Raw genomic sequence first — 144,179 nt, forward strand, 5'->3', positions numbered from 1 at the left:
ATGTTTTTGTGTTTCAATTTATTCCAGTTCAGAGTTTATGATGAGGGATGGTAGGTTTCGTAGGTTTCCCCAGTTGAATCAAACCTTTCAGGATCTTTGAACCCGTCGGAAAGTGCTGATAAAAACTTCAACGGATAATGTTATGTCTTTTTTTACTTTAATGCACCAATAGTTCTGGTGTCACGTTTTTTATCAAACTAATTGGAGTCCCTTAACCCATTAAAAAAAGTATTTTAACTGTTATTCAGACCAACATTTAGAAAAAAAAAACTTTAGGGGTTTTTAATTAATTATTTGATGAGAAACTTTACTTACTTTAAACGGAATATTAATTCAAAGTTTATTGAGATTTTATTGCTTTTATAAGATTTATAAAGCTCTTCTCTACCGTTTAAATAACACTATGTAACACAGATTTTGTTCTTGGATAGTATGTGTTATTTCTTAATTTCTTATGTTATAAAAGTACAGAAAATGGCCATTATTCCCTTCAAACTTTAGAAATTTAGAAATTAATCTATTTCTATGTAACAACGGGCAAATGTGCACATTTTTATTTACATAAGGTCTGAATAAAAGAACATATGAATCAAGATTTATATGTATTTATACTAAAGTTATACAAAAATGTTTAGAAGCGAGTAATTTCTCGAAATTTGCAACTGTAATGTAAATCACTTTCACGTATCAGCCCCTAAATATAGTTTCCCATCATGTTTTTGTTATATGCTCCCAGGTCACAAAAGCAAAGTTTCAAGAGAAAAATAGGTCTTTTGCATTTACTTTAGGCTTAAGCAATTGGGAAATAACACTTTCTGCCCAGGGACAAGAAAAAGTAAAAATTTGTTACATGGTGTTACTGATTACTCGAGCACTTTCACGTTAATAAGCTACTATATTACAGAAAAAATAGCATGCTATATTATCATTTCGCAACTCAAAATGTTTTTTTGAATTTGTTGTTTCTTTTTTCATATCCCAGAAACTTAGTTACACGATACTTTTTTATGTTTTTTAATAAGTTATTTAGGGATATTCGTCTTGTACGAGTGAAACAGTAAGAACAGTAGAGGACAAATCAACTTTCGTCCCAGCTGCTTGTTGGAAAACAAAGAAGTTCATTTAGGTTCTAATCACACATCCTTATGGAATTCTGAACTTGTTCTTTGTTAAAGGGGTGGGTACAAGTCTACAAAAAGTGACTGAACAATTAAGAGATATTTCATCGCCCCCTATTTTTACCACCTGAACCTATCCCACCTAACGATTACCAGTTCCAAACGAACACATGAATTACATAAAAAAACATATCACGATATTTCTCATAATGCCTCAAATGAAGAATACCTTGTTAAACTATGCCTCCGCCTTTTAATTCACTCAACAATGCATGCAGGTGTTCACTTCTTTCTATGTCGAATTCGAAACCAACAAACAAAACAACAGAAAATTAATTTTTTCGAGTCATATTTATTGTTCGTTTCAGCTTAAAAGCCACCAAGATAACCGCCAGACAACTGGGGGAATGAGTGGGCTTCTGTTTCTTAAAATTGACTTTCAATCGATAGATCTACAGGTTGTAAACGTCCGTAGTTTTGAACATAAAACTCTCCCAACATGCACAAAATTTAAAACATAATTTATCAATTTAAATTATCCTTTGTGGGTTAAAATAATCGTTACTAATTAATGTTAATTAGTTTTAGAGCATATAATCGTAAAGAAAAACACAATATTATAGAGTGTGTGTGTATGTGTTTGTTATAGTAAAACCACATCGAGCTATCCGATATGTTTACCGAAGACTTACCGCTGTTCCACCGAGGGACAACAATATCGTAACTCCATAATAAAATACTGCGCTAACAACAGAAGAAGATTAAGAATAGCTTATAAGGAGACAAAAAGATCAGTTTCTAGAATCTGATAACAAAAATTTTATAGTGTGTATTGGCTAGTTTGAGTTAAGAATGAACTCAGACAAGAATTGTTACATTATAATAATGGGGAAGGATACAAAGCTGTTTTAATATATTGTTACACATTTATCACGAGATTCTTTACGATTATCATAGTTTATTTTATATTCTATATATATTTTAATTTCTGGTGGCTTAGCGGTAAGTGGGGGAATTTATGACATTGAAAACCAGGATTCAATGCATTCAGTGCTTAAAGGCAAACAAAACCATGTTTATTTTCCAAAGAGAAGTATTAATTTGGTACAACTGTGACATATATATACTATAAATCCAGCATAGTATTTGCATTTCTAATAATCAGTATGTCATAACTTATTGTTTGTGTTGCTACCGGTTTATCAGCCAATCATACTTTTTGTTGGTTTGGAATAACTTTTACTTTAGTGGATGAAATATGAAGTTATTCGTATAATGACGAGAGTATTTAGCAATGAATATACGTTTACTTACCAGACACAAAAGAAAGAGAAAACTTAGCTGGTTTTCTTCGCAACGTAAAAAAAAATATGTGATAGCTACTTGAACTTTAGGGTTTATTGTTAAATTGTGTTATTATTCTAGACATGAATATCGATTCGTTGAGGTTTCAGTCAACTGGTCAGAGAAACAAGGGAAGAGTCGGGACTGTATCTTCTAATCTGTATGCCAGGGTCGTCCTCGTTTTCAGTTTCTTCAACCCTCACCACATGGTTCTGGAAGTTGTTTCACCCGCAGCAGCGACTGAGGTAACAAGGTTTTACTCTATGATGTTTAAAAAAGACCGGTCTGAATTATGTGTTTAGCTTATCGAGTTCCGGACGAGGAAACTTATTTAGTTCTCTGACTCATCATTTCTTGCTAAATTATACGATAAGTATCTTCACGCTTTTAGAAGCCGTTCATTAGGTGCTTAAACGAATTTTTTTTTGATGACAAGAAATCCATTTGAAATAAAAATATATCTCAGAACGGTTGGTTTGGGTACTAACACTTTTATTGGTAAGAAGAGAACAACGTTTTGACCTGAAAATGAACTTGGAAGGCTTTCTGTGCTAGCCGTCCCTAATTTAGCCGTGTAAGACTAGGGGGAAGGCAGCTAGTCATCACCACCTACCGTCAACTCTTGGGCTACTCTTTTACCAACGAATAATGAGATTGACCGTCACATTATAACGCTTCCATGGCTGAAGAAGCAAACATGTTTGGTATGACGGGGACTTTATCCCGTGACTTGAGTCATGCGTTCGTGTGCGTTTTTCGTATAGCAAAGCCACAGAGGGCTATCTGCTCAGCCCACCGAGGGGAAGACTTGAGTCAAGCCGGAACTAGTTAATACAAATTGGTTTTCCAGTGTACATAATAATTAAGAAAAGGAAAAATTATAAGGTCAATATTAGGAAGCACACTTCGATCTACATAAATTTAATATCTGAGAAAATGCAAGAGTCCTACTTACACGAAGTTTAAAATAAAAGACTGAATTTGAATAATGAAATCGCACAAAGTACAAAAAACAATGTTTTTTTAAAGTTTCATCCTTATTGTTACCTTTGTACCCGGATGAGGCAACGCTATTGCATTTGGGTCCGCATGTATGCATATTTACGTAAATATCTCGAAGAATAATTAACCTATTTAACTAAAAATGTTACAAGAAATAGGATGCCTCCATAAGACGGTCCTACATCTGGTGCTACATCATTTTGAAATATGTTCATATAGTAATTTTCTCAGTTCATAATAACTGCGTAAAAATTAACCGTATTAAGACAAAGTTTCAAGCGTTCATTGAAATTATATGTCCGAAATTTGTACCGGAGCGAGGGTACCAAATCTCTTTCTGATTGCGCTTGTTTAATTTTATGTTGTTTTTTTTTCCTTTCTGGACTTTCTGTAGCTCAAAACTTCTTTTAAAACTAACAATAATAAATAGCAGAGTTATCACAAATCAAGCAACGTCAAATAGAAACAAACATTTATTTTCGTGTCCTAAGAGAATGAAATATTGTGAGTGTTTATTATCCCTGTCAATAATAAAACATGTTAAAATCCATCAGTCGCAAGTGTCTCTAAATATCCATCCACCACTTCTGTACTTTTTATACGTCTTAAGTGTGCACTGGACTTCATGATTGTTGAATGTTAAAATCTATTAATTTTCTGGAATAAGACTAGCAGTTTAAGGTATTCTGAAGAATAAATAATTTTGAAGGGTTTTGTTAGAAAGATATATCTCTGAGGTGGAAGGCGTTTTCATGGTTACATAATCCTGAATTACATTCATAGGTATAAATTGATTGTAAGTATTCTTAAGAATAAATCGCTGCGGAAGGTATTGTTATAAATAAATAATGTATTAAATGTATTCATTGATGTAATTAGCTTTTGGGGGATTGATTATTAAGGATAAAGCCTGGAAGATATTATTATTTATTGGAAATATTCATCTTTTGAGAAGATATAACCTGAAAGATATTCATGGGTAGAAATAATGCTGCAAGGCCTTCGTTTGAAAGCAAAATCCAAAATGTATTGTTAAGGATAAACAGCATTGGAAGTGCTTATAAGTTCAAATAAATCTAGAAGGTATTCTTAGGCATAACTATCTTTGAATGGTAATAATAAGTCGATATTATCTGGAAAATATTTTTAGCAATTTTAAAATTGGTTTATTCCTTAGATTTATTTGTGCAAAAAAATAAATGGTTGTTTGTGCATAGCTGTCCCTAATTATAAATGATATACTAGGAAGAAGACAGGAAACAGCACTTATTGTCAAATATTAGACTACTCTTGTTTGATCGAATAGTGAGATATGACTGTAACTTACAATGCACCCACAGCCATAAAGTGCAGAACGCTATTTTACTTCTATGAAACGGAGGCCCTACATGGCCAAGCGTGTTAAGGCGTGCGACTCGTAATCTGAGGGTCTCGGTTTCGCATCCTCGTCGCGCCAAACATGCTCGCTCTTTCAGCCGTGGGGGCATTATAATGTGACGGTCAATCCCACTGCTAAATTAGAGACAGCTAGCGCGGATAGCCCTCGTGTAGCTTTGCGCGAAATTCAAAACAAACTAAACCACATTCTTTTCTCTGCCGTTATCCAGTGTTGCTAATGAAAAGTGGAAACCACTATAACTTGCTGAAAAGTACTAAATCAAGTGATAGATTGGGATTCACACTTACTTATAACATTATTTAGTGTGTTGACGGTGTACATTATTGTAGGTCATCATACTCCAGTCCAATCATGACGTATTGTGTAACGTTTTCTTTTGCAATTCCATTTGCGCTATCGATGGGTTAATGGATATTAAACGGGTTCGTTGAGTTCTAGTGTTGTACCAGCTTGTGGCTTTTACTCTCTCTCTTTAAAATAATTTTTTTCAACGGTTTGTTTGTTTTTAAGCATACACTAATAATTGGATATCTCTGTCCTGCCCATCGAGGTTAAGGTAACTCAATTTTTTCTCGTTATAAGCGTTTAGACTTACTTCTGAGCCACCTGAGGAACTTTTCAACGGCACATAAAAAATGGCTAATATGTAAATTTCGTAATTATTTACGCGATGACAGCTGTTTTATCTTCATATCTTTTCCACCAATGAATATCACCTGTCACACATGTTAAGTGCTTCACTCTCAAGTTGGGAATGTTACGAAACCTGCTAATGTATTCTTTCATTACTTAAATGAAACAAATTATGTCGTTCATTCAAAACTGTGATGATAAAAACACTGTATATTATAAACTACACGCAAGTGTAGACTTATAAAAAGTAGATATATGTATATGTATATATTGATCAATTCCAGTTATTTAAGATCATAGTTATTATATAACTAAGTATTATATATATATATTCTCTTAGAATGTAATTTAAAGTAATTTATTATCAGTTGCAAAAGCAAGCCAATATTATTTATACTTCTCCACATATATTTTTTTGAATATTAAAGCTGATATTGCTAAATAAGTAAAAAGCAACTCATTTTCTTTAATTGGTTCTCGTAAAGTCCCGGCATGGCCAAGCGTGTTAAGGCGTTCGACTCGTAATCAGAGGGTTGTGAGATTGAATCCAGGTCGCACCAAACATGCTCGCCCTTTCAGCCGTGGGGGCGTTATAAAGTGACAGTCAATCCCACTATTCTTTGGTAAAACAGTAGTCCAAGAGTTGGCGGGGGTGGTAATGACTAGCTGCCTTCCCTCTAGTCTTACACTGCTAAATTAGGGACGGCTAGCGCAGATAGCCATCGAGTACCTTTGCGAGAAATTCAAAAAACAAACAAAACAAACAATTCTTCGACCAGAAGTTAATAATCTATATACTAAATACTTGCTTAACATAAGAACCCCTTACTGATTATACGCAATGTGACTACTTTATAGTAAAGAATAGCTAATTAATTCAGATTTAACTTTAACATGTTAAGCTTATTTGACCTTTTAGGGAGGGGGGCAGGCTTCGTTTTCAAAATTAAGGCGTGTGTATAATGTTCTTCTAGAAAACCCACATCGAGCTATCTCCTGTGCTCACACAGAGAGGAATCGAACTCAGTGTGTAAATCCGAAGACTTACTGCTGACCCAGCAACGGGCCAAAATTAAGGCAGAAAACTGTACTAACAAATGGGACATTTTTCAATTAGGAATAAAACATTATTTTACTGTCGATCGTGTTACAGTCTTGTTATTTTGTTACGCTAATGACATGACTTCTTACGTAATACTGTCAGGAGTTAGATTTAGGGTATTTTGTTTATTTTTTAAACTCACTGGTAATTTTGTTCGAGTACAGAAGCAACTAAAACAGATTAATAGAGCATTGCTGGCCATAAATTCAGATTACCTATTCCAACACGCCTTAACTGTCACGGTAGAAACACGGGATTATAATATAAATACATCATTACGGTTATAAATAGATTCTCCACCATAGCGAAATTACATCATAAAATTTTCCAACAATAATATACATGGACCAAAGGTATGTTATTACACTTTCAGCCAAAATGATACTTTTCACAGCAAGGAATTTAATCGGGCGTGATCTGATGGTTAGACCACCAAACTGTGGATCGAAAGGTCTGTGGTTCGCGATTCGCTGTCGAGAAAGAAACTTACGTTCCTCTGTTTTAGGTCTTGGTGTATTATACGTTGACGGTGTGTGTTGTTAAATAACTGCCTTCTTTATTGTTTGTCATCTCAAATTCATGGATTATTATGCATGTGAAATTTTGAAACAAACTAACATCGAGAAATTTACGTTATACTTGTTTCAGATTGTTTACAAATGTGGTAATATTGTATAGTGTACAGACAAGGGAAACATCGATCACACTTCAGGAGAAATTTAGGAAGATCCAATACAAATGAAAATGGCAGAAACATGAGTCGAAGATCGGAGTACGACACTGATGTATGCAGAAAATTGAATTAAAACTATGTGCTCCTTTGCACAACGGCATGGCCAGATAGTTAAAACACTCGCCTCGTAATCCGAGGGTCGCGGGTTCGAATCCCCGTCACACTAAACATGCTCTCCCTTTCAGCTGTGGGGGCGTTAAAATGTGACAGTCAGTCCCACTATTCGTTGGTAAAAAGAATAGCTTAAGGCGGTGGGTGGTGATGACTAGCTGCTTTCCCTTGAGTTTTATGCTGCTAAATTACGGACAGCTAGTGCAGAGAGCTCTAGTGTAGCTTTGAACGAAATTTAAAACAAGCCAAAACAAAAATCTATGCACAAAACTACACAATGGGTTAACTGAGCTCTGCCCATCGAGGTTATTTAAATCAAGTTTATAGCGTTTTAAGTCCACAAACATACGCTGTGCCACTGGGGGGATCATCAAAACTAAAAGTGGTTTTTTATCGTTTCAGCCGGCTCTGAATTATTTAAGTACAAACTTTTAGTTCATAGTTCCGTTATCTCTTTACCGATTTGAGAGCTAATTCCAGGTTTTGATTCAGGAAGTCAAGCCCTTTCATGTATTTGACCACACAAAGAAGTCTCACAGATTAATGTATTCTAATCATGACTAAAATAACTTAAATATTATTTTTCTCACTTATCCGTTTATAAATTTATTTCTCTTCTTTTTAGTTTGACTTTTTAAAGTTTTTTATTATTATTTACATTCGCATGGCGGTAGAAATATGGGAAAAAATACCAAGAGTTACATATGTAACTAAAGTATAGTTTATTATCAACTTACTATCATCGTACGTCTAGCTAGATGTTCAATGGTAATCCTTCCATTCAACTGAGTTATAAACCAGAGACCTTCTTGTGCATGCCGAAATTCATTGTGCCCAAATTACTATTTTATGCCTTTGTTATTACGATTAATGGCACATTATCTCGTTAGTAATTATGTTTTATTTTGTTTTGATATATTTATTGTTAGCACCAAATAAAAAATAGTACTCTAAATCTTTCGAACAGTGAGTTATAATATTTCGTATCAGCTTGAGTTGATTAAAATTGATTTAGCAATTAATTTTTCTGAGAACATTGTGAGTTCATGGACACTTTGAACAATCATTGATGAGTAAACAAGCCCTTTCCAAAAACTAAAAATACTGTGTTTTCTTATAGCATATTCTTAATAATATTCTTCTTTTTGTCATGTACAGTATAAAAACCCATAATATTTTTACTATTAATATAAGCTCTTAATAATATTCTTCTTTTTTTTTGTCATGTACAGTATAAAAACCCATAATATTTTTACTATTAATATAAGCTCTTAATAATATTCTTCTTTTTGCCATGTACAGTATAAAAACCCATAATATTTTTACTATTAATATAAGCTCTTAATAATATTCTTCTTTTTGCCATGTACAGTATAAAAACCCATAATATTTTTACCTCTTAATAATATTCTTCTTTTGTCTATTAATATAATATCTTAATAATATTCTTCTTTTTTTGTCATGTACAGTATAAAACCCATAATATTTTTACTATTAATATAATCTTAATAATATTCTTCTTTTTTGCCATGTACAGTATAAAACCCATAATATTTTCTATTAATATAAGCTCTTAATAATATTCTTCTTTTTTGCCATGTACAGTATAAAACCCATAATATTTTTACTATTAATATAATAATATCTTAATAATATTCTTCTTTTTTTGTCATGTACAGTATAAAAACCCATAATATTTTTACTATTAATATAAGCTCTTAATAATATTCTTCTTTTGCTGTACAGTATAAAACCCATAATATTTTTACTTCTCTTAATAATATTCTTCTTTTGCAGTGTACAGTATAAAACCCATAATATTTTTACTATTAATATAAGCTCTTAATAATATTCTTCTTTTGTCATGTACAGTATAAAACAATATTTTTATAAAAACCCATAATATTTTCTTTTGCCACTATTAATATTTTTAATTAATCTTAATAATATTCTTCTTTTTGTACAGTATAAAACCCATAATATTTTTACTATTAATATAAAGCTCTTAATAATATTCTTCTTTTTTGCATGTACAGTATAAAACCCATAATATTTTTACTATTAATATAAGCTCTTAATAATATTCTTCTTTTGTCATGTACAGTTATAAAACCCATAATAATATTCTTACTATTAATATAAAACCCATCTTAATAATATTCTTAATTTTTTTTTTGCCATGTACAGTATAAAACCCATAATATTTTTACTATTAATATAAGCTCTTAATAATATTCTTCTTCTTTTGTACAGTATAAAACCCATTATTTTTACTATTATAAAACCTCATAATATTTTTTTTGCTATGTAATAATATATAAGCTTTAATTTTCTTTTTTGTCATGTACAGTATAAAACCCATAATATTTTTACTATTAATATAAGCTCTTAATAATATTCTTCTTTTTGCTATGTACAGTATAAAAACCCATAATATTTTTACTATTAATATAAATCTTTAATATTCTTCTTTTTTTGTCATGTACATGTACAGTATAAAAACCCATAATATTTTTACTATTAATATAAGCTCTTAATAATATTCTTCTTTTGTCATGTACAGTATAAAACCCAATATTTTTTACTATTAATATAAGCTTTAATATTATGTACATATAAAACTCTTAATAATATTCTTCTTTTTGTCATGTACAGTATAAAAACCCACAATATTTTTACTATTAATATAAGCTCTTAATAATATTCTTCTTTTTGCCATGTACAGTATAAAAACCCATAATATTTTTACTATTAATATAAGCTCTTAATAATATTCTTCTTTTTGTCATGTACAGTATAAAAACCCACAATATTTTTACTATTAATATAAGCTCTTAATAATATTCTTCTTTTTGTCATGTACAGTATAAAACCCAATATATTTTTATTAATATAAGCTCTTATAATATTCTTATTTTTGCCATGTACAGTATAAAAACCCATAATATTTTTACTATTAATATAAGCTTTTAATAATATTCTTCTTTTTGCCATATACAGTATAAAAACCCATAATATTTTTACTATTAATATAAGCTCTTAATAATATTCTTCTTTTTGTCATGTACAGTATAAAAACCCACAATATTTTTACTATTAATATAAGCTCTTAATAATATTCTTCTTTTTGCCATGTACAGTATAAAAACCCATAATATTTTTACTATTAATATAAGCTCTTAATAATATTCTTCTTTTTGTCATGTACAGTATAAAAACCCATAATATTTTTACTATTAATATAAGCTCTTAATAATATTCTTCTTTTTGTCATGTACAGTATAAAAACCCACAATATTTTTACTATTAATATAAGCTCTTATAATATTCTTATTTTTGCCATGTACAGTATAAAAACCCATAATATTTTTACTATTAATATAAGCTCTTAATAATATTCTTCTTTTTGTCATGTACAGTATAAAAACCCATAATATTTTTACTATTAATATAAGCTCTTAATAATATTCTTCTTTTTGTCATGTACAGTATAAAAACCCACAATATTTTTACTATTAATATAAGCTCTTAATAATATTCTTCTTTTTGTCATGTACAGTATAAAAACCCACAATATTTTTACTATTAATATAAGCTCTTAATAATATTCTTCTTTTTGTCATGTACAGTATAAAAACCCACAATATTTTTACTATTAATATAAGCTCTTAATAATATTCTTCTTTTTGTCATGTACAGTATAAAAACCCACAATATTTTTACTATTAATATAAGCTCTTATAATATTCTTTTTTTGCTTTTTATAAAACCATGTACAGTATAAAAAGCTCCATAATATTTTTACTATTAATATAAGCTACTATTAATATAAGCTAATAATATTCTTACAGTATAAAACCCTTTTTTTATTAATATAAGCTCTTAATAATATTCTTCTTTTGCATGTATAAAACCCATAATATTTTTACTATTAATATAAGCTCTTAATAATATTCTATGTAATATACTATTAATATAAGCTCTTAATAATATTTCTTCTTTTTGTCATGTACAGTATAAAAACCCACAATATTTTTACTATTAATATAAGCTCTTAATAATATTCTTCTTTTTGCCATGTACAGTATAAAAACCCATAATATTTTTACTATTAATATAAGCTCTTAATAATATTCTTCTTTTTGTCATGTACAGTATAAAAACCCATAATATTTTTACTATTAATATAAGCTCTTAATAATATTCTTCTTTTTGTCATGTACAGTATAAAAACCCATAATATTTTTACTATTAATATAAGCTCTTAATAATATTCTTCTTTTTGTCATGTACAGTATAAAAACCCATAATATTTTTACTATTAATATAAGCTCTTAATAATATTCTTCTTTTTGTCATGTACAGTATAAAAATCCACAATATTTTTACTATTAATATAAGCTCTTAATAATATTCTTCTTTTTGCCATGTACAGTATAAAAATCCACAATATTTTTACTATTAATATAAGCTCTTAAGAATATTCTTCTTTTTGCCATGTACAGTATAAAACCCATAATATTTCTTACTATTAATATAATTTTTAAGCTATTAACAATGTTTACCTTTTTTCTTTCAAAAAATCCTAATGATAGTCAGCTGACACATACCAACACAATGTTTATCTTTCATTAATCGTGCCAAAAATATTTTTTCTCTATTTTAAGTTGTTATTAATGATGCTATCTATCAACTGTAACATTTATAGCCTGTGTGGTTACAAACGGGCTAAGAGTTAGTTCACAGTTACAGTTAGTATCAGTAAGATATCTTGATATAGAAGTTTTAGAGTACTCTGAGACTCTTCATCACATAACATCTATTATTCCTCTGTCGTTATTCTTGTCATTTTCCAACACACTCCATCTTTATGACGATATAACTAAGGAAAGTTTTCGACAATAAATGAGCAAACGTCTTAACTTCCTGCCCTAAAATTCATTGGAAACACAATAAATAAGAAATTAACACCTCATTCATTAAAGCTTTGCTTAAAGTGCTAAATAATTGAAACTCTAAAGAAATTCTGTTTAGAAAACTAGTAAGCATAGTTAAAGAAATAACTTAAAAATGAATAAAATGCGTAAAGAAACTCACCCTAGACAACAAAACATGTTTAAAGAAATTCAAAATTGACAACATAAAATACTTCAAAGAAATTCACTATTCACAACATTATAAACGCTTATGAAATTCAGTATTAACAACAAAACACAGTTAAAATTCGCTATTACTTCATTAACATGCTTAAAGTAATTCACTATTAAAAACATGCTTAAAGAAATTCACTATTAACAACTTCACATTCTCAAAAATCACTATTAACAATATAATATGCTTAAAAATTCACACTTAACATCATAACATAGTTAAAAAAATTACTATTAACAACATCAGATACTTAAAAAATTCTGTATTAGCAACATAAATTTCTTAGAGAAATTCACTATTAAAACATAATATGCTTAAAGACATTTACAATTAACATCATAACATGCTTAAAAATTCATGATCAAGAACGTAGGATAATAAAAGAAATTCATTATTAACAAAATAAAATGCTTAGAGAAATTCACTATTAACAAAATAAAATGCTTAAAGAAATTCATTATTAACAGCATATCATTGTTAAAGAAATTCACTACCAAGATCATAACATGTTTATAAATTTCATTATTAAGAACATAGGATATCTAAAGAAATTCACTCATAACAACAGAACATGCTTAAAGAAATAAACTATTAACATGATAACATGCTTAAATAAATTCACTTTTAACAACATAACATGCCTGAGGAAAATCATTATTAACGACATAATACGCTTAAAGAAATTCACTATTAACAACGTAACATGCTTAAAGAAATTGACTATAAACAAAATAATATGCTTTAAAAATTTCACGATTAACAACATAAGATACTTAAAGAAATTCAGAATTAACAACATAACAATGTTAAAGAAATTAACTATTAACAACACAGCATGCTTAAAAATTGACTATTAACAATATGACGTGATTAAAAATTCAATATTAATATTTTAACATGCTTAAAAAGTAATTCTCTATTAACAACTTAACATTTTTAAAAAATTGACTATTAACAATATAACCACTCAGAGAAATTCACTAATAACGACATAACATGCTTAAAAATTCATCATTAAGAACATAGGATATTTAAAGAAATTCACTAATAACGACATAACATGCTTAAAATTTCATCATTAAGAACATAGGATATTTAAAGAAATTCACTAATAACGACATAACATGCTTAAAAATTCATCATTAAGAAAATAGGATATTTAAAGAAATTCACTATTAAGAACATAACATACTTAAAGAAATTTACTATTAACATTATAGCATGCTTAAAGAGATTCCCTAAGAACAACATAATATGGTTAAAGAATTTCACTATTAACAACATAACATGCTTAAAGAAATTAATTATTAACAGCATATCATTCTTAAAGATATTTACTATTAAGAATACATAAGATACTTAAAGATATTCAATATTAACAACGTGACATGCTTAAAAATATTCGCTATTGAAATCGTAACGTGCTTAAAGAAATACATAATTAACAACATAAGATCCTTAAATAGATTAACAGCATAAGATGCTTAAAAATATTTACTACTAACAACATAACACGCTTAAACATTCAACATTAAGAGCATAGAGTATTTAATGAAATTCATTATTAAGAACATAACATGCTTAAAGAGATGTCTAATTGACGTCATAAAATGCTTAAACAAATTCACTATTAACAACATTACATGTTTAAAGAAATTCAGTAATAAAAACGTAACATGCTTAAAGAAATTGACTATTAACAATATAGCATGCTTAAATAGGTTTCCTAGGAACAACATAATATGCTTAAAGAAATGCACTATTAACAACATAACATGCTTGAATAAATTCACTATTAACAATATAACATGGTAAAATTCACTATTAACAATATAACATGCTTAGAAATTCCCTATTAACAACATAGGATACTTAACGAAATTCACTATTAAGAAAGTAAAATGCTTAAAAAATTCACAATGAGCAAGAATAAGCGTATTGTATAGCAAGTAGAGAAGTATGTTTTTTTTGTATAGCAAAGCCACATCGGTCTATCTGCTGATCTCACCGCGGGAATCGAACCACTGATTTTAGCGTTGTAAATCCGGAGACATACCGCTGTACTAGAAGGGATGAACAAGTAGGGAAAAGTACCGAGTATTTATGTTTTAATAATTCATAAGTCATCTCATCTGTCAATAAATCAGCTTGCAGCTTCGTTTTTATCTGTAAAAGAAATCATATGTAACTTTATATAAAAACTAGAGCAGGATTTAAAACCATTAAATCTTCATAGTATTTTGGTAAACATTATCTCAAACATTGATAGGTACAACATAATTCTTTCTGTTTTCCCTAACAGTATGAAGTACTATACAAATACAAGTTTATTGCCAGTACTAAACGAAGTTAAGACTAAGTTTCTGGTAATGGTCTGAAATACATTATAGATAATTAAAACATATACTGTACTATTATGAAGGGGAGATCTATTATTAATCTGTTCACCATCAGTTGTTTTATTAAATCGAATCAAGATAAAACAATAGAAACTTTTGGGGCTTAGTGAGGTTGAGCACATAATTTGAAGTTTTTTTGGTTCACGATCATCTACCACAAAAAAATGGATAGATAGATAAAAATATTTGTGGTCAAATCCTAATATTCGGTCTGAAAAGAGTAACCCAAGAGCTTGCAATGGACGTTGTTAACTATATGCTTATCTTCAAGTCTATCAATCAGGCCTGGCATGGCCGAGCGCGATAAGGCATGCGCACGGAATCTGAGGGTCGCGGGTTGGCATCCGAGTCGCGCTAAACATGCGTGCCCTCCCAGCCGTGGGGGCGTTATAATGTGACGGTCAATCCAACTTTTCGTTGGTAAAAGAGTAGCCCAAGAGTTGGCGGTGGGTGGTGATGACTAGCTGCCTTCCCTCTAGTCTTACACTACTAAATTAGGGACGGATAGCACAGATAGCCCTCTAGTAGCTTTGTGCGAAGTTCACAACAAACAAACAAGTCTATCAATTAATAATTAGTGATGGCTAGCACAGACAATCCTCCTGTAGCTTTGAATTAGTTTTCTTTTCAGAAAATTACTATTGTTTCCCATTGAGCGAATTCTTGCGAGCTGTGTATATATTTTTATTTGATGTGAAAAGTAGACAATTTTGCCAACATTCTTCTTGATAAGTGCAAAACAAAATCTAATTGGTAGATAAGTTAAGTCCACAGATTTTATTTTCATAAATGCCAAATCTTACTGATAAAGATTGTATTAACTTTACACATTATTCACGCATGGTATATTTACGATACATATATACCGAATTATCGAAGTTTTTCAAGTTTATCTATCAGATCTCTCTAGGAAAAAAATCCTTTTTCACTAAATCAAACTATCTGGATGCAGATACCAGCGTCGTTAATCAGACATTCGATTTCAAAGTTTAAATAAAGTGGACTGTTTCAACTTTGAGGTTGAGACTGGTTACGGTGGAATTAGGTGCGTTACATACAGCTAACAGTAGGCTTAATATACTAATTTTCTTTTTATTCTATTTAACGTGATTATGTTTTAGTTAGAGCACTAATACTTTGTAAATTGTATTAAATATTTAAAAGTCTCATTTATTATTATTTTATATTGGTTTTTGGCTGTACTACCGGTACTATCCCGCCAGTTGATTTTATAACTAAAATTTAACATGTACCATATCAACTTATCTCATATGTTAGGTTACTACAAAATTACAGAGACGTTTAATGGGTTTTATTGGTCACAGGAACTTGTTAGGTAGGATTGTAAAAAGTTTTCGTATACCTTCATACTATACTGACGTTGCGTTGTTCAATGAACATAAAAATCTATGACAGTACTTAACGCTAACAGCTGGTATTTATGTGACCCGTAAGTAAGGTATAATCTATTATTTTGTTGATGTGACTTTTCTTAACAGTTGTTGGTCAGAAAGTTAAATATATCTAGTTTTATTATTATTACATTTTTAGTACGGAGATTATTTTACATTATTAGTTTAATATCTCATGAATCTCATGAAATATTATTGGGTTTATGGACGAAATGAGACTTAATAGTGACTGTATCCAACTGATGAAACAGTGCATTTTAATCTTTATAAATAAGAATGTAAAAATAGTATATTTAAATAGCTATGAGCATCACCAAGTTAATTCTTATTTATGTTGTAAGAAGATAGCTTACTGTAACCAATTGTTAGTGTTAATAGGTAAAAAAACAGAGTTCATATTACTTCACGAATAGGGGCTGTAGTTGATTTAGGTACACTTGTTTAGTAGTAAAAGGTTTCTCTGGCATTACCAATCGCCATATTTCACTTTTTCATTAACGCTGAACTAGTTTATTAAATAGCAATGGTGATGTAAGCCTGATTACCCATTAATACTGAACCGTTTTTATTCATATAAGTGATTGTGTTGACCGACTGGTCCATTAATACTGCACTGGCTTTTAATAGTAATGGTGACATTATTCTACTGGTCTGTTAATGCTGGGGGTGCCGTTTCGTTTATTAGTGATCAGAGTTACAACGCTTAAAAAGGGTTACGATACCCGTTGTGGGCAAAGCACAGATATCACCTTGTGTAGCACTGTGCTTAATTACAAACAAACAGAACAGTCTACTAATGTTTATATATAATAGTAAACTCGCTAGTCTGCCTGTTGATCAACTCTAAACAGGTTTTCAATGTTAATGGTTGTGTTAACTATAATTTTTAACTGTTTTTCAATTAATGGTTGTCCTTTTGTCTAACTATAAGGAGCAGATTTTTAACTATTATATACAACACAGTTGCTTCTCATAGTGTTTATTGTCATTTTTGGATAACTTCGTGGCCATAGGGCGGTAAGAAGCAGGTAGCAATATGGATGTTCATATACACTGCTGGCCAAAATTTTAAGACCAATGAACATAAAGAAAAAAATATGCATTTTGTGTTGTTACACTCAACCACTTATTTGTGTAGGTCTTCGGAAAATGACAATAAGAAAATGGAAAATAATAAAAAAAATTTTTAGCATTTAATAGGGAAGATGTGAACACTGTGAAATTAGCCTAAATACTAACTGGTCAAAAGTTTGAGACCACACTGAAACAAAGCGTTAATCGGTAAACACGTAACGAAATTTAGTCATTTGTGTTCAAGCATTAGCGCTGCCAACATCTCCCATTGACATCTCCTGTGTTACATGGCAAAAACATGGCAAAGGCTAAAAAGTTGACAGAGTTTGAACGTGGCAGAATTATCGAGTTGCAAAAGCAAGGTTTCTCTCAACGTGCCATCGCTGGAGAGATTGGGCGTAGTAAAACTGATGTTGTAAATTTCTTAAAAGACTCTGAGGGATACGAAACAAGAATTTCAGGTGATCGGCCCAAGAAAATTTTGCTGGCGTTAAGCAGGAGGATTCTACGGGTTGGCCGGCAAGACACCGGCCAATCATCGAACCAGATTAAAGTTCTTACGGACGCAGAATGCAGCTTAAGAACAATAAGACAGAATCTACGAGAGAAAGGCTTTAAAACCGTAAACATCTTCAAAGGCCACGCCTCTTTCCACACCACGAAACAGCTCAGTTAAACTTTGCTGAGAAGCAGCAAACATGGGACGTAGAAAAGTGGACGAAGGTTTTATTCTCTGATTAGAAACATTTAACCTGGATGGTTTAGATGGATTCCAACGTTACTGGCACAATAAGGATATCCCACCGGAGACATTTTCTACACGACACAGTGGAGGGGGGTTCCATCATGATCTGGGGTGCTTTCTCCTTCCATGGAACAATGGAGTTTCAGGTTATACAGGGGCGTCAAACAGCAGCTGGCTACGTTGGCATGTTGGAGATAGCATCCTCATTGACTGAAGGGTCTCGCTTGTGTGGAAATGACTGGATATTTCAGCAGAACAACGCTGCAATCCACAATGCCCGCAGGACAAAGGCCTTTTTCATGGTGAATAACAGGATTCTTTTAAACCATCCAACGTGTTCACCCGAACTGAGCCCTTTTGAAAATTTTAGGGGGTGAATGGCAAGGAAAGTCTACAGAAATGGACGTAAATTCCAAACAGTGCATGATCTTCGTGAAGCCATCTTCACCACTTGGAATAACATTCCAGCCAACCTTTAGCAAACGCTTTTATCGACTATGCCAAAGCGAATGTTTGAAGTTATTCGCAATGACGGCCGTGCAATTCACTACTGGGTCCTCTTGTTAGGCATTTCCTACTCTGTTTAGGACTCTTCTGTTTAGTATGGTCTTAAACTTTTGACCAGCTAGTATTTAGGCTAATTTCGTAGTATTCACATTTTCCATATTAAATGCCAAAAACGTTTTTATATTTTCATTTTTCTTATTTTCATCTTTCGAAGCTCTACTCAAATAAATGGTTGAGTCTAACAACGCAAAATGTATATTTGTTCTTTATGTTCATTGACCTTAAGAATTTGATCAGCAGTATTTCTATATCTATATGTCTATATATCTCATGTATGCTCACCAGCTTTAACTTGCCAAGATAAAACTTTCTCTGTAAATGCATATCTCGCCAGACGAAAAGTACTATAATAACTATATTATCCCTTTTTATATATGACTATTCGGTACATTTTTATTCAGATCGACCCGTCATGGCTAAGTGGTTAGAGCGTTCTACTTGCAATCTGACTGAGGGTTGCGGGTTTTAGTCTCCTTCCCATTAAACATGCTCGTTCTTTCAGTCGTGGGTGCATTATAATGTTACGGTAAATCTTACTATTCGTTGGTAAAAGAGTTCATGGTGGTTGATAATGACTTATTGCCTTCCCTCTAGTCTTTCACTGCTAAATTAGGAACGGCTAGTGCAGATAGCTTTCGTGTAGTTTTGCACAAAATTCTAAATAAACCAAATCAAAATTATTCAATATCAAAGTGAAATATTTATATATATATACGTATTCATTAATGAAAATACTCTAGTTCAGACTCTTGTGAAAAATAGGAACGACTTACTAACTAACTCAAATAAAGTATGAATAGGCTACTTATACCAGAGTCATGCAACAGTTTTACTAGGCTACTTATACCAGAGTCATGCAACAGTTTTACTAGGCTACATATACCAGAGTCTTGCTAGAGTTTTACTAGGCTACTTATACCAGAGTCATGCAACAATATTACTAGGCTACTTATATCAGAATCATGCAATAGTTTTATTAGGCTGCTTATACTAGAGTCATGCAATAGTTTTATTAACTACTTATACCAGAGTCATGCAATAGTTTTATTAGGCTACTTATACCAGAGTCATGCAATAGTTTTATTAGACTACTGATACCAGAGTCATGCAATAGTTTTATTAGGCTACTTATACCAGAGTCATGCAATAGTTTTATTGGGCTACTGATACCAGAGTCATGCAATAGTTTTATTAGGCTACTTATACCAGAGTCATCCAATAGTTTTATTGGGCTACTGATACCAGAGTCATGCAATAGTTTTATTGGGCAACTTATACCAGAGTCATGCAATAATTTTATTGGGCTACTTATACCAGAGTCATGCAATAGTTTTATTGGGCAACTTATACTAGAGTCATGCAATAGTTTGATGACAGAAAATAACGAGAATGAAAGGTAAATTACATGTATTGAAGAAACAGAATTGGTGGAACAGGAGAAATAAAGAATAAGGGTAATCTTGAAGTATAGGATACAAAATTCTGGTGTTATATGTTCATAGATTCTTTGTTACACATTATAGACCTCGAGCTATAGACATGTAGCCCGCAAGCAATCTGTTATGTTTACCCTGTGACATAGGCGAAAACAAATGGCGTTTCTTTAGTGAGAAATTATGTTTGCATATAAAGTAAGTTTTTCGTACATTCGTCGTTCGAGCGATTTAAGCTGTCTTATAGGCAGTGGTCCATTAAAGCGTCAAATGACACATAGTTTATCCATCATATGTCTTTATATACATATTTATCATGGTGAAAGCACCCCTCGATTAGTCACTATCTGCTTCCTTGGTTACCAAGTGAATGTATATCCTTCCTCCTACTTTTTTATTTGTATATGTGTAGGAAAATTCTTAAAATTTTAATTTTCCTTCCCCTTTAATCACATTAGACCACAGGACCTAAATACTATCACAACTGTAACATCTCCTAGTTCTGCTCTTCAAGTTGAACATCATACTTGGACGAATGCCAAACATATAATTCAAGCCTATGCTGAATTCCAATGTTTATTAACTAAATTTATTTTTCTGAAGTATACCTTCAGGGTGAATGATAAAGAAACTTATATAACCTATGATGTAAAAAAAGCTGTAAGAAAATGAATATGAAACATCAACCAAAAATAAAAAATAAACGCATATATATATATATATATATAAGCCTGTCTTAACTCATTTTCACAAATGAGCAGTGACAATGAACGTACACCACACTCTGTCTGCTATATAACTTCCACCACTGTATTTATATCGATCAATTAAGATATCATTAAAATGTTGTTTTTATTTTTATGGAGAGGGGCAGTAAATTCCTAGTGTGACAATATTGACCACGTGATTTATTAGGGAATTTATTGTTTTGATAATAGGTAATAGGCAATATGTATCCCACTTCGAGCATGCATTTCATATATCAGAAGAGGGATTATAACCAAATTGTCGTGATTCACAACTTCAGCTTAATTACGTGAAAGTTGGTTGGATAGTTAGTGGATGTTAGATTTCAATATCTAAGTGAAAGTTGCCTAATACAACCTTCCCCCAAGATCGTCCTGTACGCTAAATTAGGCGCTTCCAGACCATTAGGGCAGGATATTACTGAAATTTCTGCTTAGCTCCCTGCAAACCACCCCTTCTGCTCCTCCTGTCAACTTGTACGTTTCACTTCCTTACAATCCCCCCCCCTCAAACTGTCATTAATATTTCGTGCTGCAAGGATGCATTTCTGAAGATTGGTACGCAGTCTCGGATTTATTTCTAGGTTTTTTTTAATTTTTGTTCTGGCCTAAACCTTCGTCTACAGATAAGTATGACTGTTTCTAAATCAGATTTACAGCTAGTACTCGTGTTTCACTGCCATATATATTCAAACAGCAAGTAAACCAACTTGTCTTCCAGTAATTAAGGAAGGAAGTTTGGATTTCTTACTCTATCATGTATATACCAATTGGAAGGTAAGCTTTTTATCTTATCAGTTACTTACCATGAAGGAAGTTGGTTGTTTACTTACTCTATTAATTACACACCAACTGGTAGGTAAGTTTGTTTTTTTATCTTATCAATTACTTACTGAGTGGGAGGTAGGTTCACTTATTAATGACTTCCCAGGAAGAAAGCTGGTTTACTTACTCTATCAATTACATATTAATTGAAGGCTACCTCATTAGTTACTTTCATTATAAATTATTTCCTCCTATGGAAAGCTAATTTACTAAGGATACACAATGAAAGTGATAAAAAATCAAGTTATGTGTTAACACTCATGACATCTCACGCTTCCATAAACGCAACGACATAGTTTAGCAGTGTGTATCAACATCTTTAACTGCACTTACATCAATAAAAAATAAAAAAAGAAATTTGTTGTGTTTAGGCTGTACATAAACATCAGTTATTCTGTATGTACAACTAAAATATAGCAGAAACAGTTGTTACTGTGCAACTCGAAATTTGCACAAACGATCGTTTTTGCACTTGAAATATACAGAAATAAAATTTATTGAGTAGATAAAATCGAATAACTTACTCTGTGTTTAGTTTACTTTAAAACAATGGCTGGCATTGCATATTTAAGTTGAACAACAAGGTTGGTCTAGAAATTATAAATACTGTTCTTCTTACGGTGTGCAAAAGTTTAAAGAGGTTATACATGTATACAGCTAGGATATATAGCTATTTGTGTAAACATCTACAATACATACGTATCTCTACAAAAAGAATGTTTACTAGGTCGTGTTTCCACATGTTCTAGATACACAGCAACAATTCTATCTACTCTTGATCTAAAGCTACAGCTGTTTCTTTTAGATACATAATATCGTTGTGTATCGTAAATGAACAGTAATTTCTGCTTCCATATATATGATTCATACAGAGTTTTCGATCTCTTTTATATATATAAAGAACAAAAATATCTGTGTCTGTCTGTTTGTTCGTTATCTAACTACTTTTAGGTTACTAAGCCAATCTCAACCAAACTTAGTAGGAAGCTTATTTGGAACAAGGGGCATATAAATGGGGTTCATAACCGTTACACTCTATTATTGTTGTTACCCATCGAGTATTTATTATCTGTAATATAAGATAACATTAAATACCAACATAGATAGGGGCACGATAATACAAGAAAAACAAAACTTTCTTAAATTTCTTATAACACAACATACACACAATGTGAGAGGAGTGCACACAAACGTCTTGTATATCTCACATAATGAGTTAGCACTCTCTTTAGAGAAATACAATGGAAAAATGGTTTCCACTATCGCAATAATGCATAAGCTCAGGTGAAGTCTCTACTCCAAAAACCATCATACGGCTGATATGAAGAGACGTTTTTTTACTTAGAACTTCCTACTTTGACCCGTGACCTTTCACTCTCGACCCGTAAGATACTTCTATGGCCAATGACTATCTATCAATTAAGTACATGAAAGGACATTAAGAGCTAGTTGTTGAATGCAGGCAACAGAAAGCTCTCGAACCATCATGATTTTGGCCACCGCCTTTTCCTACAAAGTCACTTTGACTATCGCACAGTGTATATTATGTTTTGATATATAAATATTGAGTTCTTAGAACTTATACAAAAACTTTTGATAAGTGATAATGAATACTGTAATAATATGTTATGTTATAAATACATTGTGTGAAAGTTGGGATTTTTTCTTATTTTTAAAAAATCCACCCACACATTTTGTTAAATCACAATACGGACAAAGGATAGGCGCTTTAGCTTGGATGAAATAAATAATGCTTCCATGTCTACTTGGTTACTCAGAAAATAATTAGATTTTGCACTTAGTACATTTCAAACTGAAAATTATTCATGGATTTATAAACAATTGACTATATATGAAGCTTCAGAATTGATAGTGTAGAATGGGCAAACTTTTTCTAGAACTTTTTAGCAAGGACCAAATTATAATTAATCTATGATGTGAGACGCGCTTAGTACATTTAAAGTCTAAGATATCGGTCTTTTTACTATCATACAAAATAAGAAGCAGTTGTAATAAAAACTTAATTGGTCACGAAACTTAATATTTGTGTATATTATCTGAATTATTTTTATTACTGTATGGCTAACCAGAGCAAAAAAAAATAACGCATTATTAAAGCAACTTACATACAAGCAAACAGCGACTACTATGTTTTAAAGATTTTGAGCAATGGTTATTGTTTTTGTCTTAGCGGAAAGTTATATAGTGGGTTAAATGAGATCTGTGAACTGCGGAAATCGAATGCTGGATTTTAACAATGTGAGTCAGTAAAATTACCGATGACCAACCGGTGTACAGCCAACGGTTATATTACAGCTATCGTACATATAGAAAATAATCTTAATAATACCTATGGTATCAAGAGTCTGGAACGCCCTGTTGGTTAAGACACTTGACTCCCAATCAACAAGTTGTGGGAACAAATCTCTTTAATTAAAATGTTTGCCCTTCCGGCCTGGTGGTGTTCAAACGTGATACCCAATCAAACTTTTCGTTGGTAAGGGGTAGATCAAACGTTAGCGATGGACGACATTAGGTAGCTGCCATCTTTATTTTTTAGTCTATCATTTCTGAGTTAGAGCAGATACATTTCGAACAGCTTTCGGTAAAATTCAACTCAACAAACCAATTTATAAGGAAATAGTTGTAAGAATTTCAAATTGAGAGTGAAATAATAATACGTTAAAACAATATCACAGCATAAAACATAAAAATAAAATATTGTATCTTATGTTTAGCTTTATGGTCTCTAATCCTCTTGGGAAGTCTGCAAGATATGATCAGAGATGCAAATAAAACTTCAATGTGTTTCAATGAGGCGAATCCACCATAAATCAGTATACAGAAACTACTGTATAAGGCTAACGTAGTTTATAAATTGATCGAAGTAGAAGTGAGTTCTGGAAAAAGAAACAAATTAAGAGAACTGGATAAATAAATTGAGTTACGTTGTTAATCACAAATGAAAAAAAAATCTCAAAGTTCATACATCTAATAGATTAACAAATGTACAACAATAAGTTAGTTTATATGTAAAGTCTTAATTAAAAACCAGTGAATTTTTTTTCAGGTGACCATCTTTTTCTAAGAAACCAGATTGACATCAAACTAATTTAAAGGCCTGAAAAACTATTAGTGAGGTCAATGTTTAATGTAATCGATTAAATGCAAGAAGAAGAAAGGAAGCGTCTTGTAAAAGTTTGTTTATTGCATCTTTACTTTACTTTAAACATGGGATCTCATCGTCACACTTATAACGCACTCACAGTCTCGTGTATGTGAATTAAACCTTTTCACTAATTGTAGGTGCTTAATCAACGCTTTATAATCGTTTTACAAACAGCTGGAGCCTCATCTGGTTAGTATTGGTTTCTGTTGAATAATACATAGTGGAAAATTGATAACTTAAAACAAGGCTTCGCATGACTTACTCGGCTTTACAAGATGTTTTATTGTATAAAGGTAATGTTTAGTAATTAAGGTTCTGTTTTTACTTAAGAAGCTATTTTGAAATTATTGAGCTTATCTCAAAGATAGCTTTTTGATAACTTGAAAGCTCACGTGCTATAGTTCTCAAAACAAAAATACAGAGAATGTTTGCCATTGATATAAATAATATAATTCATATATCAATAGAAAAGATATATATTATTCAATATATGTATACATCTTTTAATTTTTTTAATTGTGATAGCGCAAACCACAAAACCTCAGATCGACAGCTCGGAACACTGACCATGGCCTCGTTTTGCAAAAGATTAGAATGGGTGACTCCTCAAGTATCAATAATTGTGCTTTCGAGATTACTATTTCCAGAGTTAACCCTATCTTCAATTAAAAAAAAAAAAAACATAGAAGAAGACAAATGAACTCTGAGTTACTAAACACATAAAAAATCTATTGTACCTTGAGAAAGAAAAAAAATCGCAATAGCAAAACACTTTTGTATGTCCGACAGTTCTTCCTCATTTGTAGCAACATATACTAATATAATTCCCAAATTGTAAGCGATCGTTTGCCCAACAATACTTCATTGTTTATACATATACATATACTGATTCAGTTCTAAATTTCTTAGCCACTGTCTACCGAACAATATTTCTTAATTTATAGCAACGTATACTAATTTATTTTTTTAAATTCTAAGCCACTATCCGCACAACAGTTCTTTCATGTTTACCGCAATATATACTGATTCAATGCTCGTTTTCCAAATCAATGTCCGTCCAAATTTACTTACACATTTATGGCAATATATAATGCTTCAACTCATTCCAGTGCAGTATAATATTATTTCTTACGTTATTTTCTCTTTCAAACTGACGTATTTCAGTTTTATTTCCATATCCCTATCATGTAGACTACAGACTATATTATCGATGAAGTCTGGAAGGCAAAACGTTGAACAATTAATGTATTTTAAAAGTTTCTGGAATTACAGGTCGTGTTTATCTTTTATTGATGTTTTTAAATATGAATGTTATTCTCCAGTCATTACTTGGTACTGTTCATTTAAAAAGTGCATACAATTTAATTGGGCGTTACATTTAAGGAGATTATTAGGCAGAGGAAAACCAGTGACAATTCTGTTAGCTTGAAAGGGTAAAAGTAATGTTATAATAATCTTATTTACATTGTGTAGCAGATGTTAAAAGTAAAATAATACTGAAATAATGGCGCGTAATAATAAATAATAATAATAATAAGGTTTAAAGGTTTAAAAAAATATTTCTCACGGTAATCAGTGGCATGGACTGCGCACTGACAAACGTGCTGTGACGAGACTCCACCGTAGGATGGAGGAGAGGTTGGTTGCAGTTAACTGATGCTAAGCTCCTGTATGTGTAAATGAATAAATGTGATAGCTATGTCGTTAACCTATAAAGAAACGTAATGTTATATACATGCGGTCTGTAAAAAAAAAAAACCGTTAACTATTTTATGAGGTGTTTAATCTATATAAACTGCATTAAATTTGTTTATCGTATGTGTCTAAATATTGTAAAGTATTATATAGACTGTTTCTTTTTGTAGAGTTTATATACGGTTGTATATTCACGGTAAATGTTATCTCTCATTGTTTGGTTTTTAAGAACGAATATATTTCTTAATGGAATAATAATTTTATTTTTATCTTTCACAGAGTACCATTTTCCGTAAATCGGTGTATTCCCAATTTGAGAATGTTTAGTTTTACAATGCTTTTGTTGCCTTGTATTGGCAGCTCAAATATCAGTAATGATTCGTACGTTTTGTCAGGCTACTGACATTCCATTACCAGTTTTAGTGAAACAGCTTTACAGCCAACGTTAAGAGACTGCGGTATTTCTGAGCTAACGTTATAGGATGGTCAAAATTAGGATCACGTATATTGCTTATTGGGTTGATCAAACCACACGCCATACAAAATTGAACTGTAAAGGAATGCCCAAGCTATTCGAATGCATCTCAGGAACGTATGTAAAGTGCCAATTTAAACTTTTTAATAGACTCAAAGCATTTACCACTCGTGTTGAAAGAGCACGTACTGTATGTTTATAATGGGGCGGTGTTGTAGCACAAAAGACGTCCTAATCTATTTGGCTCGGACGTTCGTGACAACATTAGTACAGAGACTGAACAAGTACAGCTTGCAGGAAGAGTGGAGATTTGCATCTAGATATATTGTATAGCTGTACAAATTCTACAACAGAGTCCCCGTACGTTTATCACGAATGTGTTAAATCACACAGGAATAGTTTCATCTTTTCATAAATAACGTTTTAAAAGTCCCAAAAAATCATCGAGCTGTTGCAATCAACAAAATGTTATAAAAACATTACTTTGTAGTAGGTCTGGATCTATATATCAAAATACAAAACAGTAAAGCGTCTTTGACGTATCAAGTTTAGATTATTTGAGACGAATTCGCCTTTAGAGCTACATATGATAAAGAGATCAAACACAAATTCATTTTCTTCATACACATACAAAATAGTCTTTCCTGATGTTTCTTTCACTCCAGAACAACAGCAAAGGTTCGAATCCCGTCACACAAAAAATGCTCACCCTTTCAGCCGTGAGAGTGTTATAATGTAATAGTTAATCCCACAATTCGTTAGTAAAAGAGTAGCCCAAAAGTTAGCGGTGGGTGGGAATGACTAGCTGTTAAATTAGGGACGGTTAGCACAGATAGCCCTCTTGTAGTTTTGCGCGAAATTCAAACCAAGTTAAAGTTACACTCCTCACGTCACTGATAGGTCTCTTGTGATTTTTAAATGCGATATATTCATTGACACAGTGTTTTAAAACCAGTTTTTAAAAATTTGTTTATTTCGAAAAATACTTCCATTTAAAAACAGACGTAACCAATACTTAAATAATAAAAGAGAGTGAAACAGCGGAGGAAACAAGTAGACACAATGATGAATTTAACTCAATACTTTTTCTGTTTATCACACTAAAACCGACATAAACATTTTTGCCAAAGTTCTGTAGGAAAATTGAAATCTGTATATTATAAGTAATAGTGAAACGGAAATGAATAGTTAAATAGCTGTATATAATGTCTGATATGGTTTTGTTAAGCCCAAACTTACACAAAGTCTACACGTTCTCTGCCTAGCACGAGTGTCAAACACCAATTTTTCGCTATTTGCATTTCACTCTAATTTATTGAATGGGGTAGGAAATATTTGTTTTGGATTTCGCGCAAAGCTACAAAAGGGCTACCGCAGATAGCCAGGAATTGGCTTACTCTTTTACCAATGAATAGTGGGATTGACCTTCACTTATAACGCACCTGCGGCTGAAAAGACGAGGATGTTTAGCGAGACGGGGATTCAAATCCGCGACCCACGGATTACGAGTCGAGTGCCTAAACCACATGGCCATGCCGAGGCCTATAGAGACATGAAAAATCAGAGATGTTTTCAACTATTATTATTATTACTTGGCTTGAAAAAGTAATGAATAAATAATAAAGTCATGGGAAGTTATTAACTCTCTTCCTTTCTTTCTTACATTATGCACCTGAACTCATGTTACCTTTAATTGGATTATATATATCTACCTATATCTACAGAATGGTGTAGTTTAAAAAAAAAAAGCTATTATATTTAGGCGGGTATGTCGAAAAGTGAGAATAAAACAGGTTTAAAATACACCAATAAATGATTTTAACCTTCAGACTTGACTTCCAGGTCAACAGCAAAGGGGGAGGGACAAACAGGTTTATGTACTATCCATAATCAGATCACCAAGTTACATTCTTCGTGTCAATGATAGCCCTCTCATGATTTTTCAAAATAGTGTTTGAAAGTGCATTTATTTTCAACAAATAATTCCATTCACAGACAGCATATCAAACTTAGTAGTTCGTTATACAGGACCATAGTTTATCTAATATAAATGTAAAAGTAAATATTTATATATTTTCATAAGCGTACTAGTAAAGTAAGCATAATTGAAATGAGAGATACAAACTCAAGTCTGGTCGAATACATAGACATTCTTGTACAACAAATCACAGACTCACACGTATTTGTAAATTATGTAGAGCAAGTCTTGATGTAATTAAAATCAAAACTACCCTTGGACAGTATAAATCCACTTCTCATAGAATAGTTACACAAATGATTAACCGATTTGAGCTGATAATATCCAATATAAACGTTTTGTTTGTTTGTTTAGAATTAAGCACAAAGCTACACAATGGGCTATCTGCGTTTTGCTCACCACCTGTATCGAAACGCGGTTTTTAGTGTTGGGAGTCCACAAGACATGCCACTGTGTCACTGGAGGAGCCTTGTACATGTGACACTAAGGCTTAATTATACATTGTATTTATTTGTTCGTTGTTAAGCGCAAAATTACACTATGAGTGTCGAAACCCGGTTTATATTGTTAAAGTCATCATACTTACCGCTCTCTATTTCTTGGCCCAGCATGGCCAGGTGAGTTAAGGCGTTCGACTCGTAATCCGAGGGTCGGGGATTCGAATCTCGGTCACACCAAACATGTCCGCCCTTTCAGCCGTGAGGGCTCTATAATGTTACGGTCAATCCCACTATTCGTTGGTAAAAGAGTAGCCTAAGAGTTGGCGGTGGGTGGTGATGAGTAGCTGCCTTACCTCTAGTCTTACACTGCTAAATTAGGGACTGCTAGCGCAGATAGCCCTAGAGTAGCTTTGCGCGAAATTCAAAAAGAAACCTTTATTTCTTTTAATGATTTCTAGCTATTGTTTTAAAAAATATATTGTGCTTGCCGAAGGTACAAACATAAAAAAAAAAAAATCTGTTAAAAATTAAAAGTCAATTGTTTAAACTTCCCGGTAACTCAGCAGTAAGTCTACACGCCATAAATTTAAAAATTTGGTGAGAAGAACAAAGACAGCTCATTAGATTGTTTCATACTTAATCGCAAAATAAGCACGGTTAACTTTTCTTGTAATAGAAAATTGTAGGCTGGCGAAGTATGCGTCAAGCAAATTCGTGTTAAAATTTTTGTTCTGAACTTTTATTCTTCATGGTTCTCGTCAAAAAGTAATTGTCCAAGTTTCCATTCTACAAATGCAAAATATATATTTTACCTAATTCATTTCCAGCACCTTCTTGACATAAATTTCATTAGACAGTTCTTTTAAGATCTGATAATTCGTCATTCAGAACAAATATTATTGAAAGTTCGACACAATAATTTTGACAAAACCACTGAAATGTCTGTATTATCTGTGTGGGGAGCTCTCATTTTTGTAAGGTTTAACGGAGAGTACAGAAGACCGAGACCGTAGTATTTTGTGTCCGCCCCGGCTCATATGAATGCTTGCTGCCCGTGCCGACGTACTTGATATTCACCAGTCGTCACTGTAATCCCTCCATCCCGAGAATATGTTTATCAAAACAAACAAAAAAGAGAGAGGCCTTTTTAAAATGTATGAAGGATTTATCGGATTGCACGAGATAGGATCCTAGGTTCTGTTTCGCTAAGCCTTCAAATTTATATTCAGCGATTACCAAAGGGTTTAGTTGTAAATTAGGGTGAGAGCGTGGGCTTTTATTTGACGTCTAGCCTTCTACTCAGTTCTTTTTAATAGAGCAGCTCAAAGCGTACTGCTCTAATTCATTCACTTAACTTCCACGCCTTCAATGATGATCCATATTAAGTTGATAATTATCCAACAGCAACGGCTAAATTGCAATGCAGATGAACCCGTACTTTCCATATAATTAGAAACGAATGCAAGAAACGCCTGTGCGCCGCGTATGGCCATCATTTGCAAGGGTAGCCACCGCGTGCGCTTCATCCATTACGACACCTTGGACTTGCGTTTTCGAGTTATTTGTGGAGTTTTTGTTTAAGTAGGGTAAATAATAATAACGATCAGCAATTATTGTTATTGTAATAGAATGATTATGTTCTACTCAATTTTTTATTGTTTCTATTAATCGTTGTGCTTAACTTTTAAGAAGGAGAACGAAACCGCAGCTTTAGGTTCTACATTCTTGTGGAAACACCTTGCATCGAAACGAGGTCATTATTGATGCTCAAAGGCCTGTTGGAAGATGATAACCGGCCATACTTCCCCGGGAACTGAGCCCTCCACACGCCGGTAGAGGACGGTGTCCCCTCTGGGCATTTAGCTTCTTCTGTTTTGCTCTCCGCCGTTCAACATGCACTGCAGCGGGAAAATAGCGCGGGTCATCGAGCCAGTTGATAGACGGGCAAGAAGCCAGGTGAGTCGGCCTTATGCCTGTCAGGCGAGGTCTCCTTACTCTCTGCCGCCAACTGTCTATAAAACATGAGGGTCTGTCAGATCGTCAGATTCGGACTCAATTTATATGTATGTTAGTGTAAGCCGACTAGCAGTTCTAGTTTAATGATGTTGTTCATTAGTGGTCGTTGTCTCTCGTTAATCAAATCTGTTTTTGTTCCTCTGCAAATGTTACCTTAAACTATACATATATAGCAGTGGTTGCGAAAATGGGAATCATTGCTGTCCAATAAGTTAAACAAAATACTTTTTCGTGATTAATATATATTTATCATGTCTCCCATCAAGCACTCCACTGTAATGAACTGACGGGTAAAACACCTCTTTTCATCCTGGTATAATATTCATTAACTAATAAGATGAATGTCAGAACTTCTCGAACCCGTCAATGTGTATTACAATATTTCATAATACGCCCCTGAAACTATACTTTAATATTGCTTTTAGTTAAAGATTACTGTTAAAGCTAACGGCATAGGTAAAATAGACCTGTAAGGAAATAGATAAAAGCTCTCTCTTATTTTAATAGTTCGTTTAAGGATAATACTGCTTGAATAATTAAATATGAGAGCAGCAAAATATACGGGCATATGTATTATACACTTACGTATGGGTGTATATTAGATTACATTTCGTAAAAATTACATGTCTTCAAAGCCTTCCACGTTTGGGAACATTTCTGTCGTATGCAGTCTTGTACATATATGAGAATAGATATACATTAATTGGCCTGTATTGATATTAATTCCCACTAGAAATTTCAGGTGGATTTCGTATTTAAATGCAAATTTAAAAACGCTTAAAGATTGGTAACTATCTTCTGAAAACATTTTTATTCTGTTGTTTTGGTTTTGTATTTCGTGTAAGAACTCCAGACCACACGAACACTGCCGGCAGCTCAACACGTACGTTGCTATCAAGGCTTGTGTAAGGTCGGTCACTCTCATAGGATGTCATCGCCCAGCATTTACCTGACGTCAAACGTGCCAAGCATTAAAGGTCCTTTCTCAACCTTTTTGATACTAGGGACCATCTCGTTGCCTGCCGAATTTGTCGTGGACGACTACAATGAAAGTACAATGAAAACTATTAACATTTGCGTGAGAATATTCGGCCAGTTTCAGTTTGTTTTCGTGAAACTCCACGTACAAGCCAGATAGGTAGCTGGCGACGGCGCGAAGACGGGTTGTTTGTTTGTTTGCAATTAAGCACAAAGCTACACAATGGGCTGTCTATGCTTTGCCCACCACGGGTATCGAAACCAGGTTTCTAGTGGTGTGAGTCTGCAGATATGGGGGACAGGGGTCACCATGTTCAGGTTATTGGAGAAACATTGCTCCAGACACGCAATCAGTGAGCAAGAGGAGAAAACAAGCAATGAATATGAAAAAAAACATCTTATTGCTTTTAATGTCTGTACTGAATATTTTCTGCATAACGTTTTTGTTATTTGGTTCACAAGCTAGGATTTAACCTGTGAAACAGGGCATGATTTTAGGTTATTTTACACTGGATTTATGCCCCCAACTGGTACAGCGGTAAGTCTACAGATTTACAACGCTAAAATCACAGGTTCGATTCCACTTCTAGATTTCGTGAGGATGAACACACTTCAAAAATTGCCCTTATTGGTTTGACACGAGAATAATTTTTAGACGGTTTTTGACATCTATTGAAAAAAGATACTCGTAATACTGACCAAATCTATGAATTTCGAGAAAAAAATTAAAGACAGTCTCACTTAGTTCTATATTTCATAACATTTTCCTTTATTTTACCAGGCGCTCACACACCTGTATCGAACCGTAAAGTGATATTAGCATACAATCCTGAACAGAACGTCCTGTATTTCTGTCAAGGACACATTTTCCATCACCTGATATGCCTCACTCAATATTTTACTTTTCATTGCTAGGTGAATACATTATGCGCTTTTAGTAGGATGTTAATTATCATTTTTAATTTTGGAAATCATCACATAAATAAAAAGATTGTCAAACAAGTCGAAAAACTCTTGAGTTTGTAATGCAGGATAGAGATACTGAATAGTATTAACACTGTGATACGAAAATGGTTGTCCTATCATATAAACGTTCTGTTTGTTGCTATCTGTAACTAGAGGATGCTGCCAAGATAACTTGTGCTGTATTTTAAGTTCTCCTTTAAGAGTTTCTTTTAAAACATCAAAATCAGTTTACTTATAATAACTGTCACAATGCAGAATTAGTCGATAATGTAAAGAATTTTTTTCCTCAGCTTTATTATATGAGGAATATCAAAGAAAGAAAACACTAATTTCTAGTTGGATGGATAAGAGAAATCGGGACTTTCTTGAGACACATTAAGCTCACTTTGCAGTCCGATGTTTGTCAAGTTAAATCACGTATACTAATTATAACATAAAAGCCTGCTTCTCAACTGTTTCATCACGTCCTAAAGAGTGCTTTTCCCGAAGATGTCATCAAACTAGAAGTATACTGGCTATTCTCAGTTCATAGTGAGACCTCTCGTCAGAGCCAAACAGGGTCCAGAAGTACACTGGCTGTTCCCAGTTCATAATGAGACCTCTCGTCAGAGCCTGATTAAAAATGAATTTATTTTCCATTTCTTAGTGTATTAAGATAAACCAATACGTTTGTATTCTCCAGACTGGTGGTTTGTTTGTTTTAAATTTCGGGCAAAGCTACACGAGGGCTATCTGCGCTAGCCGTCCCTAATTTAGCAGTGTAAGACTAGAAGGAAGGCAACTAGCTAGTCATCATCATCCACCGCCAACTTTTGGGCTACTCTTTTACCAACGAATAGTGGAATTGACCGTTACATTATAACACCTCCACGGCTGAAAGGGCGAGCATGTTTGGTATGAAGTGAATTCGAACCCACGACCCTCAGATTAGGAGTCGAGTGCCTTAACCACCTTGTCATTTCGGGCAAAGACTGGTGGTATAGGTATTGAAACTTTAATTAAAGTGAAGTACAGAACAACTTTTCGACCTTCTTAGGTCATCTTCAGGTTAACAAAGAAGATGACCTAAGAAGGTCGAAACGTTGTTCTGTACTTTATTTAAATTAAAGTTTTAATACCCATACTAGCCATCTTGAGAATACATTTTTACTTCAAGTGTTTCTCGTCATCAAGAAAGCAGTGCGCAATATCTGGAGCGAAGCACCTTGTACTGTGGCTTGCGGGTTCGAATCCCCATCCACCAAACATATTCGTCGTTTCAGACGTGGGGGCGTTATAATATAACGGTTACTCCCACTATTCATTGATAGAAGCGTAAACCAAAAGTTGTTGGTGGGTGGTGATGACTAGCTGCCTTCCTTCTAGTCTTACACTAGTCTCTTAAATAAAATTCCTCTTGTTTGTTTCCGAAAGATGTGAGCTTTTACTGACACAATTAAACCGATGCATTTCGAACAGTTTATGGAGATATCTGCTCTCCTAATCTGAATTATTTCGTTTACCTTTCATTTGTATGTTCCTAATATTTTACTATCGACTGGAAATTTACTTGCACAAACTTGTCGATACCTGATTTCTATTGGCCAAGATGAAATCTCTAATCGTAAAACGATTGCACAATTCAAGTACGCCATTTAAAAAAACCCACTAAATTAAAAATAAAACACTGAACTCGATTTTAACTCTTATTCTATCGTCTTTTATTGCTTTTTTTTTTCCTTCTGGTTTACTTACGTTCGATTCTCGTGCCAATAAGAATTTGTGTGCTTTTCTTATTTTTAGGTATGATTAAATATTGTTTTATTTATTGCACAAACAGAATTGAAAGAGATGGAACGGGTATCTAATTAAATCATTTTTGGTTACTGTGTAAAAGCGACAAACCTATTGGCAAAAGTTTCCAAACAACTTTTTACCATTTATTCCCTCTGTATAAGATGACTAGAGCATTAGAACATGTAGATACTGTGCTATTTAAAATGTCTACTGCTAGAAAACCAGGTAATCTTTAACCACTCGCACTAGATGACATCAAATTAGACAAAATGACCAGCAGCACAACTGGAGAGCTGTTTTCATTCAGTTGCATGTAACGGTATTTTAATTTAAGAATAAGAACTGGGTTTCATTTAGTTTCATAATTTTAAAATAACAAAACATAAACACGCTTTTTTTTCCAGTTCAAATAGTGCACAAAAGAACTTGTTTTCAAAGTGCACACGTTATTTTGATTACTACACAAAATGTGTATTGTAGGATGGGCCTTAAATATCGGTTAGAGAAATCAGAAATTATCTGATGTCACTACTAATTAAACTCAGCTGTCTCTCAGCCATTGGGGTAACGTAGTGCAACTGTGACTAATAGAAACAAAGGCTGTCAAATTGTTAACAATCGCATGGGTTTGCATATACATTGATGAACAGGACTAAGATGTATAGTTTTAAAATTTGATTCCCTTTAGGCTTTGAAAACAGTGATATATTCAGTAAAATTAGTTTCGCCAGCTTGTCATGGAAGCCATTTTATCTTCCTTTAATTTAGGTGTTTCCTGCCATCTTCAGTGTACACTAAGTTGTCTTTGTGTAATTAGCTGTAGACGAGGATAGAAAACTTGTAGCCGTCTCGTCATGCTTTGACACAAGAAGAGAAATATTATATTGGCTGTACAGACACGGACAATTTTCTCATGATAAATTGTCTAATAATTTACATACAATGACATTTAATTTATAGAATGATCCATCTGGTTGGACAGAACAAACAGCTGTGATAGTTGATAGAATACTTCCCGCCTCCATCTCCTCCCCTTTTTTATATGTTATCAGCCTCTAGCGAAGGATAATCGAACTCTACAGTTGCAGCAGAAATGATCCAGACAAGAGTTGTGGAAATCATTGTTCATTGTTATATGGTTTGTCTTAAATACATCATTTATAAGCAACAATTTTAATGATTGTTCAAAGAGTGTTGTTAATTATTGTTTTTCGCTTAAAAAAAAAAGGGTCCGGCATGCCAGGTGGGTTAAGGCGTTCGACTCGTAATCTGAAGGTCGCGGGTTAGAATCCCGGTCGCACCAAACATGCTTGCTCTTTCAGCCGTGGGGACGTTGTAGGTGACGGTCAATCCCACTATTCGCTGGTAAAAGAGTTGGCGGTGGATGGTGATGACTAGCTGCCTTCCCTCTAGTCTTACACTGCTAAATTAGGGACTGCTAGCGCAGATAGCCCTCGTGTAGCTTTGCGCGAAATTCAAACAAACAAACACAAATAATGATGTTTTGGTAAAAGTTTTGTTGCATTAGCAACAACTAACTGCAACATACATATACATACATTTACGTATGCCACATACATTCTGTACATGCTATACTCATGCAAAGGTAATGCATATATCGATATACATTTAAATTATATCAACACTTTTTTTAGTTGTGGTTGCCTGAGATGTAATGTGGCCTGCTTGTGGGTTTAATTAAAATAAGAGGGGGTTACACTCGCTTCTCTTCCTTCATCTTGAATCAAGTGGTAAGATGAATGAGAATGCTGTGAACGACTTGTAGCACCTAATGCATCCATAGCGATATCTTCAGCACATAACCTGTTATGGTACCTTCATAACCTGGTGAGTCAGCTTATGTGCCTAACCATCTAATACACTTTAGTAGACTTGAGTTAATATGGGGGAGGGATGTATCTGGTGTAGGTATCGTTGACAAATCCTAAAGTGATTGTGTTCGTCCATTTCCTGATGGCATTTTCTCCATCAGTGGTTCCACTATCTTAAGCCTACAATAACCAGTCTGTTCAGTACAATATTTAACCATTATTTACTCAAGATTTTGTTCAAAGAGAAGATAAGAAGTGTAGTCAAGATTGCTATTAACTGATGTCATTCCTGTGTTAAACTAAAGCTTGAAAACATATTAACAATTTCAAATCAAAGGCAATATCACTGGTTTTATTTCGCACTGAAATGCACATCGAGACTGTTTTCTAATTTCACGAGTATATTTTTATATCATTTTGAACAGAATATATAGGCATACACAGTTAGAATCTCAAAAGAAATATTCACTGGCGTTTGGACGATCGGTACCATAGAGGATAATTTAATTTGTGGTTCTTTCTCATACTGTGTCTCTAATTTGGAATATTCTGAAACCTGTCTCCAGGCTGGATATTTGTGATCAGAATTCAAAAGTCTGTAAATGATTGAAGTAATATCACAGAAATTACTTTATGCTAATTTTCTACATGTAGTACATTTCGATGCTTTTAGTACGTAAATAAAGGAGTAACCCCTTTACTGTCTATGCTCGTAAAATACTTTGATTGCTACGTTCACTATACTAAACAATTTTCAATTATCCGCTGCTTATAGCTGTTTTAAAGGTAACCCCAAGTACGACTCCAAAAAGGAAGCTGTGATTTTTCTCCATAAATATTGAAAACTCGTCATCTGCCTTGTAGGTCAGCCGACAGTTTACAACAGTAAAATCAGGACTCGATTCCCCATTGTGGACGAAACGGAGGTAGCTCATTGTGTAGATATAAGCCAAACAAAACAACAACAAATTCTGAACGTTGACATAAAAACCAGAGTGTTAAGTGTTTGTTAAAGTTAACTGTAAGCGTTGAGATTACCATAATTTAAATTCATTACTTAGCGTATAGCTATGTCTGTTTTGTTGGTTTTCTTTTTTTCGAATATTCGCGCAAAACTACACAAGAGTTACTTGCGCTAGCCATCTCTAACTTTGAAATGATGTACTGGAGGGTTTGTTTGTTTGGTTTGGTTTGAATTTCGCTAGCCGTCCCTAATTTAGCAGTATAAGACTAGAGAGAAGGAAGCTAGTCATCACCACCCACCGCCAACTCTTGGGCTACTCTTTTACCAACGAATAGTGGGATTGATCGAAACATTATAACGTCCCCACTTAAAGGGCGAGCATGTTTGATGTAAAGGGGATTACAAGTCAAGTGCCTTAATCACCTGGGCATGCCAGGCCTTAAACTAGAGGGAAGTCAACTAATTAACTGCACCATTCACTAACTTTTGGGCTTGTCTAGTCAAATAGTATGATTTGACCGTCAAACAAATCCCAAAATGATCTAACTGGTCGCAAACCAGCGATACTTGTTTTCACAGCCAGCATGCTAATCACGAGGCCATGATTTGGCATACCGTACATATTAAGCGTGTTCTGCAACAAATCGCGAATGCAATTATTAGTAGAATTAACTTTTCTCGAAAACCTTTCACGAAAACAAATTAATTAATTATTATTGACACATAACTTCCTATTATAACGAAGCAAGTTTTCTCAAGACGTCTGTATGGGTATCAAAACTTTAATTAAAATGAGGTACAAAATAAACTTTCGACCTTGTCAGGTCATCTTCAGGTTAACAAAGAGAGTTTGCACGGCATAGTCAGGTTGTTCGCACACTTCACTCGCAACCTGAGGGTCGTGAAATCGAAATACTATCTCACCAAACATGTACGTCCTTTCAGCTGTAGGGACGTTATAACGTTAGATCAATCCCATATTTGTTGGTAAAAGAGTAGTTTAAGAGTTGGCGGTTGTTGTTGGCGACTAGCTGCCTTCCTTCTAGTCTTTTGCTGTTAAATGAGGGACAGCTAGCGTAGAAAGCCCTTGTGTAGCTTTGCGTGAAATGTAAAATAAACAACTCCATCATCAACTTGTAGTATTGTTAGTTCTCTGTCTTTTGTTTTATGCCAATATTACTTCCGTTTTCTTACTTTTAACTTGAATATTTGTATTGTAAATTTGCTTCTTTCTACCTTCGGCCATGTTTTATTTTAGTTTAATAGTTAGCGTTATTGTAAAATTTAGCGTCCTTGAAATTGGTCTTTCTCTTTATTTCAACCAAGTTTCGTTCGAATTATTACTTTTTTCCTGCCTTTGGGTAATGTCTAGCTAATAACCAAGACTTTCTGCCACCATGGAGTGTAGAACTATATTACTTTTATGTACATTTAATCAGTGTTGGTATTTATGGTTATTTCATTCTAGAATAATCAGAGAAAAGGATACTTTTTTATTATTAGCAGAATTATAACCTTACCATTGCTAAAAGCCACAATTCTTTATATGGCAAATTGTTATTGAGTTAAGAAGTACAACAATATAATCTGTAGAAGCGTTGCCAACGCAAAATTGTGTTGTTAGCCATCACCATCGATATCAGCTCTTCAGATGGTACTTTTTGTCGCATCACTACTTTCCTCTCTACCAGGTGGAGCTCCTCAACTTGTTGTGCCTGTTCCATTAGTTTTCTGCAGACTCGTGAAAGTTCTCAAAAGACGGATTACGTACCCGCACTATAAAAGTTTCAGCCAGGTGGGGCAGTAATAGCAATCCACAAAGAAACTGGAACGCCACATTCGCCAAGCAAAGTCAATAACAAAAGACAGGCGTTACCATAGTGGCAAAGTGCCTCAGCTGACGCTCACATTGCGCGCACGGCAACATGTGTTTGTCTACGTTATTATATCACCATGTGTTATTAGGTGTCGCACCCCCGACTATGCTGGTAGTCAATGTTAGTGTTGTCTCCTGCGTTATTTTCTATACAGATCGAGATACGTGAAGTGCACCTCTCGCTCTAACACAGTGAGGGATGATTGTGACCACTCTAATATGAAACCAATATTTCATCTGTAATAGGGTAAACATGTTACAGTTGTAATCTACCAAAATCTCAACTTGAAAGTAAATTACCAACTATTTTGTTGACTATGATTTTCAACACGAACTATAACGAAAACGTTCAGTAAATAAACTGATTACAAACGTTTTATATGTAATATCTTTTCATATTGAATAATAAACGTGCCATATTATACAACGAAATATCTTGACAAGCACAATAAAATATGAATTCAAATGGCGAGATATGGACCTCAAATCATATCTGTGCAAAAAAAAAGGACTGTTTCAACATTTATTAATTTTTGAAAATAGAAAATACAACGTTCTGTGCATTTGAAAATAAACTTTGTCAAGAAAAAAAATGTATTTATGTTGCTTAATTTATTTATCTCGTTGCAACGAAGGTCCGGCATGGCCAAGCGAGTTAAGGCGTTTGACTCGTAATCCGAAGATCGCGGTTTCGAATCCCGGTTGCACCAAACATGCTTACCCTTTCAGCAGTGGGGGTGTTATAATGTGACGATCAATCCCACTATTCGTGGGTAAAAGAGTAGCCCAAGAGTTGGAGGTGGGTGGTGATGACTAGCTGCCTTCCCTCTAGTCTTACACTCCTAAATTATGGACGGCTAGCGCAGATAGCCCTCGAGTATCTTTGCGCGAAATTCAAAACAAACACTTTGTAACGTATATGCAAGGAACAAATGGCTATGTCTAACAGATTTTATAATGTAAAGAGTGATAACTAATTTAATTATCTATAATGACAACCCTTACTTATTCATCGTTAGGTTGACAATTCAAACATGTAACTTTCTGAGACGAAATGTATTGTAATATTTTAATTGCTTTTTAATACGAAATTATATAGGTTTCGTTTGTTAAAAGGTGCTTACAAACAGTTTTCAGACTGTGAATTCGGGATTTGTGGTTTGTAATAAAACGTACTCCACGCCCTGATGACAAACATGTTCAAGCCCGGCGTGGATAAGGCACTCGACTCGTAATCCGGGGGTCGCGGCTTAGAATCATTGTCACAACAAACATGCTCGCTGTTTGAGACGTGGGGGTGTTATATTTGTAACGGTCAGTCCCACTATTCGTTGGTAAAAGAGTAGCCCAAGAGTTGGCGGTGGGTGGTGATGACAAGCTGCCTTTCCTCTAGTCTTACACTGCTAAATTAGGGACGGCTAGCGTAGATAGCCCTTGTGTCGCTTTGTTTGAAATTAAAAAAAACAAACAAACAGACAACCATGTTCTACTACTTAGTCAAGCAAAGACCAAGAGTTAATTAGCAGTGAGTGTTGTTGACTACCTGTCTTTCTTTTGCTCTCTCAGTTTAACATTGTACGCAGGTAGCCACGTGTTTATCTTTTCGTGGAAATTTGGAATTATCAAACCTGCAAGATATAAGGTGGTATTTTTTTCCAGCCGCTATCTTTCGTGATTGTCATTTACACATTCCTGTTTCACTTGTCAAAAATTGAAACAATAACGACACTGCTTTGTAACATTAATAGTTAATAGTAACTACTGATGTCAGCCGATGTTTTCTGACGAACATATCATTATCAAATACGAAACAATTTAGACATTTCCCATAAACTGTTCAAGTGTAAGTTATTCGAAGTTCAATAAGTTATTCTTATTTGTGCGTGTTTTTAAAAATTGTAAATACTTGAACAGTAGTAGCGCCATCTGTTGTCTATGGCAGAATTATTCCTTAAACAGCATGTTGCTTTGGAAGAAATGTTCTGTACTTGAGAGTTTGCATCTCCGCTGGGTGAACATTAGTGCTGAGCTTCCACAAGAGATCACTACATCACCTGCTGTTACCATAAAGCGCAGGTGTTGACTTAGGTTGATGATAGACTAATGTAGTTAATTTAAAGTTTCTCTTCCTTTTCAGTTACCAGAAGCTGACATCTCTTGGGGCTGCGGAAGTCATTTAGTTCACGTTTAGATTTTTAAATCCTTCATCTGAAGGAGTAGTCGCTCCTGAAGTAAAAATATCCTAGTATCTTGTGACTTATTTGCCTAATAGCTTGAAAGAAATTAAACAAAACTCTAAAAACATACATTTGTAAAATGACGTATTTAATATAATCTGAACTTTCAGAATTAGATATATATATATAGAAGAACATACGTATATATATATATATATATATATATGTACGTATGTTCTTAGGTTTATTTTCTATTTTCTTGGTGATGTTTCAAGGAAAATCCTCTTTTTAAAGCCTGAAATAAGCCTATTGTTGTTTTGAATGGACATACAATATAAAATAAATAATATTATGTAAAATGGATATAGAATTTAAAGGATATTATAACGATTGTATAATAAAGCTACTGATCAGGACTAAACATAATGCCATTAAAAGGATAATATATATATAACACAGTTATTAGAAACAATTGAAAATACCATTAAAAGAGATAACTTGAATAGGGTGAGTTAGAGTCCTCAACAAATGTTCTATAATCAATGTTAGAGGGAGATGTCGCATCTTCTCCTGTGGCAGTTTTATGTACCAATTTAAGTACTGATGGTTCATGTTGTTCGGAAATTTTAAATTTGAACATTTGTTGTATATATGTAGATTACACAGTCTTGCGATTATTTTACCATGTTGAATGTTTTACATGTTCTACAGCAATTCTCGAATGATGAATCCCAAAATGTTTCTCCACAATGTACAGTTTTTGTGGTTTTTTTAACGTCATATGTACTTTTACATAAGTAAATAATTTCCTCAGAAATTGGGTAACATTTTACTATGCTTAAAATGTGTTAAACCACAGGTTATAGATTTCTCTAGAACAATTGCGACATGAAAGTCTTATCGATCGTTACAGACCCCATGACAAACACACCACTATTGAATAAACGACTAACAGGCTACATGATGCGTCATTTCTGGATATTACTTATTTGTGCGTACGCTTTGATATTATATTTTTCTTTTCAGCATTATTTATTTGTCATTATAGCATCAGAAGGTTGTGTAAATGATCCAAAAACATATTCTGTTGTATTTGTATTCAATTTGTTGTAAGTTTGATCTTAGTGTGTGCTTTACTTCCTGATTTCTTTTAACCATACAGGGTGCCAGAAAAAGCTGGATTCGTGGATTATTTGCAGATTTTCAAATAACTGACTGATTATGGCACTGTAAAGATATGAGAAGGTCGAGTTAGTCCTACTGTTAATCCAAACTTATTTCGAATTATAAGAACAACGCGTGGAACATATTCTGTAAAATGGTCTGAAGTTCTTATGGTTTCACACTCTGGAAGGGTGATATAGGTGTGGGACGTTGTGGGCTTCACTACCCACATCCCGCTCTCATAATTTTTATTCGTTTATTTTAGTTATTCATATGAGACTGGCGAACGCTTTGTTTGTTTTTTTAATTTCGCGCAAAGCTACACGAGGGCTATATCTACGCTAGCCGTCTTTAATTTAGCAGTCTAAGACTAGAGGGAGTGCAGCTAGTTATCATTACCCACCGCCAACTCTTGGGCTACTCATTTACCAGCGATGGGTGGTATTCACCGTAACATTGCAATACCCTCACGGCAGAAAGAGCGAGCATGTTTGATGTGACGGTGATTCGAACCCGCGGCCCTCGGATTACAAGCCGAGTGCCTTAACAACCTGGCCATGCCGGGCTGCTGGAGAACGGAGGTTAAGACTGATAGACAGTGTATCTCCACCGCAATATGGCTCCTTCTTCCGCAGTCATTTCCAAAACCTAGGATACATTTTATATTCCACATTATAGCCTGTACCTTGGGGATCCTTTCAACTCGTGCAGTGTATTTTATTTTTGTTTAGGTTTGTTTTTGTTATAACATATTATATATATATATATAGATACACACACACACACACAAATAATATTATGTGCATGTGTGTGCGTGTATACAATAATAATGAGTAATAAAATTTTATATATCTTAATGTAATTGTTATACCAAACGTAAAAGGTAAAAAAACGAAATTAAAGATGACATCTCAACAATTGTAGCATAGAAGATACCAATGTAAGTGACACTGTAAACTAAATACGTATACGAATTAAACATTGAATATATATATGTAGACATGATGATATATAAGGTAACTCTTCAAAACTACAATGTTCACTAATGAACGAATTAACATATTCCACTGTGTAAGCACAGAGTTCTATAGTAACTAATATAAACAACAAAGTCACATAGATTAGTGTGAAGTATTCCAGTGTGTGAGTACACGATGACCTAGTGTAACTAGAGAAAATAACAACTTCAGAACAATATTTATGTCATTTCACACTAATCACATTATGGGATATAGGGTAATTAGAAAAACACATAATATCACATCGTTAAATGTAATATATCCCTCTAAGAACATACAAGAAACTACGATGTCACATCAATAATTGTAATATATTCCACCAAGAAAATACGGAGATCTATGGCTACTAGGAAAAACACATTTTGTTTGTTTTGGAATTTCGCACAAAGCTAATCGAGGTCTATCTGTGCTAGCCGTCCCTAATTTAGCAGTGTAAGACTAGAGGGAAGGCAGCTAGTCATCACCACCCACCGCCAACTCTTGGGCTACTCTTTTACCAACGAATAGTGAGATTGACCGTCACTCTATAACGCCCCCACGGCTGGGAGGGCGAGCATGTTTGGCGCGACTCGGGCGCGAACCGGCGACCCTCAGATTACGAAGCGCACGCCTTAACGCGCTAGGCCATGCCAGGCCAGGAAAACACATAATGGCATCATTAAAGGTAGTGTATTCCTCGATGTAAATACAATAAGTTATGCTTATATGATAAATTACGATATTACATCAATAATTGTAATATATTTCACCAAATAAATATGTAAATGTATGGTTACTAAAGAAAACCAGACTGTCGCGTTCATAAATGTAATATACTTCACTTTGTAATATTAAGATAAATAGTAAATAGGGTTAACTACAATTTAACATCGAAATATTTAGCCCATTCCGCTAAGTAAAACAGTTGCCTTTAATCTGTGATTTTGTTCTAGCTGGACAAAGTCATCAATAAACACAGGTAATCTATAACATTGTTTCTACTCTGGAAAATTGTACTAAAAATGTAAAATTCGACTTATCATATCGTTTCAATTGGCACTACTTCTGTGATAAAAATACTTTTAAATTAACGCATGGTTTTAACTGGTACAGATTATCACGATAAAAACTCTCAAAATTCCATTAGTGACAAAGTAATGTTGGTCTTTTATGTCCAAAATTTCTCCAATGTTATCTCTTCAACATAATTTAACCATAGCTTAATATTGCTTAACCATATTTCTGATTCACCCACCGCGTCTTACTAAGTGGGTGCTTGGATTATTTAGTAAATCCACCATATGGAAGTGTGCATGTTTGTTGGTATTTTGCAATAGTTATTATGATTAACATATACTCTCCTTTGATATAATCTATATCATCGTTTCTCTGCCTATATGCTCGGTTAGTTCAACTAATCAACTTCAAAAATACAAAAAAAAAAAAGAGAACCAGGTTCTTGACAGTTACCAGATCATAAATTAAATTCAACTCTGTACCTTATCCAGTATAACTCGTTCCCTGAAGTTGTGGCTTTTGGTCATTTGCATTCCGAACTCATTAGAATGGTGATTAGTATGCACGTTTTTCTCTGCTACTCTCCGGCGCATGTGTTAGACTGATCTGTGGACGTAGCGCTCCTTTAGGATCATTATTATAGTCACTTCTGTCTGGGTGTTTATAATAGGATTCACCTAATCCAAACATCCATTCATAGTGTCGACAGGGTGGAAATTAATTGTGTAATATTACTATATGTTTGACCAAAGTCTACCTCAAAACTTAAGCCTAAAGCGACAGACATAAAACTCTATTGGTAAGAAAATAATGCTACACAGTTCTTCCATTTTTTATTGCATTTATGTATCTTTGGTGAATTACTTCAGTGGGTTTAGTATTTGTTAGCACTTTCTCTTCGGTAATTTCTATTAGTGTATTTCCTATTTTGTTTATTTTCATATTTTCCTTTCTTCACCAAGAAGCCTGTTAATAAAGCTTTAACCAAGTAATAGTAGTGAGTGTCGAAAAGGGGAATATTTCGAAAAAGTTAACAGGTGTATATTCCAGGATCGTTTAGTAGCTAGCCGTTAGAACAAAGGACAGTAAGTCACTAATGCATCTGAATGCAAACTTGGGATTGCCTTATAAACAGCAATGGTCTGCTCCAGTTCAAGGTAATTATACTTAATTTTAGTATAGAGGCTCTAGTGTGTATGTTCTAAAGAATTTATTGCTCTGAGAACTTCAATTATTAAGAAAAGGAAACTTGTAATAAGGTTAAATATAAGGTAAAACAGACACGACAACCTCGTTCTTACCTAAATGTTTCTTGCAGCGAAGAATAACCGGAATTATGCTTTGAATATTAGCATGTGATAAGGCTAGGCCACATATGTCAACACTTGAAATACAGCCGCCACCTCTTTCCACAATGAGTGACTTAATATCATTTGCAAAAGTCGCCTTGCGTAAACATTCGTTTCCAGTGGGTCAACGATATGTTTACGGACTAACAACGTTAGGTTCCGGGGCTGAATTCGCCGCTGTGTGAAGAGCGCATTGAGTAGCTTTGAGCTACTGACAAACAAACAATACATAATACTTGGTAGTTTTAACATAAACAAAATATTTAAAGACGAGAGAATGGCTCAATAGATCAAATCAGAGAGGAATAAGTCGCTATTTGTTCTGATTTTATGAATTATTTGCATAAATATATAACATTTACGTTTTAGTTTTTTTATAATGATATAACAAGTCTCTCTCACGCAAGCGTGTTCGACGTCCAAACAAAAAACTATAATAATCTATATAAATATAACAGTACAGTTTGTCGTCCGTCCATGTAACTACTCCAGAAGTGAGAATGGATCTACATCAAAATTGATATGGAGATTCATAGGGTCCCTAGGGAGCTACACATATATTTTCAATTTTACATTTTGCGTTTTGTGGTTTTTATGGGCGTTTCTTTACCACTACTTCATTTCCATTGATGGATCTTTACCAAACTTGGCCAAGGTTTGTTGGGTCCACGCGGAGAGATTTGCGAATTTGCGGTTCCTTGTTTTCTATTGCAGTTTTATGGGCGCTTTTGCGTTTCTTACAATTACACGTAAGGGAAGCAACTTTTCATGTCCTAAGATTAACCTTTCATTTATTATGAATATACATAATTTCCATCCCGTGAAAACAATAAAACTGTATTTTACCTTTGTATAAGTATAACAATGTTTATGTTTACGCAGAAAGGTTGTCGTCATTGTTAGTTGCAAACTGATCCCTATCTGCTCTCTTTCTCGCATACGAAAAAATGTTCTGTTTGCCCATTGTTATCTCGTTTCCTATAGTTGAATCTCAAAATTATTCTTCGACCTGCTGTTACAATTTCTCGGGATGACACCACATTTGAATTTCTCCTTTATGTCAACAACTTGAGTTTCCCCGAAGGAGGAATCGAATCTATACTTTACAAAGAACATTTACAGTAGTTAATACCTTTATATATCTTTATCTAAGGTAAGCTTCGATTTTGACATATTTTATGAATCTTATCTTTTACATATCTTAAATTAATTCTACTCTCATAGATTCCCAGTAGTTAATACCTTTATATATCTTTATCTAAGGTAAGCTTCGATTTTGACATATTTTATGAATCTTATCTTTTACATATCTTAAATTCATTCTACTCTCATAGATTCCCAGTAGTTAATACCTTTATATATCTTTATCTAAGGTAAGCTTCGATTTTGACATATTTTATGAATCTTATCTTTTACATATCTTAAATTAATTCTACTCTCATAGATTCCCAGTAGTTAATACCTTTATATATCTTTATCTAAGGTAAGCTTCGATTTTGACATATTTTATGAATCTTATCTTTTACATATCTTAAATTAATTCTACTCTCATAGATTCCCAGTAGTTAATACCTTTATATATCTTTATCTAAGGTAAGCTTCGATTTTGACATATTTTATGAATCTTATCTTTTACATATCTTAAATTAATTCTACTCTCATAGATTCCCAGTAGTTAATACCTTTATATATCTTTATCTAAGGTAAGCTTCGATTTTGACATATTTTATGAATCTTATCTTTTACATATCTTAAATTAATTCTACTCATAGATTCCCAGTAGTTAATACCTTTATATATCTTTATCTAAGGTAAGCTTCGATTTTAACATATTTTATGAATCTTATCTTTTACATATCTTAAATTAATTCTACTCTCATAGATTCCCAGTAGTTAATACCTTTATATATCTTTATCTAAGGTAAGCTTCGATTTTGACATATTTTATGAATCTTATCTTTTACATATCTTAAATTAATTCTACTCTCATAGATTCCCAGTAGTTAATACCTTTATATATCTTTATCTAAGGTAAGCTTCGATTTTGACATATTTTATGAATCTTATCTTTTACATATCTTAAATTAATTCTACTCTCATAGATTCCCAGTAGTTAATCTATTTTTCACACTGAAATCAAATTTCTAAACCTTATTTAAAAAAGTATTTCGTCTAATCATTTCAGAAATAGGTTGTTGACTTTGGTTATATGCACAAAGCCCCACAGTAACAATCTAGGCAAGCTATCCCTAATTTTGAAAAAAAGTAAACTAGAGAGAAGACACGTGCCTATTCAACCAGCAAACACCGCCAACTTTTGGGTTACTCTTTTCTGATGAAACAGTCAGATTTAACCGCCCGAGTCATTCTAATATAATACATCTATTGCACCAACGTTTGGAGCGTGATTTTCTTTTAGCGGGACGTAAACCACGGACTTCCGAATTAACAGTTCGGTAGACAAACCTATAAACCACGTCCGTCCCACGAAAATATCAATGGGGCATCTGCTAAAGATGGTATACAGAATTCATAATGTTTTTTTTTTGTATAAATAGCTTCACATTAAAACACTTTGAAACCAGTTTTGATAAGTCATCTCGTTTCAATACTTTGGGTTTACATTAGGCAGATTTACACTTCTTCAGATTTTTGTACTTAAACAGTAAAGAAACAAAATAAAGACTGATGAGATCACGATACAAAGAGCTATTGAGCACATAAATAGAAGTTAACGAAATCATTGCAACACTGTGATACGTAATGCACACATTAGAAATTCAAACATTGAAAATCTAACCTATATAAAAGCCAGCGTGTGTCACATCACATTTGATTTCTTGAAATAGGAGGAGTCGTAAAAGCCAAAATGCATTTATCCATATGGAACACATTTATTACTTTTTGCCTATTACGATTTTATTGATAGGAATGCAAGGAGCTCGTGAGGTTGTGTGTGTCGTGAAATTCTATAAGTGTAGTGAGTGTTGACATAATAAACCTGAAGTAAATACGTAATGTGGATTTGTTTGTTTCGCGCAAAGCTACACGAGGGCTATCTGTGCTAGCCGTCTCTAATTTAGCAGCGTAAGACTAGAGGGAAGACAGCTAGTTACCACCACCCACCGCCAATTCTTAAGCTACTCTCTTACCAATGAATAGTGGGATTGAACGTAACATTATAACGCCCCCACGGCTGAGAGTGCGAGCATGTTTGCTGTGACGGGGATTCGTACCTGCGACCCTCAGATTACGAGTCGAGTGCCTTAACGACCTGGCCTTTCGGGGCTACGTAGTGTAGGATCACCTAGTCTAAGACCAAGTGCATTAGATTTATCATGAAAAAAGATTCAATTTTAATCTTAAATCGTTTCTGAGTTAAACAATTTTCTGCTTTTCCACTGACACTTCTAATAAAGAATAAATCTGTTTGATCAACAGAGACTTTAAATGATAAAATCCATTAATATTTTCTTGTTTCATTTTCTATAAATTTAATATTATACTTTCAGCACACGAACTAACAAAACATTAATTTATATTTTTGATTGCTAGTATCGGCATGGCCAGGTGGTTAGAGCGCTGAAACAGCGAACATGTTTGGCGTGATGGGGGCGTTATAATGTATTAATCAATCCCATTGTTCCTTCGTAAAAGAGTAGCCCAAGAGTTGGAGGTAAGTAGCGATGCCTTTCATCTAATATTATACAGCTAAATTTGGGACGGTTATCGCAGATAGCTGTTGTATAGCTTTATTTGAAATTCAAAACAGAAACAAGAGAAACTTATGTTACAAAGCAACATGACATATAAGGCACTGTTGAAAGGTACTGTTACCACAAAGTACTGGCTTTTCTATATATTCGAAGCATTACCGTTTGATTGCTTCGACTGCACTTTTCTTTCTCTTTGTTGGTCAAGCTTGAATTCGCGAACTTTATTTATTTTAGTTAACTATGAGGTTAGGAAATACTATTGGGTGGGATAATTAACGGCAGCACTTGCCCCGTAAGTTTAGACGAGCTGTACTCTATTGCCATTTATAAGAGTGAAATTAAAATTCATTAAAACCGCCATGCAGGAGAATTGGGGGTTCAAAACACAATGAAATACCATCATAGTTGCGCTTAATTTAGGAACCACAAGGAAAATCTAGAAATAGGGACATATTAATTTTAACAACAACAAAAAGAAACTATAACATATCTCTTCCTTTGATACACATAATTTTAGTAGCTTGTGTTTTCTTATAGCAAAGCCACATCGAGCTATCTGCTGAACCCACCGAGGGGAATTGAACCGCTGATTTTAGCGTTGTAACTCCATAGACTTACTGCTGTACTAGTGGGGGACGTTGTTCACTTCCTAAAGGTACCTGTTAAGGGTGTGAAAACTGTGTAAAGAACAACACTAGATAAAGCTCTCCTTCATTCATTTTGTTGTTGTTGTTATAAACTCCGTAATAACGTGTTCAGACACTAACTAGAAGCCTTGCTTTGTGAAAGGTAGTTACTGAATGTTTTAACTGATTAAGTAAATATACCCTGAAGTTCAAAGGCAGAAATTTATAAAAAAGTTGAAACGTGTCATATTTTATGTATTCTTCTTCTCAAGCAAAAACCCCAAAATGAAATATATAGTTGGATAGTTTCCAGTTACCATAAAATAACATTATAGTGATCGAGTCAGCCAGATCTGGGTGATGAATACTAGCAGACATACACATCCTGAGTTATCTTTATAGTGCAATGTACAAATAGTTACGTCAAAGCCAAATAACGTCGCATACAAAAAAAAAAACATACTCGTGAAAAATAAAACTATAGTACAAAGTACAAAGCAGGAACTGTAACCTAACAACCGAGGTGTTTACAGAGGTAAGAACCTCACAATTTTTGGTATGAACAGCGTAATGTAATCACAGATGCTCAAGTGAATATATATTACGAGTTAAAATGAAAATATTGAAATTTACCCTTCCAGTTCCAAAAGGTAGTAAGCTGCTTTAACGGATTTACTATCACATATCTATTTTAATATCGATGTTGGTTTAAGTTAAATATACATATTTACAAATGGGCATAACCATTAAATCTGTATTGCGAAGTTTCCGCCTATTCATTAAAGTTGTAGGAGATTTTCAAGGGTAAGAATCAACGATATATGTGCGTACTATCACTAGTGTATCGACTATATTGTTATGCAGGCTAAAATGTCTGGGAACTCTCCTCACGCTTATAAATGTAACCAACGCGACGCACCAAGAGACAGTATATGTTGTTGGTTTACTTTAGTTGGTATACTATAAATTTCGAAAACTATAATTGTCATTAATGTTAGTCAATCAGGAAACTTCAGATGGGTAATTAGGAACGTTTATAGACTTCGAACATTACAAACTATATTTAACCTCTGCGGATTCATATCGGACATTAGTATTTTTACGAAGACGTAATGTAACTTAGTGGCGAAAAATAAAAAATGCAGAGCTAACTAGATCCATATTAAATGAATTGTACCTACAATAACTCGAAATTAACTCACTCATCGTAAACCCTTGATAAGACCTAAAGGAAATTCCAGACAATAAAGAAGACTCGATATTCTTTGCAAGTTTGTAAAACTCGTGTACAAAGATCGTTATTTGTAATAACCGTTATTATAAATTATATTATTGTTTGTATGCTAAACTTTACTCGAATTAATAAGAAACTGCATGTGCTAATCATGTTGGCAAATGCTATAAATTGGATGCTCATCGGCATTTATTTAACTTCTAAATATAAATTATCACTTAACTCAGTTTCAAGGTATTTGAAATTGTAATACGTATCACTGCGTTATTCTGTATAGAAAGATATATGATAATTTCAAAGAAAGAAATACCAGCTTACAAAGATAAAATTTCTCCATCAGATGGGCATGATTAACGCAGGGATAAATAGAGGCCCAAACCGATCTGTAAAGTATTTACATACAATTCCATCGATGAGGTCCAAAAGTATATTAGTACCAGAGCCTCTACTAGGCTTAATTAATTCAGTCTTTTTCATTATTCTCAGTATATATTTTGTGTATTTATTCGTTGACTTTAAGCAGCTGCCTTTCCAACGCCAGCTGCGAATGACGAATGATAGTTTTGAGTGTAAGCCAAGGTAAAACTAAGCACCCGTAAGTTTTACTGCTAGTTTTAAAATTATATTTCAACTTCAACTGAGAGACTGAATATAAATGAATTTAGCAGGCGTTTACTAGTGGCATGTAGGTCCAGCTGCTTCAGGTACTACACTTCTTAGAATACATTACACTATTTCCATTGTATAATTTGTTACTTAGTGTCATCGTTATGTCCAATAAATAAGATTCTGTTTATCTACAGCCTAGTTGTTTGGCATTATGTTTATGTAATGAGACATGAGATGCAACTTGCTGGTTTGTTTTTGCTCGAGAACTAACACACAATATGTATTTGAAACATGTAAGTACATAGGGATTTACGTCACAAATTGATACAAATCGGTAAACATTATTTCCTCGGTAAAACAATTTATCGTTACAACACCTTAAATAAAGAAAATTCACATCCAAAACAATTATAAAAGAACAATCTGTTATTTAATATAGTCATCCAGTGAGGCTCAATTCTTCGCCGTGGACAGAACATTCATACAGATAGCCCACCGTGTGGCTTAGAGTTAAAACAAATGTCAAATATGTGTGCCTTGTGGCTCCATCTATTCGCATTAGGGACATTTAATGCATTTTAATATAATTTTTATTAGTATGTCTACTTCATAAATTTTGAAATTTTGTTTTCTTAGATATTTATTTGTGTTATCTATATGCATCGTTAATATCTTCACATTTCATATAGCTAGTTATATGTACTGTTTGACTTTACTCCCGAACCTAGAGTTTCATTTGATTAAGTGAAAGGCTTTTAATATCTTGCATTCAAAATTTTGATAAGTGTCACGTTTGATAATTTTTATAGTATATATATATATTTCACAACTTGAAGTACAGCCTAAAATTACACTGCAAACAGAGTAGGAATGTACCATTTTAGGTTGACTTGTAGGTAGAACTGGTGAAGTCATCAAGACATTATGTGTAGGAATATCATAATATAACTAACTTTATTTGGTGTCAGAACTGTGTATCTTATGTTAACCTGAAGATGACCTAAATAGGTCGAAATGTTGTTTTCTGCTTTATTAACAAAAGTGTTAATACCCGTACCAGCCGTTTTGAGATACGTTTTTACTTCAAGTAGGTATTTCGTCATCACGAATAACTTCCTTTGGTTTGGAAAGTATTTTTTCTCGATAATACCAAAAATTCATTTGAGAACTTGTATTCAGATTTCTTGAAATAATTTGGTATGTCCTATTCTTAATTATTTTGTTTTAAAAATCGTTTTTTTTCCAACCCACTTTTCTAACCCTGATTTACCGAGATTTAAATGTGAAAGTCTTTCAGGTAGTTTCTTTCACGAATGACTTGGCGTTTCTTATCATAGAGATACTTAGCATGATGCGACAAAGCTGCCCCAAGCGTTTTTTCCTTTATACTGAGCTTCTTGGGGAATTATGTGCATTTCAGGATCTTATTAATTTGTGGTCCAACGAAGACACCAGTTTTGACCTTTGCCTCAGACAGCTTAGGGAAGAAGTCTCGAAGGTACTTGAGGGCTGCAGACTCTTTATCAAGAGGTGTGACAAATTGTTTCATAAGACCCGATTTTATGTGCAATGGTGGGAACAACACCTTCTGGAGGTCCACCAGTGGTTCACACTTGACATTGTGCCTCCTCACAGAGAACTCGGTCCATTGTGGCCAGTGTTTCCTGTTGTAGTGCGTTACGGTGTCCCTGCTGTCCCAAAGGCAAATATAACAGGGAAACTTGGTTAAACCTCCTTGGAGACCCATCAGGAATGCCACCATTTTGAAGTCTACGATAACCTCCCAGCCATACTCATCATATTTAACGCTATTGTATTCCTCTTTGAGGTGCACTGAAAGATATTTAAATTTTAAAAAGTCTAAAATTTCAATAAAATAAAATCTTACAATTCAAGCAAGCAAACATTCTCCGTATTACTTTCTAGAGTTTTTGTGCAGTGCTCGCAGGTAAAATGAAGTGCTTAGGGTTTGTCTTGATCCATGACAGACATGCTGAAATATGCCTTGTAGGCTTTACAGATTTTAGCAGATGCTGTCACAGAGTACGTTTTCGCTCTTGTCTTGATAAATTGGCTGCATACATAGCAGAATGTGTCTGGAGAATGCTTGCAGTTTCTTGATGCCATCTCTGATAAAATCAGATAGGTCTATGTGTTCACTTAGGCAGCTAGAACTAAATTGAAGTGGTGAGTGGTAAATCCCTGTATATATATCACTATGGAAAGTTCTAGAAAATTCTAAAAGGTTCTTGAGAATTCTCGTAAGTTCTACAACATTCTAGAAAATTCTTGTAAGTTCTACAACATTTTAGAAAGTTCTTGAAAATTTTTGTAAGTTCGAAAACATTCTCTATCAGCTGCTCAGCACTGAATCTACCTGGCATGTTCTGAAAAATGGGTAAATTTGAAAATTTCATTACCCAGGTCACAAAAGCAAAGTTTGAAGATAAAAATAGGTTTTTACCACTTACTTTAGGCATAAGCATTTGACAAATAACACTTTCTGACTAGGAACAAAGAAAAGTAAAAATTTTGTTACATAATGTTATTAGTTTGCTATTTCCTACTTTGCTGTAAATATCACATACTATGTGAGTACGAACGTGAATACATAGGTTTATTAATTTGTCACTTTATACATTACAATATTGTTGTTATATTGTTCCAAAACAGATTTAGCTGCAAGTTTGTCGTTTTATGTTTACTATATATACATTTATACGTATCACAGATATACATATAAAGAAACTAGACTTTTGGAGATAAGCCACAAAGTTTTTGTAGTTGTCATTAATCGAAAGGTTTCTATGGTGTGTGTTTTTTTGTGTGTTTTTTTTTTGGGGGTTGAGAAAGAGTGCTTCCACGAAAATAAATCGTTACCATAGTTTTTTAAGATGATTTGTCTCCAAATGTCTAGTTCCGTTATTTTATGGCCCGGCATGGCCAAGCGTGTTAAGGCGTGCGACTCGTAATCTGAGGGTCGCGGGTTCGCATCCCGGTCGCGCCAAACATGCTCGCCCTTTCAGCCGTGGGGGCGTTATAATGTGACTATTCGTTGGTAAAAGATTAGCCCAAGAGTTGGCGGTAGGTGGTGATGACTAGCTGCCTTCCCTCTACTCTTACACTGCTAAATTAGGGACGGCTAGCGCAGATAGCCCTCGAGTAGCTTTGTGCGAAATTCAAAACAAACAAACAAATCGTTATTTTATCATCTTTGCATTTTTCTAGTTATATATACATATCTGCGGTGTTGGAAGGCGGATTAATTCTTAAGTTAGTCAGTTTTCGTTTCACTATATTTATAGTTCTTGTGTTAAAAAGTGAATGAGACTACGCAGCATTATTAGTTCACTAGGTTTTATTCTCCCAGCAGAATGAAAACTGGCTGACGGTACTAGATTGAGTGTTATAATTAGCCATTGAGAATTTAATTGGTTTTGAGTGTTTCTTCTGTACCCTAACGTCAAATGATTGAGCCCAACCACTCACTCCATCATAGTGCACAACTAAACCAGGATTTATCTATTCTTATTCTGATCGAGTCACCATAAATTTCGAGTTCAATCAACACTCATATCTTCTAATGTTTTCCGTGATGCGATTAAAGTTCGATATTTTGGTAAAAGGTAAATTACTTGTTTCGGTTTCAAAGAAGCAACTTTCGTTGCCTTTTGCCCATTACAAGCTCAAACATTGAGGCTGTCAGCCGTGGTGGATAAAACGCTTATTCCGGAACTGAAATCATTGTAGGTTAATGATGAATCATAAAGAAAAACACACGTTTTGAAAATCTACAGTAGAGTCACGTGCATTCTGCATATAAGATAAACTTGTCTATTGTTCAGAATTACACTGGAGATCCTTTGGTGCACTTAATAATCATTCCATACACAGAGTATTAGCAATTGTCAGTAGCACAAATGCCGCATTTACAACCTATGTAAAATGGTAATGTATGTTTAAGTGACCCCTAACCATCCACAATTAAAGGTTTATTAAGTTGAAAACACGGTCCCACCATAGAGATCTGCTTGGCATACAGAATTTCTCATTACTCTTAGACCTTAACGGTCGTTAATTCGCAAAAGAACATCGATGAAAACCACGCAGGTGAAAGCCATTTATAAAGGAAGTTGATAAATTATTTTCAAATTATACTATATACGTATCTCATTAATTGTTCTCTGATTTCTGTTAAGAATTATTTGTACTATTAATACTTCAGTTCACGTATTGCGGAATTCGATGATAATGAAGTGAGTGGTTGAGCTGCTTTCGGTTAACTTTAAAAAACCGATCACGGTTCAGCCATTTTTATAATGCAGGTGGTGCCGAATCGGTTCCAACGCCATCTACTTGAAAAGGTAGAAGGATCCAAGATTTACAAAGTTCTCACATCTCTTTATTTTCGTTTATCTTTCTTTAAATACTTAAATGATAGAACTAACTACTGTACGAAATTAAAGGTTTAAAGTGAGCCTGAAGAAAGTATTAAGTGAATTATATGTAACGAAATGAAACGACAGTTATAAAAGTTTTAAGAAAAACAGTTCAACCTTTTAATACTCATTCTCATAGTGCTTCGAGCACTTCCAAATTAAGAAGCCGTGTTAAAAACTATAAAAACTTGAGAATCAATTTTTTTATAAACTATTAATTTTTTTAGTAAACTTTCAAGAATATAAGAAACATAAAGCTTTAGGTAAACTATGATAAAAATGATTAGAAGTTCATTAAGATTCAAAATATGTCATTAGAAACACAGAAAATTGACTCTGAGATTTAATATTTTACCTTTACTTCTCTAAACGAGTAGGAACTCACCCAGTGTACTTACGTTTCATTAATGGCTCACCCAGTGTACTTACGTTTCATTTATGGCTCACTCAGTGTCTTTCATTCAATGTCTTTACGTTTCTACAATGGCTCACTCAGTGTCTTTACGTTTCTACAATGGCTCATTCAATGTCTTTACGTTTCTACAATGGCTCACTCAGTGTCTTTACGTTTCTACAATGGCTCGCTCAGTCAGTGTCTTTACGTTTCATCAATGGCTCACTTAGTGTTTTTACCTTTAACGTCTTCAAAAAACAACCAAGCGATACTAAAGGGTTCAGCCGTAAAAGATGTGACGTAAAAAAGAGTGAAATTATACAAAATAGAAAAACTTGTAAAGACATAATGTAATAAAATATGAGTCAAACTTGATCTCCTTTTATATATATTAATGCTATTGCTTATTCCACTTGTTATAAAAATATGGGGGGAAGTATTCATTAATATTTTCTTCTTCAGATTACCCGCTTTTAAACTATATCATTACACAGCTTACCCTTTTGTATTATGTGGTTCTTTTTTTATATTACATTTTTACATGGCTGATTGTTTAATTCTAACCTAGCTATTTTTGGATATGTATAACGTTTTGATCAAGTAAACTTTGTATTTTGATAACAATTAAAGAAAAACAACAACTGAATTTTGTGAAATTATCTTGTTGCACGTATATATCTGTATTCCAGTTTTTAAATCTTTTCATATTCACGTCATATGTTACATAATTTTAAAATTTAAAAACAATTAAAATATCCTAGCTAAAGTGGTATCTGAACCCACGCTATCTGATAGGACTAAAATATGAATAATCTGCCTTCCAAATCACCCTTTGAATTCGGTTTTTTCATCTTAAATGCCAAAAACGTTCTTCAATTTAGATCACTTTTGTCCCTAGTTAATTTTTAATTAATATACACTACAGATGTCAAACCAGCTCTATTCATTAGTTCAAATCAATATCAACTTGTTTGTTAGTTTTTAACCGCCACTTCGCTCACATTAAGTTTTTCTTCTACGATATGGTGAATAAAAACTAAAAGAAGGGCAACAATTTCCATCTTATTTTTGAATCATTTTTCTTAATATAAAATTCCTGCTTCTAACGTAATACAAAGAGAGTCCAGATATATTCAACAACATAAGAGCATTGGCATTAGGAAATACTCCAGATATGATTAAAAATCAGTAAATAGAGTAACAGTATCTTATTTCACCTTTTATTCCTCATAATTAGACTGGATTGACTATCGTGCGTCTATAAATAGTCTCTAAATGGGAACTAATAGTTTTATTCATTTATGGGTCCTATTAAATTATCATAGGGTGTTTGATTCTTCTGTATAGTGTAACACTTATACATAAGATTTACCTTTTCGACTTCTGCGTAGGTATATACGGACAATCTTTTTATTGTATTCGATTTTCAATCGGCTGAAAGTTCAAACCTGGTATGAAAACTGTTTTAGAGTTATTATTTTTGATATCCATGTGAAAAAGACATTTCTTATGGTTGGTACACATATATATATAGGTTTTATATATTTACACACACACTTAAAGGATTGTATTCTTAAATCTCAGCTTCTATACGAACCTTATGATCGTATATACATGACTTTATGGTGATCCATCAAGTTTCTGTTGACATGAATGGACGGCCTAAGCCAGCTGGATTTCTTATCGTCTGATTGCGATCATGTCCTCAGCTAGCCGCGGCCTGACAATCCAGGAAGAAACCCCTCGACTTATATTGTATATCTTGAGAGGAAGGTTGGGGCTTATCTGTTTCGACGTAAGCATTTGGGCCTACGAGATACGACTATTTTCTGGGGTATCATCTGTAGCCAGAGAAACTGTTTAAGCACTTCGCTAACATAAAGCAGGGAACAATATCACTTCAGCGATAGCTCGTATCTTGTTCTGTAATGTATTTCTAGAAACCGACACTTTATATTCCCGAACGCTGGTGCTTGATAGTGTAAAATATTTGATTATTTCAGTTGCAAGCTAAGGTTTTGTTGTTTTTTTCTGTTTTGTACTGCTATATTACTTTCAGTTGCAAGCTAAGTTTCTTTCTGTTGAGTACTGCTATGGTACTGTATAGTAATGAGATATACGGTTTGTTATTTTATCACACTAAAATCACTTTCGTCTCTTACACACATATAGTAATACTTTAGTTTATTCATTCAGACACTTGGTAGCAGTTTTACTGTTCCATCATAATTTTAAAAATGCTCACTTATTTTACTAGTTTAGCTAATAACTGAAGTAATTTCGTTTTTCCTTTCTTCCAGTTCGGTTCAACAGTTAATAATTACTGACGTTATTAACTGTTCTAGTTAGTCGTTACCCTCCCCCTGTGAGGTTATTACAAACGTCTTCTTATATGTATATGGGACTGCGTATCCGCACGTTTATCTCTAAAACCAACAACCCGACGGTCCGGCATGGCCAAGTGTATTAAGGCGTTCGACTCGTCATCCGAGGGTCGCGGGTTCGAATCCCGGTCGCACCAAACATGCTCGCCATTTCAGTCGTGGGGGCGTTATATAATGACGGTCAATCCTACTATTCGTTGGTAAAAGAATAGTCCAAGAGTTGGTGGTGAGTGGTGATGATTAGCTGTCTTACCTCGAGTCTTACACCCCTAAATTAGGGACAGCTAGCGCAGATAGCCCTCGAGTAGCTTTGCGCGAAATTCAAATCAAACAACAACCCGATATACATGCAAATTTTACACAATATGTAAGTCAGTATGGGATAGTTCTCCCCTAACTTGTTCCGGATCCGATTTACGGATAATTTTGAAACATTTTTTTTTGTTTTGAGGAGTTATACCATCTTCTATGTTTCAGTTTAATGTTTATTTGTTTCTTTTGAATTTCGCGCAAAGCTACACGAGGGCTATCTGCGCTAGCCGTCTCTAATTTAGCAGTGTAAGACTAGAGGGAAGGCAGCTAGTCATCACCACCCACTGCCAACTCTAAGGCTACTCTTTTACCAACGAATAGTTCGAGTGACCGTCACCTACAACGCCCCAATGGCTGAAAGAGCGAGTATGTTTGTTGTGACGGGAATTCGAATACGCAACCCTCGGATTACGAGTCTAGTGTCTTAACCACCTGGCCATGCCGGGCCTTTGGTTTAATAACTCTGTAAAGTGTAATCGGATTTGTACCATATTTCATGGCACCTTAAGGTCGAATTTTTCCTATTAAAAATTAAACAGAACATTGATTATTCTGGATCTGAAAAGGATTTTATGAGTTTTAGAAGGTGTAGTTTTACTCTATTTAATATAAACGCATGTAATCTTGAAAAGCAGCGTTAGAGCAAGGATATGCAATCTCTCTACTTGCTCATGTTTCTTCCGTAATGCATGTGAGACGTCTTTTGGTTTACATAATATCCTTCTTACCTACGTGAGCAATAATTTAAGTTTCTCGGTCATTTAATAAAGTATCAATTTTGACTCCTGTTACTTGAAGTAATTAGTGATTAAATATTTGTAATTATTCAAGTTGTTATTCTTCCCACGCGTGCTTTGTTTTATAGGAGGAAGATTTTTTTTTTGAATTTTTCGCTAGTCGTCCCTAATTTAGCAGTATACGTCTAGGAAAAAGGCAGTTAGTCATCACCACCCATCCGCCAACTTTTAGGTTATTCTTTTACCAACGAACAGTGAGATTGACCATAACATTATAACGCTTCCACGGCTGAAAAAGCGAGCATGTTTTTGGTGTGGCGGGGATTCGAATTCGCGACTCTCAGATTGTAAATCGAGCGCTCAATCCACTTGATCATGGCGGACCGTCTGGAATGTAAACAATATTTAAAACTGTAAACATTACTGTGTGTAGATAGCTTAGATAAATCTCATTGCATTTAACTATGTATTGTGACACTATATTCGTAGTTAAAGAAACTTTTAACTATTTAAATCATGAGACTATTTATAGATTGTTTGGTTTGTTTTGAATTTCCCGCAAAGCTACACAAGAGCTATGTGCGCTAGCCGTCCCTAATTTAGCAGTGTAAAACTAGAGGGAAGACAGCTGGTCATCACCACCCATCGCCAACTCTTGGGCTATTCTTTTACCAACGAATAGTGGACTGACCGTCACATTATAACACCTGCACAGTTGGAAGAGCGCGCACGTTTGGTGTGACGGGGATTCAAACCTGCGACGCTCGGATTACGAGTCGAGTGCTTTAACCACCTGGCCATGCCGGGTTTTCTATTTATAGAAAACATGTTCGGAAACCTTCTGGGCCTCATTCCTCGTATATGTTGTGCACTCGAGTATAATCTATTACAAATCTAGTGATGTATGTTGAATACATACGACTGTTTTATGTAACAGTTTTATTTAATTCATTTAGTAATTTAATGTTTAATAATTATTGTGTTGTTGTTTTTTTAAAGTGTTAAATGTCTTTATTTTAAAGGCGATAGTTATGACAATACGTTGTGTGTATAGTTGTATTTTTCTGTATTTTTCTCGTTGACTTATATGAGTAGTGTTAAATTATATCATCTCATAGTTTGTAGAAAGTTCTAGGTCTCTTATTGAATATACATATATATATATATATATATTAGCGAATGTGGAAAAACCGCAAGGGGTAAAATGTAAAGTTTACATGGTATTGTAATGAGAGAGATAAAAGAGAATAATTCGTTTAGTCTATTCTAAAGTAATTAAACCAGCCTGTGTGTATTTTGACGAAAAAGCGACAGTTATTTGAAGTTCAGGATAAAACTGTGGTAATCTACCACATTTTACGCACCACGAAACAGAATGGAGAAAAATAATTCTTGTTATCAGTTGAGTTCTAAAGTAAGAGAAACAGCCTTTTTGGACCTTTGACAAGAATAGAGAATTACTTAAATCATAAGATACAAATTTAATAACCTATACTGAAGTAACTTTTTGTACATGTATTTGACTTCTTATGAATACATTATTTTAAAATAAGTGGATTGTATGCTGTTCGTTTATTGTTGACATTTATCGCCAACAAGTCACAGGTTGCATGTAAAGAATCCAACCCCTACATACGTAGGAATCTGACAATATGTGTATTAATAGATAGGAAAACTTGAATAACTTTCTTGATAGACTGCCTTGATTCTTAGTATTCTTTTAAAATTAAAAAAAAGATTCGTGACACAGAATCTCTCTCTTTGAAATCGTCTTTACCGCCTAAAGTGCAGAACTGTATAAATAAGCTTTTAACGCCTTCCATTATGCGAAAGCAGTTCGTGGTTAAGTGTAGTGCTGTAAAGCTTTTCAGAAAGCTATGTGCACTAGGATTAAGGACTGTGAGAACTTTTGACTCTAAAACTTTATTTGCAGGGTCATATATATCCTCGTGTTTATATACGTATGTGATTTTATTCTAGAGGGAACTTCACAATATAGTCATAAAACTGGAGAGCGCGTGCACGTTCTTTTAAGAACGTATCTGAAAAGGAATTTTCTTGAATATAACACACCAGCCAGTAATGCATGAAGAATGGTATTGCAATACTTCGAGCGTGCATTTGTCGTGTTTGTGAAGCTGCCATCGTCGGTAAGCTTTTCAACTCGATAACTTTCCATATGTGTCTGTTTCCATTTGTTTAATTTACTTTGTGCTCCATAAATTCAAGGCAGAGAACCTCTATTTTTTTGCCCTTCTGTCGAGGCCGTCGCTTTTACACAGAGCTAAATGTAAGCTAAGCAGCGCATCCAGTCTAATGCGTTGGAGTTAAGTACCGTCCTAAATTCTGTTATCCCATTAGAAATCAAATACATCAATCAATTCTCTTTCTCTCCATCACCACTACTCTTCAGCATCACTTTAATGAAGTATTAAAGAAATAGAACTTAGAAACGATACAATGGATGAATCAGCTGATTTACTCTCTCCTCTTTGTCACTTCCATTCCTATATCTTCCTCTCAGAACTTTCCATTAATGGATTCTTCAGGTTTCTTATTCACAAATTTTTACTTCAAAAGGCAACAGAGTGTCTCCTTTAGAAAAACAAAACATCACCGTATGGACATGTCTTAAGGACGTCATGGATAATGTATTCTTACATGTCTGTGAATTGCATTGTTAGTTTCTGTGAAAATAAAACACCTCTTGGTGTGAGTAAACCTTAGAGATGAACGAAGAGAGTAGGGATATATTTCTACAATAGCTATATTTTACAGTTAAAATCAGAACGTGTTTTTAAATCTAATATATCAGCGAATCTTTGCTCGTGCAATATATGTCCAGTTATTACTTAAATAATGTATGACGATAATTTTGATTCACATTAATTTCGTATTAGACACTAGAATACTTTACAATAAAAGCATATTACACTATTTTACTTTCTCAAAAAAAACACAAAAAACAGGATTTAATTATATTAATGTAAACTATTTCTTATCTCTACTCGCAAAATGCTCTTTTCTCTTACCACTTCTGGTAATGCGCAATCTACCAATTAATAATTCTTCACACACTTTCGCTCCTCATTTGCCATGAAATAATGTAACTTAGTACCTCTCAGCGTCGCAGAAAATAATGCGTGGTATCTCTCAGAGGTACTTTCAGGATATATATAGACTCCGTTTCTTGTTTTACTTTAGCTAACCAACACGGCTTTTTACCTATTTATATGAGCATCAGGATGGCCATCATTGTGAAGCCGAGTAGTAGCTTGACAACTGTTCTCATAGTAGACAACTGCTTGACAAAGTAGGGAAAAAATGTATTTTTTTATTTCATATAAGAATGAATTATCCGTTCACATACTCGTGTTAAGCTTTGTTTATTGTAATAAAATAAAAATGTTGAACATAGAAAATAATTTCCATAACGTAAGTACACTAGAACTACTGTACTCGAAGATGACTAGTTATCTTAATCACAAATGCGACAGTCAGTCCCACTATTCGTTAAGGAAAATGAGCAGCCCAAGTGTTGATGGAAGGTGGTGATGACAAGTTATCTTCACTCTAGTTTCACACTGTTAAATTACGAAGGGATAGCGCAGAGAGTCCAATGGATTAAAACGTAAGTTTAATATATCATGGTGAGTAAATATATTTAAGAATTTAAATCCTAATTTTAATTCTAGATTTAAGTCATGGATTAAAGAAATTTCGGATCAATAAGGATTACAGAGGAATTGTACTGAAGAATCAGTAATCGTACAAGTTGGTGCTGACAATGTTATTGTTAGTGGGCGTGGCTTGCGATCGCGTGATTGTGGCGTGTGCGGCTGTGTTGCGGGCAGTGAAAGTAGCGAAGTGTTAGTTTGATGCTGGGCACTGTAGAGTTTAGTTGCGTTACGTGTGTTAGATCTTATTGTCTCTTTTCATTTTAATTTCTTGGAAGTGTCTGTGAAAATGTGGTGAAGGAAAATGGCGTCGTCAAACTGTAAGAAGCGAAAGTATAAAGATGAAAACAAAAATTTTAAACCAGAGTGGGAGGAAGATTTTGCATTCACCGTTAAAGAAGGTAAACATGTGTGTCTTATCTGCAATGTGTTACTCAGTCATTACAAAGCCAGTAACTTGAAACGCCATTATGAAACAAATCAAAAAAACCTTTTGTCTGATTATTAACCTAAATTAGAATTAGGGAAAAGCAAGTTAACTGTGTTAAAATCATCACTAAATAGCTAGCAGTCACCGTTGATAACGTTCAGTAAGGAAGTTGAAACAACGACTGAAACTCGTTTTGTAAAATCATGCAAAACTGCTCGTGCTAAACACTCGTATTCTGATGGTGAATTTGTTAAGAAGAATATAGCTGAAGCTGTTGTAGTGTTAGATCCAAATAACACAAAACTTCAGCGACTAATCAAACACCAGCTTCACGCCACACTACAGAGAGACGTATCTCCCAGATCAGTGCTGATGCTGCAGGCAAAATGCAAAATGATTTAAAGAATTCCTTTACATTCAGCTTAGCCTTTCAAGAATCTACAGACATACAAGACAACCCTCAACTGGTGGTATTTATTCGTTATGTTTCCTCTGATGTAACTGTGAAAGAAGAGATGTTGGACTTAGTGACACTAAAATAAAAAAAAAACTCGTGGTGTTGACATTAAAAATGCGCTTGACGGAGCCTTAATATTTGCTGATATTCCACTGGGTAAACTCGTGTTTCAACAAATGGAGTACCTGCAATGGTGGGGGAAAATGCAGGATTAATTGCACTTACGAAAAGTGATCCCAGCTTTCCAGAGTTTCTTCCTGTTCATTGCATTATTCATCTACTGCACTGTGTGATATGGCTGTCAACCAGTGATGTCTCTATCTACTGCGTTGTGATATGGCTGTCAACCAGCAATGTCTTAAATAGGTTTGTGGATCTGTTGGAGCCTATTATTACTTTTCTTGAAGAAAAGAAAAGAGTCTACCCTCAACTGGGAAATGATGAATAGATGCAAAATCTAATGTTCCTTATTGATATAATGAATCATGTACAAACTCTCAACTTGGCACTTCAAGAGAAGGATAAGATTGTTTGTGATCTTACTCAGACAATTTTCAGCTTTCAGAATAAAATAAGACTTTTCAAAGAGATATATTGTCAAGAACCTTTAGTTACTTTCTCAATTTTAAAAGGAGAATAAATACGTTCCCTGATATTGAAATAAAAGACGACAAACAGGAAGAAAACAAATATAAATTACAAGGACTGCTTGATAATTTCCTAGACAAGTTTGAGGACCTACAGAAGCTGAAGTCTTGCTTTGCCTTTCTTGTAAGTTCATTCATGGTTGATATGATCAATGATGGCTGTCCAATTCTCGAATCTCTGGTTACAGAATCATCTGCTGTGGAAATAGAACTACAGGAGGACCTGGGTCGAAAGATGATCCATAAATCCTATTTTCCAGTTGAGTTCTGGAAGCAAGCTCTAGAAATAAAATATCTCGAACTAAATAAAACAAATGTGTAACTCATCTCCATTTTCAGCATAACATACTGTCGTGAATCACTGTACTCTGTAATGAAGTCGAAGCATCGTGCAATTTTTACAAATCAACGCCTAATTCGTACAGCCTTGACAACATATCAGCCGGGATTTCAATGACTCACAACCAAAATGGAAACTCACAAGACCTCTACTATCAGTAAACAGCCTTATAATAGTATCAATGTTTGTTTGTGTCAGAAAAATATCATGATAAACTAACATTTTGTAAGGTGGTATCTGATTAAAATATCACTAATTTTATTATTTTACGTATTTTCCTCCATGTTTTGACCAGATATTTACTAATACAAATACATATAATGAAAAATATTTATTTTTACATCTTTTATTTTTATTTTTTGGCAGTCTCATTTAATGATAATGAAATGTAAATTTGCATATTTTTCTTAGATGTTTTCGTAGTTCATTACCGCATTAAATACGCTCAATACAGTTTAAACAATAATCAGCCAGGATTTTGAAGACATTTGGTATATATATGTGTACTTTGTGATTATTGAAACTAATACAAATTAATAGTTTATAAACTCTATACATGAATAAATATTATTACGTACACGTGTTTATTAATATTTATATAAAATTTATGTAATACAATGTGCATGTAAGAATAAAAACATGTGTGTAATATTTGTTCATGTCTTGTGGCTCTCAAACATCTGAAGTTTATCGTATGTGCTCTCACGTTAAGTAAGTTTGGCCACACCTGGTCTATTGCACATACAATGCAATCACGCACAATTACAAATAGAATATAGTTTTACTGCTGTGTCATAGTAGAAAAATACTTCATGTAAAATATTATTTATCTATGGTCGAAGTGACTGAGTTTGTTTGTTTTTGAAATTCGCACAAAGTTAATCAAGGGCTATCTGTGCTAGCCGTCCCTAATTTTGCAGTGTAAGACTAGAGGGAAGGCAGCTAGTCATCACCACCCACCGCCAACTCTTGGGTTACTCTTTTACCAACGAATAGTGGGATTGACCGTCACATTGTAACGCCATCACGGCTGAAAGGGCGAGCATGTTTAGCGCGACCGGGATGCAAACCCGCGACCCTCGGATTACGAATCGCACGCCTTAATGTGCTTGGCCATGTCGGGCCGAAGTGATTGAGAAGAGGTTAATTTAAATCACAATTTGTGTAGTTAGTTTTTGTTTTAAATTAAGCACAAAGCTACACAATGGGCTATCTGTGCTCTGCCCACCACGGACATCAAAACCCGGTTTTTAGCGATGTAAGTCCGCAGACATACCGCTGAGCCACTGTGGGGTATTTGTGAACTTCCTTTCACTTTTGAAAAAAACAAAACAAGGAAATGGTAGTTTAAAATACCTTAATCTTGTTCAGATAATGATCACTTCATGTGATGTAGCTGATCTTTGCTTGCTCGTTGAAAACGAATTAACTTCTATTTTTAGTACTTAATAAATTAAGCTATCAGTCTTTATTTTTATGTACTAAAAATAGAAGGTAATAAATGTCGCTTTTTAACTACGAAGTTTGGAAAAGTATTAACCAGTGTTGTAAAACATGCTTTAACCGAAGTAAAAACCATTTGCTTCAACACACTTTTGCGAACGTTTAACCATGCTGTTTATGCCACTGCTGTACAAATCAAAGTTTTTATGGTCAGTGAACTACCTGAGAGCTTCTTCTGTAGCTGCCCAGTTTCAAAATTGTTTATTGTTTAAAACGCTGTCAAAGTGCTTCAAAAAGATGAAAATCTGTAGGGGAAAGGTCTGAGGAACAAGGAGGATAGGGCAGAACCTCGATTCCCAATTTGTTCAATTTTTGGAGCGTCATCCTTGACAGATCTCATAACACCAGTTTTGTTAATCTTTAGTCAGCTCATACGGAACCCACTTATACAACTGTTTCGTCTTTCCAATCGCACTCAGGTGGTTGGCAATGATTGATTTGCCTATGCATTTCTGCAAGCTCACTTACTGTTGTGCGAGGGTCTGTCTCAACTGCTTCCCTTAATGTGTTTTTATCTCAGGATGGCTTCCTTCCATGACCTTTGTGGTCTTCAAGACTTTCATCTCCATGTCGAAACCTTTGGAACAAACGCTGAACCCTACGTTCATTAACAGATCCATGGCCGAATGCCTGGTCGATGTTTCGTGTAGTTTCAGTAGCTTTTCGTCCAAGTTTGAAGTCGTAGTGGAAAATCAGACGAAAGCTCTTCCTGTCCATGCTGCATTAGGGGTTGCGAAACTTACTCTGAGTAGAGTTGAAACTGCAGACAATTAAAACACCTTGTAAGTGATAAATACTGGATTAAACCAACCAACGATAAGTTACTCAATATTCAGCTTCTAAATGTTATCATGAGAATTCCGACATTTATTTCTGGACAACCTAATAATTCAAACTCTTGATAAGCAAATAATAAAGAGGGGGGACGGTTAAATTTAACTACGCCTGTACTTAAACATTTAATTATTTTGTTTAAATTAAAATAACAGATTTTTGAATGCCATTTATTTTGTTGTTGTGTTAATGGCTGTTGCTAAGCTAAAAATCCGACAATTTGTAGTACGTAAGCCTGTGTAACTAAATTTCCCAGATATGTATTTTTCAATGTCAAAGAGTCCCCCACTGGTACAGCGGTAAGTTTACGGATTTACAACGCTAACATCAGGGGTTCGATTCCCCTTGGTGAACTTAGCAGATAGCCCGATGTGGCTTTGCTATGAGAAAACACACACTCAATATCAAAGAAATCGTACATACAGTCATGTGCAAAAGTTAGGACACCCTATGAAAGCCTGTGTATTTTTGTAGCATTTTTGGATATATAGATATTTAATCCCAATTTCAACAACACTGAGAGATTAAAGGAATATAACTAAACAATTAAAACTGAAGAAAAGACTTTTCAAGATCTTCTGTAGATGTAATTCTACAAAAATACATATTATAACTGAGGAAAAAGTAAGGACACCCTACCCTCTAATAGCTAGTGTTACCCCCTGTGGCTGAAATAACTGCAGTGAGACGCTTCTTGTAGCCATCTACCAGTCTCTGACATAGGTCTGAAGAAAGTTTGCCCCACTCCTCAATGCAGAATTCTTTCAGCTGTGAGATGTTTGAGGGGTTTCTTGAAGGTACAGCCCGTTTCAAGTCACCCCACAGCATCGCAATGGAATTAAGATCTGGACTTTGACTCGGCCATTCCAGGACTCTCCATTTTCAGCCAGTTTTTGGTGGATTTACTGGTATATTTTGGGTCATTGTCGTGTTGCAGGGTCCAGTTCCGCTTCAGCTTTAATTTTCGTACAGATAGTCTCACATGATCCTCAAGCACCCTCTGATACACAGTAGAATTCATGGTGGATTCTATGATTGTGAGCTGTCCAGGTTCTGCTGCAGCAAAGCAGCCCCAAACCATGACACTTCCACCTCCATGCTTTACAGTTGCTATGAGGTTATTTTCCTGGAATCCTGTATTTGGTTTACGCCAAACATGTCCTCTGTTCTGGTATTCAAATAATTCAATTTTGGACTCATCTGTCCAAAGAACATTATTCCAGAAGTCCTGGTCTTTGTCTACATTCTCTCTGGCAAACTTCAGTCTGGCCTTGATGTTTCTCTTATGCCTCCCATGCAAGTGAAATTTGTGCAGTCTCTTTCTGATTGTAGAGGCATGCACTTTCACATCAACAGTAGCCAGAGCCTGCTGTAGGTCCCGTGATGACATATTAAGGTGTTTGGAGACCTCTTTTAGCATCTTGCGGTCTGCTCTCGGGGTGAACTTGCTTGGACGACCAGACCTGAGCATGTTGGCAGTTGTTTTGAAAGCCCTCCACTTGTTGACTATTTTCCGGACAGTAGAATGGCTGATTTCAAAATCTTTTGGGATCTTTTTTTAAATCCCTTACCAGACTCATAAGCTGCTACAATTTTCTTTTTGAAGGCCTAAGACAGCTCTTTTGCTCTCACCATGGTGCTAACTCTCACTTCAACAGTCAGGAGCACAACAAACTAAATGTCTGAGGTTTAAATAGGACAAGACTCATTCAAAATGCTGAGTCGATCTTCTAATCATGTGCACCTGGTGTGATACACCTGTGTGTGAGTTGAGCCATTTTAAGTGAGAATAAATGTGAGGGTGTCCTAACTTTTTTCCTCAGTTGGAATATGCATTTTTGTAGAATTACATTTACAGAATATCTTGAAAAGTCTTTTCTTCAGTTTTAATTGTTTAGTTATATTCCTATAATCTCTCAGTATTGTTAAAATTGAGATTAAATATCTATATATCCAAAAATGTTACAAAAATATACAGGCTTCATGGGGTGTCTTAACTTTTCCACATGACTGTAACTACATAAGCTAGCCTACACGAAACCCACTTCAAATGGATACAATTGTAAGAGCTTTGATATATTATACCTTTCTGTGCTGTTTTAAGGCGTGCCATTGTTTTCCTGTTGAAGTAATGTTTTCTTGCTAGAGAAATATCGAATCATAAAAATCCCATAATAGACGATGGTTAGTTAAATATATTTTCATACTGTATAGTAGCAAGGAATAACTACCGTGTTAGTAACTTCATTTTAAATATCTCTAACATGAAATAAAACGTTTTGAAACTATAACTTAATTTAAGTTAATGAACAAGTAGGCAACATTAATTAATGCTTTAAACACGATAGATATAGCTATATTTCAGTTTTTAATATCGAAATTTTGCAAAGTATAAATACAAAGTTAATTATTATTTAAAAACAAATTTAACATTTGAAACATAGAAGCTAAGAGATTTATAACGTGTGCACGTTTTTGTTTCTAACAACACACTTATTTAACCCTTTTTCTGGGTTGGTTAATTTAACAATGGTGTTATTATCTTGCGTTGGTTAATAAAACTGTTTATTTGCTTTCCTGTGTTGTTAATGTAACACTGGTTGGTAAGTATAATAGGGACTTTATTATATTGGTTTTATAGATAGAACAGTCGTTTTAACCCCCTTTGCAGGCTCGGATGTTAGAGCGTTTGGCTCGTAATGTGAGAATCGCGGGTTCGAATCCTCTACGCCGCCAGACATGCTCGACCTTTCAGCGTGGGAGCGTTATAATGTGACTGTCAATCCAATTATTCGTTGGTAAAAGAGTAGTCTAAGAGTTAGCGGTGGGTAGTGATGACTAGTTTTCTTTCCTCCAGTCTTACACTACTAACATAGGGACGGCTACCGTAGATAACCCTTGTGTAGCTTCGCACAAAATTAAAAAACAAGCAACCATTCAGGCTTAGTAATAAAACAGTAACTTTATTCTCGTGGTTCGTAGATTAACGTAATAATAGAGTTATTTTCTTTCGTTAACATAATAATAATTATTTGTCTGGGTTAATTAATATGGCAGCTGCATTATTTTCATGGATTATTTAATGTAAAAATATTTACTTTCCATGATTGATTTAATTGGTTACATTCTCCTGGATAGGTTAACTTAACACTATAACTTTATTCGAGTGATTTGGTAATACATCAGAATTATTTTACGTTTAGTTAATATAATAGCAGTTATTTTTGTAGGTTGGTTAATATAACAGTAACGTAATGAAGCTTTTCATTTCGATACTTCGTGATTTGGCTATAAATGGATCAAATTGCCTTTTAATTTTTAGGATATTTGATTTTCAGAACCCGGTTAAATGAATTAATGTTTTGTTTTTTGGTTCTTTTTTAACCCATGAATAAGAAGTGTCATACACGTCTTGAATGACAATCCAACTCATGAAGGCGACGAGTAGAGCAGACTCTGTGAGTAGTGTCGCCGAAATTCTCTGAGGAATACGACTTGAAGCTCTTTTCGGAAAAGTATAGATGGATGTCACTTGATACAAAGTATTTCATCAGTGCAGAGAAAACTCTGTGCGCAGTGAAAATGCGTGGAACAAGCTAATGGGTGCATACATGCACTAAGTATATATATATATATGTATATTTATATAGATCTGTGTATGTATCTGTACATTAACTCGTGAAACCTTCATGTTTCTGTTTAGTTTTGACAGTTCGAAACAAATTCATCAAAAGACCATTTGTCTTGATTGAAGAACGGGCTTTTGAGAACTATCACCAAAAATAATATATGGATTACAGCGGATATGCTAATGAAGAAACAAAACCTGTTAAGACTAGAGAAGAACGTTGTCTGTTCAGTTCAGTATTTGATGCTGATGAAGAAACGAAGCCTGTTAAGACTAGAGAAGAACGTTGTCTGTTCAGTTCAGTTTTTGATGCTGATGAAGAAACGAAGCCTGTTAAGACTAGAGAAGAACGTTGTCTGTTCAGTTCAGTATTTGATGCTGATGAAGAAACGAAGCCTGTTAAGACTAGAGAAGAACGTTGTCTGTTCAGTTCAGTATTTGATGCTAATAAAGAAACGAAGCCTGTTAAGACTAGAGAAGAACGTTGTCTGTTCAATTCAGGTTTTGATGTTAATGAAGAAACGAAGCCTGTTAAGACTAGAGAAGAACGTTGTCTGTTCAGTTCAGTTTTTGATGCTAATGAAGAAACGAAACCTGTTAAGACTAGAGAAGAACGTTGTCTGTTCAGTTCAGTTTTTGATGCTAATGAAGAAACAAAGCCTGTTAAGACTAGAGAAGAACGTTGTCTGTTCAGTTCAGTTTTTGATGCTGATGAAGAAACGAAGCCTGTTAAGACTAGAGAAGAACGTTGTCTGTTCAGTTCAGTTTTTGATGCTGATGAAGAAACGAAGCCTGTTAAGACTAGAGAAGAACGTTGTCTGTTCAGTTCAGTTTTTGATGCTAATGAAGAAACAAAGCCTGTTAAGACTAGAGAAGAACGTTGTCTGTTCAGTTCAGTATTTGATGCTGATGAAGAAACGAAGCCTGTTAAGACTAGAGAAGAACGTTGTCTGTTCAGTTCAGTATTTGATGCTAATAAAGAAACGAAGCCTGTTAAGACTAGAGAAGAACGTTGTCTGTTCAATTCAGGTTTTGATGTTAATGAAGAAACGAAGCATGTTAAGACTAGAGAAGAACGTTGTCTGTTCAGTTCAGTTTTTGATGCTAATGAAGAAACGAAACCTGTTAAGACTAGAGAAGAACGTTGTCTGTTCAGTTCAGTTTTTGATGCTAATGAAGAAACGAAGCCTGTTAAGACTAGAGAAGAACGTTGTCTGTTCAGTTCAGTTTTTGAAAAGATTCCGTTCAGACACCAATTATAATACGCACAAAAGGAGTTCTGGTGTAATTCTATGGCAACTGTTACGATTCAATAGACTGACTAGAATTTTACTTGTTTTTTTTCGAGGAAAGCTACATAATGGGCTATCTGCGACGTGCCCATTGAGGACATTGAACCGAGGTGGTTTATTGTTATAAATGTGCACTTTCACCGTGGAGCTACGACTGCGGATCGACTAAAAAGTATAAAAAACTATTTTATTGTGTCTGAAGTCAGTTGTTATAACCTCTGCTGAATGAAATACAACTAAAAATCATTTAACACTGGAGTAACTGACAAGCAACAACTTATCAAATAAAGCAGCCGTCACAACTAAAATACCGGTAAAAAATAACATTTTTCCACAATATAAGAATTACAAAAGTTGGTTTTTGCATTAATTGTGTTTTGGAAAAACGAACCTCTCTAATGAACTACATACATGAACACAAATTAATAATAAACTGATCTAATTACGCAGCAAGTCTCTTTCCTTGGAATATCGGGCTTGGCATGGCCAGGTGGTTAAGGTACTACTATTCGTAATCTGAGGTTTGCGGTTTCGAGTCCCCGTCACAACAAACGTGCTCTTTTTTTCAGCCGTGGGGGCGTTATAATGTGACAGTCAATCTCATTATTCGTTGGTAAAAGAGTAGCCCAAGGGCTGGCGGTGGGTGATGATGAATAGCTTCCTTCCCTCCAGTCTTACACTGCTAGATTAGGGACGGCTAGAGCAGATAGCCCTCACATAGCTTTGCACGAAATTCAAAACAAGATAAACCAAATCTCAGAATGTCTCTGGACTTAGCGAATTTCCTTATTAACAACGTCAGGTAACTTATGTATTAATATTACAAATCTTTAAATTTCAATATATTATATGTATTTTTGTAGAAAGGTACACGTTCCTCCGGTATGATAAACATCGATCCGCGTTATTTAATCCTCGATGAAGGGGAAAATTCTTTTCCTTTGGGAAATTCGCAGGAGAGTTCGCCCAGGCAATTTTTAGTAACAGTTCTCGTGCTTTTTACCAGTGCTAAATGTATTCAAGATTGCTTGAATGGTATAATAGTACAAGTCCAACCAAATTAGTTCACATCGCACTATCTAGCCCCAGGGAAATGAGCAGACTAATTTGTAAAATACACTATTTCCCAGTCTGCTTTCTAGGCCTTGGAGTCTTTTGATCAGTGCACCTACGAAATATATGATAGAAGACGTATGGAGATGTACTGAGCGAATGTATATGAAGTCTTAACTGATCTTTTTACACTCATAACTGGGATTACACACGATGTAAACATTTAACATTTTACACTCCATAACTGAGAAATGAGGACTTGCGTTTAATGTAGATTCTTTAGCTAAACTTATTATTCTGCAAGATGTATGTTTTGTTTCAATGTGTAAGTTTGTCTTTAAATGTGCGTTTCAGATGAATAAACCACGAAGTCACGGCCCAGCATGGCCAGGTGGTCAAGGCAATCGACTCGTAATTTGAGGGTCGCGAGTTCGAATCCCCGTCGCTCCAAACATGCTCGCCCTTTCAACCGTAGGGACGTTATAATGGTACGATCAATCCTACTATTCGTTTCTAAAAGAGTGGCCAAGAGTTGGCGATGGGTGGTGATGACTAGCTGCCTTCCTTCTTGTCTTACACTGCTAAATTAGAGACGGCTAGCACAGATAGCCCTCGTGTAGCTTTGCGTGAAATTCAGAACAAACAAACCACAAAGTCTCTATTGATTTTTTACGTTAACATTGATTTAACTGGGGTGGATATTTTCTATATATAAATCATCTATTACTAGATGTATTTTCAGGTATTTGTTTCAAATAAAAATATAGAGAAGAATATGTATTACCGAGGATACAGTTATGGGATATGTTTCAAGAGTCGTGAGATCACATATCTAAGTATTACTTAAAATTATATTACTAGGTAGTACTTTCTTCTACTGATATATTGACGATATGTTTCAGGAGTTATAAAGTTAGACATTTTTTCAAGGGTGGCATCTTTAAGGGATATGTTTCAAGTGTCATGAGACTAAATAGCTAGGTTATACGTTTCTCTAGTTGCATATCTTCGAGATATCTTTCAAGAGATATATGTTTACAAGGAATACTTTCAAGAGTTGGCCAACCATTCAGATGGTTAATTTTCAATGAATACACTGTTGAAAATATTGCGGCTAAGTGACTAACCTTCAGTTATGTTATTATTATAAATTTATATAATTAGGCGGTTAACTTGCAGAAAAAATATTATAAGGTGTGGTACAATGATGTAAAACACATCAGATATGTTTAATAAAAATAGGTTTTGGCTAAATCTAAGATAAATAGCTAAGATTTTAAAAGCTACAGGAAAGAAAAATATGAGTGAAACTATGTTGGATGGGACACAAGGAGGTGATTTGAAGACCTATGATTAGGTGGAAGTGTACACATTAAACAAAAACTGTCATATTTTAGATTAATTTTCTATTGGCAATATAGTCTTATTTGATAGAATTATCACATTACCTTGGCTTTCAAATTGCTCAACAGAATATTAATTTCCAGAAGTAAATTAAACTCTTTCAACACTACAACTTCGCGCACCTCATCCATAACACCCAAAATAAAACTATTTGAACGTTTACTACCATGGTAAAATATTTCCAAGCTTTCTAGTAGAAACTTGTGTTTAGATTCGGAGCTTGAAATATGTGTCAATGGAACCCAGGTCAGGCTTGTTGTACGAATGTACTGACAAGTTATGAAGTCACGTCTTTCAGTGCAGAGCTCTGATATTCACGACTTTCTTGGTTTGTTATTGGTATTGTAATAACATTGGATTATACACGCGCATACAGAAATGTATACATAATTTTATACAATACTGTATAAATATGTGTCGCCCATCTATCATATTAGATCACTTTTTTACCAAATTCGGACCTTCAGTCAGCAACTGAAATAGCATTAGCAGTTAAATTGCCAAGTGAATTAGCAGTAAATTAAAGGATTTATAACTCTACAAGTTAGGGTGGACAGAGTGCAGAAAGGTCATGTGTAGCTTTGCGCTAAATCAAAGGAACAATTAATAGGTAGAGCTTCCTATCACCGGGAATGTCATTTTTAGACGAACAAAGAACAATGATGACAAAAGAATTAGCAAAATACCACCCTGTTGATCTAAACTAAATTTTCTAGTTGTTACAATCTTATAAACATATAGTTGTATTTATTACAGTTTCCGTAAATAACTGTATTTTAAGTGGTGTTAAAATCAAACGTATTGCAACCGGCCGAACCAGAGTAGGTTCTTTCACCTTCCTGTCATACTCGGTTAAGCCCAAAGAAATTCCATCTCCTTTATGCAATAAGAAGACCTAAATATCAGCGCACACCATTGCACAAACATTATTTATCTCGAAAAGCTTGTAGTAATTCCGCAGAAAGCGAGGAACTCTTTCTTTTAGAAAAGAATTGCACATTTTCGTCAAAATAGGTGAAATATATAAAACACTCTTCACTTATTTTTAGAAAACAGCTTTCCATAAAACCAACTGATTTACAAATATTTTGTAAACTGACCAATTCAAAATTTTGATCAAAGGTAGCAACATAAAGATTTACCAAGACAATGTGTTGATTGAGAAATGACTCCTCCTTCCATCAGCTCAGAGATTACGACGCTAAAATGGAGGCATTGATACAGGCGAAAAGCAGAGGACATGTATTCCTTTGTCTAGTTTAGTGCTTAACATCAATCAAATGAAGAGAATGTGTGTGTATATATATGTGTGTGTGTGTGTGTGTGTACTTGTGGTTGAAAACTTCTCTAAATGTATGGAAAAGGATAAGTTAAATAAAATAGATTTTCGATACTGAATCTGTATTTTTATATCATAGCGCATTCTTGACAGTATTCATGAATCACTTTAAAAAATGTACAATTTTAGTTTATTTAGTTTTTATATCTGCCATCAATTGCATTTTTATTTATAACTGACCTTCCATCTACTTAAAATAACGACTTTCTGATCTTTCAAATCCTAATAAGTCTGATAAATGGTCTCAGAAAGAGTGCCACTAGTCGACAAGGCTTATCGGGGCCATATTTCGCAAAGTAAATCGGCTTTGGCTTTGTTGGTGGACCACGAGAAGTGACATTATACTAAGTCTTAAATGTATAAAGTGACTGGTTGTCGCAATGACTTTTGGGAACTCTTGGTAAGCTGATATCACGGTAATATTAGTATAAACGAGGAATTATGCACTTATTTGTTTGTTTGTTCCAAATGGACTGTTTTTGGTGTGGCAACCACAGCTGTCGAAAACCAATTTTTAGTGTTATAAGTCTGCAGATATAAAACTGAGCTACTGATGGGCTTGTATTTATTTTATCAAGAAACTATTTGTTTGTTTGGTTTTTGAATTTCGCGCAAAGCTACACGAGGGATATTTGCGCTATCCATCCCTAATTTAACAGTGTAAGTCTAGAGAGAAGGTAGCTAGTCATCACCAAAGACCGTCAACTCTTGGAGTACTCCTTCACCAACGAATAATGGGATTGACTGTTACATTGTAGCGCCCCTATGGCTGAAAGAAGGAGCATGTTTCGTATAACGGGGATTCGAACTTACAACCCTCAGATTCCCAGTCGAGCGCCCTAATCAACTGGCCATGGCTGCACTAAGAAACTTAAAATTTAAACAACATTTTCTATTGTATAAATTTAACGAATTTAAATATTGACGAAAACATAAAATAAGGAACGATGTTTTGGAAGTTGTACAAGTTATCGCAGGTGACTGATTACTAAACAGTTCTACACAATGCTTTCACAATCTCAAAAGAAAAAGGTTTAATGAAAAGCTTTCATCACTAATTTGTCAATTATGCTTAACTAATTTTAACCAGGATACCACGCTACAATACCTTATTTTAATTTAAAAACCAAAAACGTAATGTTTGTAATGAAAAGCTGTCTGTATTTAATGTTTTATTTCCAGTAATTTGAAGGTAGTAGGTTCGAATCCCCGTTTAACCAAATGTGCTCGCCCTTTAAACTGTGGAGGCGTTATAATGTAATAAGCAATCCTGTTATTCGTTAGTAAAATAGTAATACAAGAGATGACAGTGGTGATGAGTACCGGACTTCTCTCTAGCCTTTCGCTGCTAAAATATTGAAGGCTAACGCAGTTAGCCCTCGTGTAGGTTTGCGTGAAATTCAAAACAAACCTATGCTCAATATTTTGTTCATAAACTCTGTGTGTTGCGAGGTCCTTCATAAACGGTCTGGTATGGTCAGGTGGTTAAAGCACTCGACTCATAACTCAAGTGTCGCGAGTTCGAATCCCCGTCGCACCAAACATGCTCGTCCGTGAGGGCGTTATAATGTTACGGTCAATACCACTATTCGTTGGTAATAGAGTAGCCCAAGAGTTGGCGGTGGATATTGATGATTAGCTACCTTCACTCTAGTCTTAAACTGCTAAATTAGGGACAGCTAGAATGTGACATTCAAAAAACAAACAAACAAATGGCTCTGTAATGCTGTAGAAACATGTGGTATCTTTTAATTATTGGCCAAATAAATATTTAATTACACATTTTAAACGTTGGTCGTATTTTTAATTTTATACTTTATCTACTCGTTTTCTGAAATCAGTTATAGTATTATCGTAAAAATAAACCGAAACAAAAATAAATTAAAAAACAATAAGCAAAAAAATGCTCCACTAATTAAAAATATCCTAGGGTACAAGCTATTACGTGGGATATAAAATGTATCCTAGGATTTGGAGGTGACTGCAGAAATAGCACCCACTTTGCGATGGGGATACACCATCTATCTATCTTAACCTCCATTCGCAAGTCTTACAGAAAGAAGTAAAATAAAGGAGTAGTAATAGATATAGAAATAGAAATTCGGCGAGTGAGATGTGGATGCTCAAGCCAACAACATTCCACATCTATATCATCCTCCACTGCCTCCAGGCAGCTGTGGGAAGGTGACTGCTCTCCAAAGTAAAGAAGAAAAAAATAATTGAAAAGTAAAAATAAGAACAAGAAAAATAAAATACTACGCTATTATTATAAATTTAGCATCACAAGCCCGGATACATTTGAGGGCTGGAAAAGGCAATGGAGGGTTGGAGATGGAAAAAGCTTTTCCTTAAACCAAAAGCTGCAAAAATAAGGTTTTTGTAATGTATAAATATTAAACACCAAATTTTAGCCTAATAAGCCCTCAAAATTGCTGCTTGGTGGAACACATCGATTTATTTATGTTACGTTTTCAATCAATACCCAATATACTTGTAACTGATTAATCTTCTCCATTATTGCATGAAAAGTTCCCATTTACAACCTTAGTTTCACACACACTTTTTCAGATTATCTTCTCTGCAGAGAAGAAAGAACATCTGTCTTTTACAACACATTACTCACTTCTTTTCTTTTTTTTAAACTAACACTTACTATTTTATATCCTCACATCTATATGAGAGTAATTAAAATATTTTGTTTGTTTGTTTTGGAATTTTGCGCAAAGCTACTCGAGGGCTATCTGTGCTAGCCGTCCCTAATTTTGCAGTGTAACACTAAAGATAAGGTAGCTCGTCATCACCACCCACCGCCAACTCTTGGGCTACTCTTTTACCAACAAATAGTGGGATTGATCGTTACTTTATAACGCCCCAACGGCTGAAAGGGCGAGCATGTTTGGTGCGACAGGGATTCGATCTCGCGACCCTCAGATTACGAGTCGAACTCCTTAACACACCTGGTCATGCCGAGCCAAGTGGGTTTTGACTGTCACTTTTACAGTGCATCTAGGGCCGGGCACAGGCTGGTGATTAATATGTCTGGCTACAAATCTTCGCCCCCAAGGCTGAAAGGACGAGCATGTTTGGTATGACTGGGATAAAATATTATGTAATGTCCATAGCCCGTCTAAGTTTCATTTAAGGCTTACTGTCATATTACCATATCAAGTGTAATTATTAACGTGTCATCAATAAAACCTCAACCGTTTTCTCTTACCCTTGAAGTGTTTTTGTTCCGCTGTATATCTACTCGATTTTAAAGAAATTCAGTCATTCTTAAAATTATCTATAATATGTTTTGCGAAAAAGAATGTATCAAGTCCTGTATACAATGTTATATATCAAACAGACAGAGCACAAACGTTTTTATCGTTTCAACCGAGTTAGTGAATAAGTGTTCTACACTAAAGGTTCTGGAACTTCTTAAGTTATTTTCACTCCCAGCCATTATACCTCCCCTTCCTTCACACTTCTGCATAAACAGAAACGGCAACAGGTGTTAATACGAGGCAGGTGATAACTAAACATTAACAAGTCGAACTCAAAGGTTTTTTTTTCTTAATAAGTCCGACAATGTGATTCGGTCGGTGTCAGCATGTGTTAAGATACATTCTATGAACTTACAAGCTGCGTTACATTGTGCAAACTCAAAAGCGGGACTCAGTTCGTACTTAAAGTCTGCTGAAAAGCACCTTTTAAGGGTTAGCAGAAATTCGTGTGAAAAAAACATAAACATCCTCTTCTTTCTGTTTCCAGGAAAGACAAATGCCTCTAACTGATATTTAAGCCGTCGCGCAACCCACTATTATAAATCAAATTCACTGGCTGCACCTGATATTCAAAGGACGTGTTGTCTAATCTGGCCGAGTCTTTGGAAGCTCATTTTATTTTGCTCCGAGGAATATTAGATAGCGTCAGGCTTGATTGGCCGTGGATTAAGCGACGCATCATTTTCCCTCGTTTTTGACACTACTTGTTTTTATTTGACACATGTGTGCATATGTTGGGCAAATTTCTGAAATTTCGAAATAATATTTTTATTCTAAAATAAATGGGGTGTTTTTACCTGAACATTTAATAAATAAAACTTCATTAAGCTACCCCCACTTAAAATCTTTCACAAGTATATTGTGTAATTTTAGTTTCGTGCTTTGCCCAATTTCTTATCTCAGAATAATTTTTTTATCCAACATTTTAATTTTTATATTTTTTCTTCTATTTATGAATAAAACGAATATTTAAGAACGTTTGTTCTTAAAATTATAGAATTGTTTGTTTGTTTGTTTTGAATTTAGCGCAAAGCTACTCGAGGGCTAACCGCGTGTGTGTGTTTTCCTTATAGCAAAGCCACATGGGGCTATCTGCTCAGCCCACCGAGGGGAATCGAACCCCTGATTTTAGCGTTGTAAATCCGGAGACATACCGCTGTAGTAGCGGGGGGCGGCTATCTGCGTTAACTGTCCCTAATTTAGCAGTCTAAGACTAGAGGGAAGGCAGCTAGTCATTACTACCCACCGCCAACTCTTGAGCTACTCTTTTACCAATGAATAGTGGGATTGCCCGTCACATTATAACGCCACCACGGGTGGGAGGGCGAACATGATTGGTGCGACCGGGATTCGAACCCCCCATCTTCGGATTACAAGTCGAACGCCTTAACACGCTTGGCCATGCCGGGCCTAAAATTATAGAAACAAGTTATTAGAACAGCTAATCCAAAGAGACAACTAATGAGTTTAAAACACGTATGAAGAAATATACTTTCATGTCACTAACCGTTAAGACGATAGTACATCTGTGGTACTTACTGAGGAATTACGCCATAGTATTTTTTACACTAAAATAGTTTCTAGGATAAAATTATTTTTTTAATTTTATCATTTTTGTTACTATGTTCCTTTAGGATATAAACAAAAAATATAAACAGAATGGTTATAAAGAGAACTCCACTTAAATTTAGTATGTATTTAAGACTACCTCTTCTACTAAACTTCATCAGAGACATATTAAATGTTGTTATTTTATTCAAGAAATTCTGTACATGATAAAATGAGTTTAAAAATTATATCAGAAGGTGGTTATTATGTTTTATCTTAATTCTCGGCTCGAATATTAAGCTATTGCAATCATCGTGTGTTTCAGACAATGCCCATTAATCCTTGCAATATTCTCGCTCACATACGCATCGTATTTAAATCACCAATCTTGTATTGATAGAAGAGCAGAATAAGAGAAATAAAAGCAATGGTACTTTGCGGAGGTAAAGCAAAAGGCTAAAGGATACAGTAAAGGTTTATAGACAATGTTCCTTTCTCATTTCCTCCTGGGTGAAACGTATAGTTCTCTAAGTTACTCTGGTAAATCTTTGACCCCAGAGGACGAGTAGTGTATTTAAGACACAAACTGTGGGAAATGCTCTCCCTTATAATATTTCTGTGTTATTTGCTATTTTTTGAATTTCGCGCAAAGCTACACGAGGGTTAAATGCGCTAGCCGTCCCTAATTTAGCAGTGTAAGACTAGAGGGAATGAGATAGTCATCACTACCCACCGCCAACTCTTGGGCTACTCTTTTACCAACGAATAGTGGAATTGACTGTCACATTATAACGTACCCACGACTGAAAGGGCAAGCATGTTTGGTGCGACTGGGATTCGGACCCGCGATCCTCGGATTACGAGTCGAACGCCTTAACCCGATATTTTTGGTAGCATAAAAATTTCACATCATGCAATCAGCAGTTATTGTTGGCAGTTGATTGAGTTTGTTTGTTTGGAATGAAGCACAACTCTGCACAGTGGGCTATTTATGCTCTGCCCACCACGGATATCGAAACCCGGTTTTAAGCGGTGTGAGCCTGCAGACACACCGCTGTGCTACTGGAGGAGGGGCTAGTTGATTGGTCAATAAGAACAAAGTGAATACTTCATAGGTGTAGCACATAGTATAACGTTTATATTTTACTCTGAAGGACTCCGTTCCTCGCGTGGACAGAGGTAAATACTCGGATTTACAGCGCTAAAATCAGATGTTCGATTTCCATCAGTGGACACAGCAGATAGCCCGATATGTAGCTTTGCTGTAAAAAAAAAACACACACAAATACAATGAGTATTCCCCCTAGCGGCACAGCCGTATGTCTGCACACCTAAAATGCTAGAAATCGGATTTCGAAACCAATGTTTAACTACAAACAAACAAAACTATGCAGAAGTGTTGGTCATCTTCTGTTTTCCCACCATTATATATTAGCTCAGGTTTATATATAATGCTAAATTTGAAATAGCTATGTCAAAAATTTGTGTGTGTTATTTGTTGACATGATAGTTAAAACAAGACAGAAACAAAAGGATACTTCTTGGTGTGTTGACGCCCGTCTTAGCTAGGTGGGTTAAGGCGTTCGACTCATAATCTTCGTCACACCAAACATGCTCGCCCTTTCAGCCGTGGTGGCGTTATATAGTTACGGTCAATCCCATTATTCGTTGGTAAAAGATTAGCCCAAGATTAGCTGCCTTCCCTCTAGTCTTACACTTCTAAATTACGGATGGCTAGCGCAGATAGCCCTCGTGTAGCTTTGCGCGAAATTCCAAAAAATAAACAATCGTGTGTTGATTTAACTGTGTTAAATGGGAGTTGTTTAACTTTATATTTCTTATAACGTTACGATTAGCAACACTTTAGGAGTAAATTTTCTTTTAAGGACTGTTTTGTTTTTCATTCATCTACTTGAAATATAAATGAGTGTTTTTACTTTGGGCTAACTCAGTTAGGAATGTATCAATCCATGGTCAAATTGTTAAACGTATTTATTATTATTAAAGTACATATTAAAACAACCAATCAATCCAAACAAGTCTAGCATCTTCCGACATACTTTGGTAATTAAAACAAAAAATTGTCCTTACTCTTTTACACTCGTTAACAAATGATAAACGTCTATAATTAAACTTTTTAAAACGAATATCTTAACTTCGCATAGAATATCATAAAATAATACGATTGTCGGGTCGCTTTACGTTGTGTTTCTGAGATAAATAAAATAGCACACGATAACCGGGTTATTTACGTTGAATATTTAAGCAAAAATGAAGCTTAATCTATTAAGAATGTAAGTCCCCCGTTAGTATAGAGGTGAGCCTACAGAGCTTTACAACTCTTAAATCAGGAATTCGATTCCCCTCGGTGGACTTAGCAGATAGCCCGATGTGGCTTTGCTATAAGAAAACACACACACACACACGTTATGAATGTAAAAACATAATAATTACACCAACACGCACACATTCACATATAATGGATAATCACAATCAATAAAAGTTTTAGGTATTTTTTATTTTAGTGTTCATCACACGTAGTAACAATGCTTTTTAGTTCATCAATACACACACTTAGTTTATGCCCTGAAGCTAAAACATTCCTGATATTAATATAGATGTCGGGTAAGTTTAAGCTATATCGATCAGACGAGGAGTTTAGCAAACATAACTTTCAACGATAATTATCACTTGTCAATCTAGAGAAAGTAAGTCGGAATAATTTTTATTTTTAACGTATTTTTGATTCTCGGATTTCCCAAGGCTCTTTTATCAAAACTTCCGGACTCCTCTCAGTATTTCCATTTTGATACAATTATTTTTTAGAGTGTTTCATAGTTTGGGAAAAAAAAAATATAAGGAAGGCTTTTCTATGACACACGCATTATAAGAACATTTTCGATTCATTTTTGTTGTTGATGTTTGTTTTTGACTGTTTGTAGTAATCGCAAAGCTTCATAGTGGGCTATCTGTGCTGTGCCCACTACGGATATCAAAATCCGAATTATTGTTTAGCGTTGTAAGATTTCACACCTACTGCTGAGCCACTCGGGCTAATATTTTCAATTATTATACGCTGAAAACATAGTTGTTTTTTTTTAAAATTAACTATATGAGAAAGTGTCGCACCAAAACATGCTCCCCCTTTCAGCCGTGAGGGCGTTATACTGTGACGGTCAACCCCACTATTCGTTGGTAAAAGAGTAGCCCAAGAGTTGTAGGTCGGTGGTGAAGACTAGCTGCCTTCCTTCTAATCTTACACTACTAAATTTGGAACGGCTAGCGCAGATAGCCCTCATGTTGCTTTGCGCGAAATTCAAAACAAACAATATGAGAAAGGCACTCTTCTTACACCTAAAAGTCACTTGAATAATTTTTAGATTACGTTTCATTAGTTTGTTGCAGTGGTAAATCCGGTTTCTTTATAACATGAAGTACGAACCTCCTATCCTACACGTATATTTACAACAACAACAGCGAAAGAAGCAACGTAAGCGATAGAGAGTCTTGATAAAAAAATATCACATTAAACTTACATCTTCATTATTGAGCCTGCATACATTATACTTAATGGGTTATACCCTAATGTATATTTTAAGGAATGATATATTATAGCTTATATATATATATTAACGATTTCCTTTTTATATTAAAAGTTACTTGTTAAAGGTTATATTCATCCAACTGAACCAACTTGAATAACAGGTATATATAAAAATTAATTTTCGTCCGCTTACATTGGTTCATTTATTTATGTTCTTTACTGATTAATTTTTATACTCCCTCACACCAAACGTGCACACCCTTTCAGCCGTGGGTACGTTATATAATATGACGATCAATTCCTCTTCGTTGGTAAAAGAGTAGCCCAAGAGTTGGCGGTGGGTAGTGATGACTAGCTGCCTTCCTTCTAGTCTTGCACTGCTAAATTAGGAACGGCTAGTGCTGATAGCCCTCTTGTAGCTTCGCACGAAATTCAAGACGAATAAACAAATTTTTATCCACTTACATTGGTTCATATACGTAAGTTCTTCACTGGTTAATTTTTTATGCGCTTACATTTGTTCATTTACGTAAGTTCTTCACTGTTGTTTTCAGGTGAGTTATAGTTGTGTGAGTAATCACTTAACTTTTCCTCTTTATAAAGAATCTCGTATTTTTGTGGTATTGTTTCAGTATCAAAACAGAAATCAGTTCCGTATCGTATTGTATTAATAGCATGTACCACGAAAATAAAGTGTTATTGGTCTTCGAAGAATTTGTGTGCACGTGTTTTGAGAGCTTAAACGCACTTCTTAACGTGATAGTACGGTTGATCTCTGTTTATGAACCAATAATAGGTTACAGTTATGTTAATATAAGAAGGACACAGGAAGTAAACGTACAATAGGTTACCAGATTAAAATACTGTTTTTCGCAATCAGTTTAAAATACACTTTTTACATATCCTTACACTGATTTGTAAACTCGAAGAGTAATGTAACCAGAGACTCTATTGGTACGTGTGCTTAAGTTCAAACAGAATATATCAAAATATTATTTAAAACAATATCTATACATGGCAGTAAGTATTATTGTATTTATGTATGTAAAGCACGAACAATATTACAATATTTTGTTGTTTAGAGCTTTACTTCACAACTTCCTAAGTATGTTTGACACGTTTCCTTTATCATAGTAATATAATCTACATAAAAAATATACTTTTTTTTAGTGGGAAAAAAAAGAGTTTTCGAAACTCTTTCGAATGTTTTATCTTAAGAGTCGACCATTTTCGTCAACCCCTGTCACTGAACTATATCGCTTTCAGTGATCCCTCGATGGTACAGCGATAATTATATGGATTTACAACGCTAAAATCAGGGGGTCGATTCCCCTCGGTGGACTCAGATATCCCCATGTAGTTTTGCTTTCTGAAAATGCGCACACACACGTGCTTTCAGTGAATTCTACTTCTCATCAGTAGTCCTGAACAAGTGCAAGTCAAAGAAGCAAAGACACGCTTGTTATAGATGTAGTGACAGGTTCTATATTACATATATGATGTTTCACTTGCATACGTTTATATGTATATAGAATTTGAAGAATATGTGCCGTTAATTTTACTCATTTATTCTTCTAAATTTTTCAGTACACAATCTGTTTAATATATTATAAAAAAGATATGAAACCCAATTTATCATTCGATATGTCATTTATTACCGAGTTATACCGGTTTCGGGATATCTAACCCTTTCTCCTCCATCAGTAACTGTAGACCAGATCAAATAAAACTAAAGTTCTTATAGTAGCATACTTTGTATTTTATGTATGATATATTTAGTTGTATTTTACTCACAATACTGAACTTATATAAGATTCGGGGAATATCCATTGTTTCCAGGTTCACTATGGTGAGTAAAGGACAATAAAAAAACATCATACAATAAATGTCTTTATTTGTTGTTAATAACTTCTCTGTACAAGTATCTATTTACGCCATGTCCGCAACATGTATTCAACTCCGAATTTAGGTTTATACGTATTCAAGCATACATCTGAGCACGAGGGGAGCACGCCAAAATGTACCAGGTATTGACGGTAGGTGGTGATGACTAGCTGGCTGCATTCCCTCTAGTCTTATACTGCTAAATTAGGGACGGCTAGCGCAGATATCCCTTGAGTAGTTTGCGCGAAATTCAAAAACAAACAAACAAACAATGTCAATATTATTATTTTAACATAATGCTCCAGTGTAGTATCATCAGGAGACCATAATTAATTTTAGCTTTAAATGGTTAATCTTAACAAAAATAAACCAAAAAAGGGTCGCTTACCAAAACCACCTTCCTTATATATATATTTAATTTGAACTTCATTTCTTTAGCCTACAAAACGCCTTTAATCAGCTGCTTGGAACAATAATTGATTTAAAATTACCACTAGTAATATTAAGCACATTCTTGTTTTCACATCTGTGAAACGCACCGAGCGTAAGATTACAATTCTAATATCTATAAACTGTTCAAACTATCTAAGTAATTACAAACCTCACCTATAAAACATGTGGTTGTTGTTCAATGGCTAACATTTGTCCTACTCTCTAAGCGGTTTGAAAGGACCAAACACCTACAATTCTGAAGTCGACAAAACATATCGGATGTGCTAACTAATAACAGAAGTAAAACGCTTCGGAGGTATTAAAAACGTTTCGGCTTTCATACCCGTAAAATACATAGGATGTGCAAGCCAGTTATATTTTCCACCGTTTCTAAACGTTTCGGATGTATAAGATAGCTTCGGCTCTCACATTTATACAACCTACCTAATATGTCGACCACATTATAATAACTTATTGAATAATTCAAGTAACAATGTTGTGCTACTGTGAAAACTTTTACTTATATTAAAATAACATGATTCTACACTTTATTTGTTTATGGTTGTGAAATAACAGTATTTAATTTGTTTGTTTAGATGTAGTTAGGCCTGACGTGGTCAGGTGGTTAGGTTGCTCTATTCGTAATCTGAGGGTCACGGGTTCGATTACTGTCCTACCAAACATATTTGTTCTTTCAACCGTTGGAGCATAATACTGTGTGTATGTTCAACCCCACTATTGATAAAAAAGTAGTCCAAGAGTGGTGTTGGCCCGGCATGGCCAGGTGGTTAGGACACTCGACTCGAGTTCGAATCCTTGTAACACCAAACATGCTAGGCCTTTCAGCCGTGGGGGTGTTATAATGTTACAGTCAATGCCGCTATTCGTTGTTTAAAAAGTAATCGAAGAATTGGCAATGGGTGGTGATATCTAGCTGCCTTCTCACTCGTCTTACACTGCAAATTAGGGACGGCTAGCGCAGACATACCTCGTGTAGCTTTGCGCGAAATTCAAAAAACAAGCAAACCTTCTGGTGTTATACTGTTAAGTTAGAGAGGGCTAACGCAAATAGTTTTGGGGTAACTGCAAAGTTTAAGCCTAATATAAACCTTGTTTGTAGTTAAGCATCAAGCTGCGCAATGGAAAATCTGTGATCTGTACACTACGGGTATCGAAATCCGGTTTCTAGCTTTGTAAGTTCGCAGAAATACTGCTGTGCCAGTGGGGAAAGATATAATATTTGAAAATAAATTAACGTGAGTCAAAAACTGCTCAAAGTACAAAGACACAAATTTAATGTTTTGTAAACTTGTAGATCTCGAGGGATTAAACCATAAACTTTAACTTTTTTCTTTAAATTTTATTTTGAAGTAATGTAATTAAGACTTATATAAGACAAAAATATTGAACTATGAAGTAACTTTTAATGTTGATTTCATTAACAAACATTGATCATAAAATAGCTTAATTAAATTTTAAATGTAACTAAGTAAAATATTGTGACATGCGCAGAAAAATTGGCCCTTAAGAAAGGAGGTAAGCTGTTTCAAAATCACTAAAAACGTAAACACAAGAATTTATAAGGTTAATGAAGGAAGGGGTTATACCATTAACAGAGAAAGTTCCTTCTAATTACGGTTGGTTGAACACTTTATTAGCGCCGGAAGTTTTGCCTTCATGCGTTTTTATTTCTAATTAGTGCACTGTTTGCGGCCTTTGGAGCAGAACTGCTTACGTCTCTCTCACACTCATGATTACTGATGGTCATGAAGTTACACTTTATTAATTCTGCTGGTTGTTAAAAAGGTAATTTTTCACAGCAAGCGGGAAATGGGCGGAGAACTAGTCACCTTATTTTCAGTACTGTATCGTAATAACAGCCACAATACTATTCTTGATTCTTGATGACGAGAAACCCATTTGAACATATTCCTCAATATAAGTACATAGCTGGCTTGTGGTGAATATCTTATGGTTGTTTTGTTCTATTATTTCTCGCTGCATCTCCACTTGTTTTTATTATGCATATTCGATGGTCTTTGAACTAAATATTTTTTTTTACTTATAACATCAAAAACTCCAGGCTATCTTGAAGTTGAAGCTTTCTCGTGTGTGTAAATGGCAAACACAAATTATGATGTTAGAGCGCCATATAACATGAGCAAGCGCATCCTATGTAGATAGTGCTATTAATTGTAATAAAAGCAAAGTTTTTATCCTAACATTATCACAGAAACTAAACGGTATAGATGCCCAATCTTCAACAGAATGTACAAAGAGGAAATTTAATCTGATTACTGATAATTTTATGATAATAAACTGAAAATTGCACCTCTCTACCTATATATCGATGAGCAATCATTCTGCCGTAACTACAATAGACAAAGCACTTACTAACGTATCATTTTAAAGATACATTTTTTAAGTCATCAGAGTGTTGTCAGGCTTGGATCTGGCAACGATTTTAAACCACCGAGTTATAGACCTAGAGTTCGCGATACAGTGCGTGTATCAAGTTAAAACACCTACGTTATCAATGTCGTTTAGTTCTTTACTCTGCACCTTTCTATTCACAAGTTAAATGCCAGTTCTCAACACAGTGCTTATATTTAATATACTTTAACGTACTAGAATATAAAAAGAGGTTTTAATCTGTTCAAAGACATCTCGTATTTTCTACTTGTCTAGTCGCCAGTCTATCTTGCTTATCCTGAAAACGTTCATGTCTTTCCTCTACTTGATAAAGAGAGAACCAGTACAAGCTTAAACTAAACATCTGTTCTCTGCAAATACAGACAGCATCAGTTCAGAAGATATAATAATATTCTTTTCGTCTACTTTAGGGCGTTTTAAAGTTATTAGAACCGTTTACCAAAGTTAACATTGTAGAGAGTTGTAGATTCAGCAAACACTTTTTTTTACTTGTACACGTGAGGTTAACGTACTGACGAATCTGACAACACTGTGACTAGATGGTATAATAGATGTTTACGACTCAGTGAAGTATACCAAAAGAATTTGTTTATGAATTTCGCGCAAAGCTACACGAGGGCTGTCTGCGTTAATCGTCCCTAATTTAGCAGTGTAAGACTAAACGGGAGACAGCTAGTCATCACCACTCACCGCCAACTCTTGGACTACTCTTTTTACCAACGAATAGAGGGATTGGCCGTCACATTATAACGTCTCTACGGTTGAAAGGGCGAGCATGTTTGGTTTGCTGGGGACTCGAACCCGCGACCTCAGATTACGAGTCCAGTGCCTTAACCACCTGGCCATGCCGGGCCCCTGAAAGAGAGAGTAATATATTAAACAATTATACAAGCTACTATAGCTAGATAGTGTTACAATGGTACTCACGATCCGATATAATGTGTCGAACAGAAAAAAAATGTGAAAAGTAATATCCCAATGAGACACTTCTACGAAGACATGTTAGTATCCAAATAAATTTTAAAGTCATAGAGTGCAGCAGAAGTTATGTAACAATATATATAGGATAAAGTGGAAATGGGTTATTTTCATAAACAATAGTCTCTTCATGTCCGAGGAAGGAAAGCAGTGAAAGATTTTCTTGGGAGAGCGGTAAATCCTCGGATTTACAATGCTAAAATCAGGTGTTCTGTTCCCCTCGGTGAACAAGGCAGATAGCTCGATATGGCTTTGCTATAAGAAAAACATACATTAGTTTATATTAAGTAATTAATAAGGCGCGAAATATTATTATTTTTTAAAGAGTTCATAAATCCTATGTAAAATCTAATAGGAGAACTTTAAAAATAAAAAACACCTTGTTTTTTAAGAGAGTAAATGTTTATGTTTCAAATATCTGAAACTAAACCACTGTCCACATCTAGATAAAACATCTTTAACATGTACCTCAAAAATTCACGTAACGAGCACAATATCAACTTAATTGAATAACTGAGCTCATTATATTTAAGCATGTGTTCTCTTAACATGTGTAATATCAACGTAAGCAAATAACTGGCCAACAGTTGGAGTTTAGAATTATGTAACCAAACACTCAGAAAAAAAAAAAAACTGGGTTGATTTGGTGTTGTATTGTTTACTCCAAATCTCGTTTGAGAGAACGAATTATGAGCTAAAGTTTTTGTACGTCATGAAACTGGAAATGAACGATTCCGTAATGCAGTAATGGTGTTTGCTAGAGACTGATACAGTTTCATTAAAAAGGTTTAAGAAGCTGGTATTTGCTTTGAACTATTTTGAAAAAAGCTAAATTATCTAATCATACTTTCTTAGCCTATTGTGCGTGTCTAATATTTTATTTTTCTTATTAATTGTTTTTTGTGTTTTTTTACAGGGAAGTGTACCAAAGTTCTATCTTCCTGGTTTCGCCATTTTTGCAACTGGTTTCAGAAAAGTGGAACGTACGTCATCTGGAATACAAATTTACTAGTGTTACAAAAAACTTGTAACATCAACATAACTGGCAAGATGATTTTAAGAGGGTTATTTAAGGAACCGAAAAAATAAATATTATTACATAATTTAAAGAAAAAAAACAACATCAAAGATCCTTTTCCAGCAAGTTAACCTTATCTGGTAGTAACACTATATATGTTCTATAATTACTTTGTACACTTAAAAACATATGTTGCTAGAATAATTTACTAAATAAACTTTGTGGTAAAATTTCAATGATCGAAATTATAACTGGAAAAGCTCCATCGTCTCGCATCCTATTCAAACCAATTAATTATTAATTGTAATTGGTATGAAGCTATCGACTACTTTAATAGGGCATAAGGAATGAATGAAGTGTTATAAACTATCTTAGTAACAACACTGACTTTTACAAATACACATTTATTTCTTCTATGTATAAAAAATGTCTTCCAAATTGTAAGTGTATATACAGCTTTATAAAAACAATGTTTGTCTTCGTTGCTATTGGCTGTACATCTGGTTGTATTATTACAATGAATAAATGAAGTAATTTGGATAAATAAACAAGGTAACTGGCTAACAATAAATTATTTTGGTTGTCGTTGCTGTAGTTGTTCTTTCTGGGAAAGTTTAATTCAAAGAACATTAAGATAATGTCTTTTCTCACCTCAGAAGGTTCAAACGAATATTCTATATAGAATTATTTGCTGGGTATTATAGACAATTTCTATTTGTGGTTTTAATGTTGTTTGATATTTAGATTTTAACCTCTACGATTCGCAATTTTAATTAAAAGGATTTTACGATGTAATTTAATCAAACACGATTTTTTTTTTATTCATAATTTTGGGATCTTCTGTTGTATGTTTGACATTTTTGTTTATTATGGTTAGGTAGGTTCATAGGATTGGATAATTAATAAAAAAATATATTTTCTAAGCCCATAGAAAATGAACGCATCATTCAACATTTAATATCTTATTATTGTATTTATATTACGGTAATCTCTTTTCATCTAGCGTGAGTGTAAAAAAGGGTAAATGGAAATGTTATTTATGCAATTTTAGGGCGTATATCTTATAACTAATAACATGTTCTTCAACTATCACTAAAGGTATTACTAACTTTATTACACGACTATTTTATTTTTCTTTAAGTATGGGTTACTTAATTCGTTCTACGTTTCTTAAGTTTAACATAAAAGTTTTACTGTTTAGCTCACTCTATTCATCCTTTTGAATTTCAGAGAAAACTTGTTATAATAATTTTGCAGCCTTTTCCTAAGCTTGAAAAGTAGTGTATATTGCTGCGTTCCTTATAAAAATTGATTGGGTTGTTTAGTGCATTATACAATTTTTTAACGTATAAAATAGTCTGTTGTGTTCGTAAAATACTTCTTGAATTCTAAACCTGTTTCATTCTAATTTCTTTCATTTTAACTTGAAACATGGCTCATTCAACTTATTCTTCGTTGCTTCGACTTGTATAACGTGCTGTTTACATCTTGTTACGGTATATTTGTTTTACTGGAATGGTAAGTTGTTGAGTTCAAACTATATCTTACTTTTGACTTAGCAATGAATGTCTATCATTCATTTTGCCATTATTATTTTCTTATATTGAAGGACAGTCCGTTTAGCTAAATAAACGTTCTGTTCGTTAATCTTACGTTTGTACAGCTTTACGAAGATCACATTCGATTTTACGTGATTTTAGTTCGTATATAAAATACGCTTTAATAAATAGAAACTTTAGTACTCAAAGATTAGGAACCACAAATTACATTTATATTGAAGAAAGATCTAAGTGACCGACAGAAAATTCCCATCAGTATATTTAGGTCAATGGTATCTTATTGAAATGAAATGTATGCAAGTTTAACACCACATCTAAGTTTGATTATTGCAGATTAAAATATGTCCAAAGTAAATCAAGAAATATGCAACTACTATTTAAATGAACTGAAAGGAATACCTCTCAAACTATATCCTTGTTTTTATTATAATTCAAATATTCAAATGTCAGATTTCATGTATAAGGAATACTAGAGTTTATTATCCAGATTCGACATGTAATTGCTTTATTTAAGTTCGACTTCTTTGAGGGAGGTGTTCAGTTCTGTAAACACGAACAGCAAAACAGAGGTTATATTATGAACTGTAAAACAAAGTAGATGTTTCTCATGCAAGTGAATTCTAATTAACTCGCCTAATGCACGATGTTGCCTCGTTCTCATGACGTAGCTGTTAACGAAAGTTTGCTTCAAATTTCTATACGGTATAAATTCACCACCTCGGAGTGAAGTTCGAATCCCTTTTAACTATATTTATCTATTTTTGTAACTAACACTTATGCGTTCTTCATGATATTTGACATTCTTATCCTAACCTTATTCTCAACTCAATACTTTACCACATAAGCAAGATCAGTAATAGCAGCTTTGAAACTGCCGACAATATGGCGACACACACACACATATATATACACACACGCGCGCGCATAATCTCAACTCAAATATTGTGACTCCCATCTCACGTACTGTAGCGCACGCAACACTTATCGATCGAACAAGGAGTCGGAACTCATTAAGAATGCAAAAAGCCCCTCCCTTCTTGATGCTGTATTACCAATACTCCAGCTTCAAAAAGTTTCCGAAAATGGCGACCTTTCCAGTTTTGACATTCTATTTATCTTGATCCGTACTGACAAACGTTGTGGCTGTATTTAGAACTACAATGGGATTAAAATTAGACGAAAAGCATGTGTTTGTCTATTGGTCCAAAAAAAAAATACAAGTACAACACTATTGCTAATACGTGTTACGCACGACATGCAGCTAAATTATTTGTTCAATTTAAGCTGTATATATATAAAATGGACGTTTCCACTTCGAGTTGAATACACTTAAAATCCATCGACTTTTCTTGATATGAGAAATCGGATTTTTTCTCATGGTATATGAACATAAAATTTATTTTAAAAAATATATGATTTTATTTAAAGCAGCAACTATAAAGTTAACAATCAACTGAACGTATGTATTCACAACCGAAAGCTGATCCTGGGGACACCATTCAAAAATATTTTCTTAACATTTTCAAAGCTCGTTTCTGAAAAGAAACTTTTACTTAAAAACGAACTATTTAACTATTAACAAGCTATCCAGAAAATACTAAACAAAAATACAGTTGTACAGTTTATAAATATAGACGTGTAATAATTTACTTCAGAATATGTTATCAATGACGTAATCTACAAGTCGATAATTCCCTTCTTAAAATAAGAAATATTACTTTTTTCCATGTTCATCTTGTAGTGAAGTGACTTATCACCTTAAACTTTCGCTACTAACGATTAATTGATAAAACAATTGACGACACAACCTACAGTCACTAACAATCCAGCCCTCCAATGGCTCAACGATAAGTCTGTAGGCTCGAGACGCTAAAAATTGGCTTTTTATACCCGTTGTAAGCAGAAAACAGAACGCTCGTTGTATATCTTCGTCCTTAACAAGAAACAAACTAAATTAACACGAAATAAGTATATTTGGCTTTATCACATCATATAGAGTTAATATTCAACAAATACATATGGTTTTAACACTTTGCGTATAAAGTTGATGTTTCATATATAAAATTAACAGATAGAATGCATCGTAATATAAAAAACTTTCGAACAAAAAGTTCACTTTCTATATTACGTGCGTCTGTACAATAGCTTCAAACATCAAATAACAGTGGATAAGGTATCATTCTGTGTGTATATATATATACACCTAAATGAATGAAAAGTTAAGCCAAACCCATAAAAAAGTTACCTAACCTTTCGTTGCTGAAAATAAGTTAAAATATTTTGTTTCCTCATATTTTAAAGTAGGATTATATCAGTATCAGTCACAATTAACAAAATTCAGTTTACTGTCCGATACCGTCTGAACCCAAAATCATTTGTTTAACTCTTATTACAATGTAAAGTGATCAAACGATAAAAACTGAGACTTCTTTATTTTTCTAAAACGTTTTACTGCTCAATTCAGTAAATAATTGTTTCAGAAAACATAGTTAAGATTTTAAGAGCTATGTAAAGCATGTCAAAACATTATAACATAACTACGTTTGTTGTAGACTGCTTAATTATTGTGTCATCTTCTTTTCCATTGGATCTATCATGTTATTTTAAAAATCTCACTAATGCTACAACAAGACTTATCATAAACTTCCTTGGAAAATGATATGCTGTGATATCAGTATCTTATGCTGTCAAGTCATTTAATCTAATTGAACTATAATAAACTTCAAATTATGTCATCTACTCTAATTTGTTTTTATTTTATAAAACAAGAAAACACCCTAAAAATCTAGGTATTGTACCAATAGAACAAAAAGTAATTTATATAGTTTTCACGCGTCATTTCATTTAGAAATATATTTTAGGTTCACCGCTAGATGGTGCTTTGTAGTGAAACTGGTTCCCCATTGAAGAAAAAAAAGTGAGATCCCGTGCATGATTTTCTTCTTCAGACTTCAATGAAGCAAACAGAAAACGTGGGTTGTTTGCATTTTGCATAATGTGGTAGGGGTTATTTTTTTTCTTCTGCCTCGCAGCACAAGGTTTTTTAAAACGTCCACAATTCATTTTGTGTTAATGTGCAGTTTTCACCTTCTTTCCCACTCATTTACAATCACCCTGCTCATCACTCATGTTGCACACGTTTAATTTAAATTATCCACAAATGAGTCATTTACGTTTAATTTAAATTATCCACAAATGAGTCATTCATTTCTTAAAAAAGAAAAATCAAACAGTTCCAACACTTTGTCAAATGCGCTCTGAACAGTAAATAATAATTAAACAGATTTCGAAACAATATTGCAAAAATAATTCTTAATCAGACAAATGTATTTTTTGCAGAATATTTCGTTTGCAGTTCTACGTAACAGTTTGTCGACATTTTTAATTATGTGTGCATTTACGTATAAAAAAGTGAATTCTGTGAATAATTATAACGATTGGCCCGACGTGGCCAGGTAGGTTAAGGCGTTCGACTCGTAATCTGAGGGTCGCGGGTTCGAGTCCCGGCCGCAACAAACCTGCTCGCCCTTTCAGCCGTTGGGGCGTTATAATGTAACGGTCAATCCTACTATTCGTTGATAAAAGAGTAGCTCAAGAATTGACGGTGGGTAGTGATGATTAGCTGCCCCCCCTCAAGTCTTACACTGCTAAATTAGAGACGGCTAGCGCAGATAGCCCTCATGTAGCTTTGCGCGAAATTCAAAAACATACAAACAAAACAATAATAACGATTTTTCAGAAGTGTTTTATACTCCGGTGGAACAAGTTTACAGACTCACACTGCTAAGATTCCAGTTTCGATTATTCTCGGTGGATAAAATACATATAACCTATTTTGAGGCTTTGCTCTAGAAGCAATAAACAAATAAATTTGTTCTAAACTTTCTTGGAATTCAGTTTTTGATTCAAAAACTGAGTGCTTTATATACGTGGCTGAAAAGTCTCCATAAGTACGTGATATCAAATATGAAACCTCTTCACGTAACTATCCTGTCTACGCCTGCTCACTAATTGATCAATAATTAGATCTAAGTCTTGAACAATTTAAATGTTTATCTTATTATAATTCTAAATAAAAATATACATATAAACCAACTTTATTACCATCTCGGTGGCTTAGCGAAAACTCTGAGGGCTTATGATTCTAAAATTCAGGTTTCGATACTTAAGATGGACAGATTAGAGATAAGCCATTATGTAGCTTTATATTTAATAACAAACAATTAAACATTAAATTAAATCACCATACTGAAATTTAATAGAACATCCTGAATTATTAAGAACTTATCAAATATTGTTTATTTGTGCTAACAATAAAGATATATAAAGTGTCTTCTATTTTTATTAGTGTTGTTTGAAATTAGGTATGAAGCTACACAATGGACCATCTGCGCTCTGCCCACCACAATATCAAAACCCTGTTTCTAGCGTTGTGAGTCCGCAGATATACCGTTGTGCCACTAGGGGACTTTCACTTTTTGTATGAGCATTAAACTTAAATGTTAGAAATAACTTGTAGTTCGTATTTTTAAAATAATCCCCGAGATTTAGTAGTTTAACCACTAATTAAACCACTATATATGTATATGTCTATACATATATAAAGAACTAGTCTTCAGTATTAGCTCTCTAGATGGTAACTCACTGACAATTAGCCTTCAATGTTAACTCTCCAGATGCTAACTTACTAACAACTAGCCTTCAGTATTAAGCATTGTAAGGTAACTCACAGATTTAAGCTTTAAAAAGAAATTCCCTGAGTAATGATTTATATGAAGTGCAATGAACAATAACGTACTGGACATATGCTTGAGGAAGAGCTTCCATAGTTATTGGTTTACGAAAAATGCGCTGGACATTGACTCCCTAGATATAAGCTTTAGAAAACTTCTTAGTTATTAGTTCATGGGAAATGCACTAGTGAGTAACTAACTGAGCTCAAAGTTATTAGTTATTGGTCACTAGTTCATAGTGAATACACTGGACTGTAATTCGCTAGACAGAAGCTTTAGAAAGAAATTCTAAGGACATCTGCTTCGCTAGGAAACTGACTGGATAGCAGCTCACTAGAACTAGCTTGCGATGTTAGTTCTTCATGGGAACATTTACTAGGCAGAAATCTATCGGACGCTAATTTTCAGAAGTGACCCTGAAGACAGCAGATACTTGTAAAGAAATTAAACGAACAGTACAGTAAGTGTACGGCCCAATAACAATGGTCTTAATTTAAAGAAAACTGTTAAAGACTAAAAAAAAAACAAAGATAAGTTACAGAACATTTAAATGTAATAAAAATGTTTAGTATTATGAGTAAACGGTTATACAGAATGGAATTTATGACGAATTAAATCGAAAAGTGAGTATTAAATTACATACTTAATAGGAAATAGTGTAGGCCTAAATATTTGGAAAAGTAAAATTAAGTTTTCAAAACTTAACATTGATAGGTTTAAGAATTTAATATTTTTTTTTTTTTTTTGTTATGAACATATATATGTGTGTGTAAATTTGTTAAAACATAAAAAAATATTTAAATTAGCAACGTTTAAAGAAACACAAAACAACTAATTTTAACAGACGGAAAGCTTCATAAGTTGTTTATTTCCAAGCTTCATAAGTTGTTTGTTTCCAAGCTTCATAAGTTGTTTGCTTCCAAGCTTCATTTTTACTTTCCATTGCTCAGTTTAATTTTCCTTGCTCTATCCATAACTTTCTCCCGTTATGTATACTGTTTCCCAAGCGTGAACGGAATGACACATTTGGCGGGAACAACGCCATCACGCTCGTAGCATTGTAAACAGTAACGGCGTGAATCCTGTCTCTTTACGTGTAAAGATTCAATGCATCAAATGTGGTGAAGCTTCAAGGTTATGACAAACTGTTGGTAAATTAGGTTGACCGATACTGATAGCATTGCACGCGCAAGTGGAAAAACTGGGTTTTATTCTACGCCAGTAAATTCACCTCTTAATGTGCTGTAAAGAGAGTATTTTTCAACCAGTTTCCAAGATTTTTTTTTTATTTTGTAAACTGTATATCTAAATATACAAATATTATACTTACATATTAAGATATACTTTTATGCAAACTTTAGTGCAAGTCAAACTTCATTTGCAGAAGTTAATTACGCGACAATGGTATTTGTCAAACTTTCGCTTCTCATCCTTGTACAGCGGTATGTCTTCGGATTTACAACGCTAAAATCAGAGGTTCGATTCCCCTCGGTGGGCTCAGCAAATAGGCCGATGTGGCTTTGCTATAAGAAAATACACACTCATAGTTGTTGTATATTTAACTGTATTTTATACCTGAATGAACTGTATTGTTAAACCAGTTTTGACTTAAGTTACGATCGTACCGTACGTCTGTAGCTGTTGTTATGCACCAGACATGAGATTAGTACACAGAAATGTGTCCAAAGTAGTAAAATGTTAACAGGTAAATCATACCGAAGCTGTTGTGCCATTTGCTGTATAACCCCTACAGTACTAGAACGTCTACGAAATAATAAACAGTTGAAGATGGCAAGTGAATCATATTGAAGTTGCCGTGACATCTCTATTTACTGTATAAAAACCACATTACGAGGATAGTGATGTCTATGAAATAATAAATAGTTGAAGATGGCAAGTGAATCATATTGAAGTTGCCGTGACATCTCTATTTACTGTATAAAAACCACATTACGAGGATAGTGATGTCTATGAAATAATAAATAGTTGAAGATGGCAAGTGAATCATATTGAAGTTGCCGTGACATCTCAACTTACTATATAACTTCCAGCCGCACAGTGCGCTAGGATAGTGATTTTGTTATTTACTGGCAGGACTACGTTATAAAAGAGAATGTTCTAGTAGTTAATACATAAACTTAATAGCAGATGTATGTTATAAAAGAGCGCCTAACTCAAAATAACCACCATATTACTATAGGAACAAGTCTTTGTTACTCAATATAATTATCTTTAAAATAACTAGTAGTTAAACTTAGACACAAGTCTGGTTTATTTCAAAAGTTGTTGTTCAAACTATTTAATATACCACCTTGCTAACATGTCTATGTTGTACAAAAGGGTATTATCTAATATTTATATATATACTTAAAGCTACTATAGCAACTTGTCATAAATGTAGTAGTACAATAGAATTTTAAACTAGCAAGTTTAACCTTCATAGAAATTAGACACGGTAGGCCAAGTGGTTAAGGCACTCGACTCGTAATCTGAGGTCGCGGGTTCGAATCACTGTCACAACAAACATACTCGCCCTTTCAGCCTTGGGAGCGTTATAAAGTTGCGGTTAATCCCACTATTCGTTGGTAAAAGAGTACCCCAAACGTTGGGGGTAGGTGGTGATAACTAGCTGCTTTCTCTCTAGTCTTACACTGCTAAATTAGGGGCGGCTAGTGCAGAAAGCTCTTGTGTAGCTTATCGCGAAATTCAAAACAACAAATAAACCATATAAATTAAAAATAGGTTAAAGTAAAAAATTGTGACTCTAAATGGCTTGTTACAAATTAACAAACATTTGGTTAAACAATAATTTGCTTCTATAATAGTTACCATAGCGACAGAAGTGCACTTAGCTACGAGTTTATTACTCTACCTTGTTTTTTATATATGCAATGTCGCCATAACGAATCTAATTATACTTTACAAAGAAATTCGGTTTTATCTTTCAAATTTTTCCTTGCCACTTTGCTGTAAATAAACGAAAGAATAATATGATTGTAAAGCTCTTTTTTATAATATAAATGAAATATATTTGCGCCAAGTATCAATTATAATTCAATGCTACAATAGCAACGTGTAATTTAATCACATGCGCTAATATCTAATACGTAATATGACTAATACAATTCATCGCGCTGATACGAAGTACGACCATATACGATATATATCTAGTATGCAATATGACCACATGTAATTTAGTACGTTAACATGAAGTATTTAAAACACACTAACATAAAACATTTAACACATGCAGTTTATTACCAGGTCGTTAAGTGTTTGATATGATAACAAACAATTAATTACGCTAAGAAATAATATTTGTTTGTTTGTAAGTAAGCTATCTGTGCTCTGTTCACCACGGGTATCGAAATCCGGTTTATAGCGGTGCGAGTCTGCAGACATGTCCCTGTGCCACTGGGGAACTAAATAGTATTTAATATGACCGCATATAACTCATCGCACTAACATGAAGTATGTAACCGCTTGTCTATTGTAACTTAACAGCTGTCTCGCAGTTTTCCTAGTCTTATATCGAGTGCAGCTCTGGGAATAGCAGTTGGATAACCGCTCATGACGTTATGGTTACTGGTCAGCGACTGCAGTATATTATGTTTTCTAGAATCGTACATTTGACTTCATCGTGATTCGATTACTTTGCGATCCGAGTTGGGAAAGAGAAATGAAATGCTTGCATCGAATTCAAATGTTATTCGTCACATTTACCAATAATGAGAACCCTCTTCAAGTTGTCAGCACGTGAATGTTGACTCATCTTGTCTGTTAGAGTGTAGTTTACATGAACTCTTAAGGAATAGCCTTTACCGACTGCCATCTACGTCAATTTCATTTTGTTTTTACGAAATTACTTTTGGTTTTGGTTTTCTGTTTAACAGACAACAGACCTTAATATAAGTTTTAGTATTATAATAAGATAATTAAATAGACTAAAGGATAAAAACTTTCTTTTAAAGAGGAATGCAAAATTAGATTTTCAGGTGCATTAGAACAACAACATAAAAGTATGGTTTGGTTTGTTTAGTGGAAGCCTACACATCTGGCTATCAGCGCTCTTCCCACTGAAGGTATTGAAACCCAATTTTAAGCGTTATAAGCCCTCATACTTGCTGCTGAGCCACTGTGAAATAAATTAGGTTTATATTAGGTTTAAATTAAGCACAGAGCTACATAATTGGTTGTAAGTCTGCAGATACACTGAGCCACTAGGGGGCATAAAGTGGAAATTATAGTACAAGTTTAAAATAAAATGAGATATTTTATAGACGATAGAATATTGTTTGTTACTCAAAATATTTAAGCCTTCTTATTATCATTGAACAAAGTTTTAGTGATCTATACAAAGTAATATTATGGAATGAGCGTATTAAATTATTTAGGGTTTTGATAATTTTACAACTATACACTTTTATTTGAAAAATTTCCGTTGATGAAACGAAAATTAAAAAAAAACAACACTACCTTCAAACGTTTTGAAATTGGAGACGTTTATATATAACTTGCAAGTATAAAATAAATACAAACCTTATCTCACTTTAAGTTTTAAAATTTGACGTCCAATCATAATTTTAGCCGATATTTCAGGATATTTTAATTTGATATTAACAATACATCTATGTAAGGTGTTAACTTGTTTGTTGCCATATGTTTGTTTTCTACTTTTATATAAAAAATAACATAAAATAGACATGTTTGTTTTTCGTCTATTTGATTGGTTTATTTTGAGTTTCGTGTAAAGCTACACAAGGGTTATCTGTGCTAGTCGTCCCTAATTCACCAGTGTAAGTCTAGAGGACGCTAGTTATCACCATCCACCATCAACTCTTGGGCTACTCTTTTACCAACGAATAGTGAGAGGGATTTACCTTCACTTTATAACGCCCCCACGGCTGAAAGAGCGAACATGTTTGGTGTATGTAATTACGAGTCGAGCGCCCTAACCAGCTGGCCATGCCGGACCTTATGTTAGAAGATTTATCTAAGTCTTTTCTTCCGATTTACTTATCTGTGTTTGAAGCATCACGTTAAGAATATCAAAGATTTAATTAATAGAAACTTTGATGTCTGTCTGCATAATTTTTGCAGTATAGTTGTTACCCTGCGATAACAAAAAGAAGATAGACCAATCAAATAATAAGTAAATCCATTGTTACACATGGAGTCTAAATATTAGCTTAGTTTTCTTGTAGGTTGCCCAAAGCATTTTCGAAACCTTTCTGTCTGGGAATAGTAGCGCCAAAATATGATACTTGTTTAACACACCACCACCAAAACTGGCGAATAAAACGTAGAACAGTCTAACGAACAAGGACTTGAAATTTATTAAAATGACATAAAAATTGAGGTTGTTATAAAAATTATGATAATTTGGCTCCTACGTTTTTGTGATTGAATTAAATTATTTCGTGTATATAGTTCAGAAGCTTAGAATCAAACTTCAAAAATAGATATAGTGATAATGTTTCCACTTATTTAATCACAGTTTCCAGTGCTGAGCCTGCAACGACTTTAACTTCACTTTCAAGACGGAAGATCACCATAAGATTTGAGCTAAAATTATTTTGGAACTTTTACAACCAAAGTATTAAAGAAATTAAAACATGGAAACTTAGTTTATTAAAGTTTTTCTCATTTTTTACTTGAATCTAAATATCATAAAATTCTGATGGCGTTTGCTTATCGCTAGAAGGATGTTTGCACCAGATATCAGGTGTTGTTACCTCAATCCCTAGATTATGGTTGATTACGGGCTATTTATTTAAATATAATGTTTTGTTTTGATTAGCCCTTGAAGTAGTTCAATTTGGATTGTGTTTGTTTATTTCAAAGTTAGCAAAAAGTTACTCAGTGGGCTATCTGTGGTATCGAAACTCGGTTTTTCGTGCTGCAAATCCATAAACACAGTGTTGTGCCACTGGGGGTAGTGTGTTCACTGTCCAAGTAAACAGGTGTAATTTTGGTGAATTAATAAAACAAGTATACTTACAAAAGTTTAAATATTGTTATTTTTCATTTCTACTTATTTTATAAGTGTTGCGATTTCTGTAATGCATTGACACGAATTATTATATATTTCCTCAGGTTGGCTCAAACCAGGTCAAGTTGATCGCTGCTATATAGCTACATATAATCATGAAAAAACAAACATTATGCAAACTGTAGCTACAGCTGTATTTTTGTTAACTCCGGTTATAAACATGGAATGTTTCCTTTCTATGTTCTCACGCAATTATCAAATTAACGCCAACACACCGTTTTTTTTTTTCAGAACACTTCGTTTCAGCATGAAATCAGTGACAATTATGAAATCGAAATGCTTGCATCTTTAGGTTTTTAAAGTGTGAGTGAACATTTGCAAACTTTTGGATCGCGAAAACGGAACTAACGGAGTAAAAAGAATTCTCGTGACGAAATATTTTGAACGTATTAATAAACAAGTTATGAGTTGCTGTCGAAACTACATGGCGTAGAAATGAGTGTACTGGACTGTGAATCGGAGGTTCCATGATTCGAGTGAGGTTGCCGCAAAGTCATGTTTCACACTCTAGAATTACTAGCTCGTTAGTAATTCTAACGGAAAAGCTCAACTACTGGGTTAAAATAGTAATTCATGTGTATTTGGGTTATTTGCAGAATCTTGACCTGTGTGAACGTTTTTAATAATCGACTTTAAAAAGTATGGATTTCAACAAGAAACAAACAATCTGCAATTACTTTGATTGAAAATAATATATTAAAACAAGTCATGCGCATATATAAATATTCGTTGGTTATCACAGCTGTATCCAGTGCCTTCAATAATAGTCTCTTTCTCGTCAAAGTCCACACAGGCTGGTTCAATTATTTTAGAACAAAATTTGTCAAGACGAATAACTTTTACTGCTCTGTTATTACAATACAATCTGTAATAATTTCACTTAGAAATCGCCAATATACGCTATTTATGGCAAAACTCACAATCGTGCTGGCTATATCTATCTCTCGAAACAAATTTTCAACGCATATTTATACTCCGATAGAGGACTAGGACGTAATACGCACTAAAGGATATTATAATGCAATAACACTGAAGTAAAACAACGAGAAAACCTTTAAAGGTTCTAGTGACATGATGCAATAATTATATAACAATCACTACTTCGTAACTAATGAACTACACAACGTAAGACTCGCAAACAGTTTCGTAAACATACCTGTGATAAACTGTTGCTTCTAAAAATAACTAAAGTTAACACTCAAGCTATATAAACCATCTAAAGCATAAATCTAGCATTTCAGCTTAAATGTAAACAGACATGCATATCTAACAAACATGTTCTAAGCTCTCTAATCATTTCGAGAGTACAACCTCAACACAGAATGTTACTTTTAAAACTATAGTTTGTTAGTTTATCTAAAACATAATATTCCTATCAATGTTTTGCTTTCCAGCTCCACAAGCTGTTACACAAGAAGTTACACAAGAATTTTAAACATAAAGTAGAACCATAAAGTAACGTTTGTCTGTTTGTTTATCTAAGCTCCAAGGTTTAATTTTATGAAAAGTTAGTTACAAAACATGTAGTTCCAAGAGAGAAAACAATAACAGAAGCTAAGAATAAAATAGCGGGCAGTGTTTAAGATTACATATTTGCCTTAACAGGAATGTTTTCTTTTTTTGGTTATTCTAAAAGCGTCATATACGTGAGTTAGTTATCTTAACTATTTTGTATCTTGAATTTTGGGTAATTTTTAAGACTTTATATCATCATCCATAATTTTGAACAGCTGACCAAAAGAAAGGTACCTATTATCCACAATCCATATCAAGAGATTCACTGTCACTTTTATAACACGCCCATAACAAAGAACGAGAATACTTTGTGGTATCACAAGAATTCGAACGTGGTTCCCCAGTTATGAGATCCAGAGCGCTTCTACAAGGCCATAGACTCGTAATCTGAGGATTGTGGGTTCGAGTCCCGGTCGCACCAAACATGCTCGCCCTTTCAGTCGTGGGGATGTTATAATGTGCTGATCAATCCAATTATTCGTTGGTAAAAGAGCTGCCCAAGAGTTGGCAGTGGGTAGTGATGACTAGCTGCCTTCCCTCTAGTCTTACACTGCTAAATTAGGGACGGCTAGCGCAGATAGCACTCGAGTAGCTTTGCGCGAAATTCAATAGAAACAAACAAACTACAAGACCAAATCCCGCACTAAACTAATTAACGATACAGTTTTTATACTGATATAAATTAGACAGTTTTCCTGTATTCCTTACTTCTCGAAACTGTTGTAGGCTATGCTTTCAGCTGAGACGTTTGCATTGGTGTTTGACCAGAGGAAGTTTGACGTCACGTAAGAAATAGGCTTAAATTCTGAAATTTTCTTAAAAGATGTAGGAAAGTTTCAACTAATTATAAAGAACAATGTATGCTACAGTAGACTATGACTCATTATTGAGTTAGTCAAATAGTCAAGAAAATGTTGGTTTAATGAGATTATGAGTTTGTTAGCTATTTGACCAGTGACCAGTTCCCGATTTAGTCAGTTTGTCAATCAGTGTCAACCAGTTAGTTAGTTCAGTGCTTCGAATTTTGAAGCTGTTTATGCAGAGAAGTACAAGAGATGCGAAATAAATATTATTTCTGATTATACTGACCGTTAATTGGGTAAAATCGTGGAACTCGTAATCGAAGAGATAGAATGCATTCTTCTCTTTACTGAATATTCCAAAGGCCCCGCCAAACAATTAAAACATTACCAATGTTGTTAAAATTTGGAAATTATTGATTTTTCTTAAAATCTTTGTTCTGATATTAAAAATTACACTTTCCTCTCTTTTTCCGTAATAACGTTTAGCTGATTTTGATAGTATTAACATAAAGGCAGGTTGGTAACTTACATTCTGTCAAACATACTGAAACTTGTTTTCTCATCTAATGTTGGTACCTTTTGGTACGAATACTGTGTTTTCCCAAGAACCAAATGATTAACATTCGGTTAATGCACTTGCATGTTGTAGATCAACTATTTTTCTTACAATCGAAGCTAATAGTGTTTTGAAACATGGTCAAAGCTCCACAATACCTAGGACTACAAAGTTGATCTTAGCACTAAGACGTACACTTTTGAAGGCGAGGAATTCTTTCTTTTGTGTTTCAAGTTGTTTGTACAAACTTCTCAAGATTGCACAGCAATGGTTGCACTCTCTTAAAGCTTATCTAGCTAGTAGTTGGACTTGTGTGATTATATATAAGCTACTAACTAGGATAATAACAGATGTCTAGTTGCCACAACCTTTTACTAAGCATTTTGTTATATAATTTGTTTGTGTTGCTTTCGTGTTTCTACATTTTTTGACAAACTTTCCATCATTCTTTATCAAAATAAAAATCACTACTTAATAGACTCGGTAACTTATACATTTTTGTAATTTTTTAGGGTTGATGTTCTCCGAAGTATTTCTTACAATATGAGAAACAGTCTTTGTGTGTTTGGAATTAAGCACTAAGCTACACAATGGGCTATCTGTGCTCTGCCCACTGCGGGTATCGAAACCTGATTTTTAGCAATGTGAGTCTGCACACATACCGCTGTGCAACTGAGGAACGGGAAACAATCACACCGACAGTTTGTAATTTAATGACTATTGACTAAAATCTGATAAAAGAAAGATAAGACAGAGCTAGAAACAGTTAGTTCTGGTATTGTATTGTTGGCTTTGTACATTTTATTTAAGATTTTGAACAGTCATACCAAAAACTGAATACTCGTAGTTTTTGTTTAACTTGAAGGACTGATGAAAATTAGTTGTTTCTGAGATAATGTCAGCTATATATCGTACTTTGAAATTTCTTTATGCTGTGCTTTGAAACGTAAACTCTCGTAAATCCAAAACTGATCACACTTTCTGACCTACGCCTGTAGGTAGAGCCACTTACTGGACTTTAGTCGCTCGCACGACAGTTTGTTGTCATAGCAACATGTTTCGTCTGTAATAATGTGGCATTTTGCCAATATACAAGGTACGGCTTTGTTTGTTTGTTTTGAATTTTGCACAAAGCTACACAAGGGCTATCTACGCTAATCCTCCCTAATTTAGCAATGTAAGACTAGAGGGAAGGCAACTAGTCGTCAACACCCACCATCAACTCTTAGACTACTTTTTTCACCAGCGAATAGTGGGATTGATCGTCACTTATAACCCCCTATGGTCGAAAGGGCGAGTATGCTTGGTGCGACGGGGATTCGAACCCTCAACCCTCAGGTTAAGAGTCGATCGCCTTAACCACCTGGCCATGCCGGGCGTTTGGTTTTATGATATTATATTAAAACTATTTGCTATAAAATTATTTGATTTATTTATCTATATAAAATTGTTTTCAAGTCAGAATTCATTGATAATCAACTATTATTTGCATTGGTGGTGTGATAATAATAGCTATAGAACATGCTATTTACAGGAAAAAATATTTAGAGTTTCGGAAAGAAAAATATGTATCACTACATAAGTGTCTGTTTTCTTATAACAAAACCACATCGGGCTATCTGCTGAACCCACCGAAGAGAATCGAACCGTGTGTGTTTGTCAATATATTTTTAGTATCAAGCACGTAGTACCTGAGACTCGCAATTTCTAAGTTATTTATTTTAATAGATCCGTTTCTTTGTTTTGTTTCAATTTCGGGCAAAGCTACACGAGGGCTATCTGCGTTAGCCTCTCTAATTTAGCAGTGTAAGATTAGAAGGAAAGCAGCTAATCATCACCACCCACCGCCAACTCTTGGGCTACTCTTTTACCAATGAATAGTGGGATTGATCGTTACTTTATAACGGCCTCATGACGACCCTTAACCATCTGGCCATGCCGGCGCCTTTTGTACTTGAAAGGATTTTATGTACTGAACATGTATTAGTTTCAGTAAATACAAATTTTTAAACATAATAAATAAAGAATTAGCGTCCAATTCACTATCCTTTTAATCATTCGTTACATCAAATTGTAATGGACAAAGGTGTTTAATCCTAGTCATTTCCACTGTTTGTTTCTTAGAGGTCGAAGGTTAATGCAGAAACAGAAAATTCAGCTAGAGTACTGATTCTTACAGGCCCACTGTCTGGTCAGTTCAACATGGTGGTTATTCTCATTATTTACCTCCATCTACCATGGTGAATTTTCATTGTGTGAGTCTCTGCCGCTGAAGGTACTTTGCTGAGATAAACTTCGCACGTGCGGTATAAGGAAAATGACTATCTCGCCGTATGCACCCGACAAAACGTGGCTAGCATTTGAAATGGCATAAAATAAACGTTGGTACTTTTTAATATGACCATTTTGAATTGCAATGACACTTTCTCACAAAAATCTTTGTTGTTGTTTTTCAAATTACCTAGTTGATGGTTTTCTTAAATTGATATCATATGGTCATTACGACCCGAACTATTCATAAATGTTGACCTTGTAAATAAAGAACTTTCCTTATGTGCACTTTCTTTCGTGTGTGTGTGTTTTCTTATAGCAAAGCCACGTTGGGCTAGTTGTTGAGTCCACCTAGGGGAATCGAGGCCCCGATTTTAGCGTTCTAAATTCATAGACTTACCTCTGCATGAGCGGAGGGCACCTTCCATCCAAACTAATGAAAATATTATATTACACTTCAGGAAAATTAAAAAAAAAACAAAGGTTGTAGGAACTGATTTCTGAATATTGCGTTATCCATTACGACAGGTGTTGAGTCTTATCTACAGCAACTGATTCGACAAGTGGTGGATTACCACGTATAGCTACTGTTACGACATGTGGGGAACTGAGTTTTCTAATTTAATAGCTGAGAAAACATCTGAGAGACAATATTAAACCATGCTATTGTAAAAGTAAAGTGGGACTCTGCAGAATAAAGAAAGCTTAGGTCTGTGTGTTTTAATGTGAAATCATACCAACTCACACACGCACATAAACAAGTAAATTCGAACTAAAATTTCGAGCAATATTATGTGTCTAACCCTAGCATATAATTTCCCCAGTTATCATAAAGGAATCAATTTTCAACACGATAATAATAACACTGCATTGAACAAACTATAAAATTTACTGCGAACACCAAAGAAAGAAATCAAAATTCGCCATCTTAAGTCAACATATGTATTTAATAAGAGTTAAACAAAGACATGACATGGGCCCGGCATGGCTAAGCGTGTTAAGGCGTGCGACCCGTAATCTGAGGGTCGCGGGTTCGCATCTCCGTCGCGCCAAACGTGCTCGCCCTTTCAGCCGTGGGTGCGTTATAATGTGACGGTTAATCCCACTATTCGTTAGTAAAAGAGTCGCCCAACAGTTGGCGGTGGATAGTGATGACTAGCTGCCTTTCCTCTAGTCTTACACTGCTAAATTAAGGACGGCTAACACAGATAGCACTCGAGTAGCTTTGTGCGAAATTCAAAAACAAACAAGACATGACATTATGCGTGGTGAACAGTTAGGCATGATAAATAATACAAATATGAAATAAAACGTATAAGTTTTGCAGGATAATAAATCTAAAACAAATCGAGATTAAAGTTAACCGTAAACATTAATTGAAATGGATCGCTAACTTTTAAGGCTATTTTAGAGCTAGTACTATACTTATTATTTTCAATTAATCTGTAAACAGATTAGTCACCAGGTTTGTAATTTGCTTCTCAGTTGTTTGGGTAGAAAGATTTTCAGCATATTGTGTATTGAATAATTATAAAATTAAATGCTAAGGATAAAATTCCACTTCATACTAAGAAATTTCTTTCTGCGTGTTTTTAAATGTTAATTGTGATTTTATATCGCGTTTAATCATTCAAAAATAAGATTAATTACACTCTATGGGAACTATATAAATTTGTTAATACAGTGAAATGTTTTTGCAGATGGAAATCGTGACGTCATTAGTGACATATTTCGTTCACGGCAAATTTCTTGCGAGTCGACATGCAATACCTCCACAAATAGATCTATGGCTAGATAGAATGTTCACATAAAGGACCGATGAATGATTTAGAGTTAAAGAACGCAACGTTTTCAAGAAGAGAGTATCCAGTTCTCTCTCTAGAGAAAAACAAACAAACTCGTATAACAAAGAGCTAACGAAGTAAAGCCTCAAAAATTACACCCTGGGCCAATTATGAAAATAAATATTGTGGTTAAGAAAGTGAACCGTCCGACCCAAATATCTATTGTGATTGAACTTGATACATCTCCTGAGTAAGTTACAGAAAATGAACAAAGGTTTGAGGTTAGCAACGGATCATAAGCAAAAGTCCAAATCTCCTTTTTTTACGAAAAGAATCATTTAAAAGAAAAATCATATTATCTTAAAACATCATTTGACCACAAACCGTTAAAGCCTTCTGATCAGGTTATAATGAAATTCTGCGCGATTAGCCTTCTACAACGTCATCTCGAAGCTGATGTTCGTGTACAGTAGAAATGATGTAGAAAATAGTGTAGCCTAAATGTGACGTCATCATTTTCTACTGAAACTTGTTTTAGTGAAATTGAGGAGATGGACAATGGTGTACAATTATTGTTATTAGACTGGACACGATGCACAATGAAGGAAGTAGGTTCAAGAAAAACGCTCTCATCTGAAACGTCTTTTCTTATATAGTACAATCAATGATTATCAGTAAAATATAAATATGTTAAATATTGTACTTTAATCAACGTAAACTGAACTTAATAGTAAAACAAATAACATTATCATCTTGTTGGTATTTCGTTTCATTATGTTTGTTTGTGTTTTCCTTTTTAGATATTACATGATTAAGTATAATAAATAATTATGCTTAATCTTATATTGCCAGTTTCTAGAAACTGGCAGTCGTGTTCAGAGAAAAATAACCAAATGATTCTAAATTACAGCAGTTTCACCCAACAATAAGTTTGTCAAGTCCCCTGATGTAATTCCAGTGAATCTTAAAAGTCTTCTCCTTGTACAGTGAGTGTCTGAAACTAACCTCGTCATTTTTCATAGACATTTGTTACAATTAAAGCAAAGCAGTGGGCAATAGTGGGTAATCAATATGATCAAACTGAGCGCTATTAAATAATGGAGCTGAAATACTGTCTTTGTGTAATGGCACACGTTCAATGATTTAATGAACGACTACACCACTGTCTGCTTCTTTTTACACCCCACTCCACACGCACATAAATAAATACACACACACACAGATACATACATATTTAAAGTAAAGTTTGTTTGTTTTTTTTAATTTTGTGCAAAGCTACACGAGGGCTATCTGCGCTAGCCGTCCCTAATTTAGCAGTGTAAGACCAGATGGAAGGCAGCTAGTCATCACCACCCACAGCCAACTCTCGGGCTACGCTTTAACCAACAAATAGTGGGATTGACCGTCACATTATACACCCTACGGCTGAAAGGGCGAGCACGTTTGGTGCGATTGTGATTCAAACCCGCCACCCTCAGATTACGAGTCGAACGCGTTAACCCACCTGGCCATGCCGGGCTTAAAGTAAAGTTACGTACACTTATGCAATTTCCATCATTTAAACAAAAATGCAAAATAATAGCATGTCTATACTTTAAATAACGTTCTCGGTTGAAAACAATGAAACTAAAAACCCATAATAACCCATTTATAAAGGAGAGACAAATAAACCAACTGCACACAATACTGTGTAGAAACGGTAAAATATGCCCTAGAAAGATAGACGTTACCATTTCCATACAACATATATTTTTTCTATTCACTATTTTAGGAGTATAAATGCAACTCGTATTTTGTTCTAGTTTTGGAGTCTTGGTGTTAAAACCTACTCTGTTATGCATGTGTGGTTGCAGTTCGAAACTAGTGATAAATGCATCAATGGATCGTTAAACAGGAAACTCTTTGTGCTTAATATGATCGTCTGAGTCTTTAACGCCAATTAAATACTGAAAGACATAAGCTTAAGTGGACAACTATTTTTGAGTAATCCCCAACGTGCCCGATCTACATCTTGCGTGCTAATACATTCAGAACGTTCACGAAAACCCTTTTTCCTGTATTTCTAGTAATAAAAAAAACACTCTCACTACCCTCATATGGAACGATCCAAACGGTTCCAAATCATTTATCAAATAAGGAGAAAGGCTCTAATTTCTTCACACCTTGCACGTGCTGACCGATTCTGTTTCCTCTAGACAGCGCTTGAAATGATCCATGCTGGTTGTATATTAAAGTCCCTGTAGCGAACACTGCTGTACATCAACTATAGGTGAACGTTATTGCAATAGGTTGGGGGTGGGAATCGTAGCCTAGCGGCTTGAACTCTGATTCCGCGGCAACCAAAGGCGTTATTACTAACCAAAGCCCGTCATTGTGCGTGCATAATCCAGTTCTTGTTGCTGAAAGGGAGCTTGGGCGTGAAAATCGACTCCTGCACTCTTCTTATAATTCATTTCCTTGGTAAACCCTATACACGCACATAATATGTTATTTGAGAATGTATCAGTGATGACTTGGTGTGCCCGTGTGCTATGTACGCATTGTTGAAAGTATAATTTGAATGTGTACGTGCGTGTGTTTTTTAAAGGAAGTGGTAAGAGCGTTTAGTGTGCGTAATAAACCGTTTTGCGTCATATTAACTGAAATATTTGGCGCAATATTGTGCTGTTTTTTCTATTATTTTTATATGTTTTATGTATTATATTGCATACGTATTATGTTGACTAAAGTAAATTAAATGTTCTAATTCCTACCATTGTAGAGGGCAGCACACGAGAAACTCATTACCAAAAAAATCGAACACCAAACAGATCAACTAAGATAAAACAGAAACAGTATTACATACACATCAGTGACCTGACTTGATATAATACATAAACAGTTTAATAACTACACCAAATACTTCACATGAAGGTCATAATGAGTAATATAGCATTCATACTGAACACTTCTCCTATTAAAATACACACGTAGTACAATACTTAAATCAAGCATTATACGTAAATATTAAATACGTAAGCAGTATACATAAATGAAACATTCTCAATGCAAAATAAAAGCAGTATGATGCCTATATCGAAGGCTTAATTTATATAATATATCAATTGTTTAACTCTACATTTGAATACTTTATTTAACATAGTCCCTTGGTAGCTCAGGGGTAAGTCTGAGGGCTTATAACGCCAAACCTCTGGATTTATTACCTACGGTAGGCGTAGCATCGAGTGGGTTTGTGTTTAGTGACAAACACTTAATACAACCAATAAGCAGTATACCCCTACACGCAATAAAAAGAATAAGCAATAACTAATAATAATAATATTTTGAGAAATAAGTAAAAGGCTTCAAACACATTTTACTCTGTAGTGTTGAAAATAGATAATTATAACTTCAGACACGTTTCTATGGTGATGCATACTATTAAAGCAAACAAATCACTACACTGCTGTTACTTTAAATGTTTTATGAGTAGATTTTTATTTATCAGTAATATAAGAAATGAAAGAGCGCTTTGATTACCCTGTTACAGCTCCTACTCCCTATACATGTCCTCTCGCATACACCTGCTGAAAATATGTGTGTGTTTTATAGCAAAGCCACATTTGGCTATCTGCTGAGTCCACCGAGGGGATTCGAACCCTCTTGATTTTAGCGTTCTAAATCCGTAGACCAGCGGGGTGACTGCTGAAAATTATAAATGGTTTAGCTCATCAACACCAGTTGTATCCTATAACACCAAAGGCGAATTGAAATCATCGCCCTTAGGTGCATCATATTGACACTATATATACTACGTGATCATTCAAATTTGATTTATCTTATGGACACTGTGAGTACTATGTGGCCGTTCAATAACGATTCATCTCATGATACTATACATACTTTGTGGTCATTCATTTATGATTCGTCTTATGGACACTGCAGTTACTTTGTGGCTGGCTATTCAATTCTGATTCATCTAATGGACAATATAGGTACTTTGTGGCCATTTAATTCTGATTCTTCTTAAGGACACTGTAGTCACTTTGTGGTCATTTAATTCTGATTCTTCTTAAGGACACTGTAGTCACTTTGTGGTCATTCAAATCTGATTCGTCTTAAAGACATTGTTAATAACTTTTTATCTTCTATATTAGGTTCTTCTTGTAATTCTCTTTCAGCAGGTGTATCTTACTAACTCTTCTCCTACAAACATATTATAATTACCCACAACAGGTACCCCGTTAGGGGTCTTTGTGACAATCGATAATCACATTTAACAGACATAATTAAAGGAAATTACAGAAAAGTATGTGAGCACTTGTTGCCTACAGTTTGGATCCTAAGTACCTCAGAAGCTATAATGTTCTGTTTATATCTTAATTAAATAACTATAACTTGAACTGGTTGTCACTTGTTATATGAGAATGTGTAATGTTCAATTTAAGTTATAACATTTAGTAATTGAACTAATTATGCAATGGGAAAAATAATTCCACGCCAAAATGATTATCCTCAGAGGGATCTAATCACGACATTGGCACAACCAATATATGAACAAAGCTCGATGTGGTTACCATTCATATCCTTTGTTGCATTTACGTGCAATATATATAATTTATACAAATGCACTGACACAGACTTAGATGTTATCAGAAGTTGTGGCTACATTATTTGTAAACAACTCATTTTGTTCACCGCCATTAACAGACTTTGATGAAATATTTCTTTACAAGTGTAGCAAAAATATTAACTTTTATAACAGTGTTTTTATCTGACATGCATTTTTTTTTTGAAATTTCGCACAAAGCTACTGGAGGGCTATCTGTCCCTAATTTAGCAGTGTAAGACTAGAGGGAAGGCAGCTAGTCATCACCACCCACCGCAAACTCTTGGGCTACTCTTTTACCAACGAATAGTGGGATTGACCGTCACATTATACGCCCCCACGGCTGGGAGAGCAAGCATGTTTAGCGCGACGCGGGCGCGAACCCGCGACCCTCAGATTACAAGTCGCATGCCTTACGCGCTTGGCCATGCCGAGCGCGTCTGACATCCAAATAATTGTCATGTACATTTGAAAATAAGCTACTTCTTACTCTTGACCACCTTTACTTTGAAAAACAATAAGAAATTATTTGACATGACACATTATTAGCTTGGTTTCTTTAATGTATATTATAATCTGGGTTCTCAATTACATTAAACTAGATAAATAGACCCTTAAAGCATATATAAAAGCCTGCAAAACCGAGTGGTCGAGGTTCCTTGGAAGCTAAGGAATGCTACATAGATTTAAAATAAATAAGTAAACAGAACTCCTAGGATTTCAAGAAAATATACCAGTTTTATTGACATTCAAGCTCAGCTATATATAACATGGTTAACTGTTACACAATTACTCGGTAAACACTGATGATTTCACCCAATGGCACAGCGGCAAGTTTGTAGTCTTATAACTCTCAAATCGGGCTATGGTACTCCTGATGAGCACAGCCTATTGTTCTTAAATAGAAATAAACAAATGCTGATAATGGTTAATTGTGAAGAACAAAACAGAGAAAAGAACTGGTGTGAAAGAAATTGAGTGAACGAATGATATATTTGTTTCTTTTTTAATTTTGCGCGAAGCTACTCAAGGGCTATCAGCGCTACCCGTCCCTAATTTAGCAGTGTAAGACTAGAGGGAAGGCAGCTAGTCATCACCACTCATCGCCAACTGATGGGCTACTCTTTTACCAATGAATAGGGGGACTGACCGTTACATTATAATGCCTAAACGACTGAAAGGGCGAGCATATTTGGTGTGACAGGGATTCAAACTCGCAACCCTCGAACTACGAGTCGAGTGCCTTAACCACTTGACCATGCCGGGCCCAAAACGAATGAAATAAAGGGACATATAATGGGAAGAGAAAGAAATTTAATATACGTTTCACAGATAATAATAGTACTTAAACTTGTCACTAATATACGTAACACAGATAATAATAGTATTTAAACTTGTCACTAATACACGTAACGCAGATAATAATAGTACTTAAACTTGTCACTAATATACGTAACGCAGATAATAATAGTACTTAAACTTGTCACTAATACACGTAACGCAGATAATAATAGTACTTAAACTTGTCACTAATACACGTAACGCAGATAATAATAGTACTTAAACTTGTCACTAATATACGTAACGCAGATAATAATAGTACTTAAACTTGTCACTAATACACGTAACGCAGATAATAATAGTACTTAAACTTGTCACTAATATACGTAACACAGATAATAATAATACTTAAACTTGTCACTAATTTACGTAACACAGATAATAATAGTATTTAAACTTGTCACTAATATACGTAACACAGATAATAATAATACTTAAACTTGTCACTAATTTATGTAACACAGATAATAATACTACTTAAACTTGTCACTAATATACGTAACACAGATAATAATAGTATTTAAACTTGTCACTAATACACGTAACGTAGATAATAATAGTACTTAAACTTGTCACTAATACACGTAACGCAGATAATAATAGTACTTAAACTTGTCACTAATACACGTAACGCAGATAATAATAGTACTTAAACTTGTCACTAATACACGTAACGCAGATAATAATAGTACTTAAACTTGTCACTAATACACGTAACGCAGATAATAATAGTACTTAAACTTGTCACTAATATACGTAACACAGATAATAATAGTACTTAAACTTATCACTAATACACGTAACGCAGATAATAATAGTACTTAAACTTGTCACTAATACACGTAACGCAGATAATAATAGTACTTAAACTTGTCACTAATATACGCAACACAGATAATAATAATACTTAAACTTGTCACTAATATACGTAACACAGATAATAATAATACTTAAACTTGTCACTAATTACGGCCACAGAGAAACTTTCACATATAGTAGCTGAACTAATTAGGCAATGGAAAAATTATTCCATACCAAAATAATTATCATCACAAGGTTTCGACCAAGATACTTGCACAGTAAACATGTTAACAAAATTTGATGTTTCCTCATTTTCGTCCACTACTTGCATTGGCGAGAAAACGTTACAAAGGTGAAAGATACTGTCTGATTTTAACAACTTCATCTCAGTTAGCAACCTGTTTTATACTTCTGGTCTTTAGAGGTAGTTGGTACATTATGGTAAACCAATGGTTTGAGGTAGATCCATAGTCAAATCAAAGAGAACTGGAGATCATGTTGGCCATGTGTTAGAAGAAAAATGTTTGTTGATAACTCAATCATTGAAATAACGTCTCAACAATGCCTCGTGAACTGGAGTGTTTTTGACAGAAGACATTTTAACCGAAATTATTCTTCCCTTTTGAGAAAAAAAACAACCCAAAAACAACATGTTTTGACTTCTATCGATAGTGTTCAATGTCACAGATCTGTTATTTGTGGATTACTCAAAAAACTAAGCTAAATGCCGAACTAGTTTCTGAATTCTATTTGCATTGTAAATTTTCATTGTGTATTAACCGTCACTCAAAGAAATCAGTATTACTTTTCTTCATAAATAACATAACATAAATAAGTGTTGACCTCATTATGGAGAAAAAACTGAACTTTGTCAGTCAAAACGATCTTGCCTAGAGAGAAGTCACTGACTTCTACTCAAACCAGGAATCGCCTCCCGCTAGTACAGCGGTATGTCTTCGGATTTACAACGCAAAATCAGAGGTTCGATTCCCCTCGGTGGGCTCAGCAGATAGCCCGAAGTGGCTTTGCTATAAGAAAACGCAAACAAACACACAAACCAGGAATCACAGTGCAAAGTCTAGCCACTTATGTGCACGCGCTGGTAGAAGTTTAAACGTGTTCTGTAATGTGTAGGGGAAGGATGAACTTTCAATATATCATTCATAACCTTCTATACTATTGATAGTAGAAGTCTGATGCGCTTGAGAGTAAAACTGGTGTTACATTTATCTTCAATGTTTCCTTTTTCAATAACAGCCATTGGTTGTCAAAATTCTGCCATAAGGTCACCGAGTGTTGTTGGGTACCATTACGAATTACATCAACACGATATCATATTTGTTACATTTTTGTGTTCAGCATGTGTATAGCCTCAATACTACCTAAACCTAAAAGTTTACTTTTTCAAGTCAGTAAAATTTTAACGCTGGATTATTGTTATTACCATTACTATAATTAAATAGTTAGATGTCGTTTTAAAGCCATAATTAAATGTGATTTGTTTCAAGCTAGTTTATACGGTTCCTTAGTATGAATGATTCACTATTATTGTTTTTGGTATTTATTACCTAATTATTTAATATGTCAAATATTACAGTCTTGCGTTGATTAAGTTTCGAGTTACGAATGTTAGGATAGGTCAGCTAACTTTATCCTTGCATACTGGATGATTTCCACTGACGACATATATTTGGACAAATAAATGGTACTGGTATAGAATGAGGTGTTGTAGGCCTACCTGTGACAATATCACTGAAGTCATTAAAGAATGAGGTTATATAGGCTTATCCTTAACAATATCATCGAGGTTACTAACGATTAACCTCAAACTATGATCTTTCAAAACTTTTTCTTATGTGCATATTGGGTCTGGTGATTAGGGCTTTCGACTCGTAATCTGAAGATCGCGGGTTCGAATCCCCCGTCCTACCCAACATGATCGCTCTTTCAGCCATGAGGGCGTTATAATTATACGGTCAATCGCACTATTCGTTGGTAAAAGAGTAGCCTAACAACTGGCGGTAGATGGTGATGACTAGCTGCCTTCTATCTACTCTTACAATGCCAAATTAGAGATGGCTAGCAAGATAGTCCTTGTGTAGTTTTGTGCGAAATTCAAGACAAACAAAACAAAACAAATACATGCATAGTACACCATAAAATGTGTATAACTATAGGCAATACTAAATTAAATACTTCCAAACCAAAATTTCCGAATTAGCTCCGCAACGACAAATCACAGATGTGTATGCAGATGAGATAGACATTCTATCAGTATTACGAAATGATACAAATAATAAATATGTATGTTCAAAGCGCTGCCCATATATGACAATATAGCGGCTTCATTATCATTATTGATTTCCTTCTGTTTTGCCTGCACACATGTGAGCCTATAGTATAAAGTCACTGACACGCATTTCATACAATCTGATGTGCAAGATGAATGTTCTTCTGGCAACCATTCCAAGTACATTCAGAAGACACCTGTTACGAAGTAAGACCTTGTTAAACTGTTTTCCGACTAGCACTGTACAATTATATAGCTGATTTGGAATCTGCTACAATGCAAGTTATGCGTGCTACTTTTATGTAAAGAGTTTTCAGTTTAGCACTTTTGTAACGTTTTAGATACGTGCATATGTAAAGTTCTGACCTTGCACCTTAAACCTAGTTTGTGCCACGTTTGATATGGTAGAATTTCGACCTTCTAAGGTACAATTCCATATGATTAGAAAGTGATGTATTAATGGCTATAATTGTTGTTTTTGAAGAGCAATTTTTGTGATCCTGGTTCAAAATGTTTAACTTGTTATTGAACAGTTTGGTGTTTTAGTTCTTTAAAATATTTACCATGGTTCTGGTCTTTACTAACAATGATATTGCCACAGGGTAAACAAACAACACTTCATTCCATGTCACGAACATTGAACACCTGAATTCCTCTGCATGTCAAACCACAGACGGCACAATAAATTAGTTTTATAATAATTTAAGTCATTGGGAGATTGGCAGTGGTACCACGTGTCATATGCAAATGATTATACGTTGGTTATTCTAACGATTTATGATATCTTAATAAAGTAGCGGATCAGTTTATGTGTGTGACCTTCCTTTGTAAAACTTTCAAAACAATTTTCATGATAAATAGATATAAATTCAGTCACAGCTACGTAATAACTATTTGCAATATTTTTGAAAAGAGGTTTATATTCTCTTGGCTGCTCATTATAGTGTAAGACAGTTTTTTTAATAAGAATTTGATTTTGATTATAAAAGAAATCAAAACTTCCATTTACTTGAAAGTACCATTTTAAGGTTTACCACTTATCAAATAAGTATTATAATACAATAATTGTTCATATAGCAAGTTCTGATTGGACATGTTAAGATATTTTATACAAAAGTTATGGATATTACTAAAATATAAGATATAATAAGTGTTCTTTAAAACACAATTTACTGGGTACTCGAGAAAATGTCTCTTCTGTTTAAAATATAGATGTTATCAAAATCTAACATATACCAGCTCTTAGATTCTGATTATATCTTTGTATAGGATATTTGACACAAAATTTTTGGGTTATCTACTTCTTAAAGATGAAAAGCCGTCCATGTGTCACAGTGATATCTTCAATAACAATCGACATACAACTTTCACGAAACAACGACGCTTTCTGCTCATACATGCAAGTTTGTCTTTTTAAAATTATTTCAGTTGTATTTATAAATTTGGGGGTAGATCAGCAGAAATATTGATGAGTAATAAAATTGAATCGGGTATGCGCAGGTCCTTTTCTAGGTAATGGTGGAGCATAAGAATAATAAACTGTAGCCAAAATTTCCCATTACGTTTGCTTATTGTCAAAGAAACGTTTTAACGCAACATTACCAAATTTCGTCTTCGGCTACAACTTTTACCAGCGTGTTTTACCCGCAGCACATCTCAATTTTGAAAATGCCTACATTAAGGCTTTCTGTTTCAGCTCAGCAGGTTAACAAAGCCAAAATCAGGAAGACAGTCCAAAGAGAGGACCCTGAAATTTGTAATAAAATTCACTACCTTTACCATCATAGTTAATCATTTCCGGGATCTTGAACTAACTGACTAGGAATAAATCTTTACGAATCGCTTTTTTCCCATGGTTCAATCTATAAGGGTTAATCAAAAAGAACACTGGAATATAACTTAACAATATACAGAAGTTAACATGGTAATCAAGCAGTGCTTAAAGAAAACTAAATACATGTAAACAAATGTTGTTTTTGTGAAATAAGAGAAATAGGGTTGTCATTCTTCATAAATATATTGTTAGTACATAATAATTAATCTATACAAAACATGTTCATAAAACATTTATTTATATATATAAGAAATATAAATAATTATTTCCTGTCACATGAAAAGCATTAAGCTTGTGTTACATAATTCAAAATTCTGAAAACAATATCTAATGGCATCTACTACACCTCAAACCCTTCTGGCCGAAATATCTCACTCAATGTAGGATATTAGAAACCTGAAGCTAAAACCTAGTGACATCTGCATCTCCTAAAACCTTTCTGGCTGAAATACCTCATTCAGTGTGCGAGGTTAGAAGTTTGAAAATAAAACTTAATAACCGATGCTAGTTCTCAAATCCTTCTAGCTAAAATATCTCACTCAATGTGGGAGATTATAAACCTGAAGCTAAAACTTAGTGACATCTGTTACTCCTAAAACCTTTCTGGCTGAAATAGCTCACTCATTGTGCGAGGTTAGAAGTTTGAAAATAAAACTTAATAGCCTAAGCCAGATCTCAAATCCTTCTGGCTGAAATACTGCACTCAGTGTGAGACATAAATTTGAAAATAGAACCTAATGGCATTTACTAGTTTTCAAACTGTTTTGTCTGAAATAGCCAACTCAGTTAAGGAAAGTATTAGATTTAATTGGTTATTCTTAATAAAATAAAACTGGAATGCACTGGAAAGATATAAGTAACAGGTAAAAATAAATCATTTAATTTGATATAATCAATTTTTTCAATGCTCAGCGCTAACCTTTTTAACACTAGAGTTTTTTTCTTAAACTAGCTAGATAAACACATTTAATCATGGTTAATAGTGAAAAGTTAGGAGAACATATCACATCTTTTAATATGGTTTTTTATTCCGTGTATCCACTTTTACGATTTGTAGTTGTTATGAAACCGTTTAATTAATAACCGGTATCCCAGTTTTCTATCTCCATCATTTCTGTTTTAAACATATATCGGTTAGAAAAACATGGAAATCTCTCTTTAGGCCGTTTTACAATATTTTAAACGTTGTCACAAAGCTGATATGTTAACTTTAAATAATCTGGAACGAACTAATCTTTATTCTGTATTCAAAGTCTGATATCTAATGTCGTCCTGATGAAGAGACGACCTGATTGTCTTGAAACATGTTATTTCATCTTCCTTCATACAAAAGAAAATAAAGTTTTTTGTTTTGAAGCTGATGGACCAGCATGCTGTGGTCCTCATTCCGCAGTCAGCAGGCAAGCCACTAATGTGGTTTTCTCAGCCTTCATGGTGCTTTGTGATTGATGTCTGGATAAATAATATAATAATGATCACTGGGGTTTGGCACCGTCTCTCTGCCATATTAAATTCAGATGAGAGAGAATAGAATTTCAAATGTCGCTGGTAACTTCAGCTGCATGACCGGCGGCAGACTGATTACCCGTGAGCTCGGGCCCACGCTTGCACGTGGGAACCGATTTCCGGTCCACTGTATACGTTTAAGAAATGGGCTGGCCTCTACTTTGGCTCAAGCAATAACGTAGGTACCCTCGTCCGCACGAGTTGTTTCTCTCCTTCGTGCGGCATTACTGTCGGTTATGATGAATGATGTTCGTCTGGTCATTTGTTGCCGTTTTTTTCTCCTTTTTACCCTTATTTTTTCACACATCAAATTACCTACGTCTTTCAAATACTGAATATGGAAATCTCTCACTGATGAGTTGCATCATATCATTTGGTACTAGCTTCGAATATTAACAATATCGGATCGTTAAGAAATCAACCACTTGTAGGCTGTAAGAAAGTAATGCTAATTCATTAGGTTGGGAACACTTTAAGTAACTAACAGTTGTGACTAGCTAAAGACAGGGAGAAGGAACGTAAACATACAAAAGAATTCTTATTTTTATAATGTAGCATTAACTAGTAGATATCTTAAGCCTTTATTAAAGACAAATCTCTTTAAAAGTTATACGAGTCTTAAGTTTCTAATTGTTAAACAGTCTTGTCAAATTAAGGACTAATTTAATTAGCCTCTAATTATCAACAGACAGTTTCATAGCCATTAAGTATACTAAGGATTGCTTACAAACCAAACAAGGCCATAATTATTTCTCAAATTTCTTTGGTCCTTATAAAAAGTCTTCTTAACAATTGCTATGATAATTGAAATTAACACATATCTTTGAAACTTCGAAAAATAAACTGTAGAAGTAATAATGCTTTTTAGGCAAATTGTTACTAAATCGTTCTGGTACTTAAAATACAGAAAACTAATCAGTTAATTAGCTTGAACTTCAATTAATTAAGGGGCAAAATACAATACATATAAATTAATGAAGCTCAACCTGAATTTTTCCTGTTAAGATAGTTGGAACTAGAAGTTAGAAATATATTTACTATTGCATTAAATATAGAGGGTGTCGAAGCGGTATTTATTGGAAACTCGCTCGATTGTAGCGGAGTTGGTTAGCTTGTTGGGCGTGACACTACCAAACATGCTTCAAACTTTTGATTGTGGTTGGGTTATAAAAGTGACAATCAGTTACTTTATACGGCTAAAAATAGCCGTTTTAGGCTGCAAGTGCTTTTCGGTGATTGATTTACTCTGTCAAAATTAGTGACAGCTGTTCCTGAACCATACGAGTACCCCACTTAGTTCACTTAAGCTTAAAGCTCATTTGAGGGAACAAACAAACAAATATAGGAAATAAATTGTCTTTTTAGCCCTGTCTCCCGATGGGACAGGGGTAAGTCTACGGACCACTAAAATTCGGGGTTTGATACTATGCGATCGATAGATAGATAGCCCATTGCGGTGTTAGTTTGAAACAAAAAAAACAAAACGATCTTTAGCTCTCTGTCGGTTACGGTACAGATAGCCTAGTTTCTTTGCGCCAATAAACATAACCACCAGTCTGCCATTTGAAGTACTAGGATGGTTTAGTGTACACAAAACATTGTGTCGGTTTTTCAATAAATGTGTTATTGACAACTGTGGCCGTAATCTGAGGGTCATTGGTTCAAATCCCCGTTACACCAAATATGCTCGCACTTTCAGCCGTGGGGACGTTATAATGTTACGGTCAATCGCACTATTCGTTGGTAAAAGAATAGCCCAAGAGTTTGCGGTGGGTGGTGATGACTAGCTGTCTTCTCTCCGGTTTTTCATTGCTATATTAAGGACGACTAGCACAGACAGCTCTCGTGTAGCTATGCACAAAATTCAAACCAAACCGTTCATATAGACTGACGCAACCAGTGGAAGATTAGGCTTTGCTGAAATGCAGTCTTATTCTCTACTAGTAGCACAAAGGAAGGGATGCAAAGAAGGGTTGTTTCTGAATACAACGTTTCGACTTATGTCGGAGTAATATGAAACCATAAGTTACATCAAACAATTTCAAGTGATGATGCCACTATCTCCACCTTAGTTCTGTGGAATCAGAGAAACTGTAGTCGACATCCACCTATTAAAGAAACAAATGTAAGTTCGACTTAACTGCAACGCATCTTACGTGTCTATTTTTGTAAGACAAATTATGTCAATAGTATTACATACATGAAAACTATAATATCTGAAACGTTCCAGATTTGAACAGATTTACAGTAAGCAGTGTTAGTTCTGGTCATACAATAATTGCAATGTGATTATATGAAATAAATTTCTCAGATCAGTTTTGGACATTCGGCAACAATCTGTTAATTGTTAAAACTTTTTAAGTTTCATGATTAAAAGCATCACCGACTTTCTGTTTGAAGTCTAACTTTTGATGTGATGGTGAAAAGTGAAAGATATCCTTTTCATTAAAAATAAATGATTGCATCTTAACGTAACCAGACAATACTCCACTTTGTTTTACCCCCGGTGTCTCAGCGGCATGTCCGCGGACTTACAACGCTAAAAACCGGGTTTTGATACCCGTGGTGGGCAGAGCACAGATAGCCCATTGTATAGCTTTGCGCTTGATTCACAACAACAACAACAATCTACTTTATTTTACTATGTAATACGTACGTTAAGTGTGTAACTTTTTTAATGAATAGTATCACACAACCTCAGCACTTAATAGATGGTCAATTTGGTTTTGTTCTGTTAAATATATACTCACTTTCAGTTAAAGTGCTTAGTTGAATTTATAACAAATATTACTTACACTTACCGAAGTTCTCACTCGTAAAGAATTAAAACACATAATTAAGACACTTTTATAAATTTATCATTCATGTTGTTTAACCCACATGTCTGTATTATTTAGAAAAAAAACAACACAATTTAGAATTAATTATGAAGGAAATCTATTGATTACTTCCACATATATATTGAACCTCACAACTTAGATAATTCTCTCGATTTCTTGGATATTTTTATAAAACTGTTTAAGCAACCGATCTCCAACCAATAACGTGTTACACTTTGACATTTTAAATAAGCTTATCAAACATATGATATCTTTAAATTCAGAACGATTGTAATGTCAAAAGAAAATACCCTTTAATAATAGAATTGTCCACACTAATCAAGTCGGGGTGTTTCCTTCTATTCCTTTTTAATGAATCAATCATAAACCTATAAGCGAATTTGAACAGCATCATTTTGAGCCTGTTATTATCTGTTTATTAATAAGACATAATACTTCTGTGTAGGCAAACTTATGTTATAAATTTGTATTGGGCCCGGCATGACCAGGTGGATAAGGCACTCGACTCGTAATCCAAGTGTCGCTGGTTCGAATCCTCGTCACACTAAACATGCTCGCCCTTTCAGCGAAGGGGTCGTTATAAAGTGAGGGTCAATCCCACTATTCGTTGGTAAAAGAGTACCCCTATAGTTGGTAAAAGAGTACCCCTATAGTTGGCGGTGGGTGGTGATGACTAGCTGCCTTCCGACTAGTCTTACGCTGCTAAATTAGGGACGGCTAGTGCAGATAGCCCCAGAGTAGCTTTGCGCGAGATTCAAAACAAACCAAACAAATCTGTACTTATTACCATTCAAGCATGATCTTGTGCTTTGCCTTCCTCAGCTTCATGTCCATGGGTACATTATAAGGGTAAGGGTTAGATCTCTCTATTGATCAAACAAGAATAACCTAAGATTTGATGCTGAGTGCCGTTGATTACGAACCAGATTAAAACTAGTAACCGCTGAATCCATGTAGTTTGGTTTGATTTGTTTTAAATTTCGTGCAAAACTACACCAAAGCTATTTGCGCTAGCCGTCCCTACTATAGCGGTGAGAGACAAGAGGGAAGATAGCTAGTTATCACCACCCACCTTTAACTCATGGACTACTCTTTTACCAACGAATAGTGGGATTGACAATCACTGCTGAAAGTGAGAGGGGAGGATTCGAGCCTATAGCTCGCAGATTGAGAGTCGAGCACCGTAACCACCTAGCCGTTATACAAAAAGAACTTGTATAGCTTTCCGCAAAAGTGTTTTGAAACAAACGTATAAGCTCAGAATAAGTCAATCTAACTACATAGATAAAACTAAGAATGAACTTAATGTAGCTGATCTTATACACTGGCAGGCCCAGCATGGCTAGTTTGTTAGGGCGCTCAACTCACAATCTGAGGGTTGCAGGTTCGAATTCCGTCACACTAAACATGCTCGCCCTTTTAGCTGTGGAGGCATTATAATCTATAGTTTAAATAAAAATAAGAGTTGGTAAAAGAGTAGTTCCATTACTGGCGGTGGGTGGTGATGACTAGCTGCCTTCCCTCTAGTCTTACACTGCTAAACTATGAACGGCTAGCGCAGATAACCCTCGAGTAGCTTTGCGCAAAATTAAAAAGACAAACAAACTTGTATACTGGACTAACTGATAGTCTGAAATCTCAAAAAACAACAACATTAGAATACATCGACGTACGTCAGTTACGCACAGTCAGTACTATCTCGTGACTTATTATAGCCACCTCCCGTTAATTGGTTTAGTCCTAAATACACGTACAAAACCAACAGTGTCAAACAAACTTGATAAACTAAAAATAACATACATATACATATATTAAGTATCTTTATCACAGAAACTCTCTTCAAAAAGAATGGAATGTGATTTTTTAAGTCACTGAAACCTAGTTATTTATTTCATGTACTGTCATGAATCCCTTTTCGTAGAAAAGTACGAAGATCTTTCTTTCCTACATCACAGTTTTCAACCTACTTCTTCTATAGCAAGAAATGTATAGATTTCATGTAGCTGAAGTTTATTTTGTTGCATCATAACTCGTGGACATTTGTTTTATTTATCTAATTTTATTTCTATCTTTAAAAACAGTTTTATGTTCTCGAAGTTGCGTTAGATTATTTCCCACTAGGGAAATACCTGATTTCGCTCGGGTTATTAAGTTGATGGTGTGTATGTACTCTGAACCCCTTTTAGCATAAATCTGTCACCTATATACTTTTGTTGCTCAGTAGTATGACATCAAAGCTGTTACTGGAAGGTATTGTTACCAAACCGCACTGATATTTCTATGTATTAGAAGTTGTTATATAATAAATTAACCACTTTTCTTCTATGTGAATTTTGGTTAGCTTCCTTCATTAAAAATGTGCGCACGCGCGTACATACACGCACGTGGATAAGATAAGTAGTACTTAAGTGCACACCCTCAAGGTCCACTTAGAATGAATGCAAAATTTCAGGTTTTTAGCTTCTTTATTCTTTGAGCTATGGTGGTCACATTATTTCTTCTATGTGGTTTCTCGCATAAATTGATACGCACAGACGTGTATAAATAGTAATATCTAGGTGCACATCATCATAGTCTACTTATGGATTCCATGTTGCAAAGTTTCAGGCTTCCTGGTTCTTTGCTCTTGGAGCTATAGTAGTCATGTATTCTTTCGTATGTTGTTTTCGCTTTTTCACCTCAAAAGAAGATGCATCCGCGCACGAGCTCATGGATAAGTGATAACACCCAGGTGTACACCTTCAGAGTACGCTTAGTATGGTGCAAAATGTCAAGGTTCTGAATTCTTTCCTGTTGTAGTTATACTGATCATACACACACACACAAAGACCTACCGACACGTCCTTTCACTATTATATTTAAAACTATGCGTAATTGTAAGACATGCAAATCTTATAATTAAAATGAATCCAACATTGATAATATTTGCAGGACTTGTAAGTATAAAATAATCATTAAAGTTAGAAAGAAACGACTTTTATTCTATAGAAAATGATAAAGAAAAGATTTATTTCATCCAACGTTTCGCCACTTCGACTTCATACAATAACTGATGAAACCACAATAGCAACATGTTGGCTGAACTAACAAGTTTTTTATCACTATCTGGAGAGTAAAGGTATTTTTCTTCAAATGTTATTGTAAAAATATCTAGTTCCTTCCAGTGTGTGCTGGAAATGTTTAAAAAAATCAAAGAAATAACCATTAAGATAATATACTGTAACATAATATATTAGCATCACATTTATGGAGTTCTTTCTTATGCAACGCTATGCTTTCACGTTCAAAATGAGTTTTACGTTGTTTTTTTTTTTTTTGTCATGGAACACCACAACTTTAGACAATTAAATAACTTCCCATGTTATTTCTATTACTGTTTGACGTACACGTATAAATCTTCCTTTTGAGAACATTAATTTAGAAAACCTCACGTTAACAAACCCAGTTGGATCGAAAGGATAAGAAAATCAGCCTTCTCAAAGTCCTATCGTTCATGGTCATTACTAATTTTCAGGCACACCCATGTCGCGTTATTTGAGTTATAGACATATTGAAATATCGACAGTAACTGAAATATACCTCAATATCAGTTTTCGTTTTGCATGCCAACGAAAAGGTGGAGAAAAGTAACAATGCATTACACTTTATTGGTGTTTTGAGTTCATGTGGAAAGTACTTAAGCTGTATTTGATACCTCATTGAAACGCTAAACCATAACCGTACCTTAAGATAAACCTACTATTTCGGTTCTAGAGTGCAAGCCTTGTTGACGGAAAAGAAATATCTCTTCTGATTTTCTCTTTCGAAATGTGTCAAGATTAATAAGATAAAAGTTTTCAGACAATACAGAGAAATAACCATTACGTTCGTCTGCTTAGTTTGTGTTCATCACTAAGATATTTTGGCATTTATGTTTCGCTTCAAAAGTTATCCGTTTAGTACATAGGCAATTTAACACCTATTCTTCATGTCAAAGTTATATGTTTAGTACTAAGGTAATTTTGACATCTATGCTTCACTTCAGAGTTATGTCTCTTTAGCACTAAGGCAGTTTTAGCATCTACGCCTGTGAAAACTCTTTTCGCGTATGACTTAGATGTCTAAGAAAGAAGTGTTGAGTACTTATGGTTTATTGCATTAATGTTCAATTATAAATATGTAAAGTGCGGCAAGATCTCACCCGGAAACCCGTCTTCCTTTCTTACTCGATTGTATATTTAGTCAACTCCAGTGCTCGCAAAGATTATAGACACCGACCTGCTGCATTTGCTTTGTGAACACGTTTTCCCGCCTCCAACTGCCGTAGTCCATTCTTTGCCTGGAAGAAAGATAACAGGAGAAGGGGTAAAGTACAGAGGGGAAAGATATTAAATCGCCTGCATGTTTAACTGTTGAATATGGATGAGACAACTGTCGCAGAATAGCGTTCAGTCTCTATACACGAGCTGCCTCCCTCGGCGGTGGTACTCTAACCCCGGAAGCAATCAGGAGCATCCCCCAAAGACTCGGAACCTTACATAAATTCTGGAAAATCCTCCGTACCGAAGGATAAAATATGGCTTCCGCTGGTCTGAATGAGAGCTAAAATCCTCTGTTATACTTTCTTCCATCGCGTTATGGCAATCATAATGTATCTAATAACGCTGTTGAAAGAAAATATCGAAGACCAAGTTGACTGTCTTCCTGAGTTCCGTATGAGTCGTTCATTGAGCATCATTGGCTATGAGGCCATTGTTTGCTGACCTTTTTGAAGTGGGGTATCTTTTCGTGCACTTACTCAAGACATAACATGAACTTAGACTCACGCTTTCTCAATATGAAACTAAGAATGTTTTTGTTACTACTATTATTGTTTTACTTTAAAACTTTACCTAAATCATAAAAGTACTCTGCCATTGAAAAAAGTACCATTTTTATTCAAGGTAAAGTGTAAAACTTTTGATTATAGTTACTGCGTAAAAATCTAATTGTTTATCTTAATTATATACATGTATTACATTTTTAGATGTTGCTCACTCAAAGGGTATTGTTATTTCTGCCCGAAATCTATTTGTTCAAAATGCTTTTGTTTGTTTCTAACATTATGTATAATAAAATGTATGCCGAAGAAAACTGTTTGATAAAATTTTCAGGCCTTATTAAACTACGATTTTGTTTCTTTCAGGCCTAGGAAACAATGCATCAACAGAGAAAATTATATTCATTAAATATTTGCTGCCTGGATTTATTCTTTCTCGAAAAGTTGAATAAACTTTTCCATAGTTTACAGTGTGAACATTTCTTAACAAAAAATAATATCGCTTTCTTAGTTACGATTTTTGCTCTCACATTGTTTGCTTTTTGTTTATAATTGTTCATGTAAGAGAAATTCACACATGCTGAAACGCCTATAGCTTCGATTTTGTCAAAACAATCATTTCCAAATTACAGCTCTGTTCGGAAAACGTGAATCAAAAAAATCTGTGTTCAATAAAACTTCGTTGGAATTCATCGTCTCATGAGCTCTATTTGCATACTGGTGTGGATAGAATGAATTGAAATCACGTAAGCAGCGCATTCTTAGCCACTTTTATGTTGTTGTTGTTCATTCTAACAAGGAAAACTTTTAGCCATCCTTTCGAAGAAGTTGAAATGTTTTTACTTCTGTTATTTCCCAACATTTCTTCAGAAACATCTTGATTCTATACAGTATTTTATTCAGTCGTCTTAAAGTTTGTTTTTATTAAAAAAACATGCAGCACAAATTACTTCAACCCTAAACGAGTGTTAAAATTGCAGATGAGAAAACACGTGATATAATAACCCTTGCTCACTAGAAACACTCGATAAAAGGGTTTTAGAAAAATATCGTGGTTATTCTGTTGACTAGGTAAAGCACAAACAACAAATTAACACAATGATTTGGCGAAGTGTAATACATGTATGGTGAAAATAAAGCACACGAAGTATAGATTATTGTTGTTTTATAAAAGCAAAGATACACGATGGGCTCTCTTCACTTTGACCACTGCGGAAACTGAACCCTGGATTTTAGCGTTGTAAGTCTGTAAACATAGCGTTTGCCAACCTGGAGGCCAAAGTACAAGAATATTAACTTACCAACATTTATTACTTGTTTGTAACGTTTATATCAGAATAAGTTTCAATTAAAAATGTAAAAGGACTAAATAACCATCGATCTATCCTATTTAAGGAAACTCTAACTTGTAAGTCAGAGCAACTGCTTCGAAATTTATTTACCAATATTTTTATAACTTCTATTTCTTTTAAGAGAAGAAGTTCAAGAGAAGACGTGCAAAATCTAGTTTTGCATAATGATTTCTACTGTTGCAAATTAACAGAAGACTGAAATAAATAAAAAAAACACACCAAAAACTAGTTCTGAAATGAGGAGTGTTCCACTTTACATTATTTCTGTCTGCTTGAGTATGTGTTCGATTTTATTTTAGCCAAAAAACAAACACGGATACAAAAGACAAAAGGAGATGTCATAAATAATAGTTAATTCTTCGAAAAAATTTTAATAAATGTTAAATACGTTTTTACTTTAGAAATACTCAATTAATTCCATTTGTGTTCTTTTTGAAAGTATGTGAATAACTTAGTTGCAACCAAATTTAATCACCAGTTTTCTTTCTAATAACCTAAACAGAAGTAGGTGTTTACGAAATTTCTTTTCTGCTGTATTCGAACAAACTAAAACTATCACAATTTATTTATTATTTATGTTATTTGCTTAAGATTTAAGTAATTAGATAAGAAATTATTGCAAGCTATTTCTTTATTTTTTCACAATGGCAGAAAAATTACTATTCGCAATTAAACTATATAATATATAGTCACAAGCATAGGAAACAAAAGATACCTTAGGGAAAGGAGCTAAGGTGCGTACAAGACTTGAACATGGTAATTATTTTGGTATCAGAAATATCACTGATACAATAAAATGTGGAATTTATAGAGTTCAGTCTGAGCAATTACTAAAATATACGTGGTAACACGTACACGTAATTCATGGTAGTCTTAAAGTTATTAAGAGCTGTTAATCTAATGCACCAGCTGCAGACCTGGGGAAATTACATTCCTTATGGTCCTACCCCTGACTCCTTCGTCCATTATTGGGTGCCATTTCCTGAATTGTTTCACACTGTTAGAGAAATTGCTATGTTCTTCTTACAAGAAAATATACTGGGGATTATTTTCTGAATACTTCACAACGATAAATTAATATTATTATGATAGAAAAATTCGATTTGAACAAATGGTGTATTTGTGACTTACAAATGATCATTTGACTGTGAGGCCGTTGTTAATGCATGCACATTGTTAGCACGTATCTATCATAAACTGACTTTAAGAACAGTACTTCTCGTTCCAGCTGCAACTGTGTAGAAGATTTTATTTCATCACGTAGTTTTATTTTACCTTGTCGTAAACTGACTTCATCTTGCTCCAAACGTTGTAATATGTATAAATTGAATCACCAAGTGTACAACTCTGAGGCCGTTCCCCCAACCCCGAAATGATGGACTAGATACATATGACACTATTCCACATCTTTGTATAGTGAAGGTTTCCTGCTACGTCGGATTTGAAATCGATTGTTAGTAACGAACGTTGCATCTTATTAGGCCTTTATATTTCAGCCTCTCCAGACAAGAGCGTCTTTCCATGCCTAACGGTTACCTCGGTTCTTTATTTGAGAAGAGCCTTTAAGTTAATAAGGGGGTCGTTGTCTCTTCAACAGCTGGTGGTAGTTTTGTGCGAAACCTCAGCAATAGAACAAAGTTTTTAACCCAATCAGACTGCAAAAGTTCTAAGCTTTATTAGTTTTTACCCTCACAGTCTCTATATTTTTATTTCTGCTTTCCCATAGTATAACAAACCGTATTTCACTCACGATTTTTACAATTAATTTATGTGTGATGATAAAGCGAAAAATTTAATAAAAGCATATTCCTATGCAGTCTGTTCTTTTACTTGCATAAAATCACAACTGTTAGTATCAATTTCAAAGACAATTTTTTTGACAAATAAGAGTTATCTTGTTTTTTAACTTTAGAAAGACAATAAGTAGAAATCTATGCTATGAAAAATGTATCCTGAATTTGTGACTAGCCCATGCAAAAATCCATAAAATGCGACGACGCATTTGCACAACATTAGATCAGGTAATTTTTCACGTTTTATCACAGCATCGTTTGTGTTTGAACCTATATAGTCTAAACCTGTGTTAAAACTAAAACATCTTTTAAATTTCCAAACCTAGTGTCCACGTTGACCTGTTCTGACGAGTGTCAGTTGTTATGTTCGGTGTAAACTCCGATGTTTTGCCTTAAAAAACAACCAGACGTATTTTAATAATAGTAGTACTCGATGCGCTAGCTGCACAAGATGGCCGACACAAAAAGTTTTTACAAAGGAAATAATGGATTAGCTTCGTTAACATTTGAATCAGTATATTCAATATCCATTACAATGACAGTTTTTTCTTTCGAAAAAACAGAATATTTTTTATCCTTTTCACTTCGAGTTTTCTTTGTATTCTTTCATTTGTTGGAAACTGTATTTGCCATCTTTCTCTTGATAACGTTTCTCAAAGGATGCATCATTGCAGTCACATCTACAATAACTGCATTGATTGCACTTGAAACACCTTTTCACTCTGCAATTGCAAGTAAGAGGGGGGTCACAGGATCATCTTTTGCTGCTTCCACAGTGTTCTGTGCTTTAAAATAGGAAATAGTATGGCAAACTTAATCTATTTTAGGAGAGAAAGTGGAGAATATTAGTCAAAGAAAGAAGCAGATAAATAATAAATCTGTAATAAAAAAGTCACTGTATTTTTGTCTCCCCAGACAGGAAATCATGGTCGATAGCTACATTTCTAGCGTATTATTATCAAATATTAAACTTTTTAATGTGTTTCATTCTCCGGATGTATCACTAGTTCCTCTAATAATGGTTTATGTAAAGTTTTCAGAAGTCAAAGTGTGAAATTACAACTCCAATACATATATCAACGAAGTAATAATTAAGTTTTATTATAGTTATTTTTACATTAATATAGCATTTAATGCACTTAGTCGAGGCTATCGAAACTGAAACACTCACAGAAATTGTTTCTAGCATCCACTAAATGAATATAATTAGTCAAAGCTCAGGCTCAGCTGGAAATTTCATAAAACTTAAACATTTCCACTAAACAGTCGTTTTTGTACCACTAATTAAAATAATTAGAAAATATATTGTAAGTTTTAGTTTAATGAGCATTTTCATATATACTGAATTTCAAATAATTAATTTTACATACATAATTCTGCAATATTTGAAAGAATTTGGTTAGAAATAATTAATTTTACATTCTTGAAGTTTGGTTTGTTTTGTTTTTAAGTTCGTGCAAAGCTACCCGTCCCTAATTTAGCAGTGTAAGATCAGAGGGAAGGAAAGCTACCCGTCCCTAATTTAGCAGTGTAAGATCAGAGGGAAGGAAAGCTAGCCGTCCCTAATTTAGCAGTGTAAGATCAGAGGGAAGGAAAGCTAGCCGTCCCTAATTTAGCAGTGTAAGATCAGAGGGAAGGAAAGCTACCCGTCCCTAATTTAGCAGTTTAAGATCAGAGGGAAGGAAAGCTAGCCGTCCCTAATTTAGCAGTGTAAGATCAGAGGGAAGGAAAGCTACCCGTTCCTAAGTTAGCAGTGTAAGATCAGAGGGAAGGAAAGCTAGCCGTCCCTAATTTAGCAGTGTAAGATCAGAGGGAAGGAAAGCTAGCCGTCCCTAATTTAGCAGTGTAAGATCAGAGGGAAGGAAAGCTACCCGTTCCTAAGTTAGCAGTGTAAGATCAGAGGGAAGGAAAGCTAGCCGTCCCTAATTTAGCAGTGTGAGATCAGAGGGAAGGAAAGCTAGCCGTCCCTAATTTAGCAGTGTAAGATCAGAGGGAAGGAAAGCTAGCCGTCCCTAATTTAGCAGTGTAAGATCAGAGGGAAGGAAAGCTAGCCGTCCCTAATTTAGCAGTGTAAGATCAGAGGGAAGGAAAGCTACCCGTCCCTAATTTAGCAGTGTAAGATCAGAGGGAAGGAAAGCTACCCGTCCCTAATTTAGCAGTGTAAGATCAGAGGGAAGGAAAGCTAGCTGTCCCTAATTTAGCAGTGTAAGATCAGAGGGAAGGAAAGCTAGCCGTTCCTAATTTAGCAGTGTAAGATCAGAGGGAAGGAAAGCTAGCCGTTCCTAAGTTAGCAGTGTAAGATCAGAGGGAAGGAAAGCTACCCGTCCCTAATTTAGCACTGTAAGATCAGAGGGAAGGAAAGCTACCCGTCCCTAATTTAGCAGTGTAAGATCAGAGGGAAGGAAAGCTACTCGTCCCTAATTTAGCAGTGTAAGATCAGAGGGAAGGAAAGCTAGCCGTCCCTAATTTAGCAGTGTAAGATCAGAGGGAAGGAAAGCTACCCGTCCCTAATTTAGCACTGTAAGATCAGAGGGAAGGAAAGCTACCCGTCCCTAATTTAGCACTGTAAGATCAGAGGGAAGAAAAGCTAGCCGTCCCTAATTTAGCACTGTAAGATCAGAGGGAAGGAAAGCTACCCGTCCCTAATTTAGCACTGTAAGATCAGAGGGAAGGAAAGCTACCCGTCCCTAATTTAGCAGTGTAAGATCAGAGGGAAGGCAGCTAGTCATCACCACCCATCGCCAACTCTGGGGCTACTCTTTTACCAACAAATAGTAGGTTTGACCGTCACATTATAAGGTACCCACGGTTAAAAGGGCGAGAATGTTTGGTGTGGCGTGGATTCGAACCCGCGACCCTCAGATTACGAGTCGAGTGTCTTAAGTACCTGGATATGCTGGGCCCATTTTTGAAGTTAAGCACAAAGCAACACTATGCTCTGTCTACCAGAAATATCGAAACCCGAATTCTGACGTGGTAAGTCCACAGACGTACCGCTCTGCCACTTGTAAAATTTATTTAGTGTTCTTCCACTACGTAAGTTTTACTAAGTATGTTTTTATATTACGCTTAGCGTTACTTAGTTTGCTGTTTTAATCATTTGTGTACTATATTTTAGGCGTTTCTGATGTGATATTGTCTTTCATAATGCATTGTAAGGCTCGTTTTACGCTTCTGAATTACACTTCTTACAAAAAGGTAGAGCAACAGTAAACTAAGATTTAAGATTATAGGTAAGAATGACGTGAAAACCTTACAAGACGACCATGTTTGTTGAAATAAGTCATTATATTTTATTAATAAGGAGGAATATTATTGCATCTTATGTCCCACATATGCATAAGAGAAGCTCTAATAAAGAAAAAACTTTGGGTCTACCAGAATAATACAGTTCAATCTATTTTTTCGTACTTACGTCAAAGTGCAAAGTTCAATTTGTTGTTGCTGTTTTGATGTTTGATGCAATTTTGCAGTGTAAGACTAGAAGGAAGCAGCTAGTCATCACCACCCACCGCCAACTCTTGGGCTACTATTTTACCAACGAATAGTGGGCTTGACCGTCACATTATAACGCCCCCACGGATAAAAGGGCGAGCATATTTGGTGTGACGATGATTCGAACCTGCGACCCTCAGATTACGAGTTGAGTATCTTAACCACCTGGCCATGCCGGGTTCCTCTATTTTAGGTGACGTACTTATGTTAGTTAAAGGTTTATCTTGATTAATCACCGATTAGTCACTTTTAGCTTTTTATAGGTCTCTAGCCTAAAGATATTTAATATTTATTCAAAAATAAATAAATATCTAAAGTGCATGTATTATCAGCAGCTGGGCATGTTTCACTACAATGATGTAGTCTTCCCAATAGAAAGGGTAAATTTATAGTGTGTACAGCAGGTTACTGCTATACATTTCATAGATTCTTTTGACAGAGTGTTCGTGATGAAACTTTGTAGAATGGACGACAACTGCCTGTTGTGGAGATACAAATGTGGAAGACGAAAGGCGAAAGACTTTCGAAACGTCGTTCTTTACACTTGTGTCTCCACAATAGGCAGTTGCCGTCCATTCTACAAAGTTTCATACTGCAATACTTTTTTGTACATAAATATACGAAATATTCATAAAAACTTGCTCTTAACTTCTAGAGAAGTAGAAAACCTAATTTATGATTTTTTTTCTTGTTGCTCTTATGATGAATTACCGAATCTTTGAAAAAAATATCTGTCAAAATATGCAATTTATAACGCAAAGTGTATAGAGATGAGTTTTGAAATGCAAAATTATTTCACTTTGATGTAGCCGCTGATCTTGTCAGAATACACGACCGAATTTAAAACAGCAAGCTCGATATGAAATTAATGTTCCATCAACGTACCCATGTTGCACCGACGCCTGAACACTTCTTATGTGCATATTTAAAAGAACAGTGCACATCAAGGTTCGCCGGGAAAGTTTCCAATAAACGAGGAATTTTAGCACAAATGTTTCGAACTTCCAAGCGATCAGATAACTCTAACACATGTGTATTTTGTATTTTACAAATTAAATTACCTGTAGTGGTACAGCGGTTTGTCTGTGAAATTATGCTGCTAGAAACCGGGTTTCGATACCTGTGGTGGGCAGAGTATGGATAGCTACGTGTGTAGTTTTGTGTTAATAACAAAGCAAAAGCAAACAAATAAATCCGGAGAATAATGTGAACTCAAGAAGAAATTTGAAATTTAGAATAAAATAATTAAAAATATATATCATTGAACCACCTTTAATTTTTGTACAACTTTTTTTAGAACTAGAAAAAAATCGTATTAAAACATCTACCAAAATTTTAGAAGTTGTGACAGCATTATATTTATTTTACTTAAATAATTAAGAGTTATAATACAGAATTGAATAACATTAGATCAATGAGGTGAACGTGCCAAGAAAGCAACTGAAAGCTGATATTTCCCAGAAAATATAAAACCAATTACTACAGCAAATTCTATGAAGTATAACTTTTATTCGTGCTGAATGTTATACCACATATAACCTCTAATTGTGCTAAACTTTATAAAACACAATATAAAGCCCCCCACTGGCAGAGTGGTATGCCTGGAAACTTACACTGCTATAAACAGGATTTCGATACCCATGATGAGCACAGCAGAGATAGCCATCTGTATAGCTTTGTACTTAATTATAAACAATATATAACATCAAATCAAGCATTAATTTCTACAGAAAAATTATCTATTCATTTACCCAGTAATAAAAATTAATGCCCTTTAACTTAATGAAGTTTACGACATGTATGCCCTATTTGTGCACTGAAATAAAAAACAATAGCATACATATAATCCTTAATTTGTACTCTTCGGCCTTCAGTAACATTCTAATCTTGAATTATCTTGTGTAAAAAATACCCTTCAACCATACACTAAATTCTAGGTGTATAAACTTTATTGGTATACAATGTGTTATAAATCGTGTATAAACTTTATTGGTATACAATGTGTTATAAATCGTGTATAAACTTTATTGGTATACAATGTATTATAAATCGTGTATAAACTTTATTGGTATACAATGTATTATAAATCGTGTATAAACTTTATTGGTATACAATGTATTATAAATCGTGTATAAACTTTATTGGTATACAATGTGTTATAAATCGTGTATAAACTTTATTGGTATACAATGTATTATAAATCGTGTATAAACTTTATTGGTATACAATGTATTATAAATCGTGTATAAACTTTATTGGTATACAATGTATTAAAAATCGTGTATAAACTTTATTGGTATACAATGTATTATAAATCGTGTATAAACTTTATTGGTATACAATGTATTATAAATCGTGTATAAACTTTATTGGTATACAAAGTATTATAAATCGTAACCCATATTTTGCTTATGCTCGTATATATTCTATTTCAACCATAAATCATGTTATGTATGTAAATAAAAAGTGAAAATAATTGTAAAAACAAAATGTCAAGGTAAGTACAAGTATTTTAAGAAAGCATGTTGTCATAGCGCTCACTTAACTGATGTGAAAGTAAAAAAAAAAAAATGTACAGTCGTGTTATACAGTTTTTTTTCTAAATATTTATGTTCCTTTTAAAACCCAATGTAAATTTTCTATCTTTATTAGTGTTGTAGTTATTGTTCTTAAATTATTTTTTTGCTGTGCTACTAGATTTTTGGAGCAAATGTAAACAAACATAATACGATTTGATACTGTGCAGAATTAAGTTTTATGTTCAGTTTCACATGGAATTACCTCAAGCTACCAAAACTACAAATCACGTGATCAGAGAGAAACTGCGCAGATTTAAAGAACTTCCGCTCCATTGATGGTGCTCTCTCGTTCTACACCTACAAACACGTTTCGTCAAATTATTCTCTGCTTCAGCGAGGGAAGAAGAGAAGACGAACGAGGCAAATGAATGATGTCAGTATAATTTACATAAAAATCCCATCTGGTCTCAACCACCCAGCAACAGAAAGGGTCATCTGCTAAAGCTGATTTGCATGAGAAAGGCTGTCAAGACCAGGGCCTGATGGCCCGTCATTGGTCTTTGCTTGTTATGTTGTCAAGAGAAAGCATATAGACACACAAACAAGAGTTTTCAGAAGTAATATGGTGAAATTATCTGAAGACAGAAGAAAAGTTTTTGGTCGAAATTCTTTGAAAGAATTCAAAATACCAAAAGTTGGCGACAAAGGAAAAACATTTTACTTTGGCCATCTTCTCTTTTATGGTTGCTGTCATGTTTCTCGATTTGATTTCCCATGTGATGATCTGGCAGTAAACTAGTAAAGAATATAAAAAATGGCGATCACAAGACCGGGGAAACTTTAAATTGAAATGAGCTCCAAAATTTCAATACTTAAATGCTCAAGGGACATCTGGGAAAGTCAATCTGCAAGGAATCCTAGGGAAAAGATAAGGAGATCACACGCTAGATAATGATAAGTTTTACAGAAAGCGTGTCACGAATATTTTAAGAATGTTGAGCAACTCTTGAAAGGAATCCAAATGTACGTGTGAATATTAAAATTAAAAGTCCAATAATTCAACAAAAAATTATTAAAACAATTGTACGCCAGAAATACGCCCAGTTATTTATTCTTCGTAGCGAGCACTGTCTGCTCACTAACCACATTTCCTTTTATAATCTTTGTTTCTTTAAACAACTTAAAACTATTCTTTAGACGTAGTTTCGTGTTGTTTTCATTTATCACCAAGTGGTAGAAACGATTCTTCATAATATCAAACGCAGCCATATTTTTTGGGTGTTACTATTTACAATATATTGAAATCGTTTCAAACCCTTCAATGTGATATCTTGCTTTTGCTTCCATCTAGTGGTGCTTTTGCTAAACTGTGAAATAAATACATGATTAAATACTATGATTTAATAATTTTTAAGAAAATATATGTTTAATTACTGTGAACCCAAATTATTATTCACTACAGTAGAGTAAACCCATGATTAAATATTGTGAAGCAAAGTGATAGTTTATTACAACACGATAAATTTTTGGTTACTCACTGTGACATAAAGTTATGTTTGATTAATATATAATTAAATACTATGATTTTTAATGGTATTAGACAAGTGTTAAATATGTGATTATAATGTTAAGTAAGATTATAACTGATTACTGTCTAATTCTATTCAATAAAACCAACGTGAAAGTACGTTTAAATTCTGTTAAATGGTATGATTGTATTCTGTGCAAAAAGAGACGTGATTTGATGTTGTTGAGCGAAGGTGTGATTAAATAATGTGATCCTTTGATATCATTCAACAAATAGGCTAAAGATGTGATTGAATAATCTAATATAAGAGTATGGTTTAACTTTGTAAGTTTGGGTATGGTTAAATGCTGTGAGATGAACTCATAACTGAACCCTTTGAAGATACGATTTGATGTTATAAGTAATAAGTATGATGGAATATTCTCAGGTAAAGGTAAGTTAGAGTTATGTGTAAGATTTGAATTTTAGTACCTGAACGTGCAATTCAATACGTTAAGATACAAGTATAACTGAATATTATGGTATAATATTATGCCTTATTACTGCAAGATAAGGGTATGACTGAACACTATAATGTAATGTTATGATTGACAACTTGTGATTTATCTTTGTGGGGTAATGTTATGGCTGAATATTGTAAAATAAAAGCATAATTCAGTATTATGAAACAAAGGTATGAGCAAACCTCTGAGATAATGGCGTAATTAAGCATTATAAGGAATACATGAGTGCAAAACGTGGAATAGAAAATGTATTTATACTGTAAGGTAAAAGTGAGGTAAAAGATGTGATTAAATATTATGGTATATTTGAATGGTGTATGGTAAAATATGATTACTATGAAATATAGATAAATTTATTTAATATAAAGTTACGGTATGCCAAGATGTTTTAGGGTAAGGGTTTGGGTGTATGAAATGAAGATATAATTGAATATTGTAAGGTAAAACTACCATGAGATAAAGCTATGATTGAACATTGTTCGATCTAGGTTTAATAAAATGCTGTAGAATGATGTATGTGGCGTGAAAAAGATGTAATTGAATAATAATGTATTCAGTAAGGTTGTAATATAATACTCAAATGAGATGTATGATTGATTATTTTAAAGTAAATAAATGTTTGTATACCACAAGGTACAATTATAAATAGAACTGTATTGTGAGGATATAACTGATTACTGTGAGATGAGATTTGAGGCAAAGTTGTAAAAGTAGATAATTTACAGCTATACATGCTTCTCGAAACAATTAATTTAATTTCATGCACTTCAAATTTATCTTAGAATATATTTAAAGTTATTTAGTTTCTTTTTACTTCCCTTTGTTTCTGAAATTTCAGTGATACAAACTACAGTTTTCCTAATGCTTTATAAGAAAAACAAAAACTTCTTACA

At 34.2% G+C, this 144,179-nt stretch overlaps 1 long non-coding RNA gene across 5 annotated transcripts; it reads left to right on the forward strand.

Moving 5' to 3' along the window:
* Positions 1–2,519: 2,519 nt before the first annotated feature.
* LOC143250664 (uncharacterized) lies at positions 2,520–93,412 on the forward strand. Of its 5 annotated transcripts, none has more exons than XR_013028293.1 (3): positions 45,913–46,114; positions 46,278–46,472; positions 92,724–93,412. It is a non-coding gene; the product is annotated as an uncharacterized LOC143250664 (long non-coding RNA). The 5 variants fall into 5 exon arrangements; XR_013028294.1 differs by having other exon boundaries at positions 46,281–46,472; XR_013028292.1 differs by lacking the exons at positions 45,913–46,114; positions 46,278–46,472 and adding an exon at positions 2,520–2,707.
* The last annotated feature ends 50,767 nt before the right edge of the window (positions 93,413–144,179 follow it).

This window comes from Tachypleus tridentatus, chromosome 5 (assembly GCF_004210375.1).
Source record: "Tachypleus tridentatus isolate NWPU-2018 chromosome 5, ASM421037v1, whole genome shotgun sequence".
NCBI classification, from domain to species: Eukaryota; Metazoa; Arthropoda; class Merostomata; order Xiphosura; family Limulidae; genus Tachypleus; species Tachypleus tridentatus.